Raw genomic sequence first — 102,687 nt, 5'->3', positions numbered from 1 at the left:
ACAGTGGATGTTCCCAGAGCAGCAGCTGAGGAGGCTGTCTCTAATAGGTTGCTGGTGGTGGCTGCAGCTGTAAGTGATGGAGGAGTGCTCTCACCAGTAGAGTTCCGAGGAAGAGTAAAAGGGGTTGGAGAAGTTGGGCTTGTCCCAGGAGCACTGGATGATGCTTCTGCACGCACCTCAGGGGTCACCGTTGTTGCTGTCCCTTCTCTGGTGGCCTTGTCACGAGTGGGTGTCTCAGGCAGCTCAGATTGGATTGGAGTGGTGGCTGAAGTCTTTAGGCTGGAGCTTTCGGCTGTGGTCGACAGGATTGTCGAGGTTGTCACACTTGGAGACGTCTCTGGCCAAGATGAAGAAGCTGAAGTTCTGGACTCAGGCTGAGATGTGGTCTGCACAGTCGAGGTGGTGCCCTCTGGACTTGTGGGTGTGGACACAGTGGTGGAAGCAACAGTGGATGTTCCCAGAGCAGCAGCTGAGGAGGCTGTCTCTAATAGGCTGCTGGTGGTGGCTGCAGTTGTGGTGAGAGATGGAGGAGTGCTCTCACCAGTAGAGCTCCGAGGAAGAGTAAAATTGGTGGCAGAAGTTGGGCTTGTCCCAGGAGCACTGGATGATGCTTCTGCACGCACCTCAGGGATCACCGTTGTTGCTGTCCCTTCTCTGGTGGCCTTTTCACGAGTGGGTGTCTCAGGCAGCTCAGATTGGATTGGAGAGGTGGCTGAAGTCTTTAGGCTGGAGCTTTCGGCTGTGGTCGACAGGATTGTGGAGGTTGTCACATGTGGAGACGTCTCTGGCCAAGATGATGAGGCTGAAGAAGTAGCCCCAGGCTGAGATGTGGTCTGCACAGTCGAGGTGGTGCCCTCTGGACCTGTGGTGGTGAACACACTGGTTGACACAACAGTGGATGTTCCCAGAGCAGCATCTATGGAGGTTGTATTCAAACAAATTCCTATGTGTTTTTTTTTTTTTTTTCTTCTTCATACTGTTCTACTGCATTTTTTCTGTTTTAACTAAGTGACACTTTAGGGATTTCTCTTATCCCACTTTTTTTGGACATATGTCCCTATATTTTCCTCTTATCCAATATTAATATATGAAGAGTCTGAGAAATCATATGCTGATTTACAACTGCCTTATGTTAATACAGAATCGCAGAATGGCTTTTGTTGGAAAGGATCCAGAATATCCTTTTGTTCCACCCACTGCCATGGGCAGGAACATCTTCTGGTATGGAAGGTTGATCAAAGTCACATCATGCCTGGCCTTGGAGACTTTCAGGGATCCAGGGATAGGCACAGCAGCTCTGGGCACCCTGTGCTCCCACCCTTATATGGGACAATTCCTTCCTAATACCTATCCTAAATCAACCCTCTCTAAGCTTGAAGCCGTTCCCATGTGTCTCGTCCCTCCATCCCTTGTCCCAAGTCCCTTTCCAGGTATCTTGGAGCCCTTTTAGGCACTGGCAAGATCTCTAAGGTGTCCCTGGAGCTACAGGCTGGACAATCCCACTTGCCTTGGCCTGGCTCCATATGAGAGCTGCTCTGTCATTCTGCTCATCTTGGTGGCCTCCTCTGGACTCAGACCAACAGGTTGAGTGTTCACTGGACCTTTACCCCTTCAACAATGGTGTTATCACAAAACCTCTTGCACTACATCTGTTCTTTCATGACTTCAAATCAATAGACATGTCCAGCTGGAGGTTCTCTGAAGAGATCACAGAATCACAAGTTTGGAAGAGACCTTCAAGATCATTGAGCCCAACCTGTTCCCTGACACCTCAACTAAACCATGGCACTGAGTGCCAGACCTCAGATCTTCAGAGAACAGTAAAACTAGAATGTTCTTTGTGGCTGAACATCTTCATTTGCATGTGCAAGATATCCCAAATTCCTTCACTGCAATTCAGAAGAGCCATTCATTTTATTTCCAAATCATTTTCATTCTAATCCTGTCTTCCAAAATATTTGCAAGGTTTCTAACTTTTATCATTCCATAGATAATCTTTCAAATTATTAAGGAGCAACTAAGATGGAGAACTGATGGCATTTAAAATGTAATCTCACTTACTGCTAGGCATTAATTGTTACGTATTTTTAATCCAAGTTTTCTCATCCAAACCCAGAAAAGAACAGTAAACAGCCATCTATGAGGATTTGCCTCCACCCTGGATGATTTCTTCTTTTAGGAAGATGTTATGTCACTCACTGTTAAAATTTATTCTCTGATTAAATTCTTAGTCCAGCTGAGGGTTTCCCTTTGGCTGAAACCTTTTGTCAAAAAGGAAATTTAATCAGGCTATACCAGTTTGTTCCTTTTCTTACTTCTTGAGACTTTATTATTTTATATGGTCTTGTTAGTATTTAGTAATTAGTTGTAAGATTCTTCTGCTTTTTGCAGTAAATCTAGTTAGCAGAGAACTCCCCAAACTCCTTCCTTTCCAATGAGAAACCACATTCCTACCCAACCCCATCTTTTTGATGTCCCCAGTTCTCTATGGAAAACAGGGTCAAAGACTAGTTGTTCAGAGTTTTCTGGAACAGCTTCTCAAGAAAACTGAGCTGTTTTGGGATTTAAATATATATTTCACTGAGGGACATCAGTCATGCCTGTAATTCCCAGATTTCAGAGTAGTAGGTACCTAAATAGGTGAATATGGGGGTCAAGAAAAGCATTCTGAACAAGTCCAACATTTTTCAAAATACTCTGAACACGTCCAACATTTTCCCAGCTGCTTTTTACGTAAGCATTACATATTCATGCTCTGGTTTTTTCACGCTTTCTGAATTGGCAACACCTAAAAAAATCTGCTATTCATCCATGGCACTTTCAGTGATGACAACACAATAGCCCTTGGGTTTGTCACCCCAATTAAATTCCCCCGTTCCCCTGAGGTGCACAGAAATGTTCCAAACCATCTCCATGGTGTGGTTCTAAGGAGGGGCTCATTCTATTAATAATCTGTCACTGGAATCACACCCCGGTCTCTCCCCTGTCAGGTTGGTTGTGTCACTTCAGGAGATTCTCTTCTGGTAAAGCATTCCAGGCTCATTAGTAATGCTCGGGCTTGACACCCACCAGGAAATGAGCAGGGCTGGCATCCTGCCTCAGGTAGTGCCGTTAGGAGAGGAAGGATGGAGACAGGGAGAGGGGGACCCAGACCAAGCTCTTTCAAATGTAAGAGCTATCCCATCCCAGCATCCTCACAAACAACTTCATGGAATCATAGTTTAGCTGTAGTCTGGTTTCTCCTGGCTTTAAAGCCCATCTTGTTTCGTCCCTACCTTCCACTATCCCAGGTTGCTCCAAACCCTGTCCAGCCTGGACACCCTGTCTCCTTAGACACTTCCAGGCCAGGGGATAGGGCAGCCAGAGCTGCTCTGGGCAACTGTGCCGGGGCCTCATCACCTTCTGAATTTTTTCCTAATATCTCATCTCTATCACTTCGAAGCTATTCCCCCTCATCCTGTCAATCCAGGCCCTTGCAAATTCTCTCTCTCTCTCTCCATCTTTCTTGTTGTCTCCCTTCAGGTTCTGGAAGGCCATAGGGTCACCCCAAAGCTTCTCTTCTCCAGACTGAACAACCCCAGTTCTCCCAGCAGGGCTGCTCTATCCCTTTGATCCTCCTGGAGCCTCCTCTGGATTCTTTCTCCTGTGCTGTGACCCCCCAAGCTGGAGCCAGCTCTGCAGGTGAGGTCTCACCTGAGCCAGGCAGAGTCACACCAAACCTCTTTGCAATCACAACTCACCAGCTGGACAATGGAAGGGAGGAGTTTCTGTGGGGTTTTTGCAGGTATTTGTTCTACCTGCACTCCCTGAGTTTGCTGTGCACCCACCTGGAGCCACCTGGCCGTGAGCCACCTGCGCTGTCAGGGGCTGTGTGGCCACATGAACACTGTGCAAAGCACAGCACTGAGCTGTCCCTCTCAGCAGGACTTGTCACCCATGATCCAGCCCAGAGCAAGGCCCAGCTCTGTCTGTTATTTACAAAAATAATGCCCTGTCTCTTCCCCATTCCCAAATCTCTGTTGTCTTTCTGGATTCCAGACTCAATCAAGTGATACTCCGATATTCTGCACATGAGAGGGCTTAGAAAACAGCAGACTATTACAAATAACAGGTGTGGTAATACCAATGTTAGAACAGAATGGAAGGTCAGAGGGGAGTCAGAGAAAGGAGATGCTGCCAATGTGGCAATGAGTAAATTGGTAGTAGCTCCTCAAGCTTTGTTTCTACTCACAGAACTGTCCTTGTCTTTTGTATTCACATTAATGTCACGATAGTGAACATTGCAGAGTTTTCAGAATTAAGGAAGCACACAAAAACACTGGAGGGACAGGACCCAGGGAATGGCTCCCACTGCCAGAGGGCAGGGCTGGATGGGATCTTGGGGATAAATTCTTCCTTGTGAGGGTGGGGAGGAGCTGGGATGGAATTCCCAGAGCAGCTGTGGCTGCCCCTGGATCCCTGGCAGTGCCCAAGGCCAGGCTGGACAGGGCTGGGAGCAGCCTGGGACAGTGGAAGGTGTCCCTGCCATGGCAGGGCATGGAACTGGATGAGCTTTAAGGTCTTTTCCAATCCAAACCATTCTGTGTTATAAAATATATATATAATATAAATAAATGCAAATGCAAATGCAAGTATAAATATAAATATAAATATAAATATAAATATAAAATTATAAATATAAATATATAATGTTACAACCATAAATATAATATAAATATATAAAATGAAAATATAAATAAAAATAAATTATAAATAGAAATAGAAATAGAAGCATGTATATGTATATATATATATATATATATATATATATATATATATATATATATTTCTTATTCAAAAAAGGATACAGATCTCTATAAATGTCAGTAATAAGTAGGGCTTTTCCAAAAACATGTAATACTGGAATCCCTGTACCTTGGTGCATTTATATTTTTATATATTATTTTCTGTATTAACATATAAATTATTTGCTATATAAACATCTAGAGAATGGTTAAATTCCTCCTTTTTTTTCTCTACTACCTGGAGGCTTTAAGCCATTCCTGGTCATGTCTAATAGACTTGTTCTGAGGGATTTTTCAGGATGCTAAAAGAGGGGACCAAACACTCCCCTGGCAGGGGGATCTGGTGATGCACAGAGCTAAACTCTCCATATCCCACCTCTCTGTATCCCAAACTCCTCTGGGAATCAACCTGGAACCAGAATTTCTAACACTAATTGGATATATTCATATTTCAGCACTAATCTTGCAGACATTAAAATATTCAGATTGAATTGCAAAGTCTAGAATTAGTGACCCTTGTCCTTCTAAAGGAACAGCACTCCAACAAGAATTCACCAAAATATCAAAGGTCCCTCATTGGAACAGGAGGGATTTCCTGATCCCAGCCAGAAATTCCTAACAGGAGTTTCCAAAGCTGGATTTCTAGTGCAGTGCAGTGGGGAAAGTGAAATATTTTCACGTCCACCTGCACTTAAAATCTGGTTCTGGGCAGGAATCTTCATGCAGATTTCTATTCACCAGCTCAGAAAAACAGCCTAAATCTTAGCAAAACATCCTAAATTAATTGAAATTAACATGATTTTATTAATATTAAAATCTCCAAGTGTTTTTGAGCCCATATACTTTAAAAGCAATGTATAGCTCTAGTGTTTCCCCTCTAATTCAGAATTAAAACAGCCTTAATTGCCTTTAGTTTAAAACTAATTTCAATTAAGCTGCTGGCTGTGTGAACAAAGACATTTTATATTTTGGCACCAATGCACTTAAAATGTCTCTAATAATTTGAATTAATTAATTAATTAACTCTGGGAGAGTTCTGTAAGTGACTGGGACTTCAAGTCCTAAGTGTCCTATTTATTCCACAAAATGAAATTTATAAACCTTTGAGTAACCACTACCACAAAAGTGTTTTTCCATATAGAAATCAAGTAATTCCAGCTTGATTTTTAAAAATTTGAAATTTTAGATGATTAAATGCCTTCTAGATTTTAAATTCAGAGACATTTCCAAAGCTAATTTTCATGTTATAAGAAATATGATTTCAAAGACAGGAGCACTCCAGACCCTCTGTAATTTCATTGCCATTCATAATGTCATTTTTACCTACTTCTTCAAAAAATGCACACCTGGCAAATATTGTAAAATTCCCAAAATACTTTTAGCTTGACTATTTTCTATTAACAATTATGATTTGGATTTCCCAACCCCCCCCCCCTTTTTATGATTTCAAAACTCAAGTAAGGAATGTAGATGAGCCGTTTATAAAGTAAATATTAACGTCTCATTCACTTCTTTTCAGAAAACAAAATTAACTTTGCATGCTAAAACAAATGCTGCAATTTCTATATTGGCTTTTGCTCCATGAAATTAGATCAGCTCAGCTTTGGCAATTCCTCTGTATTTATGTTCAATAAATCAGAAAAACCAATGTTGTCCTCTGTCTTATTTTCTTCTTTTAACTGATGAAAAAATTGATGAGTAGAAGTGCTAAAAACTGGCCAGACCATGAGCAAGATCAGCCCATCACTCCAAAGTGATTTGTGGGTTTTCAGTTGTATCACAAATTCTGGATAGATTTAATCATCAATGTTGTTTGAAGTGATTAGATGGGAATAAAACCTGGTTTTAGTTTTAGTGCTCATCATTTATTTTACAAAATCTGTTCAATTGTAGAAATATATACTGACAGTTTTTCTAATAAAAAAGTTAATTAGATTTTTTTTCCAGTTAAGTAATTAAATAAAGTATTCAATAAACTAAACAATTAAATAAATTTAACTTACCAAAAGAGCAGCACAATACAATGATAACACACAAAACCTTCATCTTCGATCGGGATAAATTTATCGTCCAATCCATCCCTTTTTTTTTCTTACAAGATTAGAATTTTCTGACAAGATTAGAAATTTTCCCAAATTCCCTTTGGGGATCTGCAGCTCTGGGCAGCACAGGAGTGACCCTCACACCGGAGGGGACACGAGGAGTGTGATGGGCAAGGGGGAAACGTTCTTAAACTCCAGCCCCTTGCATAACGCCAGCCCTTGGTGGAGGTTTGGGCCACACCTGTACCTGACAACCCGAGGATTTTCAAATTAGAACCTGGTACTTTCCCTCTAGAGAAGGTAAATAAGAAACTCTCTGCTTGAAAAGGTCAGCGGGAGTGAATCTGAGCATGAAACGAGCAGGAATGGGGACAGGTCTACACCCCTGAAGGCCACAATCACACATTCATCTCGCAGATATTTAAGTTCAGGGTGGACGCGGAGACAGGAGTTTGGCTGGGTTTTAAGTTTACATTTCAGTGGCACAGCTCTGGTCTGAGTGACAAAGAGCAAACATTTCCTGATGCTCTTCGTGGGTTGCTGGGAGCAGCAAGAGCTCGGGGTGATTGATAAGAAAAGCCCTTTGGGATCATCCTTCCTTCCTTCCCAGCACTCATTCCTTGGGATCAAAGGTACATCCACTGCCCAAACCAAACTTGGCAGGGTCTCAGTCATCCCCTGGGATTTCTCCCCTGGAGAATGGACAAAGGGATTCAGGAGAAATTCTCTGAGGGAATGTCCGGGGGTAAACCCACGGATAAAGTGGCAAAATCCAGCAAATCCACATGTTGCCCTTGCAGATCCGTGGGGTAGTTTAAGGATAGATAAAGTTTAAGGAGGAACTGCCACACCCCTGAATCCAGATGAGAATTAAAAAGGTTTCCAATTATTTTCAGCCACCGCCAATTTGAGTTTGATGCTTTATCTTTTTAATTCTTGATCAGGATTGATCTACAGAGGAACAGACTCTCTTTGGGTTTGGGTTCCTTCATCCCTCAAGTCTTGTCCCTGTTCTCTTTCCCAAATCCTGCTCCTCTTTGCTCTCACACCTCTTCCTCACCCAACATTTTTTGTTCAAGTTGAGCCCAGGAAAAAGAAATAAATTCTTATTTGCATTTTCCATCATTATTTAATTTAATTTTCACTAAACCCTGCACTCAGGAAAGGCCTAAAACCTTTTTAATCCCTGATGGAGAGGCTTCATCACCAGCTCAGTTCTAGGTTTAGAGGGACAGTTTTAGAAGATGTCTGAAAAAAGTAAATGTTTTCTGGATGGCCTGGAAATTCTCTGGAAATCAATTCTAATTCCCTCAGCTGAAGGTTTTTATGAGTTATTAATGAAATGTTCAGTTTGATTGGATTGAAAAGTTATTTTATACTTGTACAACTTGTAGGGGACAGTTCTGCTTTGAATATCCAAGCATTTTTTTTGTAAATGCTGGAGATAATTTATATTAAAAATACTTTTTTTCACAGGTAAAGAACCAGTAAACACTGGCATATACATTAACAAAAAAAAATGTAAATTCAGTTTTCCTAATTGAGGAACTAAATAGGTTTTAGAAGCCTGGATTCATTCACACAAATGCTATTTCTCTGTAAAATTCCTGTGATACAAAGACCCTCTTGCTTGGATAACACAGAAAGATTAAAAGTTCCTCCCAGAGCTGCTGAAATTACCTCAAGCACACCTGTCACGATGTGAGGGACTGACGTGGGCCCGTTCCTGCCTGGTTGTGCAAGAATTGGGTAAATTGAACATCCTTGACCTTTCCCCAAGTGTTACTAAGGGAGAAACAATTTGTGATTCACGACTCATTTCTGCCTGGGTCGCCTCTTTGACGTGATCTGTCTTTGGTTTCATCTTCCTGCATAAAGAAGGTTGATAAATTGGAGGGGAATGGAAAAATCACCCCAGCTTTGGAGAGGAATCATCCCAGCTTTGGGGGTAAATAAACCAGATGTAAATAAAATAATAAAATTGAAAAAAAGGAGCTTTGGGGATGATTCTGGGGGTCTCCAAGGTTAAGCAAAAAGGCACAACCCAGCCTGTTTTCACTTGGAATTTTAAGTACAAACAGCCCAGTGGACTCTGCTTATTTTAGTTTGAGTTTCAAAATCCTGGATGGAAGAGCTTCACACACACCTGCACCAAGGGGGAGACCTGATACTGTTAAAAATTAAGATTTCAATTAATTTTTGCGGGCAAAACCTCCTCGTGGCAATAGGTTCTATGCCAAACACCTTTGTGATATAAAGGTGATGCTTACTGCAGGGGGTTACATGAGAGCCCTTGAAACAAGAGCTGTTCTTTCATGATGTGCCTGCAGTCACATTTACATAACCCAGCATCGTTTCCTTTTATCACAAGTGGGTGTTTGCACCTCCCTGCCAGGGACACCTGGCTGCACACAGTCCTGATTTCACCAGTAAATGAAAGTGAAGGGAAAGCCTTAATGGCTTGGGAGGAATGCAGCACCTTAAGAAAAGCTGTGGGTTAATTTATAATTTCCATTTTAAACCTGCCATTTGAACCGGGAATTAGCTTCCTTAGGAGAACTTCAGCTCTGAAACAGGGAAAATTCCTGCACTTGTGCTGCTAGGGCAAAGGAAAGCTCAGTGGGAATGAAGCAGCTTGAGAAGGAATTCATAACAACTTTCATTCTTTGTCCCGTGTCAGTGAACGCTCACTAAACTCTGATTGATTTATCAGGTTTTACCAGTTGGTTTTGTAACCAAACACTTCCTTCTGCTGGCATTAACCAAGAACTGCATTTGAAATCCAAACCATTCCGGGGCTGGGGAAGGAAGTGATTCCCCCTGTTTTATTCTCCTTTACTTCTGGATTAGGGCATGGTCTGAGTTTATCACTGCTGTCTGAACAGAAATCCTCTCAGCAGCTCCTCTGCCAGGTGCACCCCACACCCAAACCCACCTGTGACGCAGGTGACTCCCTAAAATTAGGACATGACGCAGTGTTGAAAGCTAAAAGGAGAATCTGGACAATGTTTCCTGTGAGTGGGTGCTCAAACAAAAACCTGGGGCTGTTGAGTGACCCCCAACATCCCTTGGTCTGTGTGGGGGGAATCCAGAGCCTGCAGGGAAGAACTGAAACAATTTCACAGCCCAGGGGGAGTTTCTGAGGGAGTGACCAGACACAGGCAGTGCACTACAGAGGAAAAGTTTCCAGAAAATCATGTGAAATCTCCCCGGTTTAAGGGGTATGAACACATTTCAGGTGACACTGGGAGAGGAGAGAAAACACTTTGGAAGGAAGACGTAGTTCACAGGATCCCCGAGTGGGTTGGGTTGAAAGAAACCTTAAAGATCATCTCATTCCTTGACCTGCCACTAGAAGGATGATGATCTGCCCCGAGATAAACTGCTTCAAACACTAAATAAAATAAAAGAATCAGCTGATCACTCTTTATAAATCCACAAAAGCCCTCACCTGCCACGATGCTCTGCAGCCAGGACAGGATGTCCATCCCAGAGGTGTCCCTGGAGCTCAGTGGCCTCTTGCACTCAGTCCTCGTGTACCCAGTGGGTCTGGGCAGCTCCCTGGGGCCAAGGAATGAGGGGGTCCCTCCAGGATCCCCAGTGTCCCCAGTGTCAGGTGCCACCAGACCTTTCAGTGCCCAAAGGGTGGCAGCAGAAGGGTCCCGAGTTCTGCTCCTCCTGCGCTGGAGCCCTCGGGCTCTGGCACTGATGGAGATGTGAAGGGCTGGGAGGGAAGAAGATCCTTCAGCGTCGGGGGCTGCAACAGGGGGAGGCTGGGGAGGGTCCCCACTGTCACCCTGGTGCCGGAGGGACAGCGATGTGTGTGCCCTTTGTGTCACGGGGGGCTTTGGGCCGCGGCTCGAGGGCTCAGCCAGCGAGGGGTTGAGGGGCTGTGGGGCCAACTCATCCACAGAGCCTTGCTCAAGGAGAGGGGACCAGGGCAGAAATCTGTCACCCAGGGCTGTCCCTGTGCCCATTTCAGACCCGCAGTTCCCCTCTGACGCTGGCACAGACCCCAGCAAGGGGAGTTTGGCCTCTGGCAGCTTCTCCGCGATCGCTGCCAGCTCCTCCATGCTGGGCACCAACCTCCTGGGACCTGCTGGGAAACAGAGAGGGCTCAGTAACCAGGACTGGGAATATGAGGAGAAGACTTTTGTAATTTCGGATTTTTTCATTTTTTCAGTTAATTAATTGATTGATTTGATCAATTACAAAAGGTGCTGGCACTGCCCAGGCTCCCCAGGGAATGGTCCCGGCCCCGAGGCTGCCAGAGCTCCAGGAGCGTTTGGCCAGCGCTCTCAGGGATGCTCAGGGTGGGCTTGGTGGGGTGGCTGTGCAGGGACAGGGGCTGGGCTGATGGTCCCTGTGGGTCCCTTCCAGCTCAGGATATTCTGGGATTCTGTGTGATTTTGGAGTTTTGAGATTCCTGCTTTTCTTTTGGGATTTTTATCTGAACCGGGTCTCCTGATCCATCTGCTCCAAACACATCCCTTGGGTGTGGCAGAGCCAAGACTGCTCCAGCCAGGGACTGGAATCCCTCTTGCCCAAAGAATCCTTCACTGTCAGGACTGGGAGGCACATTGGAGGGAGCAGCCCAACAGGAGTCAGAGGCTTCTCTGCAATAATTTATGTATTTATAGAAACATAGAAAGAATTGGGTTGGAAGGGACCCTAGAGCTCATCCTGTCCCACTCCCTGCCACAGGCAGACACCTTCCACTACCCCAGGTTGCTCCAAGCCCCAACCAACCTGTCTGGATTCAAACGTTTTTGTTTGTTTTATAACCTCATGTAAAGAGTTTCTCTTTTTGTTTTGTTTTGGTTGTTTTTTTTATTTTCCATTCTGAATTTCCACCTCATGGCTGTTGCTTTAGTCACCTAACTCTTGCAATTTAAGATGTCAGATATGGGTAGAACCTTTATGTGAGAGAAATTTGGGAGGTTTAGGGCTTTAAAAATGCATTGAAACCTTTTTTTCTATGAGTTATTTCCTACATCACAACAACTTTCATATTCTTGTGTTCTTAGACTCAGCTGCAGTTTTACCCCTGAGTGCTGAAGCATCAAGTCAGGTTTATGTACGAAGAAACTTCAGGCACTTTTTTTTTTTTTTTTGTGCTCAGCTCTCAGATATCAGATATTTGCATTCAGGGGAAAAGAAATCACTGCAGATAATGGGTTTGGGTTTTGTAATGGGTTTGGCTTATCCAAATAATGGAATCTGGGCTCAGTCCCAGCAAGTGTTAAAAAGTCTCTCCCTGAACTCTTCCTGGAAAAAAATTGGGCCTCATTGCTGCCTGATCCGGGTACATTCATGGAATCATGGACTGGTTTGGGTGGGAAAGGACCTTAAATCCCATCCCATTCCAGCCCTGCCATGGCAGGGACACCTTCCACCATCCCAGGCTGCTCCCAGCCCTGTCCAGCCTGGCCTTGGGCACTGCCAGGGCTCCAGGGGCAGCCACAGCTGCTCTGGGCACCCTGGGCCAGGGCCTGCCCACCCTCACAGGGAACAATTCCTGCCCAATATCCCATCTCAATTTCCCTTTTTTTCACTTTGAAAGAGATTTGAAAGTTTCAGGTCTCCTTCCTTTGGGTACCCACAAGGAAAATCAGCAAGGACAACTTCCAATTCCAAAGGATCCAGTGCGTGTGTGACTGTGTCAGTCCCCACTCCTGTCCCGTTTTACAGCTCTGGAAGCACACAGCAAACCTCCCCTCCCACCACAGGCAATATGCTCAAGTCTTAATTATTTGGGATTTTTTTTTCCTCTCTTTTTCATCCCCAAAATAACCCACAATGTGGATTATTTAGTAATAAAGAAAGTGTTTCATTACGTTCTGCCTTGAGTTCCTGCCTCTGCACTGCGTGCACGTGCAGGTGCAGATATTTTTCAGGAATTTTTAAATGCACTCTGCTAATATTAATCCCAACTTTAAAAAAATTTAGACATATATTTGACCTATAAATGCATTTATAAATTCATTTATATAATCTTTAAAATCTTCACCCCCCCAACCTCAATTAAAATTTCAGTTTCCCTGGAGCATTCCATGTAAAAAAATCAAGGAATCCAAGGAATCCAAGGAAAACAAGGAAAACAAGGTCCATCCTACCTGTTGCTGTGCACGTGCTGAAATAAAATGCCAGGATTATGAATATATTTTGTGTCAAATATTGCCCAGAGCAACATTTCCAAGTCATGTTGTTGCCTTGAGACTCCTTGTCCAAGTGAGAGGTTGTTCCGGGCTCCTCACAACTCTGCTCCCTCTGCAAGCAAATTCCAAATGTTATGGAAGTCACTCAGGTAATGCAAGCTGAGGTGGGTTGGCTGAGCAGCTGACACACCTTAAACCCTCCTTAGTTTAGGAAGCTGTTGTTATCTGGGCAGCACTGGGGGCCCAGTGGGCTGAACTATAAGTACAAAAATGCACTTTGGGTTGGGAATCCATTTCAAAACCTCAGGAGCACCTGCATGGCCTGGATAAGGCTTTGTTCGGGGAAATTTCGGGTGTAAAAAATGGGGTTGGTGGCAACATGACTGGAAAAGCATTTGGATTTTAAATCAGGAAGTGAATAATGGGCTTCATAGGATGAATTTTGGGCAACAAGTTGATCTCCAACAGCAGCATAACCATTACTGACCATGAGAAAATGTGCTGGTGACATAAAATGAGTGTGGGAGAAGAGCCAGGTGGTCACTCAAGGGGTCCCTCCCCCCAAAAACCTCTCCCAGAGCATGTGGAGAAGAGCTGGTTTCATAGGAGCAATCCCTCACACCTCTTTTTCCTCAAATAAAGGAAATTGCTAATGAAAAAAAAATTATTCCTGTGTGATTTTGTGATGAAAATCCAACTCAGACATGGGACAGAAATGTGCTGAGCCAGGGGTTCTGGAGGAGATTGGGATGCCCATCACCTCCTCTCCTGCTCCATTCTCACCACAGAGGGATGAACTGGGATGAGTTCCACAACAGGAGCTGCTTTTCCTCCTGATTTGCAGATTTGCAATGAACCCACTGGGCTGTGACTCCCCCTGGCCCTGCTCCAGGGGATGTTCAGGTACCTGAGTATCCCAGCAGTGCTTGGAGATGTTCAAATGTGTCTTTTGGGGACCACAATGAGCTCAACTGATCTCATTTCATACTCAGGTGACGCCGTTAAACACAAACCGTGAACCTGATCACGTCGCTGCTGCCCTAATTAGGCAGAGATTCTGCAAAGGCAGCTTTTTCAGAGAGAAGGAATTAAATTATAGCTGGGACATGCTCAGTGTTTGTTTGCAGAGAGAAAAACGCATCTCGTAGGTTATCATGGAATGGTTTGGGTTGGAAGGGACATTAAAGTCACCCAGAGCCAGCCCTGCCCTGGCAGGGACATCTTCCACCATCCCAGGCTGCTCCAAGCTCATCCAGCCTGGCCTTGGGCACTGCAGGGATCCAGGGGCAGCCACAGCTGCTCTGGGCCGGTCCTTCAGCACCTCACAGCCAACAAAGTCTTCCCCATATCCCCTCTAAATCTCCCCTTCTTCACCTTAAACCCATTCCCCTCTTCCTATCAAGTTGATCTAATATTTAATATTTAGTATTTAATATTTGACAAGGGGAGGATTTGATGTCTGGAGCTTGTTCGGTGCCAGCCTGGGCTGCTCTCTGGGCACAGCCTGGCTTTGTCCCCGTGTCCCAGCTCTGTGCCTGCTCTGCTCAGCCAAACCAAAGGGGGTCTCACCTCGCACATCCTGTGGGCCACTAGAGGCCATCCTAAACCTCAGAAACAAAGCAGTAAAACGTGGAGATAAAAGACAACATAAATCATAAAATATTAACGAATGCCCAGGCATTCTTGAAGCTGAGCCAGCAGTTTATGTCAGGATTGATTGTCCTGTACTTGCACCCTCGTGAGTTTGGGGTGGTTTTTCCTGCTGGATTTGCTGCTGATGGAGCAACTCTGCTGTAAGGAAAGGCTGAGGCAATTGGGATCGTTCAGCCTGGAGAAGAGAAGCTTTGGGGTGACCTCGCTGTGGCCTTCCAGTGCCTGAAGGGAGCCTGCAAGAAAATGGAAAGAGAGAAAGACTGAAAGGGCCTGGAGGGACAGGACCCAGGGAATGGCTCCCACTGCCAGAGGGCAGGGCTGGATGGGAGATTGGGCAGGAATTGTTCCCTTTGAGGGTGGGCAGGCCCTGGCCCAGGGTGCCCAGAGCAGCTGTGGCTGCCCCTCTGTGAAAAATGCATATTTTATGATTGGCTTTTAGCAAATATTAAATTGAATACTATATGTATTATGTTATATTGATTAGAAGTGCTGTATTAATATTTTAATGGTATGGTAAATGTAGTTTTGTAGTTAAAATAGAAACTATGTATGTGGTTTTTTTTGGTTTTTTTTTTTTAAGAATGAGATACTTGTTTTGGAGAACAATCCCAGAACACCTAAATCTTCCAGAGAAGAGGAATTTATGGTTCATTTATCAGAAGAAGCTAATTTCTTCAGGCCTTACTCAGATTCAAAGATGCCGTGGGGATTAGAAGAAGTAGTTGACATATTCCAGACAGAGTTTCTTATTTTAAATAGAATGTCTACATAACGACAAAGATGTATGAATATGCAACAGTGTATAGTTTTTAAGGGTTATTCCTTTGTTCACAAAACATGCTTTTCATGACTTGGTGTCCGACAGCATCCGGACATCCGTAATTCTTTGCTTTTTATTGTCTTGTAATTGTCCTAACTCTAAATTTTATTACTCTAATTGTATTACTATTTTTATAACCATTTTTTTTTATTATTAATCTTTTAACATTTAAAAAACCAAGTGACTGGAGTTTTGCACACCCTGGATCCCTGGCAGTGCCCAAGGCCAGGCTGGATGATCTTGGAGCAGCCTGGGATGGTGGGAGGTGTCCCTGCCCTGCACTGCCCCAGCCTGAGCTCCCTTTAGTGGGACAATTCAACAGCACCTCAGCTCCACCAGGCACTGGTGGAGTTCCACAGCAGAGCACTGAAAACCTGTCCCTCTGCCCATTCCCTTCTCTCTTGCTGTTTAACTACAGAGTAAATTCCGTGCTGAATCCATTCCTTCTCGTGGAGGCTGCCAAGGGGTAGAGGTTGAAGTCCCACAGAGCCCTTTGGGGTGTGAGGGAGGAGAAGGGAAAGCCAACAAGGTACAGAGCTCCCAGGTCTTCCCTCCTTAGCAACATGGAAACACAAAAGCCTTTGTGGGAGGAGTGCAGGGACAGGTCGTCCCTTGTCACTATGCAGCAGGAAAACACAAAGTGTTGGGGCTTTGTTGGAGCAATTCACAATGAAAGGGGCAAACATTTACCAGAAGGAAAAAGCAGCAAGGAACAGAGGTTCAATCAGCTGTGCTTGGCTTTGTAATGAGATTTTCCGGTATATTTTGCATCCAGTTTTTACAGATTTAACTAAAAATGGTCACCGCAAGGTCAGAAGGACCCAAAGCTGTTGGAGAGTGTCCCAAGGAGGGACACGGAGCAGGGGAAGGGGCTGAGGAGCGGCTGAGGGCACTTGGCTCGTTCAGCTGCAGCACAGGAGACTGAGGGGAGGCTCCTCGGGGGCTGCAGCTCCTCCCGAGGGGAGGCAGAGGGGCAGGGGCTGAGCTCTGCTCTGGGCCAGGGACAGGAGGCCAGGAAGGGCTGGAGCTGTGCCAGGGCTTGGCATGGAGCTCAGGGAAAGGTTCTTCCCCCCGAGGCTGCTGGCACTGCCCAGGCTCCCCAGGGAATGGTCCTGGCCCCGAGGCTGCCAGAGCTCCAGGAGCGTTTGGCCAGCGCTCTCAGGGATGCTCAGGGTGGGCTTGGTGGGGTGCCTGTGCAGGGACAGGGCTGGGCTGATGGTCCCTGAGGGTCCCTCCCAGCTCAGGATATTCCATGGTTCTACGATTCAGTATCAAAAGTTCAAGGGACCTGGCAAACCTCGTGTTTAGCCTGTGAAACCAGAGCTTGGTTCTTGTTCTCCTTAAGCCCAGCTGGTGCAGTGGCACATCCAGGGCAGCTGGGGACACGGCAAAGCACAGCCCTGGTGACCATCCCTGGGCCAAAGCCCCGCCTTGAGCATGTCGGTATTTCAATTCTGTGAGGCTTCAATCCCTCTCTAATTAAGCATCTAAACATCTTTCAAATGCTCAACTGAAGACATATGTTTAAAATTAGGATCTAGTGGTGATTTTCTAATTAATTAGTACCATATGATCATAGAATGGGCTGGGCTGGGAGGGATCTTAAAGACCACCAAGTGCCACCCCTGCCATGGCAGGGACACCTTCCCCTGTCCCAGGCTGCTCCAAGCCCTGTCCAGCCTGGCCTTGGGCACTGCCAGGGATCCAGGGGCAGCCATAGCTGCTCTGGGCACCCTGGGCCAGGGCCTGCCCACCCTGACAGCCATGAATTTTTTTCTTATATCCAATCTATCCCTACTCTCTCTCAGTTTGAAGCCATTCCCCCTTGCCCTGTCACTCCAGGCCCTTGGAAATTGTCTCTCTCCATGTTTCTTGCAGCTCCCTTCAGGCAGTGGAAGGCTACAATGAGGTCACCCCAGAGTTTATCTTCTCCAGGCTGAACATTCCCATTTCTCCCAGCCTGTCCTCACAGCAGAGCTGCTCAATCTCTCTGAATATCCTGGTGGCCTCCTCTGGATTTGCTCCAATTTAGCAGAAGTGACAAACTCAGAGAGCAGTGACAATTCCCACAGTGGGGGAGTTCCCCTTGGTGTCTTCAACCCGGTGATTTCTTCACTCAAGGAAAACAGACAGTCAGATTTGATTGGAGAAAAAAAAAACCAAAAACTCTTCATTCCACTCAACTCATATAGTACTGGGATTGTGGGATGAATTAGAGCTTTAAATACCACCCTGAGCCTGGCTCTGCACAGCCCCTGCAGGCACGGAGCCAAGGGACAGATTGGGTGACACACGCTGCCGTTGAACAGGCTGATTTTCACACCACCCCCTGCAACCAGCTCCATGTTTTTTTCCAGCACTTTGTGGAATAAATAAAGGTCTGAGTGAATTTGTTTGGAGAAAAATATAATGGGGAGAGCAAAGGTTTGTTTACTTGAAGAATCTCAATGGAAAATACAGCATTTGTGGGGGAGGTTGGGTTATTGTGCCATCCTCAATTCTTAAATCTTTAATTCTTTTTATTCATTTCATATCAAAACATCTCTCATATCGAGGCTTCTCCCTGCCAGCAGTTTTGTTCCTGATTGAATCATTAACCTTGACATCTTTTGTGGAGAACATTAAATTAATCTTTTTGCCATCATCTGGAATAATTAAAGTAAGGACACTTTGTCTAATGAGTTATAACAGCACAGTTCAAAGGGAGTCTTTCTTTTGTGGCATCATTGAATTAGCTGCATCCTTCCAGTCTGTTCCAATGAAATACAAAGTGCCAGCTTGTAGGAGCTGAAAGATCCCAGGATTATTCCATACCTGGCACAGACTCTGTGGAAAATTCAGTTCTGCTCTGCAGTTTAAAAGAAGGCCTCAGCTGATGAGCCCAGTTTTGGGAGGGTCAACCAGACCATGGGCCAGGTCCTGGCCCCTGCAGCTCCAGACCAGGGGAAGAGGGGCTGGAAAGCTGGAAAAGGTCCTGGGAGAGCTGGTGACAGTGACTGAACTTGAGCCAGGTGGTCAAGAAGGCCAACAGTACCTGGCTTGTGCCAGCCACGGTGTGGCCACAGCCCCAGAGCAGGGAGTGACCCCATTCTGGCACTGCTGAGGCACCTCCTTCAGCCCTGGGGCCAGTGCTGGGGCTCTCACAAGACCTTGAGGGGCTGGAGCATGGGAACAGAGCTGGGGAAGGGTCTGGAGCACCAGGAGAGGCTGAGGAAGTTGGAAAGGGGCTCAGCCTGGAGAAAAGGAGGATCAGGGAGGCCCTTCTGGCTCTGCACAACTCCTGCCAGGAGGGGACAGCCAGGGGGGGTGCCAGGGAACAGGGACAGGAGGAGAGGAAACCACCTCAGGCTGGGCCAGGGGAGGTTTAGACTGGAAATTGGGAAAATTTCTTCCCCAAGAGAGTTGTCCAGCCCTGGCACAGCTGCCCAGGGCAGTGGTGGAGTGACCAGCCCCGGAAGGATTTAAAAGCTTTGTGGGTGTGGCACCTGGGGATGGGAGTCCTGGCTGAAAGATTGCTTTTTCACTTGAGGACATGGCTTTGCAGTGAGCTTGGCAATGCTGGGTGAACAGTTGGACTGGATGAGCTGAGAGGCCTTTTCCACCCTCTGTGGTTCTGGGATTCCTTGCAGCCCTCCTGAGTTGTCTCTCCCATGTTCCAAAGGTGTTAAACTTGTTTTCCCCCAAGTTCCAGCCAGGCTGATCCTCTTCCCCTCATCCCTGAATATTTGATACCATTTCTTAGCTGAGTTTGCCCCTCCTTTCCCACCCTGACTGCACTTGCTGAGATACCCATGCACTTCCCATGACCTCATTCCTTGCTGTCCTGGTTTGGTGCACTTGGCATCTTTAATGTGCCCAAGGCAAGCCTCAGCATGAGCAAAGAGACAAAGAAAGAACAGATCCATGGAATCACAGAATCCATAAGACTGGAGGAGACCTTTAATTGTAGACCCAAACCCCACCATTTCTTGGAGAATCTTAAAACTGGCACCATTTCAGACAGCAGATATTCTCCCCTAAGGCTGGTTGGGAACTCATCCTATTATTTTAGGCTTTTACCTCTTTCCTTACCTTTCATCTGAAGAAAAAAAAAGGGGGAGATTTTTTTTTTTACTCTGAATGTTTCTAGTCTAGCAGTTGATTTGAAGTTCCCAGAAGCCTTGTCTTGAGTCCTTGGAGGAGCCATAATTCCAACACCAACGCTCTTTTGGTGGTGCCCCATCCCACAGAGGGCTGTGCCACCCCTGTGCCCACAGCAGGGACGTGTGTGGGTTGGGATGTTGGGATGTTGGGGACACAAGACAGATGATGGACTTGGGACCTGGCTAGCATAAGGGATTTGATAACAGGATGCTTTGGCAAGAGCAAACAGAACTTTGAGAATTAAATGAAGGTAGCAAGAAAATTCAATCAGAGAGATTTACTGGAAAAAGAAAATCTCATTAAACTCCGCAAGCAGGAGATGTTTTAATATGTATAAGTTTGTGTAGGTGATTTTAACCTAATCGTTGTAGTAAACATGACCAGTCTCCCTAAAATAGTATAGAGGCTTTTGTATCCCACAAATAAATCAGATTCTGATCACCAAATCACTCTCCCTGTTTCTCTTCAGTGCACGACTCGGTGGCCACAGACACTTTGTGCTTTGTACTTTGGCTTCTGGAACTCCTGGAACTCCTTCATGGCCATTCCAAGGTCTGGCTCAGCTCGAGCTAGGTCTGAAAGGTGTTGGGATGGAGGGAGAGGCAGATGGGGGTTTCAGCCCTGCCACCCTTTGGCACCAGGGTTGGTGATCTGGGACAAAGACCCGCTGAGGGGCGTTCAGAGCTTGGGCTTGATGATCTTTTCCAGCCGTAATGATTCCGCTCCCAGGCTGTGATGTCACAAAGACATTTGGGGGATTGGAGTGAAAATCGTGGACAATGAAAAGATCAAAACCTGGTGGCACAGACACCCCCAGATCCCAGTGTCCTCACAGATCCAATTCCTGAATTTGTGACAGGTTTTTGTACTTCTGCTTCCTGTTCTTCTCTTGGAAATTAGAGAATTATGGAATCCCGGAATTGTTTGGGCTGGGAGAAACCTTAAAGCCCATCCAGTGCCAGGGGTGGGGACACCTTCCACTGTCCCAGGCTGCTCCCAGCCCTGTCCAGCCTGGCCTTGGGCACTGCCAGGGATCCAGGGGCAGCCACAGCTGCTCTGGGCACCCTGGGCCAGGGCCTGCCCACCCTGCCAGGGAACAATTCCTGCCCAATATCCCATCCAGCCCTGCCCTCTGGCAGTGGGAGCCGTTCCCTGTGTCCTGTCCCTCCAGGCCTTTGGAAACAGTCTCTGTCCATCTTTCCTGCCGGCTCCTTCAGGCACTGGATGGTTTCAAGTTGTACCAGGGCAGGTTCAGATATTGGATATTGGATATCAGGATAAATTTTTCATTGTTTAAAGCACTGACGAGGCTGTCCAGGGTAGTGGTGCAGTCACCTTCCTGGAATTGTTCAAAAAAGGTGTGGATGTGGCATTTGGGGACGTGGTTGAGTGGTGGCCTTGGCAGTGCTGGGTTACTGGTTGGACTGGATGATCTTGAGGGCCTTTTCCAACCTTAACTCTGTGATTTTATGACCCTGTTTTATGTTTGTCTCTTAGCACATGCTCAGGTTCTCCTTGGCCATGTGTTGTCCCTACAGACTCGTTCCAACTGGGAATAAATAAATATAGAAAGCAAAGAATCCTCCAAATGCAAGAGTTCAGATAGCACTGCAGAAAACTCACTAAGCCTTTCTTGAAATTAATACATGGACTTACATTTCTTGCCTCTTGCAGTTCTTACAACAATAATCCAGCAATCATAGGCTTTTAAAGTGTAAGAAGAACAATCAGTTCATATTCTGCTTGTCCTCTTTCACCTCCCATGTTACATTTTCAAACTGGAAGGATTTTTTTTGAACCCCATTAAATGGAATATAAATTGAGTTCAAAGGAGCAGAGTGTCCCTAATGTGGGAAAGATCCAAGAAAGAAGCAGGAAATGTCTTAAAGAACTCTCTGCAGTTTCTTAGTTTTATTTACTCAGGGGATAAAAGCACATCAAAGGATGTTTGTTCCTCTCTGGTTGAACATCAATCTGCCTTATATCACATTACACTGAGATTTTGTTCATACAAACAGAAATTAGTCCAAGCAAACCTCTGCCCTGAGAGTTGCCAACTGCATTTTTTCTGTTTCAGACAGCAAAGACAGAGGAAGATGTGGAGATAAAACCTCCCATTTCTGTATGACCCTTTAGTTTGGCTTCTTATATGTACTTAATTTGAAATTAGTCATGATGAGGCCAGAACACAATGCTGGGTGTTTGTCCTGCTGATTGAAAAAGCAGAACCCAAAACCTGCAAGGAAGGCAATTCCCCTTCAACTTAAATCCACTTTTAATATCAAGAAAGTTGTGGGTGTTTTATATCTGGAATCAAAGAACAGGATTTATTGATCTTTTTTTCTTAATTTTAAGGAAATCTGTGGATTGCACAGCTCTTAATCTCACTGCCATCTGAAACAATTGGTCAGTTCTGCAAACAAAACTAAATATTTCTACAAGGAAAAGTTTGTGTTGGCCCATGTGGCCCTTCAGGGATAGAAAGAACCCACCAGGAAATGGCGACATTCTAAACTCAAATATTTGCCTTGCTTTAAGCCTCCAGTGAATCTTGTCATGACATCTCTGTCCTGGCAGAGATTTAGGGATGGGGAGGCCCCAGGGAAGGAGCTGCTCCTGCAGATTTTGAAATAAATGAGAAGGAATCCAGCTCCACACTGCTAATAATGAATTATCTGAGGCTTTTCTTGCCTCAGCCAAGGGCCAGCACAGCAGAGACCCCCCAGCAGTCCTGGGAAATGCAGGTGGACAGAAGAAATCCACAACCCTTTCCAACCAATTAAATCCTTGAGGTCAGCAGGGAAAGAATCCAAAATCACAACGAGTTGTGCTGATGTCACCAGCTCAGCAATGCAGATAAATGATGATATTTTACCCAAGCACGTTTGGAGCCAGTAAGGACCAGTTTAGCTGGAGGCAAAGACTGTTCCTGGAACTCCTATGGGCCATGGCTGTGCACACATGGATGTGCCTCTGACTGTGCTCATTCCTTTCCTTTCCCAGTACATTCCGTGCTGGGATCAGCTCTGCAGTGAGCAGAAGTATTTAAAACCTCCCTGCAGTGTGAAGTTCCTACACAAATATAGAATTATTGCACAGGGAGCGAACGTGAATAATCATGGCAGTGATGCAGATACAAGGAATGCACCTGCTGCCCGTCTCTCCTGGGAGAAGATCCAAGTTTAGCTGTGGAGTTTGGGATGTCTCAGAGAGGAACAAAACAGCTTTGATTCTGTCCCTCTGCCCCACTCTGGTGAATCCCCCCTTAGAACACCAGGGCCAGCTCTGTGTCCCCAACACAGCAGGGACAGGAAATTGCTGGAGAGAGCCCAGAGGAGTCCATGGAGAGGACTGGAGTGATGGAGAACCTGGGAAACACCAAGGGAATGGGGATTGTCCAGCCTGGAGAGGAGAAGGCTCCAGGGAGAGCTCAGAGCCCCTGGCAGGGCCTGAAGGGGCTCCAGGAGAGCTGGAGAGGGACTGGGGACAAGGCCTGGAGGGACAGGACACAGGGAATGGCTCCCACTGCCAGAGGGCAGGGCTGGATGGGATATTGGGCAGGAATTGTTCCCTGGCAGGGTGGGCAGGCCCTGGCCCAGGGTGCCCAGAGCAGCTGTGGCTGCCCCTGGATCCCTGGCAGTGCCCAAGGCCAGGCTGGACAGGGCTTGGAGCAGCCTGGGACGGTGGAAGGTGTCCCTGCCATGGCAGGGGTGGAATGGGATGGGATTTAAGGTCCCTTTTAACCCAAACAATTCTGGGATTCTCCTCAAACAAGTGGATGAGCCCACATGTCTCAGTGTTGGGGCAAATGAGCACCGGGCTGTGCATGAAGGGAAGGGAAATAAATGCAGCAGAGCAGGGACTGTCCATGGACCAGGCTGGGACTGTCCATGGATGAGGATGGGATTGCCCATGGATGAGGATGGGATTGCCCGTGGATGAAGATGGGATTTTCTATGGATGAGGATGGGACTGTCCATGAATGAGGATGGGAGTGCCCATGGATGAGGATGGGAGTGCCCATGGATGAGGATGGGACTGTCCATGGATGAGGACGGGATTGCCCATGGATGAGGATGGGAGTGCCCATGGATGAGGATGGGACTGTCCATGGATGAGGATGGGATTTTCTATGGATGAGGATGGGATTGCCCATGGATGAGGATGGGACTGTCCATGGATGAGGATGGAATTGCCCATGGATGAGGATGGGAGTGCCCATGGACCAGGCCAGCATTCCAGTATCCAAATCCCGTGCAGATGCAGCTCCCAGAGCCTGCTGGGGCTGCAGCAGCAGCGTTGGCAGAGCAGCCCAGGACAGGGACTGGATTTGCCTCTCTCAGCACAGGAGGATTTGGCACCACCCCAAAACTGAGGAATTTTCTTCCTTAATGCTCCACTGACCATCCCGAGGTCAGGGGAGTTACATGGTTAATTCACAGCCAATTATGAAGAGATCTAATGACAAAGGAGCCTCCAGAAGGATTAGGAATCTTTTGTCACCTGGTTTCTTACTGAGCTCTGTTTCTGGGCTTAGGTGAACTCATTCCAGGTGGAACAGCTCTGGGAAAAGCAAGCCAGAGGTCAGCAGGCTTGGCTGGCTGGGAAGTGTCCTTTGCCTTTGTCAGTGGATCCCTCCCTTTGCTCGGAGGGGTAAATTAATTCTAAAAAGAACTTGAGCATCCCTTTGGTTTCCTTTCTCACCTAAAATCTCCAGCTGGAAGATCTTGGTTGCCCTAGCACCCTTGGGGAGAAAATATCCCAAATTCCCATTTATGATCCCCCTGTGCACTGTGGCTGTGGCAGCAAAACTGCACAAATCCATTGGGACTGACACCCAGAAAACATTCCTGCAGCCTGAGGGGAGAGGATGGGTCTGAGGGTGTTGGAGTTCTGGCTGCTGAGGATTCCAGACCTTCTGTGCTGCCAGGCACTGACCCCCAGGAGAGCACTTCATTGACCTGAGGCTGTGGAGAAACTTCCAAAATGGAATGATAGAACTGGGATTGTGGGTGTGGAGTTTGAATAGAAGTGTGGAATGTCACAGGGTGGGAAACTTAGAGTTGAAGGTTTTAGAATACAGTAATATATATAAAGCAAGATGGAGGTTTTAGGGCGGAGGCTGGTCCTTCTTCTTCACCTCCTTCTCCTTCTCCTTCTCCTTCTCCTTCTCCTTCTCCTTCTCCTTCTCCTTCTCCTTCTCCTTCTCCTTCTCCTTCTCCTTCTCCTTCTCCTCCTTCTTCTTCTTCTTGTCCTTCTTCTTCACCTTCTTCTTCTTCTTCTTCACCTTCTCCTTCTTCTTCACCTTCTTCTCCATGGGTTTGGGTGATATTTTGTAATTGGACAGAAAAGTCTGCATTGTGGACTTCGAGTGATTAGTTATTGGGTTAAAAGTGAAAATAATTTAGATGTCATTTCTTAACTGGATCGTTTGTAACAAAAGCTAGTTGGCCATTTTGTACTTTGTTAGTGAAATACTGCAGAACTCACTGCTGTGAGATTGTAACTTAGGTAAGAAATATTAAACATCTAGGCTTGAACACGAAATATCATCTCAAGTGCCTTCAATCCCGACCTCGACGGAGGCAGAAAGAAGAAGCCCAAAACCAGCATGAGGGAATTCCTTGGAAGTGTCACTGAAGGCAATGGACCTTCAAGGCTCCTGCAGTTCTGCTCCAGGTCCCAGAAACGCTGCCAAGGATTCCCAGCATGGATCCAGGGACCTCTGTGGATCCACATCCAGCCTGTTCCTCTGGGATTTGGGGAAAAGCCCTTCCAGTGAAGTATCTCAGATCTGTGGGTATCCAGTTTCCACATTATTTGACCAGAAAATTATGATATTCAGAGCTGTTTCAGTCCCAGAAGGGTCACTTCGACATAGAGAATAATGAAATAAATCCCTTCTTGAGATTCTCATCTCTCCCAAACATCCCTGAAAATTATCTAAAGCTTCCCCAAAGTACCTTTCCATGTCTTTAGAGGATGCACAAGAAGGACTGAAGTTTCAGGCCTGAAGGTTTTAGGCATAAAGTGCATTAATTTTCTTTTGAGAAGCTTCTTTTTATAGATAAAAAGCAGTGAAGCAGTGAGACAATGCTTTTCCAGAAGAAAGAGAGTGATGTCAAGTGTTGATGCATTATAATGGTACCTACACATAAATATATTTTCTCTGAGAGTCTTTACAGCCTTTATTTCACACTAATTACAACAATAAGGATTTTAATAATCTGCTACTCTGATGGCAACCTTGAAATTGCCATTTACAACGCTGACTTCAAAGAGTGTTTGGAAAAAAGCTGCTCCTTGATATTTCCATGCAACTTTTTAGCAAAAATATCTGACCAAAATAGAAGTATTTCTTTAGGAACTCTGCAAACATGACAATTATTACCAAACCTTCACAAGTTCACTTCTAAATACTTAAAAGGAATCACAGGTGGAAATATAGCTCAAGGCTGAAAGGTTTTAGAGGTAAATTGTTCCTTGACTCTGAATGCAGAGTCAAACATGCAAATAAGGCTGACATGTTCCATTTTCACATGACAAGAACTTTGCACTCAAAGGTTAAGATGGGAATAAGGAAGGGAAAGTTTGGGAAGAGAAATGGCAGGAGAAGGAAAGAGCAGACAGGGAGATGTTGCAGCTCAGGGCGTAGAGGGAAGAGCAACCCTTGAGGCATGAAGTTCTGCTGGATGCTCCTGCCTTGGGGTGTGGTGAGCAGCGCTGAGTGAGGGTCAAGCGTTCAGGGATGCGTGTGGATCCTGCACACCCGCATTTCTGGCATTGCATTCCTCACAAAGGCTTTTCTCTCGGGGTAATTAACGCCTCCTGATTGGGGCTTTGCTCTGGAAGGTTGCAGGGTGATTTCTTCGGAGGGATTCCCTTGGTGGGACGTCCTTTAGGGAACTCCAGGGATCGATTATCTGAACTGTGAGTGTGTTATCAGGCCCAGGCAGAGGATTTGCAGGTTTAAAACGCGCTCAGGAAGGCCCTGCCTCAGCTTAAATTAAAGGTAAAGCAGATTCCCTCACCTGCTCCAGCAGGGGATATTCCCTGCAGGAAGAGAGAAATCTGTCTTCCCTTTTCCTCTCCCTCAGCAGGAATAGTTCCAGATTTCACAGAGGGGCTCTGAGCAGGGGAGGGAACAGAACTGTGTCAGTGCCACTGCCCCCATGGTTTATGGTCTGGTTTTTAGGCTACTGCATCTCCTTGCAGACATCCCCCAGCAGCCCATTTGTCTCTCTCCAGCTCAGAAATTCTTGCTGAAATGATGCTGCAGGTGATGTGATGTTAATATAAATTATCTTCAACCCAAATTCTCTCCTTGGCTGAGCAGGAAAGAGCACGAACTGCACGAATTTTGGCCTCTGTGTGACACAAACCTGTGCTGAGCTGTTTGAGGAAGGATAAATTCAGTGATCCCAGCATAGCTTCGAGCCCCTGCCCACGCCAGATCATTCTTGGTGTGAGAGGAGTCAGAGGCCAACCTTGTAAGGAATGAGAGGTAACAGCAAAAATCCTTGGAGAAGGAGCAGCTCCAGAGTTCACGAGGCTGTGAGTCACGGGAGGATCTGTGTGTGTCTGCCAGGGGTGTGGGGAAGCAGATCATTATTAATGGCCCAAAGTTTCACAACATTCATTCTTTCTAAAATCTCTTTTGCCACCTTCAAGGGATTCATCACCACAAAGGCCTGGGAAAGTTAAGTTCATGTTTTTCCAGATGTTGAGGAATAGAAGGGATGCCCTGAACCTGGAAGTGTCCAAGGCCAGGTTGGACAGGGCTTAAAATAACCTGGTCCTGTGGAAGGTGTCCCTGCCCATGAAGGGGGTGGAATGGGATGATCTTCAAGGTCTCTTCCAATCCAGTTCTGTGACTTTATACAGGGAAAAAGATCTTTTTTTCAGGTTAGGCCTGGCAGGAGGACACTGAGGGTAGGAATGTCCTGTGGAGCTTTGGCACCCCCAGCCTCACAGAGCTGCTTGCTCACTCCTTCCCTGGCTGAAGAGATCTCAGGTGAGTTCATGACCTTCCTCTTCAACTGTCACCTGGGCCACGCCTTTCTTAACATCCCAAAACGTGTGTGGGAGTGGGAATGGGCCCACAGGGATCATCAGCCCAGCCCTGTCCCTGCACAACCACCCCACCAAGCCCACCCTGAGCATCCCTGAGAGCGCTGGCCAAACGCTCCTGGAGCTCTGGCAGCCTCGGGGCCGGGACCATTCCCTGGGGAGCCTGGGCAGTGCCAGCAGCCTCGGGGGGAAGAACCTTTCCCTGAGCTCCATGCCAAGCCCTGGCACAGCTCCAGCCCTTCCTGGCCTCCTGTCCCTGGCCCAGAGCAGAGCTCAGCCCCTGCCCCTCTGCCTCCCCTCGGGAGGAGCTGCAGCCCCCGAGGAGCCTCCCCTCAGTCTCCTGTGCTGCAGCTGAACGAGCCTCTCCCTGGCGTTCTGTCACTGTTTTCCAGAGAGTTCTTCCACGTGCAGAGCTGCCCATGAAGAGCTGTGATCCTGGTCCTGCTGATGGATCCCTCAGTGCTGGGAATCCTCACCTGGAGAGGTCTGGAGTCCTTCCCCTCTCCCTGCCCCTGCTCCTCCAGCAGCAGCCAGAGCACCCTCTGGGCGTTCCTGCAGGCAGATATTTATGGGCATGTCGTTCTCCCAAGGATTTAACAAACCCCTGCCAGGTTTGAGCCTGGAAGCTCCAGGCACCTGGTTTAGACAGGAAGGAGCTGAGTGAGGTTTTGTCCCCGCGCTGCAAGAGAGGTGAGTTCAACCAGCCCAGAGCAGGGAGGCTGTAAAGCACAAAATGAGAGCATTTAATGAACTGAAATGAGATGAAAATGTCACTGACACCAAGGATTTCTTGGCATGCACCTCTATCTTCCACCTGTTTAACTGGGGCAGCACGGGCTGGTGCTCTTCAAAAGAGAGCTGTGACTACAAAACCAGCTCTGGCACACCCGAGGTTCCCAATAACACAGCAAGGCTTGGTACTGGAAATATTTCATATTAAAGTGGCCTTTTTTAGGTTTTCTTCCAGCAGGGATCATCCAAGAGCAAGCCAGGCCTGATGTGAGCAGGTTGGAATCCTCCAGCCCCTCCCCAGGGCATCTTGGACTGGTCATGGGGAAGAGATTTTCATTCCCTGCCATTGCCAGGTCCAGCCAGCCCTGAGCTCCTCTGATGCGGCCAAACCTTCTTTGGGGATTGCTGAATATATGGAATATTTGAGGTGAACAACTCCCACCTGACCCGAGGAGGGTTTGTACCTTCACTGAAAGCAAAGCAAAGTGGTGTTTTTTGGCTTTGGGATTGGGATTTGGGACTGGGAAATTCCCAAAGGATTTGGGAATTGCCAAATGGGATCAGCCAGGAACTACTCAATCCAGAGTCCTTGTGTAGCTGACCAGGATTTTCTGCATTTTCCTCTCGAAAATAAAAATGCTGCTTTACTGAAATCCAAGCTTTCAGCAGGATTGTGTTGGGTTCTGCCCTTTATATTCTGAATGCAGAGTCAAACATGCAAATAAGGCTGAAATGTTCCATTTTCACATGACAAGAACTTCGCATTTCCACCTCTCCTTTCAAAATAATTTTTGCAATGAAAATTATTGCCTGATGTAATAAAGTACAATAAGGAGGGCTGTCAAAATGACAGCAGAGTAACTTCGAAAAACTTTTTAAACACCACATTCCGTGCTGAATTCTTAAATATGGCATTTCACTCCACACTGGAATGAAAAGAGAGTTTGAAATTGCAGAAAAGAAAAAGAGACATTTCAGCTCCCACATAGGTGTAGCCTTAATGCATCAAACATTTCAAACCCCAAACTTTGATGGGGTGGCAGCAGGTATTCAACAACAATTTCAGAAAGCTCCAAAATATCACGGAGAAAGTATCAGCTGGAGATTTTTAAGACCTTTTAAAACCTTGAAAAATATCTGCATTTAAAAACCAGGGAATATTTGGCTTTTTTAAGGACAATATTGGCCTTTTTAAGGAAAATATTGGCTTTATAAAAGACAAACGTCCTTACAGAAGTCCCCAGCATTGTCCTCAGCTGAGATTACAGGGTCCCCTTCCCCTGCTTGAAGCTCGGTCTCACTGAGAGTGAACTTTAGAGGTTTTTAAGCTCAGATAATATTTAAATTCATGACTTCATCTCTTAATCACTCCAAAGCCTTGAGGAGGCAATGGGAGTGGTTCCTGTGCAAGGCTGGTTTCCAGCAATACCCAGATGGAAACTTTTAATTTGCATTTTCCTGTTTCGTGTTCATTCCCCTTTATATGAACAACAGAAAATGGCTCCTTCCCTGAATTTATAAATACATGGAAATTGGATCAGCTTCAAATATTGCAATGTGAAATGTCTGTAAATGTTTCTAAACATTGAAACGAAGTTTGTTTTACCAGAGACTGAAAGATTTCCTTGAGGGCTCAAAGCTGGGAGAGCTGGGGGTGCTCACCTGGAGAGGAGAAGGCTCCAGGGAGAGCTCAGAGCCCCTGGCAGGGCCTGAAGGGGCTCCAGGAGAGCTGGAGAGGGACTGGGGACAAGGCCTGGAGGGACAGGACCCAGGGAATGGCTCCCACTGCCAGAGGGCAGGGCTGGATGGGATCTTGGGCAGGAATTGTTCCCTGTGAGGGTGGGCAGGCCCTGGCCCAGGGTGCCCAGAGCAGCTGTGGCTGCCCCTGGATCCCTGGCAGTGCCCAAGGCCAGGCTGGACAGGGCTTGGAGCAGCCTGGGACAGGGGAAGGTGTCCCTGCCATGGCAGGGCTGGAATGGGATGAGCTTTAATGTCCTTTCCAACCCAAACCATTCTGGGATTCTATAAAAGCTGGACAAGACTCAAGGTTTCTCCTCCACATCCACGCTGCAGATGTGCAGACAGGAAGAAACCCCTGTGCCCTCAAGACATCCCAAGGTCAGCTTTTCCAAGATGATCCTCCTTGTTTTAAACAGAAGTTGCATTGCTGAGGGAGCTTTTCAGTGGCTTGAAAGCGAGTGGGATTCCTGCAAACAAACCAACAAACAAGCAAACAAACAAGCAAAAAAACCAAAACAAACAAAAAAAACCACACAACCAACCAACCAAAAAAAAAAAAAAAAACCTAAACCAAAAAAAAACAAAAAAAAAAACAAAATGAGACAAAAATTCCCGCAGCAGAAGAGCTTGGGAATACTCTCTGGGAAGGAGCGTGGCTCTTGGAGCCTGCAGATTGGCAGGGAGGAAAATTGAGTTTGAAATGCGTTGTCAGGGCAGCTCTGTGATCCTGGGGGTGTGGATTTCTCTGCGAGAAATAAAACCTCTCATGGTAATTCCTGAGGATTGTGCAGGGGCAACAGGGGGAAACCTGCAAAGCAGAGGATTCTTTGGAGAGTTGATTTGGACAAATTGTGAGATTTTTTTTGTGTAATCCTCACTGTCCCCATCCCTTCAGAGCTCTGGAGCAATCCCAGAACATTTCTTTGCTCTTTCTGCTCCACCTAAGCTGCCTGAATTTGGGAACACCCAAATTCCAGAGCTCTCCCTGGATTCAGCTCCAGCCCTGTGGCTCGGGAAGGGAAGCTTAACTTCAGCCACCTCTTGGTGGAAATCCTGAACAATTCCAGGTGGAACTCGAGGCCATCTGACCTCACTCACATCCCTGTGGGTGCCACAGCATTGTCATGGTCATCTTGTGCCAGGTATTTTCTGGAGCATCCTTTAAATAAAGGTACATTTGGGGTATATCTCACTAATTTGCCCTAAATCCACCCTTAAACTCAATCCTAAAACTCAACATTTAGACTTGAGGGTGAATTTCACCTGCAATGCAGCAGAGGTGTCCCTAGAAAACCTACAGAACCCCTGGAATTCCCTCAAGGGGCTTTTAAAAGTTCCCACACAGGTCTGGCTCTTCCCTCAGGCCCAGAAGTATCTGCAGTTGGAATGTCATGGATTATTCTTCCAGGTTGTAAAAGGAGTAGCTGGAGGTTTGGGAATTACCTGGGACTGCTTGAAATAAGCTTGTGAATGTCAACTGAATTTTCCTCTTCTTGATTGTTCTGTGTGGAGCTGAACTGGCAGGGGGATGGCAGCAGCCCTGAGTGGGTTTTGGTTGGTTTTTTTTGTTGTTGTTGTTTGTTTTTTTTTTGGGGGGGGTGTTTGTTTGTTTGTTTTGGTTTGGTTTGGTTTGGTTTGGTTTGGTTTTGGTTTTTTTGGGGTTTTTTGTTTGTTTGTTTGGTTGTTGTTGTTGTTGTTGTTGGTTTTTGGGGTTTTTTTTTTGTGTTCCAGAGGTTTTCTGGATGTTTCCTGCAGGAAATGTCCTGGTGAGTGAATCCCAGTTGCAGTGGTGCATTAGGAGTGTGAGCTGTGGCTCAAGGAATAATCCAGGACTGCAAATTCCAGAGGAACTTGTGAGAATTGGCATTATCTGGGTGCAAGGGTCTGTGGGAGGAGGAGGAAACTCTCCCTGCAATCCAGCAAAGCTCCTGAGCACGAATTACTGAGCTGAACTAACGAGTTTGCTGATCCAAAGTGCCTCATCTGAGTTTTAATGGTGCTCGACATAAAAGGCTTATTTGAATTTATGGCAGTGTCTCCTCATTCTTGTGGCAGAGTAGCTTGGAAGATCATTTTTAAAACATCCCATCCCATTCATTAATGAAGGAAATTCAGTTTTTACCATGAGTAATGTCTTATCTGAAGTTGCAATAGTATAAGAAGGCTCTTTTCATATGGAAATCCTCCAAGTCTTTAGCATTTCTTCTTGCACTCTTCGAGCTTGATTTACATTTTCCCAACAGAAGTGACTGAAAACCCTGTTTCAGATGAGGAGGGCTCACCACTAGTGGAATATATGGCTCTATAATATTTTCATCATTACATAAACCCCACATTTAAATATCCTGCTCTTCTGGCCAGAACGCTTTGCTGAGCAGATGCTTCTTAATGAGCTCTTCCCAGTGACACTGAGGCCTTGGAGTTGATTTACAATGCATGAAACCCAGGAACACTTCAAATTCTTCCTTCCCACAAGCATCACATTGCACTGACACTCATCTGCCATCCTACTGCCCAGCTGAGCCTTTCTTCTGTCCTTTCAAAGTTCCTCCAAATCCTCTCATATCAGGGACTATTCAAAACTCTCTCACATCAGAATAATTTTCTCTAAGCCGTAATTTTCTGCCATCCCCTATTCAGTCCTCGCTAAATCTGTGCAGGAATTCTGCCTCTTGCAAGAATTGCTGGGCTCTGGAGCTGCTCATCTCTTTCCATGCTGAAAGTTTGCCTCTAAATTCTACATTTTGGGGTTTTATCTCTTGAAACCCGGCTGGGAGAGCTGGGGGTGCTCACCTGGAGAGGAGAAGCTCCAGGGAGAGCTCAGAGCCCCTGGCAGGGCCTGAAGGGGCTCCAGGAGAGCTGGAGAGGGACTGGGGAAAGGCCTGGAGGGACAGGACCCAGGGAATGGCTCCCACTGCCAGAGGGCAGGGCTGGATGGGATCTTGGGCAGGAATTGTTCCCTGTGAGGGTGGGCAGGCCCTGGCCCAGGGTGCCCAGAGCAGCTGTGGCTGCCCCTGGATCCCTGGCAGTGCCCAAGGCCAGGCTGGACAGGGCTGGGAGCATCCTGGGATAGTGGAAGGTGTCCCTGGAATGAGGGGGATGTTGGAATGAGATGATCCTTCAGGTCCCTTCCACCCCAAACCATTCCACTACTCTACAACGATTCCATGTCATTTCCAACCAGTGAGAGAAGTTTTCACTGTGGAGATCTTCAATCAAACAACTGGGGCAGCACCACACTGCTCTCATCTGAGCAGCTTCGAGCCTCCATCTCCTCACCAGTGGTCCCTGGGATAAAACAAGGATCTAAAAATGCCCATGGAGATGTGGCAGCAGCTCTCTGGCCACAGAAACACACCACTTGCCCAGGCATTGCCTCAGAAAGTCTGTGAGAAGATCAGAGAAAAGAATGAGAAACAATTCTTATCTTAACTTGCTGCACCTGGTATTGTGAACATGCAGAATGTGTTATGGAGATTTGTTTGCCAAAAGGTGATTTCTTAATTAGCCAGTGGTGATGGTGTTTAACTGAAGGGCCAATTAGGTCTAGTGTATCGTAACTGTCTATAAAAATAATAAGTTTCTTAATAAAGATTATGATTAATCAACCTTGACTCTGTGAATCATAGAGTCAATGCTAATTATTACCAGTTCGGGGACGCCTTGATGCGACAGTGAGGAGCCGTGGATGGAGCAGATTGCCATCCTGTGTGGAGCACTGGGCTCATGGTTGCCATGGCCTGTGTTCTCCAGGATTCCTTCAGCACTTGTCATTTATTTGCTTTGCCGGAGTGGGAAGCTTTGGGAAATGTCCGAGATGAAGAGAGCAAACAGGAGCACAAACAGTGCCTCCACCAGCTGGCTCTGGGATGCTCCCTCCTCCCGGGATCCTCATTCCCAGGGCTGTGCCTGAGAACAATGAGTGGTTCTCAGAGCTCTGTTTGGCCAGGGCTGAGCTCTCTGTATCTTTGGGGTGGTTTCAGCTTGAAAGGCTGGGCCCTGCACCCTTCAGCCACTGGTTTCACTGGTTTGCTTCTCAGGAGGGTGCGTTGATGTCAGAGTCCAGGACATCCCTCTGGCTGCCCTGGCTGTCTGAGACCCTGGCAGGGGTCTCAGAGACCCTGACAAGAAGTCAAAAACATCTCTGGCTTCGATTTTTAGCCTGTGGAAAAAGCTGCCAACTTTATATATAGGAATTACAAGCCACAAGGGTTTGAGTAGTGTGGTAGTTGAATTAACACAGGGTGAAAAAGTAGAATTTTGGGGTTTTTAGAATGTGGTTCAGGGGGACAAGATGGAGGGATTTGGGCGTGTCCTGACCTTCTTCTCCTTCTCCTTGCCCTCCATGTCTTGCTGTGCTGGTGACACTTTTCTGTTGGTTTAAGGTACAGACACACTGTCCAACATCAATGACAGACATTGGCACGTTATTGTAACCACAGCACACAGAGTTTTGGGTATAAAATGTGAGCACTGCCCTGAGGGCAGACAGAATGCCATGGCCGAGCTGCTGGACAGAGCTCAGCAGGTCAGAGAAGGAATGTTCTAGATAAGGAAAAATAAACAGCCTTGAGAAGCCGACCCTGCACATTCCAACTCCTTCTTTGGCCGCTCGTGCTGGGAAATGAGGACTTTTACACTCTTGGGGTCATCCCGACGCACGGAGACACCACAGACCCCGAGAGGCTGACTGCAGGGCAGCTTTGGAGGGAAAAGCTGCAACACCTTGCTCAGGGGAAGAGGTTTTTGGGGAGATCAAGAACCTGGTGGGAGCTGAGTGTCAGAAGAGCACCTCAAAGTGTGGGATTGATGGAGATCAGGCAAAGGTTGGAGTCAGGAATGACACACAGCAGGGCTGGGACAGAGGGGTTTGCTCCAGGCCACATCTCAGGTCCTCTCCCAGAACAGGAGGGGTGAGATGAAGATGTGCACGTCCTGAGACCCCAGTGATTCCAGTGCCCCCATTGGCAATGACTCAGGGGAGGTTTGGGATGGAGCTCAGGGAAAGGTTCTTCCCCCCGAGGCTGCTGGCACTGCCCAGGCTCCCCAGGGAATGGTCCCGGCCCCGAGGCTGCCAGAGCTCCAGGAGCGTTTGGCCAGCGCTCTCAGGGATGCTCAGGGTGGGCTTGGTGGGGTGCTTGTGCAGGGACAGGGCTGGGCTGATGATCCCTGAGGGTCCCTTCCAGCTCAGGAGATTCCAGGATCACATGGAATCGTCACATATAATTTCCATTACCCACATTCATCTCTTGCCTCTCCTTTTGCAGGTTTCCTGGCCCAGAGTAGCTGCCAACCTCAGAATACCTTATATTTCAATATCTTCCTATCCTTTTTTTTTTTTCCTTTCTATCCCTTTCCCCCCTTTTTTCTGTCCAAGCCAAGAACCCCAGGAAAATTCTTCAAAACATGCATGGTTTCAGCAGCTCCCTTTGGCCAGAAGATATTATAAAACTGCTGCAGGTTTTTGTCTCCTCTTCAATAAATGATCAGAATCCCTTCATCCTGTGTCCAGTCACCACCAGCTGAGGGTCTTCCACCCAAATTTTAACTTCCCAACTGGCCTTCTATTCAATATCTCACTGAAAGTCCAGGATGAGTCACATTTACTGCTTTATTTATGGTGCAATCAAAGGAGAGGGAGCAGTCACTGCTTTGCCAGTGCACAAAATATCCCCCTTTCCTTTAGCCCTGGATTAGACACATTGGGATTGCCAGACAAGCAAATGGTGGCAAACTCTGTCATCTCACATTTGGGTTTGTGGGGATCGTGGGAAAGGACAGCAGAATTGCCCTGAGGATGGAGAAGCTTGAAATGAGCAGGAACAGCAGGAAAAGGGAACACAGAGGCATCAGCACCATGAAATGAAGTGGAGAAAGGGGATTTTGCCAAAAGGCAGCTCCATGGGAGGCAGGCAAAGCTTCCATGCCCAGACCCACGTTGGGGGAATCCCGAGCTGCAGGAGCTCCAGCCCACACCACATCTGTTCCTACCTTGTGGTGTCCTGGATGCCTTTGTTCCTTCTGATTAATATTCTTTAATATCCTAAAATTATCTTCACTGAAAGAGTGGCCAGGCAGTGGGAGAGGCTGCCCAGGAAAGTGGTGGAATCCCCATCCCTGGAAGTAAGGCTTAGATTTGGTTGAACGTTGGACTTGATGATTTTGGAGGTCATTTCCAACCTTAACCATCCTGTGTCTCTCTGATATCAAACCTAGGGAATTTCCTTATCCAAAAAGGTCAATTGAAAAACAGGAATGAGGTCTGGATAAATCTCCCAAGCTGAGCTGTTGGTACGGGAGGGCTGGAACAGCACAAAGTTCCCAGTTTAGGTGACAGGAAAGATTTCAGCTTGCCCAAGCCTGAATAATTGAGCTGACATGATCAGATCATCTTTTGATGGTCTAATTGAATTATGTGGATTTCTGAAAGCTTTTCTCAGTGGAGCTAATGAGTTTTGTGTCTGTACTGAGCCAGGCAGACCCAGCCAGGGTTCCAACCTTCCTGTAATGGGTCTAAACAGGACAAGGGCTCAGCCAAGAATTCTTACACCAACTATCAAAGGTTCAATTCAATTCCTCCCTTCAGGTGACTGCTCAGAACCTTGTCCCAGCAGGACTCCCTGTGACTTCGTTGGGATGTGGGATATTATTTACCAGGGTGTTTCCTGGGCAGTCTGAATGGCTGAAGAGAGAAGATGCCTTTGCTTTTGTGGGATCCAGGCTGGTTTCCATTATCCCAAGGGATGAGTTCCTAAGCTCATGTAACTAAAAGAAGGTCAACAAGATCAAAGGAAGATTTTTTTACAAGGAGAAGCCCTGGCATGGGGTGCCCAGAACAGTTGTGGCTGCCCCTGGATCCCTGGCAGTGCCCAAGACCAGGCTGGATGGAGCTTGGAGGTGGAAGGTGTCCCTGGCCATAGCAGGGGGTGAGTCTTTAAAAATCTTTTAAAGATTTCTTCCCACCCAAACCATTCCATAACTCTATGGACATTGTGAGCTGAACATCAACCCTACAGGAACAGATTCCTTTCACTCACTTTCCTATTCTTGGAGTAGACAAAAGACAAGCTAGATATAAAAATCAGCTTATTCCATCAGGGAAAGTGTCTACAGAGAGGGAGAAGTGCCAGGTCCAGAACCTCCACCTGAACTTCAGCCCCAGGAGGAACTGAAAGTGTTGAAACCTTTGTGGTGGGGAGAAGTTTGCTCAGCCCGGAATGTCAGCTCGGAAATCCACCCTGTGTTTGCCTTCAGATGAGCTTTGTGCCATCAATCGCTCTGAAAACAGGGATTTACAGCCATGGGAACCCCAGGGCTGTGAGAGAAGGCTCAGAGGTTCCTCCTCCACCTCCCATCCTGATGGACACTGTCCCTTTGGCCACTCAAATCTCTGCTGGCAGAAGCTGGAAGCCATGTGAAGCTTCAGCTCTGAGGGAAGAGTAGGTGCAGGTTCCTCCAGGGCTACCACAGAGTTACTACAGCCACACACAGCCCTGTGTCCGCCTTGCTGTCATTGTCACTGCACCTTTGTCTGCTGCAAACCGAGCCCAGCCACAGCCTGGCCAGGATGGAAACACTGCTGGAATCAAAGCCAACGTTCAGGGAATTTCAGAGGATCATGGAATGGTTTGGGTTGGAAGGGACATTAAAGCTCATCCCATTCCACCCCTGCCATGGCAGGGACACCTTCCACTGTCCCAGGATGCTCCCAGCCCTGTCCAGCCTGGCCTTGGGCACTGCCAGGGATCCAGGGGCAGCCACAGCTGCTCTGGGCACCCTGGGCCAGGGCCTGCCCACCCTCACAGGGAACAATTCCTGCCCAAGATCCCATCCAGCCCTGCCCTCTGGCAGTGGGAGCCATTCCCTGGGTCCTGTCCCTCCAGGCCTTGTCCCCAGTCCCTCTCCAGCTCTCCTGGAGCCCCTTCAGGCCCTGCCAGGGGCTCTGAGCTCTCCCTGGAGCCTTCTCCTCTCCAGGGGAGCACCCCCAGCTCTCCCAGCCTGGCTCCAGAGCAGAGGGGCTCCAGCCCTGGCAGCATCTCCGTGCCTCCTCTGGCTTGGCTCCAGCAGCTCCACATCCTCCTGCTGTTGTTCCCCAGGGCTGGGGCAGCAATGGGCGTCCCAAGGCAGCAGAGCAGAGGAACAAAATCCCTCCCTGGACACTTCAGCCCAGCACCTGGAAGGTTTCTGTGCCACCAATGCACAGCCAAGACCCCTGGAGGTTCTTGTCCAGCTTCACCCCCAGGTCCTGCTCCCCAGGGCTGTGATTTCCCTGCTGCCAGACCCTTCCCCTCCTTGTCCTTGGTTTAGTATCCCACAGTGATCTGGAACCAGCACGAGGATCAGGCCTGCAAAGCTCATGGAAACATCTGACACATCCCTTGAAAACGTGGGGAATTATCCCCTCCTGCCTCTCCAGAGACCTCTGCTGCCTTGGAAGAGAGAGATCCAGCTGGAATTTTAAAAACCTCTTGTTTACAGTATCAATGTAATCAAGACAGGATCCATTACCTGACATGTTCCTCCACTGCAGAACCAAGAAGTTTTCCTTGCTTTTTTTTTCTTTCTAGGAACAAAGTCAGTCTTTGGAACACTTAATTTCAGCGGGAAAAGTCCTGATGGATTTTGACAAGAGCCTTGAAGGCTGTTGCAGTTTGTCATGGTTGTGATCTCGAGACAAGGATTTGACAATGGATCAGTGGGGAGTTTAACAGAATAACATATGACAAAACCCATCCCCAGAAAGTGGCACCCCGAGGTAAACAGAGGCTTTTCTTTTAGTGGAAAAAGAAAAGCCTGGACAGGAAAGGTGAACCTTATCATCGTGTGCAAAAAAAATCACAACATTTGCATGAAATTCCTGTTGAAATTCTCCTGAGGTATCACACTCCTAAAAAGACCTGTCATTCCCAGGCACTCCACAGGGATTAGCAACTTCATGGGAAGGAGCCAGTGTGGTTCCTGAGGTTTGAACATCAACAGCCTGAATGAATAAATAAAAGAAGATAAATTATGTTCTCTGAACAGGGCATGTTCCTGCATTTACAGCCACTTGTTTCCATGTGGGCAGGGGCCACTGGATCTTTACAAACCCAGCCAGGTTTTCTCAAACTGCTCCACGGGCTCAGGGAGTGAAAGGTCACCTGGGTATACCCAAAGGGATGGTCCTGGTGTGCCCTGCCAGCACAGGGAACCCCCAAATCCCTCTGTTCCCATCCCCAGCACGAAGGGCTGCAGCTGTAACACAATTTATCTTCTGGTTTGATCTGCTGGCAGTGTTTGGTCAGAGGTGGGGGGGTCCGTGTGGCCACATGGGCCCAGGCCACTGATGAGCAGGAGCTCTCCTGACTCCTTTTACCTAAAAATCAATGTTCCCATGCCTTCTGATCCTTCAGGATCCCTCCAGACTGGCTTTTACTCTTTGTTTCAGAGACAAAACCTTCCAAAGCCTTTCCCATGTCAAGCCTGTTCTTCTGAGCACCTCGACACCGAAGTTCCAGCTCTTTCTGTAGCTCCAGCTCTCCCTGCACAGCTCCCTCCTCTCTCATTCCCTCTCCTCTCTCACTCCTCGTTGCTTCCCCAGGGACACTGCAGCTCTTTCCTGCTCCTCAGCACTGCCTTTCATCTCCTCCTGTTCCCTGCAGACCCCCTCCCCTGCCCACGTCAGCAGGAACACTGCAGCAAACAGCCACGGCCCTCCAGGCCACATCCAGGAGTTGGAATCATCTCTCCAAAACTTGTGTCCTTGGAAAAAAAACAGCTGAGTGGAGGTGTTGGCACGGAGGGGACAGACCAGCCCCTTTCCATTTGCTGACTTGGCCCTTGCCTGGCCCTCCCCGGGGTGGGGACGCAGCGTGACAAAGGTGACAATGCAGGCAGGTCCTGCCTCAGTCAGCACTTTCAGAGAGGAGGTCACCTCTGCTCCAGCTCTGGAAGTCAGATGGTGTTTGTTCCATGTCCTTGGAGAGACCTGCAGCAGCTCAGGGCCTCGGAGAGCTGGACATTGGGAGGCAGGAGGCAAAAGGGGCTGCTGGTAGGGACCTCTCCATGCTGTCCTCCACAGCCTGCATGGCCTGGAGCAGATGTTCCAGCCAGTCCCATGCCAGGTCCCACAGTCTGGGACATCTCTACATGTGGGATAACCTCATCCAGGACTGCAGAGCTGTTGTGGGGTGACCCAGCTGTGCGTCCTGACACCTCCTCACATTTAGTGATCACTTGACAGTCCAGCTGGTGTGGGGCTGCCTCCCCAGCTGAGACACCCCACAGGACAGGGCCCTGTCCTTAGAAGGGCAGAGTTAGACAAGTACTGGGAAGGAATTTTATCCAGCTCCTCGTGCTGGTTCCAGATTACTCTGGGATGCTACAACAGCAAGAATGAGGAAGGAAAGGTCTGGCAGCTGGGAAATCACAGCCCTGGGGAGCAGGACTTGGGGTGGGGGTGGACAAGAAGCTTGAGGTGTCTTGGCTGGGTGAGAAGCCCAGAACCCCCCCTGTGCTAGGCTGAGTCAAAAGAAGGGTCCAGGGAGGGATTCTGTTCCTCTGCTCTGCTGCCTTGGGACCCCCCATTGCTGCCCCAGCCCTGGGGAACAGCAGCAGGAGGACGTGGAGCTGCTGGAGCCAGGCCAGAGGAGGCACGGAGATGCTGCCAGGGCTGGAGCCCCTCTGCTCTGGAGCCAGGCTGGGAGAGCTGGGGGTGCTGCCCTGGAGAGGAGAAGGCTCCAGGGAGAGCTCAGAGCCCCTGGCAGGGCCTGAAGGGGCTCCAGGAGAGCTGGAGAGGGATTGGGGACAAGGCCTGGAGGGACAGGACCCAGGGAATGGCTCCCACTGCCAGAGGGCAGGGCTGGATGGGATATTGGGCAGGAATTGTTCCCTGTGAGGGTGGGCAGGCCCTGGCCCAGGGTGCCCAGAGCAGCTGTGGCTGCCCCTGGATCCCTGGCCGTGCCCAAGGCCAGGCTGGACAGGGCTTGGAGCAGCCTGGGACAGTGGGAGGTGTCCCTGCCATGGCAGGGGTGGCACTGGATGGGCTTTAAGGTCCCTTCTCACCCAAAGCATCCCAGGATTCTCACATTCCCCTGGTGCAGGAGACAGCTCTGTGTCCTGAGGAAGCCCCGCTCTGCCCTTAAATATTAATGATGATGTTCAGTGGAGCTGCCTCACTCTGAGCTCACATCCAGGGCAACAGTCAGGCTTTTTTTATCTTCATGTGCCATCTGCTCTTTCATCAAATCATTTGTAAAGGAGAGGCCCTCACATTCAGAAAAATCATCTGATAAATAAACACCCTGTTACACGGTGATACCTTTTATTGGGCTGTTAACTGCTCGAGCTGTGCTAGATAAATAGGCTTAATTAGTGGTAAGACATTCCTTTTTTAACATTTACATGAGTCTAATCATTATTCCACTTGCATAGGCAGGCTCAGAATTTTAAGCAGACTTCTCTCCTGTGTGGCGTGTGCTGCCAGGAGGGTCCCATGAATAATTTAAGACCACGTTGTCTCCTGGCCCTCAAAGAAAATACCAATATTTTGATCCCACTTCCTGAACTCCTGTCCATGAAGGATCAATTGTTTTCCTGTGGGAGCTGATCTGCTGGGAGATGCACAGCCCAGAGTGGAATCTCTCCTTTTTCCAAGGCTCTGGGGAGATTTTACAAGTCTCTGGAGGAGCAGGGTCAGCCAAAACAGGGCACCACTGTTGACATCGAGAGCAGCCACAGTGACATCGAGAAGGGTCTGAACCTCCAACACTCCACAGCAGCTCCTGCTCAGCCCCAGCAATTCTGTTCTCTTGAGGCAGCACCTGGACATTTATTTACAAAGTTCTGGGGACCAACAAGGTACCTCAGGTCATTCAGGTGTCACAGGGCTTTGTCATAGCCTCTCTTGGGAGTTGAAGTGTCCTCAGGGGCAGCTCCAATCTCTGCTCTGGGCCAGGGACAGGAGCCCAGGAAGGGCTGGAGCTGTGCCAGGGCTTGGCATGGAGCTCAGGGAAAGGTTCTTCCCCCCGAGGCTGCTGGCACTGCCCAGGCTCCCCAGGGAATGGTCCCGGCCCCGAGGCTGCCAGAGCTCCAGGAGCGTTTGGCCAGCGCTCTCAGGGATGCTCAGGGTGGGCTTGGTGGGTGCCTGTGCAGGGACAGGGCTGGGCTGATGGTCCCTTCTAATTCAGGATATTCCAGGATTTTATGATTTGGCAGCTGCCTGTTCTGGCTCCTTGCATTCCCACAGGAACCAACCAAAAAGTGTTGAAAACTACAAATTTAGGGACACTTCAGTTCAAAGGACCTTGGGAACTGCCCATGTCCCACCCAAACCAGTGCCCTGCCTCTCATGGGAAAGCTGAGGGGCAGCAGGAAATGTTGCTCCTTGGGAAGCTTTTCCTAATGAAATCAATCTTTTTCAGAAGGTGGAACATCCCACCCCAAAGAAGGTTTCTCCTGATTGTTTGCCTGGCACAGAAATGCAGATGGAGCTGAGTGCAAACTCCTTCTGGAGCCAGAGATGGATCTGAGAGCAGCTCCAGGGCTGGGGCTGGAGCTGAGCGTGGGGCAGGATGGATCCCTTCCCTCGGGAATGGCTCAGGATCCCCTGAGCTTCTCTGAAAAGGTGAGGATGCCTGGGAGGGAGCAGCTGAAAAGGAGGTTGGGGCCTCACTGCTGCTCCAGGCAGCACCTGGAGGAGAGGTGTGAGGAGGGTTTTGCTTACAAAAAGCCCTGATCTGTGCCTTAGCTAAAGGAGAATGGAGTTAAACTAGACACGGATAGGAAAGGAGAAGGAGGAAGAGAAGGAAATGGTGAAAGAAATCACATGTAAGAAGTTGGAGGAGAGAAATAAAACCAGGAGTGAGGGTCTCAGCTGGTCACAAAGATGAAAAACCAACAGAGATGTTTCAATTGTAGGGCAAGCAGCAACCTTCCTCTCTTGGCTCTTCTGGAAAGCCCTGAGCCAGGGGCAGCAGAGGGCAGAGAAAGGCACTGGGCAGGACACGGGGACGCAGAGCCAGGGACAGCACCAAGGGAAAGGGGGGATTCTGCCTCTCTGCCCCGCTCAGGTGAGACCCCACCTGCAGAGCTGCCCCAGCCCTGGGGAACAACAGCAGGAGGACGTGGAGCTGCTGGAGCCAGGCCAGAGGAGCCACGGAGATGCTGCCAGGGCTGGAGCCCCTCTGCTCTGGAGGCAGGCTGGGAGAGCTGGGGGTGCTCCCCTGGAGAGGAGAAGCTCCAGGGAGAGCTCAGAGCCCCTGGCAGGGCCTGAAGGGGCTCCAGGAGAGCTGGAGAGGGACTGGGGACAAGGCCTGGAGGGACAGGAGCCAGGGAATGGCTCCCACTGCCAGAGGGCAGGGATGGATGGGATCTTGGGCAGGAATTGTTCCCTGGCAGGGTGGGCAGGCCCTGGCCCAGGGTGCCCAGAGCAGCTGTGGCTGCCCCTGGATCCCTGGCAGTGCCCAAGGCCAGGCTGGGCAGGGCTTGGAGCAGCCTGGGACAGGGGAAGGTGTCCCTGCCATGGCAGGGCTGGAATGGGGTGGGATTTAAGGTCCCTTCCCATCCAAAGCATTCCAGGATTCCACGAGCTCACACCTGCACACTCTGGGAAGGCAGGACCCCAGGGGAATATCAAAACAGGATTTATGGTCCCTCTCAGCAGAGCGAGGAGCTCTGTGTGTAAACAATGTTTATTCCCAGGCCCAGCAATGCATCCCTGGATGTTGCTGGCAGCGTGTCCCCAGTGCAGCTCAGGGATCAGCAGTAACACCTGGCTGCCCAGGGATGCGAGCTGCCAGCTCCCCTGGCCCTCCCGGGGACCATTACCCCTGGATTTGTTCCCTGAGATCAATCCCACTGTGCCCTCCTGGGCACGCTGCCTGAAATAACAGCAGGAAAACCCCCCCGTGAAGGGACAGGATTCCTGCACCGACTGCAGCAGGCTGGGAAATGTAAGGGCCAGATCCTGGAGCTGCTGCATCCTCTGGCCAGGATCCAGCAGATAAATAAGCTGCTGTTTCATCTCCAGCCAGTGAATCACCTCAACTAAAATCAGTAACATAAATCTCATTAATTGGGTAAATATAGGACCCAACTGATATATAAAAATTAATATATATATTAATATATATTCATTTCTATTTATATATTATATATTATACTTTTATATATTTATATAATACTCTATATGTAATAATATATAATATAATATAATAATATATAATAATATATAATTTTATTATTAAAATATATAATAATATAACGTTATATAAATAATAAATATGAATAAATAATTTATAAATTATATACATATTATATTTATATACGTATTTATATATTTATAGATATTTAAATCTATAATAATAAATAATATACTAACAAATATATATTAATAATATTTAATAATTTTACTATATCACTTTATAATTTATTATTTATTTATATTTTTTTATTTTAATATATTAAATTTAATATATACTAGTATATTTATTAATATATATGTAATATATTAATATATTTATTAATGCATATCTATGCATGTATATTTATTAATATATATTTATTTATATATATTTATTAGTGTATATTTATTAATATATATTTATTAGTATATATTTGTTAATATATATATGTGTGTGTGTATATACATATGTACGTATGTATCCATGTATATTTATTTATCTCAGCCCTTCTGAGATAAGACCTTGACTGAAGCATAATCCACACCAAAAGTCTGAGCAAGCTTGGTTAAATTCATCTTCTTCCCACGAGTCCCAGCTTTCGGCAGGAGCCCCGGAGGCAGCTGCAGATTCCCGCACGGGGGAGGGCAGAGGAGCGCTCTGCCCCGCAGGGCTGCAATGCTCCAAGGAGCTCGGGGCTTTAGCTGCCCCCAGCGCTGCTCTCCTGGCAGGCCTGGAGATTCCCCTGGGATTACAGGCAAGTGCTGCTCCCTGAGGTCACCTGCAGGGCCACCGAGCCCTGGGGGACAGCAAAGGGAGGGAGGAGAAAGAATTCCCTGAGAGCTCCATCCGTAAAAGCATTCCCTGCTACCGAAAAGACTCAAAGCATCCCCTTGTTTCTCCTTCCTTCTCCTCCTCCCACCTGCAGCCCTGGGGAACAGCAGGAGGAGGACGTGGAGCTGCTGCCAGGGCTGGAGCCCCTCTGCTCTGGAGCCAGCCTGGCAGAGCTGGGGGTGCTGCCCTGGACAAGAAAAGGCTCCGGGGAGAGCTCAGAGCCCCTGGCAGATCCCAAGCCCTGTGATTTAAAGCCAAGGTGTTTGAGCAGTGCCCTTGATTTCAGTGAGAACAGAAATGTGTTCAGGTGTGTGGTTTTTGGGGAACCAGGGCTGGAATCAGGAATTGGGGCTGAAATAATCTGCTTTGCTTCTCTGCTCTGGAGCCAGGCTGGGAGAGCTGGGGGTGCTCACCTGGAGAGGAGAAGGCTCCAGGCAGAGCTCAGAGCCCCTGGCAGGGCCTGAAGGGGCTCCAGGAGAGCTGGAGAGGGACTGGGGACAAGGCCTGGAGGGACAGGACCCAGGGAATGGCTTCCAGAGAGCCTGAGCTGGGATATTCGTGGTCATGCAGAGCCCTCTTCCTGCTGGGCAGCTCTGGGTGAGTTACACTTTGTGTGCCTCAGTTTCCCCAGAATTTTGGCTCTCTCTGCAGAGCTCAGGTGAGTCCAGGTGGAGCCCTCCCAGCCCAGCCCAGGAGCTGCATTGGTGAAGCCTTTTTGGGGCTGAAATGTTGCTATTCCCATGTAAACCCTGTCTGAGGGCAGGAGGTGTCTGCACAGAGCCCCTTCAGCTCCCTCCCTGCTCCATCCCCTCCTGTTCTCTGATATCCCAAGGATTCCCAGCCCCTGGAGCAAGCTCCAGTGGGGTACAGAGGGGAGCTGGGCACAGCAAAGCTGTCACCGAGGAGTGGTTTGGGTTATTTCATCCCCCAGCAGCTCCAGACTCTCCAGAGCTTCACCAAACATTGTTTTGATCAGGGACACATCAGCCCACACCACCTTTACCCACTAATGAAAAACATCTCTGAGCTAAATTAAATTCTCCCTCACAGCACAGCCAGCCCTGAGAGCAATTAAAGAATCGTAATGAATCTGCTCTGGTTTTTTTCTTTCCCTTTTATTTTTTTTTTTCAGGCAATTAACGTGAAGCAGCTACAAAGGTGAACCGTGTATCTTTTAAAATGACTCACGATTCCAAAAATTACTCCAAAATGGCTTTGGAAGGGGAGGCACTGCTGGGTTGGAAGTTCTTGTAGCAGTTTCACATGCGAGAAAGGTGGGGAAGGTGGGGAGGAAGCAGCAGGTGGTCTCTAGGGGACCATAATTCAGCCTTGCTGATGAAGATGTGCAGTTGTCACCTCTGCTGAACTTCTCAATTCCCTCCCTGGCTGCCCTCACACGAATTTTGGCAAGGAGTGCAGAGAGAAAGCTGAAGGGCAGAGGTTTGGCACAGACAGGGAGGGGGCAACAGCTTTGGAGAGATCCCAGGGATCCAGGAGTGTTCAGAGGTTGGAGATAACTCGGAGAAAGGCCAGTAAGATCTAAGGATGAGCTGATAGAATAAATTGAAATTACATTTCTAACTTAGATCTGCTCATATTTGTTTCTCTTTGGTGGCATAAAGGAATGGGTTAAAATTATAAGGGAAGGGAAATAATTTTAGAATGTCCAGCTCTTAAAACTGTCTAGAACCAAGGCAGCTGTTCACACACAGCAAAAACCACCTCGAAAGGGACATGAATCCCATTTCTGTAGGAGCAGAGCTGTGCCTGGGTCTGGCCCTCCCAGGCTGTGAGCTCAGGGAATCCCGGAATGCTTTGGGTTGGGAGGGACCTTAAATCCCATCTCATCCCACCCCTGCCATGGATGAGATGGGATAATAATCTATAATCCACTTCTTGGATTATGTTTTTATATTATTTTTTTAGTTTTTAAAACGCCTCTCAGGTGCCCCGTCTCCGGGTCAGAAAAGGTCAGAATCCAACAAGCTTCCACTATCCCAGGCTGCTCCGAGCCCCATCCAGCCTGGCTTTGGGCACTCCCAGGGATCCAGGGGCATTGGGCAGGTGTCCCTGGCACAGCGAGGCTCTGCAGGAGGAGGGCTCAGCTGGGACACCCAGAGCAGCATTTGTCCAGGCTCTGCTTTTGGCAGCTTTGTCACTCGGCTTCTGGGGCACACAGGAGCTGAATTCCCACCCAGCCCTGGAGCCACAGCGGGGTCCTGCTGGCAGGGGACTCCTCCTCCTCCTCTGAGCTGTGCCAAAGCTGCTCCCACTGCTGGGGGCTGCAATCGGCCCAGGGGAGGCTCCAGCTCAGCCGGGGAAGCATCGGCAGGGGTTGCTCCTGTTTCCAGCACAGGGCAGAGCCAGGGAGCTGGATTTCCCTTTGCATTTGCTCATTACCCATGTAGATAAAACAAGCTGGAAAGCAAAATTCTTTTGTTCCACACTCTGGCTTGGCACCTCCCGTGGTTTGACCCTCAGAGGAGCAGGAGCTGCTTTGTTCATTTGGGGCTGTTTTCCTTCCTCCTGAGCTTGTCTGGACATGGGGGAGTCACAGCCCACAGCTGTGCCCACCCTTGGGAAAAGCAGCATTTGCAAGAAATCATTTTCCCAGCCTTGGAGGTTTTTTTTGCACAGACTGGAGACCCTTCCAGGCTCAGGCCATGCTGGAAGAGCCTCTCCTGGTGTTAAACCAGGAGTTTTTCCAGGAGCACAGAGCCCTGGGAAGCTCTGTGGTGCTGCTGGTGTCAGTTCAGCATCCAAGGGTGGGAGATGATTCCCAGGAGCAGCTTCACAACACCACAGGTGGCTGCCCAAGGACAGTGGGAAGGAGGAGGAGGTGCATTAATCTGTGTCAACTGCTCTTTTTCCTGTGTCCAAGAAATCAATAAATTCTAGCTGGAAATAAAATCATTACTTGCCTCCTCTCGTGTTCTAGCTCAGCACAGAGCTGGAGATGCCAAAGAAAAGGGATGTGGATGGTTCCAGCTGGATTTATGGAACAGCTGGAGCTGTGCCAGGGTTTGGCATGGAGCTCAGGGAAAGGTTCTTCCCCCCGAGGCTGCTGGCACTGCCCAGGCTCCCCAGGGAATGGTCCCGGCCCCGAGGCTGCCAGAGCTCCAGGAGCGTTTGGCCAGCGCTCTCAGGGATGCTCAGGGTGGGCTTGGTGGGGTGGCTGTGCAGGGCCAGGGCTGGGCTGGATGGAGATGGTGAGACCCCACCTGCAGAGCTGCCCCAGCCCTGGGGCCCAGCACAGGGAGGAGCTGGAGCTGCTGGAACCAGGCCAGAGGAGGCACCAGGATGAGCAGAGGGATGGAGCAGCTCTGCTGGGAGGAAAGGCTGGGAGAGATGGGATTGTTCACCTGGAGAAGAGAAGCTCTGGGATGACCTCACTGTGGCCTTACAGGACCTGCAAGAAAGGAGAGAAATAATTTCCAGGGGCCTCGAGGGACAGGAAAAGGGGGAATGGTTCCCCACTGACAGACAGTAGGTTTAAATTGGATATTAGGAGAAATTTCTTCCTTGTGAGGGTGGGGAGCAGAGCAGCTGTGGCTGCCCCTGGATCCCTGGAAGTGTCCAAGGCCAGGTTGGATGGGGCTTGGAGCAGCCTGGGACAGTGGAAGGTGTCCCTGCCATGGGAGGGGGTAGAATGAAATTATATTGAAGTCCCTTCCATCCCAAACCAGTCTGGGATTCTGTGAAGAGCAACAGGTGCTCACAGTGAGGTTTGAAGTAACCCCGCGGAGGGAGCACAGGCAGGATTTTTCCTGCTCAAAAGAGCCACAGTTGGATCCCTTGGACCATCTGAAGGGAAAAGCACAGAGGTGGCTGCACTCCCAGCTGGGGACAGAGGTCCTGCAGCTGAGCCAGCCTGGAGAAGTGGTTTGTGCCTGTGAGCACAGCTGAGCAGAGAGCAGCTGCTGCCCTGAGGCTCCCAGGGCTCTGCCCAGCAGGAATGCTGAGCTTTTCCAGGAGCCACGCACGGGCAGCGAGCACAGCCCGGCTGTCAGGTGTTTGCAGTGATGGAAAGAAGCAAACAAAGCCATTCAGGGAACAAATGAGGATAAATCCAGGCACTTTTACCTGCTCACAAACAGCCTGCCAGCTGAGGAGCTGAAATGCAACCCCCTGGAGAAGCTGGAGCATCCAGGCACCGCTGAAGCTGCAGTGCAGGAGTGGTGCTGGAGGTGCTGGAGGGCAGAGAAGGGGTGTCAGGGAGCTCAGAGGGGTGGAAGGTTGGATAAACTGGGCCAGGGAGGTGCACACTAGGGAACCAGGTGGGAAACTGCATGCCCAGGTCCATGGGAATGAAGAATATCCTGGTGTCCATCCCTGTGTGCTCCCTGCTGCCCAGACTGGGACTCAGCCTGCAGCAGACTGGGTCATAGGCAGAGCCTGACCTGTGCAGCCCCAATTAGCTGGGAGAGGAGCTGTGCAGCTAATGAGCCCGTGAAGGGATTTATCTCAGCCCCAGGCACCGACACTGACTGTAAATTCCTGGCACAGGCAGCAGCTCCCTATCGATCCCAGCAAGGCCGAGTGCTCCCCAGCATAAAAATCACAGGGAAATGGGATTTCTCCATGAGATTTCTTTGCTGTTGCTTGCGTGCCTGTGAGACCTCCTCGTGCCCAACGTGGCCAAAAGCCACCTGCAACAGGTGACATTGGTGGCATTGGAGGTTGTTGACAGCCAGAAATTGTCACCCCTTGGAGGGGGATGTGACTTGTAATGGCAGCAAACTGGTTAGGGGGAAAAAAGAGAAGGAATAGATCCTGAATTCCATAGGTTTCAGTGGGAATTGTGGAGAACAGAGAGGAGAGAACCTGAGGGATACACTGGACCCCCTGAGACCAAAGGGAAGAGCTGTCAATTTTTCCTGATACAATTTGCAGGAATGAGGCACTGGCAAACACTCTGGGTATCTGCCCAGTTTAACTGGTTTTCTTGAAATAAACTGGTAGAACATTCCAGAAGGGCCAAAGGGAAGGAAAAGGGGTCTCAGTCTCACAGCTGGGGACAGGGTGCAGAGGGGCTGTGGAGCTGCAGAGGATTTAGAGCCCTGTCCCCAGCCCAGCCCCCCAAAGTCAGGAGCTTGGAATTGATTCCTCCTCTGATTCCCCCTCCTTGCAGCCAGGCGTGGTTGGTGCTGCTCAGAGCGTGGGATGAGGAGGGGATAATTAGCCCTGAGCCTTCCTCTACCTGCAGGAGGCTGGAAGGAAATTCTGAGTCAGACCAAAACAACATTTAGAAAATGTAGCAGGCCCAGGCAGGATGATCAGTGGCTGGTAATGACAATTTATCTTGTCACATCTTGATACCTCCTGTTGTAATGTCCTCCCTGCCTGGTTTGCAGGGAAAGGGCATCCTGTAAATCTCAGAGGCACTGGGAGATATTGTCCTTCTCACTTCACAGCCTGGAGAGGTGCCTTGAGCTGGAACCTGGCAGGCAGAGGCACAATTCCACCACAGAGCACCTTTGCTGCGCTGCAGGGAATTTGTTTCCATCCTCATTCAGTCCCAACTCCTGCCAGGGAACAACTCCCACTGCCAGCAATTGCCACTGCAACCATTTTAAACAATCCTACAACCCGTGATTCTCTCCGGGCTGATCATCCCCACGCTGGCACACCCAGAGGAAATTCATCTTGCACCATGGCAGGTTGCAGGAACACATAATATTTCTTCCCTTGGGAAATCCTGCAAGGGTACCAGGGAACTGGGTACAAGGAACTGGTACTGGGAACTGGTACTGGGAACTGGTACTGGTACTGGGAACAAGGATGAATAAAGCCCTGCAACCCACCTGGGAAGCAGAGTGGATTTCTATTTTATAGACAAGATAAGGGACATTTTTAAAAGTTCCTGGGAGCTCAGGAAGGTCCCCAAGAAAGGAATAAAGCCCAGGAGTCGCAGCTCCCCATGTCCAGGTTTAACTGGTAAATACAGCAGGTTCAGTCAGCTCCAGGGGAGTTGTTTCCATCTTTTCCCCAGGAGATGCTGAGCCAGTCAGACAGAGGCACTGCTCTGCAGTAGCTTGAGCATCAAAGGAGAGAGGAGAGAGGTTTACAGGAGCGTGGCTTAATTCCCAATCACCTGTCAGCTCGGAGCACACACACGTTCAGCTCTCACAGCCCGAGTAACTGATAAGAGCTCGTTTATTAATCCCTGGTAACTCAATCTGCCCTCCCAGCCCCAAGTGCTGAGCAGAGACGATGCCCTCAGGAGCTGGAGATCAATTTAAATTTCCAGAGCCTGGGTCCTTGACTCACTCCATAATGCCAGTGCTCCTCAGAATAAGCAGGGAGTGGATTTTCTGTCACATCCCCGATCCCAGCTCCCCTTCCAGCAGTGCTGGCTGCCACATCCTGCTGTGCTGGAGTCATGGACAGGAGCCGTGCAGGGGGACACGTCTGACCAGTGCCCTGCTCCCACCCCCTCCACAGCCCTGGGATGGATCCTCTGGCTGCTGGTGCTTCCTGCAGCCCCATCTGGGGGGGAGCAGGGACTCCAGGGCTCTTTGTGCTCATCCCTGTTGCACACTGCAGGAAAAGCTCCCTTGGAAGTGGCAATTCCAACAGAGAGCTGAGGGTCGAACCAGACTGGAGGGATGAGGAAAACAGAGTCACTGACGTGGCCCAGGTGACACAGCCACAGAGGGGTGGGAGGCAAACCAGGTTAATGACTGCCTGGTTAATGGCTCACATGCAAATCCTGATTGCTGCTCCTGCAGGGGCCTCAGCGACTCCCAGCACCCCTGGACTGGGTCCAGCCCTCCTAGCTGCACCTCTCAGGGGTCTCCTGGAGAATCAGAGCCCTGGAAGGGGAGCTGGCAGCAGCCCAGCACTGCTGACACTCTGCTTCAGCAGCCCCCAAACACTGCTGACCATGAACTCTTTCATTCTGGCACTGCAGGTTCTGCTGCTCAATAAAAGCAAAAAAAAAAAAAAAAAAAAAGCCATTTATGAGGGAACAGTCAATAAAGTGAGACTTGCTTATCACAGCTGGTTAGGAGTGGTTGGAAACTGCACCCTCTGGAATGGTGAGGGGTCACTGTTTCAGGACAGCTGCAGTGTCCTGGAGCAGAGGTCCCTCCTGCAAGGCTGGGACAGGGACCCTGACACATTCAAACACCCCAGGTCATGGCCACGAAGCTGGAAAATGGATGTGGTCACTCTTCCCTCCTGGCCTGCTGCAGCTCCTGGGGCTCAGTGTCCCCTGCTCTGCATTCCAGCAGTGTCAGCCCATCAAGAACCTGCTCTCAGCTCAGGAGCCTGGGGGTACAACAGGAGGGGGGTGCTGGGGTCACCAAAACACCCTGGTGACACCTGAGTGCACAAGAAAGAAAAAAGGAGAGGACGACAGCTCAGATGAAATGTTTGCACTTTTATTCAGGCCCTGAGCAGTGACAAACCCACAGCCCCTCTGCTCCCCTGCACTGCCGTGTCCCTCCCAGCTGTGCCCTGCAGCAATGTCACCTCAAGGCGGTCCCCTCAGGGAAGGTGACACCCTGATGCTCTCAGCGTTCTGAGGCATTGACAGAAGTGTCTCTTCCCCAGGTCTTTAGGGAACCTCAGCTCCTGGGAGCTGCTTTAGCAGGATCAGTGGAGAGTGAGATGCCCAGGCTTGAGCTGCCGTGGGTGGACAAGGTGCCTCCTGAGGATCCTCTGGAACAAATTCTTCCTGGCTGTCGCCACGGGGAGCTCCAGGGAGCTGCTCCTCGGACAGTCCATGCCCAGGAGCCTCCTGTCCCTCTTCCCTCCCTCTTGGCTTTCCAAAGCCTCTGTTATTCGGATGTCTCTGGCACATCTGGGCAGGGGAAGCCCTGCTGGGGTCGGGCTGCTTCCATCGTCCTTGTGACCGCTGGCACGGGGACTTGGCTGCTTGTGGTCTCTCTGGCTTCCTCCCATCCCGGAGTCTTCCTCAGCAGCAGGAATCCCGAGATGTCTGCAGCTGGGACGTGTCCTGGCAGCAGGACCCCGAGCGTGGCCTGAGCCCGAGTGAAAAAACGCCTCCTCAGCGGTGACCTGCGGGCTCCGCCCCAGGGCGACAAAGCCGTACGGCGTGGTGACCTTGGGGAGGTGCGGCAGGGACAGAGCTGCCCAAGCAGTGGGGTCTGGGTTGGCGCAGGATGAGTTAAAAGAGGATGAGTTAGAGCCGTGCTCATCCTGCACCGCTGGGTCCCAGCTGCTCCTCCAAGCCGTCCCCTCCAGCTGCCCTGTCCCCTCCTCCGTCCCCTTGCCTGAGCATCGCTGCTTCTTGTGCGTGTCCAGGGACGGGATAACAAACTGCGGGATGCGGTCGGGGGTCACCACGTGGAAGAAGATGTCGCTGGAGCCTCTGCCCTGGAGTGCGGGGGGACAGAGCGCGCCCCGCCAGAGGGACATGGTGGCCCCGAGGGCTGGCTGGGCCGCGCAGGGGATTTATGCTCCGCGGCCACCCCCGGCTGGTGACGCGCGGTGACGGCACCGCCGGGTCCTCGCCAAGGTCCAACGGCCGCCGGGGCGCGGGGCAGGCGGATGGAGGGGGCAGGTGAGGGGACAGGTGAGGGGACAGGTGAGGAGACAGGTGAGGGGACAGCTGAGGACACGGCGCTGCCGCTGTCACGCAGGGCCACCGGCTCTGTCACCCGCGAGGCGGCGGAGAGGGGAAGAGCCGGAGGAGCGGGATGAGTCACCAGCCGTGGGCATCAGGTGGAAGGAAGGGGCAGCCGAGAGCGGCAGACAAACACTTCAGCTCTGTCTAGCAAAGCTCCCGTCGGGAAACGCTCCGGCCCACGCGACTCCCCGGAGCCAGCGGCAGCTTCAGCCACCGCACCCCCGGCTCCTCCTCCAGCCCTGCCGGGGCCGGGGCTCTGCGCTGGCTCCTTCCCGCAGCATCCCTGTGCTCCCATCCCGCTGCGCTGGGAGTGAGGGGGAACAGCCCCAGGCAGTCCCCAGGCCATGGGGAAGAGGCTTTGTGCCTCCCGCAGGAGGGAGGATGAGGAGGATGGAGCTGCTCTCTCGGCTTTGCCTTTCCTCCTGTGCACGGGGCAGGGCTGGGAGGGGTTTCCTGTCACTCTCCCCCCAGCTAAGGAAGCTCCTGCTCTCTCAGGGGGATAACGGCGGCTTTAGGGCGGATCCTGCTGGGAAAATGACGCAGACAAGAAAAGCTCTGTGCGGGCACAGAGCAGGGGGATGCAGAGGGGCCTCCATCATCTGGGATCCAGTTTCTCCCATCCCTGAGGGGCTCAGCAGGGCAGGTTCTGGCATCTCATCACCTTCAGCTCTTTGCACCCGCACAAAGCAAGGGGGGACATCTCAAATCAGAGCCTTGGCAAGCTCCAGGAGGAGATGTCAAACTGAGAGAAAACAATCCCCTAACTGAGAGCCCTAAATTGAGGCCCCAGTGCTGATAGCAGGGGAGCCCCCACCTGAGGGCCCTGGGCTGCCCCACCAATTAGCAGAGCCAGCAGGTCGTCAGGATAACGAGGAGCAGATGAGGCAGGACCTATAAGTACCCTGAAGGGCACAGAGGGGTTAAGCCAGGTTTGTGTCCAGTCTAGGCTCTATGGAGCAGCCCCCAAAGCAGGTCTGGCCACTGCCCAGGGGGTAGCCTCTGCTGGGGTCACTCTCAGAGCTGGGCTGGAGGCTCTGACCCTTCTCTTTCTCCCTCTCCAGATGAGGCCACCCACCAGCAGCGATTCCTTCTCCAGCAGGTTCCTGGACCAGATCCTTCAGCTCAGCTTGGTCAAGTACCCAGTGAGTGATGCTGAGGCTGGGGAGGGGGTGGCTAAAACCTCAACACTGGCAGTTTCTGGGGGTTTTCTGCTGGCTAACTTCTTTTCTTTCAGTCTCTTCACATTATTAGACATTTCTCCCTGTGAGGGTGGGGAGGCCCTCGATCCCTGGAAGTGCCTAAGGCCAGGCTGAATGGGGCTTGGAGCACCCTGGGATTGTGGAAGGTGTCCCAAGACAAGGTGTGGGTCCTTAAGGTCCCTTCCCACCCAAACAATTCCATGATTTTTCCTCTGCTTTCCTCCCTATCCCAGCCTTTTCTCCTTGGCCTTGCCTTGCTCCCCTTCAGCTGGTGGTGGCTGCAGCATTTCCATTTCTCTCCCTCTCTGAGCCAGGAAAAATGGGAGGGTTTTGGGAATAAAGGACAACCCAACAGGTCCTGGCTAAAGTTGGTCCCAATCTCAGCTCCATGCTGGCACAGAGCAGAGTTTAAGGCTTTCCCTGAGGGTTTTAAACACCTTGAAGTTCTTCCATGTGCTGATGGACCTCTCTTTGCAGCTGAAGCTCCTTCAGAAAGCATCTGTCTGGATTGGATTGGTGCTCCCTGTCGGGACCATCAGGAGCAAACTCTGCCCCCCATCCCAGTCCCCCAGCAGGCCTGGGCTCCTGGCCAGGAAGCGCCGGGGGAAGCTCCTGCGCCTTCTGCTCTCTGTGACTCCCACCAGGATCCAGAACCTCCTGGGCTACCTCCCAACCGACTGGGGCCAGATCAACATGTCCAAGGGTAAGAGCTGGAGCCTCCTGGAACATCTGGAGGCTTTGCAGCTGGGAGGAACACAGCATGGCATTCCTGCAGGGAGCTGGGGAAACCGCTGTGTTTGTTCTGGCTGTGGTGATTGTGCCTCCTGTGAATCCCTGCAGAGATCCGGGAGGCTCCCGTCAACCCAGCCAGCAAAGCCAGCAAGAGGAAGAGGGATGATGTGGCTCTGGAGCAACAGGAGTCCTGGTTTGTGGTGCTGGAGAGGGATTTGCCAGAGGATGACTCTGAAGACGTCTCATATGAGGTGAGATGTTGTGGCTACTGAGCAATTCCAAGATGGTTTGGCCTCTGTGTGGGCCTAGGGGTGTTCCTGTGGAGAAGCTTGCAGAGGTTTCCTTCCCTATCCCCTCTTTGAGGGCACAGGGTGTCCAAGGAGCACTTGACCATCACCCCAGCACTGTCTGAGAGCTTGGAGGTGCCCCACTCATCCCTGAAGTTTCCCTTTGGCCGATCTCCCTGCAAGACAGCGCCTCTGTCACCCTTGGCTGTGGCTCGCAGTGCTCTTGGGACAGGACTGGTGTGTCCTTCCCCACGCTGTTCCTTCCTCAGAACCTCCCTTTGCCTCTTTCCCCCCAGCCCTCGGAGCTGGAGTCGGACAGTGACGAGTACCGCTCCCAAAATGACACCGACCTGGAGCTGGAGGAGCAGGGTGGGATCACCATGCTGGAGCTCTCAGATGTCCCGGTGAGTGCTCCTGCTCCGTTCCTGGGGACAGCATCAATCCTGGGCTGCAAGGATTCACCTCAGTGCCTGGCTGCAGGAGGAGGGAGCCTGGGGTTGCTCTGATCTGGACTCCATGAATCCCTTATGGATTTTGTGCTGGTCTGACCCGTGTCCCTGTGCCACACAACCCCCAGGGCCCCTTGTTGCCCCCAGAGCTGGGAGCAGAGGATCCAGCTGTGACCAGCAGTGGGGGAGATGATCCAGATGTGGCCAGTGGTGATGCCCAGAAGCCACGAGGGGATGAGAGCAGTGAGCAGGAGTCTGACACAGCCTGTGACACCAGCTCATCCCAGGATGCGGTAAGGACCCTTGGGACAATCCCAGCCTCTGAGTGTGGGGCAGGGGAGGTGTCACAAGTCCCCTGGATGTGTCCCCAGGCTCTGAGCCTTTGTCACAGAGCTCTGCTGCCAAGGGAAGGGGTTGGAGGGGCTCCAGTCCCTGCACAGGGACACGGCCTCAGTCCCCAGGGGTTGGTGGGGTGGTGCTGGGTGGGCCCAGTCACCAGTGTGTGACAGCAGTGCCAGGTGCCAACTTTTTGGCACCTCTGACCCAGGGCCACTGCCAGCAGGTTGCCACAAGCCTTTCATGACTCCCTGCCCCGGGTATTTTGCAGCAGAAAACAGGGGGAGGATTTGTGGGAATTCTTCACCACAAGCAGCTTCCCCCTCTCACTGCTCTGGTCCCAAAGCATTGCTGGATGCCCTCCTCATTCCCAGGAAGCTGCTGCCCTGGGAAGTGGGGGGTGGGGGGGGGTTGCTTTGTCCCCAGTGGCAGTGAGGGCAGGCAGTGCTATGGGGAAAATCTCCTGTTTTCCAGGAAAACTAGGAAGCCTGACTTGTGCACCTGGACCTTCTGGGGCTGCAGTGTGCCTGATTCCCTGGGACAGCTGTGTCCCTGAGGAAGATGTCCAGTTAATTGCTGTGTTCATGTTGTTTGTTTCCTTTTTCTGAAGTTTATAATAAAATCACCCTATTTTTTCACATGGACTGGGCTCTATTGGCTGTCCGTACCTGGAGCTGGCATTACAGGGTATGGGGCTGCCAGGGAGACTTCTCCCTCTGATTCCTCCTGGGGAGGGGTTCCTCAGGGTTCCTGGGAAGGGGGATGGCTCTGGGAATGCTGGAATGTGATGGGAGGGGGAGAACTGAAGGTGCAGAGAGGTTGGGCAGCACTGGGGCTTTCCATGGGGCAGTCCCTGAGCTTGGACACTCAGCTACCTGGGCTGGCTGGTGCCTCCAGGGAATCTCCTTCTCTTCTGGCATCCCCAAGAACACTGGAATAACCCCTTGGAATAAAACAAGGAATTTAACACAAAGGCTGTGTTTTGTAGTGAGCACTTTAAGATTTTCAGTTTGTATTTTGTCTATTTTACCTGGGAGTTGTGCACAGAACTTTTCCCTCTACATCGATCCTAGGAGCCATCCTAGCCATAGGGATTTTGGGGCCTGGTAAAAGCAGGCTGGGATCAGGAAGTGCCTGAATGTGACCCAGAGCTCTTGAGAGACCTGAGGTTGCCCAGTGCTGGAGCTGTTGCCTGGATCAAGTCCCAAAATCTGAGGCTGCAAAGAGAGCAGCTCCTCCAAATGTGGGCGAGGGAATGGGAACAGCTCAGGGGGGTTGGATCCTTTGCTCAGGGCATGCCTGGAGGCTGTGTCTGGCACCAGTGCCTGGAGCTGGCTTTGTGTGGGAATCCACTGGGATGACAGTGCTCCAAGTGCTAAAAGGAGCCATGGCACCCTCCAGCAGGGATATGGGGCTGAACGAGGTGAGACCTCAGTTTGGTTTAACCAGAGTGGGCCAGGCCAGCTTAGAAATGCTTGTGATTGTGGAGCAGAAACCCTCTGAGGGGACAAAGGAGTTGAGCTGTCCCAAGACCTGTGGGCTGCAGGAAGGAGTGGGAGTTCAAAATCCCAGTGAGTTTGAAGGCAGGTAAGGGGGGATGGAGGGGCCCTGGCTCCCAGACCCTGCTGGGATTTGGGATCTTAATGTCAGGTTTATTAAAGGCTGTCCTGCCTGTCAAAGCAGCCCCGTGGTAGCTTTTCCTGCTGGATTTCACTGATGTTTCCAAAGCCTTCTCTGACCAGTGAACTATGGAAATAAATCACATGAATTTCATTTTCTTCATGGTGGAAAAAAGAGGCTCTTTATTCCCATAACTCCTTTTTATACAGTTTTACAGGCTTCATGTGTGGCTCTAACTGGTTGGTAGATTTCTTGCTAATTACTTTTATTGGTTAGTGACAAGTTATTCTGTGTTCATTGGTCACTCAAACTCTTGGTGTGTATATGCAGGGAAAGTTGATTGTGAAAGACAGTTTTTATTTTTCTATCTAATGGTGTAAAAACAGTTTCTACAGGTGCAAGTTGTTTTTTACCCAGGAACAGATTGTTATGTTAATGAACTGCTCACACCAGGATTGCTTTCACTTGGGAACTTGCAAAGTGCTGGCTTGACTTAGAAGAAATGACAGGCCAGCCAGAGCAGGCCTGATTTTAAAAGGCTTTTCTTTATAATTTTTTTACCTTACTGTAACAGTGAACCACTTAAAGGTGGAAATTCTGGAGCTTTAAACCTGTGGCTGGGTCAGGACACCTCTCCTGGAGCTGCAGCCCTTGGACTCCTCCCTGGCCCTCTAAAATTGGCTTTATAGCTCTGGCCAGAGATCCAGCACTGGCTCCTTGTGCCTCTGCTTCAGCAGGGCATGGTTTGGACCAGGCAGGGCTGGTTTTCTCTCGGGTTGGTTTTTGTGCACCATTAACAGTCCTGAGTGATGAAACTCAAGCATTCACAAAGCTGCAGTGCCTCGTACCTGGTGTTATCTGCAGCCACAACAGCTCTGCTTTCATTACTGCTGAGTAACAGCAAGAGTTTTTTTTTTGTTAAAGGTTGATAAAGGAGCTGATCCTGTAGCTCTTGGATATTATTCTGGGCTCAGCATTAATTCAGGTGCTCCTTGTCTGTGTACAAGAGCTCTCCCCTTCTCTGCAGCAGAAATTAATAAAATATCCTTGACAAAGCTCTCTCTGGAATCTGGCCTGGCTTTTCCCCTTGCTCCTGAGCTTTAGGAGCCCTGGCTGTGGGGATGAAGGGCAAGCTTGGCTCCTTGCCTGGGGGTCAGGCTGCAGAGTGATGATGTTATGTGGTGAGGAAGGAAACAGCCTCTGAGCTCACCTGCAAATTAATTCTGAGCTCCCCAGACCTTAAGTCCTGCTTTAGGAAGAAGAAACCTCCTCAGCTGAGCATGGAGGAAGTAAATGGCTTGGAGAAGCAGCTGCAGAGTTGTTTGATCCCAAGGTCACCCCTGAGACCAGCCCCAGCAGGTGGGTGCTGCCCGTTTGTGAGGAGGAGGAGGAGTGGGATGATGGCCCTCAGTGGGTGCAGGCTCAGCCTGGGGGGGTGCCTGAGGGTGGCACTGGCTGTTGGTGACCTCAGGGGCGTCACCACTGAGCTGCTCAAAATGCTGTTGGCACATGAACCATGTCCCTTTGCAGAAGGATGGGAGTGGTTCATCCCAGAAATGCAGGTTTGGGGCTAAAAGGCTGTTTGGGGCCATTTAGTGGGGCTGCAGCTATTGGATGGGATCTGTGTGATACTTTGGGAACTTTTGGTTCCTCTCCAAATCTGGGTGAAGCAGGGCAGGGATGGAGAGTGTGTGCTGCCCAATCCATGAAGTCCCTCTGAGCATCTCTTCTCTCCCTCTCCTGGTTCCTGTTCTTCCTGGCCTGTGGGGTTTTTTGCCTGTTTTTCCCTGCAGAGTGAGGAGATGGAACACAGGGACACCGAGTGGTGTAGCCCCCTTGGTTCGGTGTTGGAGGGTGCCAGGAGCAGCCTGATGGAATAGCTTATTGAATTTTGGTTGGATGGGGATGCACTAAGCCCTCCTTGGCATTTTAATTTCCAGGTGTGAAAAACACGCTCATTCTCCTGTGAAAACTTAAAGTTTAATAAAGGACAATAGGAGACAAAGACAAGCAAAGCAAAAATTATGGGGTGCATCTTGGCACTCAGCCAAGAGCACACCATTACCTTTGGGACACACCGTAAATACCTTTTCCCTTACATCAGCCATTGCATATTCATAGACCCTTATGCAGAGTAAGCTTTTTCCCCAAACTAGTTTACATATTCCAAGAACTGCTTAGCATGGCTCCTCATTGAGTCTGCCTTTTTAGAGCATGCACATTCCTTGGCTGTGGTTTTAGTCCTTTTTTTATCACCTCCAGGTTTCGGGCCTTGGTCTTCACTGTCTTCAGTCAGTGAGTGCTGATAATTGGCAGATGTGTACAGGTGTCCTGATCCTGTGTTCATGGGATGTTATCCCATCCCAGCAGGCATTTTAACACAAGCACACTTATATCAGCTATGTCACTAAGCTTAGTTAACAACAGAAATAAAAACTATATATTTATAACAAACTTACTTTAACACCACACATATAAAATCCATTTTAATATTTGTGAAAAGCCAATATTACAATCTGTATCCATAACACAGGGGAAAGGCTGTGGGCTGTGCCCAGCTGATCCTCTGCTGCCCCTGGGCACAGCCCTGATAGCATCCAGGCCACATTTTGTGATTGCACTCACCCTTCCCCTCAGTCCCTGCTCAGGAGCAGATTCCCTCCCTCCATCTCTGCACCCCCTGGAAATCTTGAGTTGCTGCTTTCCCAAGGCCCCAGTTTTCCTTTTCCCAGGGCCCAGTGCTTTTCCTTGCCCTGCTTTTCCTTTTCCCGGGGCCCAGTGCTTTTCCTTGCCCTGCTTTTCCTTTTCCCAGAGCCCAGTGCTTTTCCTTGCCCTGCTTTTCCTTTTCCCAGGGTCTGGTGCTTTTCCCTTTCCCATGGCCCTGCTTTTCCTTTTCCCAAGGCCCGTCGCTTTTCCTTTTCCCGGGGCCCGGTGCTTTTCCCTTTCCCGAGGCCCTGTTTTTCCCTTTCCCAAGGCCCTGCTTTTCCTTTTCCCAAGGCCTCGCTTTCCTGGCCACATTTCCCTGCCCCTCCTGCAGCCCAGAGGGGCTGCCATGGTGGGAGCCCTGCAGGATGTGGGTCCCAGAGCCGAGCTCTGCACCCTCCTGACCTCCAGGGCCCGTTTGGCCTCGGTGGCTCTGAGGGTGCCACCAAGGCTGGCCCTGTGTCCTCAGCAAGGGCCACCAGAGAGCGAGGCAGGTGCTGTGGGAGGATGGGAAGGAGGGGGAATGGGGAGAGAGGGAGAAATTGAGGGGTTAATGCCGTGTTTGGGGGATGGGGAGATGAGTGGGGACCTTGAGGGAGCCTGAGGGATGAGCAAAGGTGACCCTGACAGTCGGGGAGCAGCGAGGACACATGGCCCAAGCAGCCTGCAAAAGGCTCAGACCTGTGCCGAGGGAGCTGTGTGGGAAACAAATGGCTTAATTGAGGTGAAAACGATCATAATTAGCATGAACAAATCCAATTAGAAGCCGGGGGCGGGTTGCCTTGGGCCTGGCATGGGCAGCAGGGAGGGCTGGGGGTCCCAGGGCTGGGACAGGGGGTGGCAGGGGGTCCCCGGGGCTGGGGCTCGTTAGCATCTTCTCCTCCTCGGGCTGCTGGCCCTGTGCCCTGGCCAGAGCCTAATTAGGCTGGAGCGATGGATTAGGCAGGCTGTGCTCAGCCAGGGGGGAGCAGCAATCGCTGCCGCTGTCAAGGCCGGTAATGGAGAGGGGCAGGAGCCCCATTCCAACCCTGCCCCAGGGCTGGAAGGAGCATTTTGCAGAGGACAAACTGCTCCAGTCTGTCCTTTCAGGTGACTGCTGTGGTCCGAGGGGCTGTGGGAGGGGGGACATGCTCAGCTGCAGCCCTGGCATGCTGGAAATAGTGAGGTTAAATATTAACTGTGAGATCTGATGTTACAGCGGGAATTTCTTTCCTAGCAAAAAGAGATTCAAAGGGTTCATTTCCGGCAAAATCATCTTTATGGGTCATGATTTTAGTTACCAAATTTTCCCCGTTTTGGGAAAATGTGAAGCCACAACTCTTGTCACTGGGTTTCTCTTTCTTGCTCAGTCTCCTGCCCCTCTAGGAGTTACTCCTGGAGGAATTAATCTTCAAATCCCCCATTTCAGGAGTGGGGGCAGGCACTGAGCACTGCCTGAACCCAATCCCTGCCTTTTCCAGCCCCACCTTCTGTGCCCGACTGCTCCCACAGTGTGGAAAGCAAAGCAGGAGAGTGGGAACCTCTGTGCCTGGTGTGGTCCCAGTAAAACCAGTAGAGCCACCAGCAGGAGGAGCAGGCAGGTGCTTCTGTCATTCCTCAAAACCTTTGGGGGCTCTCAGAGCCAGGGAACTCTGTCCTCACGGGATTGGGGTAATTTGGGGGTCTCTCTGTGTGTCCTGCTCAGCCTCCAGCGGTGATCCAACCCCTCCCGGTGCTGTCACCTGTGTGAGGTTCCTGCCTGCAGCTGGTGACAGCTCCCAGTGATAATCCTGGCTTTATCTTCCCCCGTGACAGCAGCAGGAATGAGGGAGGCTGTGATGTGTCCCCGGGGAGCCCAGTACCAGCCCCAGCCCGTGGGGAGCTCCAGCTGCCCCAAACCCAGCAAGTTTTACAGCTGCAGGGGACAAACATCTGTCCCCATATCTGCTCATCTCCCAAAGCATCACAGATTCAGGTTAGGTGCCCACTCCTGGGTGCCTGGGGAATGATGTTGTGCCTTTCTGGGGACACAGCACAGGGCTGGGCAGGGCCAGGGCAGGTGCTGGCTCTGCTTCACTCAGGGATGTGCAGGGAGGGACCAGCCCTGTGTCTCAAGCTGGCCTTTGGGCTTTTGCACATGCCAGGGAGGGATTTGCATTAGGGCTGACCCTGCTCCCTGTGGGTTATGTGGATCTGGGAGCCCAAAGATGCCTTGGACCAGCTTAAGCAGCGTTTTACCCCTGAGGAGGGCTCCAGCCATGTGTGTAACTGGGAGCAGATGGTGCCAGCAGTGACAGAGCACTCTGGCCATCCCCAGCATCTCTGGACACAGAACCATCCCCTCAGAGGTGCACAATTCCCAGCCCAGATATTTTTGGCCAGTGAGAGCTGTGAATGTTGATGTTTTCCAAAGGCTCTGAGCCCATATTTGTGCTGCTGCCCTTGTTGGCGTCTCCAAGCTGTTGGTCACAGTTGGGTGGCAGGGAGGAACTGGTGCTACAGCAGATGCCACGGCTGGGCTGGCATCCAGCTGAGGCCTGGAGATTTGTTGTGTCACACTGTGGGAAAACTGAGGATGGAAAAATGAAGGAAAAGTGGTATCCAGCAGGCCAGACCCCCCACACACACACACTCCTGCAAATAGTCCTGCTGAGCAGAGCTGGGAGCTGAGCTGTGCCTCTCTCCCAGTGTCTTTCCAGCTCAAGCCCAGTGAAAGCTCTTGGAAGCACAGCTGGGAAGGGCAGCATTAACATGCACATACATTAGGTGTGACTCAGCCCACAAAGCAGAGTCATTTTCAGGTCTGATTATCCTCAGCCCTGCGCTCCCCAAAACTCGCTGGTTTTGTTCATATTTCATTTAAAGATGCTGCAAGATATTAGCTTAGAAAAATGGGAGGTGACAGGAGAGCCTGGGAGCTATGGATGGTTCCCATCCCCACCCCACAGAGGGAAGGAGAGATGAGCTCAGTGCCATCAAGTTGAGCTGCTGGTGCCAATGTGTGACCTCCTGGTACCTGTGCCCTCGAGGGGCCTTCAGGTGGGGGGGTGCAGAGGAGCCCCCAGGGGTCAAGGATGAGCCAGTCTGGAGAAAGGTTATTTATAAGATTATGTAGTGATGGGGAATGATTTTAAACTGAAAGAGAGGAAGTTTAGATGGGATATTGGGCAGGAATTGTTCCCTGGCAGGGTGGGCAGGCCCTGGCCCAGGGTGCCCAGAGCAGCTGTGGCTGCCCCTGGATCCCTGGCAGTGCCCAAGGCCAGGCTGGACAGGGCTTGGAGCAGCCTGGGATGGTGGAAGGTGTCCCTGCCATGGCAGGGGTGGAATGAGATGGTTTTAGAAGTCCCTCCCACCCAAAGCATTCCATGATTGCACTGAGTTTCTTGGCCCTGGATCTGCCTGCAGGGGAAGAGCCACCTGTGGCTGGTTCAGGACACCAAAAAGGATGGGAGTGTAGATAGTCACCTGTCCCCTTCTTGCTGTGACACCCCCTTCTCCCCAGGGACCTCCCTGAGAGCTGTGGATGCTTCTCTGCCCAGAGCAGGTGACTCGTGCTCCTGCTGTGTCCCCACATCCCAGCCCTGGGAAGGTGAGACCGAGGCAGTGTGGAGAGGCAGGAGAGGCTGCAGGTCACTGCTCTGTCCCAAGGGACCCTGGCTGGCTCAGCATCCTCCCCTCGATGCCATTGCTGCTTCCAGGAGCTCCCAGCACCTGCCCCATCCCTGCAGAGCTCAGTGGGCACTGCTGGGACCTCGGGGACTGCTGGCAAATGACCAGAGATGTGGCATTTGGTGACACAGGTGGGCATGGCAGTGGTTGGACTCCATGATCTCAGAGGGGCTTGCCAACCTTTCAGATTCTGTGACTTGCAGCTCCCAGCTTTATCACCAAAAATGCCTTATCAGGAGCAGCCCCCAGCTAAGGAGGCTTCATACCCACACCAGCCATGGAACTGTCCTGGTTTGAATCTTCTGCTGCACTTTCCAGCCAGGCCCCTCACAGGCTCCAGGGTTTCCAAGAGAGGGAAGGAATACAAGGGCCACCTCCTTCAGCAGCAGCAAAGAGCAGCTCCTCCCACCTGGTTTCAGGTTTTTAATGCAGTTCCCAGCAGAGGCAGAACGTGATCTGCTGACACCAACCCCAGCCCACCCACGCCCCCAGGGAAGGAGGGGGCTCCTCTTGCTGCCTTCACTCAGGAGCGAGTTCTGTCCTTGGCTGTATCTCACTGGGGGATCAGAGGCCAGGAGCTTTGCACAAAGGATTGAAACAATCCCATTCCTGATGTTGATCAGTCATGGAAGCCCCAACGTGGGGAGGGACCTTCAAGGATCATCAGCCCAGCCCTGTCCCTGCACAGCCACCCCACCAAGCCCACCCTGAGCATCCCTGAGAGCGCTGGCCAAACGCTCCTGGAGCTCTGGCAGCCTCGGGGCCGGGACCATTCCCTGGGGAGCCTGGGCAGTGCCAGCAGCCTCGGGGGGAAGAACCTTTCCCTGAGCTCCATGCCAAGCCCTGGCACAGCTCCAGCCCTTCCTGGGCTCCTGTCCCTGGCCCAGAGCAGAGATTGGAGCTGCCCCTGAGGACACTTCAACTCCCAAGAGAGGCTACAACAAAGCTCTGTGACACCTGAATGACCTGAGGGACCTTGTTGGTCCCCAGAACTTTGTAAATAAATGTCCAGGTGCTGCCTCAAGAGAACAGAATTGCTGGGGCTGAGCAGGAGCTGCTGTGGGAGTGTTGGAGGTTCAGACCCTTCTCGATGTCACTGTGGCTGCTCTGCCCTGTTTTGGCTGACCCTGCTCCTCCAGAGCTCTCCCCAGAGCCTTGGCAAAAGGAGAGATTCCACTCTGGGCTGTGCATCTCCCAACATGGGTCCCATGGGGATGGGACCATTCCCTGTTCAGTGGCCAGCATCCTCTGGGGGAAGATCCTTCCCTGGTATCCAGGAAGCCAAGGAGTGTCCCAGGGATTGGGATTTCATCCTGGGCTTGTAGAGGCTGAGGTGCACAGAGGGCTGGGGGAGGGAGCAGCCCCCATGCATTTCCCCTCCATGCAGGCAGCCCAGAGCAGATGTCCTCCCACCAGCCGTGCATCATTCATGCAAGAGTGCTCCCTAGCTGATAAATCATGTTGGAGAGACAAGACACAATGGGGCTTTTAATTATAGAAACAATTAGCAAGGATTAATGACAGCAGTGGTGTGACGGTGTGGTTACTCCCAAAGTTTAACGAAGTTAAACAGTTTTTGTCAGACGTGGGGAGCACTGAGGTGCTGCCTTGGGTGTTGGATGCACCTCAGCACTCACCTCTCTTCCTCTCAGTGAGAGACAACTGGGGCTTCCCAGGGCTTCAGTGGATGAAGCCTTGGAGGGGTTTATGGGAAGGGACCAGGCTGAGTGAGGGGCTGTTGTTCATGAGGGGACACCGAGGTGGAGCAGAGCCTGGAGGTGGCCCAGGCCCTGTGAGGGGGAGCAGGGACAGCTCAGCTCAATGTCACCAGCCCATGGCCAAGGTGGATGTGTCCCCAGGCTCCTGTGATCTGAGCAGGGATGCTGCTCCCCACAAACACCTTCAACACCCAGGGTGGCCCCTGATACAGCTCCAGCACCAGCATCTTTGCACCTTTCAGAGCCAAGGATCAGATCCCCCCTAATCATGGAATGGTTTGGGTTGGAAAGGACATTAGAGATCATTCCATTCCACCCCTGCCATGGCCAGGGACACCTTCTGCCATCCCAGAGTGCTCCAAGCCCAGTGTCCAGCCTGGCCTTGGACACTTTTAGAGTCCAGGGGTAGACACAGCTTCTCTGGGCAACCTGTGCCTCCTCATCCCCAGCATACAAAATTCCCACCTGCTTCCCAGACTCAAAAAAGCTCCCCAAAACCCCTTTTCTGCCTCCCAGCATCTCCATCAGCTGATCTTGGGGCTGGGATCCAAGTTTAATCTGTTTAGGAGACACCACCAGAGCCGATGGCTTGGGAAAACACAAAAGTCAGCAGTAGCTTCCCTTTGCCTGCAGCCCTGGCTGTTCCCCACAGAAGAGGCTGGGAACAGCCTGCAGGGAGCAGGGACACAAACACAGAGTGACAGGAGGACAGCAGACACGTTGGGGTCACCGGGGTGGCCGCAGCTGTCAGTGGAGGTGAGGTGGCACAAGCCACACCAGCCTGGAGCCTCGAGCTGCCCTTCCTCCTCCCTCCTCTGCGGGATGCTGGGGTGGGATGCTGGAGTGGAACACGCAGGGGGATGCTTGGATAGTGCAGGTGAGGATGGGGGCTGGCAGGGGCTGCTCCAAGGGTTTGGCCTCTGGGAGGAGAGAGCATTGGCCTGAGGGTGATGCCCCTGTGAAGGCTGATCTAGAACAGACTAGATGGAGTTAAAGAATAAAGCAGGGATTGATTAAAAGGCCTCAGTGGATCCACCTTGGGCAGCACAAGAGCCCAGCCAGGGCTGCACCCAACGTGAACCAAAATGGTCACAAAATGCACAACTGCTCATGGAGGCTCTCACTTTGATCAGTTCTGCTCCATTTGCACATTGGAGTTCATTGTCCAATTCCAGCTCCAGACCATGCAGTCCCATCCTGCTTGTTTTTCTCTCTGCAGCCCACGTTGTTTGTGCTCTTGGGCCTGAGATTTGGATCATTTGTCCTTGGTCCCCAGCTGGAGAAGGAATTGTTTTGTCTCCCTGCTCTGTGAACAGAGCTCACCATCCCTTCATATGAAGCCCAGAGCCACACACTAAAGCAGCACAGAATGTGAAAAAAGCTAAAACCTGAGGCATCAAGGGAGCTGAGTCTATCTCTCCACTGCTGAATCCCCCTGGTACCTGCCCCATGCCAGGACCCCGTGCTGGGAGCTGGGCTCGGGGCCCCTGGGAGCACCCTCTGCTCTGCAGCACCCCCACCCTGAGCTCAGGCCTTTCCCAGGAAGACCCCAAGGTTTGGTGCAGGATTTACCCCATGGCAGAGCAGAGAAACTGGAGCAGAGCAAGGGCAACGCTGAATTCCACGTGGCTCGGGGGTGGAGCAGCCAGCAGACAGGCTGGACCACGCTTGGCCCAGGTGCCTCAGTCCTGGCCAGTTCACCCAGTATGGCCTGCAAAACCCATTCCCAGTGTTCCTGCCTGCTGGGGGATGGCTGGTGGGGAAGGTTTCCCAGTCCAAGCTGTCTCCTGCTGGATTAATAATTCACAGAGCGAGGCAGGGCGCAGCAACCTCCACCCCTCTCGCATATCCACGGATCCGGGAGCTGCTGCCGGAATGACGAGCAGGGACAGGATGATGGGGACCCTTGGGCACTGCTGCCCATCCTGCCAAGGCCATGAGGTGCAGGGAGATGCACCAGGAGAGCGTCTCTGGATCCCTGTGCAAGGTACAGTTCTTGTTTCCAAACATTTTTTCCTTCCATGGAGGACGTGGGTGGATTTGTTGCCTGTGGAAGTGAGACACTAATAATGCTGGCTGGGTGCCAGGCCTGTTCTCACCTCCAGCACTGACAGCTCCCCCGAATCCTCCTTCCATCCCCATTCCATTACAGTCCCCCCACCCCAGAGGCCCCCTGGGGATGTGGGAACAGCCAGGAGTGCCCAGAGCCCAGCCCTGAGCATCTCCTACAGCCCCGAAGGCTGCCAGAGGGGCTGGAATTGCCTGCCTGGCAGCTGCCAGCCTGAGCCAATTCCCACAGCATCAAGCTGGAGAAATTCCTTCATGCTCCAGAGCCACATCCAGCCACATCCAACCCCGTTCAGCATCAGGGCAGCCAGAGCATTCTGGAACCTGCTCCTGGTCCCTGTGGAGAGCACAAGGAATGAGGGCTCTTCTGGGAGGCAAAACACATCCAGCACTGTGGAGCTTCAGAAGAGACTCTCAATATCTGGCAACAGCTGGATTCCCTAGGAGAGAAACCATCATCTTCATCCTGGTGTTGGCCAAAGCCCCCGGAGGCTTTGGAACCACAGAACCACTGAGGTTGGAAAAGATCTGTGAGATCACCAAGCCCAACAATTAATGATGATCCAGCAAATTTGAAGCTGTTCCCTGTGAACACATTTCCTGTTTAAAACCTTTTCCCTAACCATGGCAGCCTCCCCATCCCAGCTCTTGGATGGGCAGGGAAATTAATAATGTGTTCAGCCAGGAAAAGTTTCCCAAGTCTTCCTGGTTACTGAAGGATTCGTCAGCGATCCTCCCTCCCAAATTAGACCTTGTAGACCCCCCCGGCTGATGAATCAGCTCTGCCATCACTGCATCCCAGCATAATTTGTCTTTCAACCTAACAGCTCCCATCCCACTCCAAGGACGAGGAGCAAGAGTAGGCAGCAAAAAAAAAAAACCCAGGACCCGTGTGCTGGACTGGGGAGAGCAGGAAAAGATGGGGACAGGGGGAACTTCTTCCTTTGCTGTTTGAGTTCATATTCTGGATATGATCCATGTGAGGACAGGGAAGAAGCAGAATTTTAGGGACTGGCACCTCCTTGCCTCAGCATGGCCCTGAAGCAGGAAAGGGACTGGGAAGGGCACATCCCTCAAAGCAGAGGGCACAGCAGAGGAAGGAAAAACCTTGAGAGCCTCCAGCAGGCAAAGGGACAGTGTGTTGTCACCACTGTCACCTGCCAGCTACACCTGGGCACAGGTAAGAGGCTGGGCAGCTGCTGCTGGGAGGTCACTGAGCCCACGCTGGGGTGCAGGTGCTCTTCTCCAGTTTGGTGCTGTGGGTCCCTTCCTTCCCAGCAAGGGGACAATCCTGGTGGTGACTGGGGACATGGCCCTGAGCCACTTATGCCAAGTGGCAGCTTTTGTTTCCCAAGACAGCACTCTGGAGAGTGACTGGTGGGTCAGACGTTGCCAGCTGGGAGGGAGCCACCAGGAGAGGCTGAGGGGGATGTTCCTGGCTGGTGGCCCCAGTGAGATCCCTCCTGCCCTGAGTCCAGCGAGCCATTCCTGAGCCATCCCTGGGTGAGAACCTGGCCAGAGACAGGCACGGATTTGGGAGTTTTCAGGTGCAGTCCTGTTCAGATTCCCTGGGGACAGGGGCCCCGACCCTTGCACAATGGCCCCATCCCTGAGCAGGAACCAGCAGCTCCCAGAGCTGGGAGCTGATGAGGCCAAGCTGATGAATGAAGGGGATTAGAACGTGCTGTCTGCGGGTCACGGTGACACAGGGACACGGGGACACGGGGACATTTCCATCTGGAAAGTGCAAATGCCATGTTTGCCGTCCGTGGCACTGCAGTGCCTGGAATTCTAATCGCTCTAATGGTATTTGAAAAGGAGCTGGGAGCTGCTGGAGGGATTCGATGCCACTCGCAGATAAAGGCAGGAGGGAGGGCGAGAGAGATGGGGGTGGAAGCGCGTTCCTTCCGCACGTTGCGGCTCAGGGAACGTGGGCTGGATTCCATCAGGAGCAATTTCCTCGCGGGGAGGCAGCGGAGTGGCCGCCCCCAGCTCCTCGAGGGTGGGGGAGCGCTGGGATCCCACCGGGAGCGGCAGCACATGGATCCATCCCTGAGCTCGTTCAGGGATGGGGAGGCGACCTGGGATCTGGTGAGACAGAAATCGCTGGCAAAAAAAGAACACCGTTCACTGGTTCTCATCTGTGCAGCTGGAGGAGAAACTGAGAGGAGGCTCCTCGGGGACTGCAGCTCCTCCCGAGGGGAGGCAGAGGGGCAGGGGCTGAGCTCTGCTCTGGGCCAGGGACAGGAGGCCAGGAAGGGCTGGAGCTGTGCCAGGGCTTGGCATGGAGCTCAGGGAAAGGTTCTTCCCCCCGAGGCTGCTGGCACTGCCCAGGCTCCCCAGGGAATGGTCCCGGCCCCGAGGCTGCCAGAGCTCCAGGAGCGTTTGGCCAGCGCTCTCAGGGATGCTCAGGGTGGGCTTGGTGGGGTGCCTGTGCAGGGCCAGGGGCTGCACTGATGATCCCTGAGGGTCCCTCCCAGCTCAGGATATCCTGGGATTTATTCCCCTCGACCAGTGGGGCCAGCATTGCCCAGCTCATTTTCCCATCCTGGCAGCTGCGTGGTTTTTGTTTGCTCTGCTAATCCAGGAAGGTGCTGCAGGTACCAAGATCCACTGACAGAGGAGCCACTGCCAGCCCCAGTTCCTCCTCCCCACCGTGATCCTTGGCTCCACACCAGGGTTTGCTGCTGCTGCCCAGCCCTGCCCAGCCAGGCAGAGTGGCAGAGCCACCTGTGTCCCCAAGGGCCCCCTGCCGGACTGGGGAGCAGCCCGGGGACAGTGCAGTGACAGGGTTGGGGTTGGGGGAGTCCCTGGCATGGGAAAGCCTGACGTTGGGACCCCTGCTCCACCCAAAAACAGTGGGGAGCAGAACATTTCAGGCTCCAAATGCAGCTGCCCCAGGCTGCCTGAGCTCAGGGGTTTTGGGGAGCAGGTGGCTGGGCTGTGGGGTGCACTCTACAGATGATCACCTCAGATTTTACCCCCAACATTTTCCCTTCTTGTCCACTTACTATTATCTTATTTTTATCAGGGTTGGGATGTGCTTGGCACAGTAATGGGGACATCCTGGTGTGGATGGGCAGAACTATCACAGAATATTCTGAGTTGGAAAGGACCCTCAGGGATCATCAGCCCAGCCCTGTCCCTGCACAGCCACCCCACCAAGCCCACCCTGAGCATCCCTGAGAGCGCTGGCCAAACGCTCCTGGAGCTCTGGCAGCCTCGGGGCCGGGACCATTCCCTGGGGAGCCTGAGCAGTGCCAGCAGCCTCGGGGGGAAGAACCTTTCCCTGAGCTCCATGCCAAGCCCTGGCACAGCTCCATGACCACAGACAGGGGAGGGATCTGGGTGTTGTGCAAGCCCCCCTGATCTCCAGCAAAGAAGGGATGGCCTTGCAAATGGGACCTGGGGTGGCCTAATTTGTGCAGCAGGAGAAATGCAGGCTGTGCTGAGAAACCAGAGATAATTTGCTTGATCCTTCTCTGAGCAGGGAAATGTTAGGCCGGGTTTGAGGGCTGCTGAGCCTTGCAAAGCTCCTGCTGAAGCCGGCTGGGGTTGGATGGTTCTGCAAAACTGGCCCTTAAAAAAGGGAGGAAATCCTTCTTGGGTGGAGTCTGTCACCTTGGGGTCACTTCAGTGCCAGAAGGGACACCTGGACCCAGATATGAGGGCTTACTTAGGGGTTGCAGTGGGAGGAAGGGCAGGTGAGGATCCCAGCACTGCTGTCGCTTGAAGCCCGGCAGTGAGAGGGGAAAGGTCCCTTTCCCTCCTGCTTGGATGAAAACCCTTCACCTTATGGTGCTTCTGCCTGGCACAGCTCAGAACAGCAGGTTCCTGGCCAAAGAAACTTCCATTGTTATTACCAAATATTTATTAAAAGTAACTGGGCTTAGTCACGGGCTCAGGCTGTGTGTGCAGAGCGGGGCCACCCGCCCGGGGCTCTGGCAGGGAACACGAGGTGGGACTGTCCCCCCTCAGGGGTTCCTGCTCAAAATAAACAGATCTAAAGTGCAGACATGGAGACTTTGGGGTCAGGGCAGACAGGGCTGGAGGAAATGGGTTTTGGAGGGGGAACCTGGGGCTTTGGAGGGGGAACAAGAGGGTTTGGAGGGGGAACAAGAGGGTTTGGAGGGGAACACTCCCAGCTCTGTGCACAGCAGGTCACAGATGTCACTTGTGGTGTGGCAGCCACTCTTCCCTGTGTCCCCCAAACCCCACAGTGGGGCTGTGCCCCCCACTTTCCATGCTTGAGTCCTGCCAGAGTGCACACCTGAGGAGAAGCTGCGTTTTTGGGTGTGGTGGGTGACCAGGCCAGAGTGAGCTCATGGGACCTCCTGGGCCCACCTCAGCAGGGCCCTGCAAGAGGGTGGCTCCAGGCTGGATGGAGGGGACAACACAGGGTGATGTCCCTGGGGCACAGTGCCCTCCAGCTGTGCAGTGTCACCCTCCAGTGATGTTTGGGGCACTGCAAAGCCTCCGGTCAGCACAGAATAAACCCCCAGCTCAGCCCTGGGGGCCAAATCGTGGGGACCAAATCCTGGGGACAGTGCTGTCCCCAGTCCCTGTGGTGTGGCTGGCTTTGCTCAGGGGCATTTGGGGCTGGGGGGTCTGGGCTGCCAAGCCAGGACTGGCTCCCTGGCACCCCCAAGCCCTCGTGGCATCAGCCTAGCACCAAAGTGGGCTCCCCAAATCCCAAAATCTGTAGGACCACGTGGAGTGGGAGCAGCCAGCTGGCTCCTTCGAGGAGCCCATCGAGGTTCCCATTAGGCAAAATTAATGGGCACCAGGAGCCTGCTCTCACCACGTGGCTCCCACTGCTGCATCCTGAACGGGGACAAAAACCTCTCGGGCTGTCACTGGAGCTGGCAGTGCTGGAATGCTGCATTCAGGCTGGCAGGGGACCAGCGTGGCCAGCAGCAGGAGGGGCTGGCAGGGACCTGCAGGCAGGGAGAGGCTCTGGATCCTGGGATCAGCAGGGAAAGATCCCTCACTTCACTACAGAGGGCAAACTGGGGGCAAAAGGGACTTTACTTCTCACTTTGTTGGAATTATTTTTCTCCCCTTGGCACGTTTCAGTCAAAAACTCTTTGGGATTTTGAATGTGTGCCAGAGCAGCTGTGATTTTTTTATTTCTCTCACACTTCTTTTTTTTTTTTCCCCTAAATCATTTTGCTGAGTCTGTGTGAAAATGCCCCAGAAAGCAGCAAAACTTGTCAAGACACTCCCAGAGCTGGCTCACTTGGAACAGAATCTCCAAGGGCAGGGACCCTCCCTGGAGCACGGGCAGCCCCAGGGTCCTGCCACTTCTGTGTGTCCCCCCAAACTGGGGCACAGTTGTGCTGGGTGGTCTTGAAGGTCTCTTCCCATCGTGATGATTATATGATTCCATGATATTTGTGTTCCCAGCTGGCACCCAGGTGGCCTCATTCATCCCAGTCCCGGTGCTCGGCAAGATTTTGGAGGTTTTTGGTGGTTTATGGGTCCCGATTCTCATTTGTAGGGCTGCTATCTTTTTTTAGGGCCAGGCTCTTGGGACAGAGGTGACAGGTGGGGGTAAAGCTCCCTAAGGAGGGGTCAGGGTCCCATCTCAGCCCCCCAAATGCCACAGCCCCTGGCAGGGACCTCCTCCCCACCCTGTCCCTGGCTCCTGGCCTAAGATCCCTTTGGATTTATGCTCATATTGAAGCCAATTTGAATTAATTGGAGCACAAGACCAAGGGCCCCATGGGATTCTCCAATGTCCAGTACCGGACTCTGGCTTGGGGAAGCAGAACTGGTCACCTCAGCCTGGTGCTTTTCCTCCACAGCTTTGTCCTGTTCCTTCCTCAAAGCCCAAAATGATGCCAGAAGGGCACTGGAGTTAATGGGTGGGGGAGAGAGCCCAGCAGGGGAGCAGGGCTGAGCCAAAACCCACAGCCCAGGCTTGAACCACAACCTGCCTGTTCCCTCATCCAAGTCTGTGCCTTGCTTTACCCCAGAATAAAATAATGCCATGCAGGGGGCACAGTAAGACAGAAATAACTTGATTTTCTGGTGAGGTGCTTGGGGAGGGGACAAAGCAGCCCGCTCCAACCTGGGGCTCCCCCAGCTCCCCCAGTGCATTTGTCAGCAGTCTGTTCCCCCAAAATCACCTCTAACCCTGGCCAGCAGGCAGGAGAGCATCTTCCACCAGGCAAAATCAGCTCCCAGCACCGGGATCGGGAGCTGTGTGGAAGCAGCAGCAATTCCCCCATCCTTGATTAAAACAGCGCAGCCTGCAGGGCCAGGGTTGGGGGGATGCTGCTTAATTGACTCTGTGCTTTTGATACAGCAGCTTAATGATTGTGTTCAAATTAGCCAGAATCACCTTCCATCCTGGGGAATGGAAATGAGACGTGGATTGCTCTGGCACACCCTCCCCCCCACACCGGCCTCTTAAAAATCCATCCCCAGCTAAACCGGCCACAATTTTCATGCCTGGATTTTTCATCTTTTCCTAAGGAGGTAAGTTGATATTGTTTAAAACAGCAATGAAATTCCTTCCCAGCCACATAAATCTCCTGGTTTTAACCACAGATCCAGGGCTGAGGCTGGGGATGAAGCTCAAATGGGAAAGCCCGAGCTGCGTGTGCCTGCAATGAAATTATAAATCCACATCCCGGAGCAAGCAAGCAGCAGGAGGCACCAGGAACCTCCATCAGCAGAAGCGCTGGGCTGCAGCAAGGGATGGGAGTTGGGAGTGGAACTGACAAGGCTGTGAGAGCTGTTGGCATTTCTCCTGACAAAATCCTGCACAAACGGAGCCAGTCCAGGTGAAACCACGGCGTTGGACCCACCTGGTTTTCAGTGCTGAGCCCCATTCCTTCCCCCTGAGCTCTGCCCTCTGTTTCCTCAGCTGTAAAGTGAAGAAGATGCTGCCAAACCCTGCTTGAAAAGCGCTGTCAGACACAGCAAATGTCACCAAATGGCTCAGGTGGTGCTTGGTCAGCTGGCACACAGCACATCAAGGGCACAGGACGCTCTGCATCAGCTGCCCACAGCCCCTGAGGCCAGGGACCAGCAAGGCTAAGGCCAGCCTGGACTGACCAGTGATGAGTGGAGAGGAGCAACAATTCCACCCTGCAAGTCAGAGCCAAGGAGGGAATTGGCCTCTGCCATCCTCAAAGCCCAATTAACCAAATCACCACAGCTCAGGAGGCTTCGGCAGGAGCGAAGAGGAGCAAGAGAACTCCAAGGAGGAATAGCAATGGTGAGTGCTGTCCCCATGGGGCATGGGGATGCTGTGGGGGGCTCCAGGTCATTGTCCCGTGAGCCTGGCATCTCCCTGGCACTGCTGCAAGGGACAGTGGAGCCCAGCGTGGGGGCACAAACACAGGAGCCCTGCTTGGGCTGGGGGCTGCGATCATTCCTGGCATCACGGCTCTGTTTGTGCCCTGATTGCCCCAATTTCCCATGGGGTGGGGGGAAATGGCTGTGTTCAACCTCAGACACCTCCACCTCCAGTGCAGAGGGCAGATCAGGGTGAGGTGGCCCCCAGACCCTGCCCTGGGGCAGTCAAGGGACACTGGGCAGAGGGATGCAAACAGGCTGTCATGGGGATGGGGTGGGAGGATATCTGAGGGTGCTGCTATGGGGCTGAGGGACCCCAGGCAGGGTGGCAGGTGGGTACCTGTGGGTGGAGGAAGCCCAGGCAGGGCGGTGTGGGGGTACCCAGGTGTGCGGAGTGGGGTGGGGGAGCCCAGGCACGGAGGTCGGGGGTACCCCACGGTGCTGGCATGAGGTCGGGGACCTCAGGAAGGGCACTCCGAGGCTTGAACACCCCAGGCTGCCCGGGAGAACCCCTCCCCTTTGCTCACGGCTGCGCGGGGAGGAGACCCCCGTGCCCTTCCCTGCGTTCCTCCGGGGCTGTGCCCGTTCTCCGCCCGGGGCCGCGCATCTCCCCCGGCCCCGTCCCTCCCCCGGCCGGGCGGGGGGCGCGGGGGGCGGCTCCGCGCACGGCCCGACGCGGCTGGAGAGGCGCTGCCGCCGCCGCGCCGCCCCCGGGGACGGGCCGGGGCCGGGCCGGGGTCCGTCCGGAGCCGCCGCCGCGCCGCCCCCGGGGCTGCGGCTCTGCCCGCGCCGCCGCCGCACCATGGGCAGCCCCGCAGCGGCAGCCGAGCGGTGAGTGCGGGGTCCCGGGGCCGGGGAGGGTCGTGCCGAGCCGCACACGTGGCGCCGGGGGGCGGCCGCCGAGCCCCCGCCGCCCCTGGGGACACGCAGCCTCCCTCCATCCCTCCCTCCATCCCTCCCTCCTTCGCCTCCCCGCCGGCGGCTCGGCGGGGGCTGCCCGGCTGTGCCCACCGCCCGCGGCCGCCAGGCCCGTCCGCAGCCCCCGGCTGTGCCCGGGGAGGGGGCTCGGCACGGCGGGCGGCGCTGGTGCCCCCGGCAGGGTCGCACCGGGGGTGGCGGCGGTGTCGCCTCGGCGCCGGGTCCATCCCGCCCTTGCTCCGTTCCATCCCCCGGCGCTCCCGGGGGTCCGGTACCCGCAGTCCCCCCGCCGTTAGGGTTGGGGCCGCCGCTCGCAGCCCCTTTCCCCTGCACAGCCGAGCGGGTCCGAGCATCGCCGGGCGTCGGGAAAGCTTTTCCATCTCCTCTCGCTCGTGTTTCCCCCCGGGCGCTGCAGGTCTTCACTCCTCGCCAGCCCAGGGCCCTTCCTGCCTCTTCCCCGAGCATCCCGGATTTTAGGCGGATTCTCCTGTCGAAAATTCCGAGGGTTGGTTTAGCCGCGGATGTTACCGGGTTGTGTTTCTCGGGGAAATGGAGCAGGCAGCAAGCGCAGCATTCCTGGCTCCTATTGCCGTGCTGGAATAGCAGCTTTTTCCTCTTCCCACTCTCCATCCAGAGTACTTTTGTGCCAGTTCCTTAATCCACTTGCAAAGTGGATTTGAGCTAAAACCTGACAAAAGGTGCTCCAATTCCCACGGCGTTCGCACAGGCAGCGGTTGCAGAGGAGCAGCTGCTTTTTCTGTTCCTACCCTGAAATGAGGTTTTTGGGAAGGAGAAAAGAGCAACCAGGAAGGGAGAGGATGGCAGGAGAAGGCAGAGTGCCTGTGAAATAATAGATGGAGAGTGGAGCCGTGCCAGGCTCCGCAGCCTGGCAGCACCCAGAGCACAACCCCAGCCCTTGGGAGTGAGGAGCACTGGAGCCAGAGCGGCTGGAGAGGGAAGTGACCGGGATTGGGAATATCTGGTGGCCTGGGGAACACCAGCCCGGGCCTAGCAGAGCTCCTGGCTGCTGCTTGGTTTTGTGGATGGTCTCTCATACACTCTCACCCTGCCTGGGGATGTGCAGCCTGCAGGATGGAGACCCCAAAACCCAGCACCAGTCCCAATGCAGGGGTGTCATGATGAGAAAAGCCGCATCCAGGGAGAGATCCTACAATCCTCTCCATCAAAACACAAGGCATTAAAACCAAAAAGCCTTCCAAGAGCAGAGTTGCCCAGCAGTGATGTGGTCGTGTGTGGGTTAAAATCCCAAATGCAGGTGTTGAACCCTGCAGTAACCCTTTGGGAGGTACGAGGCCCTTGGGGTTCTCTGCACCCCAAAGCTCCATCAGCCCTTACAGGATGGAGATGGGATAAAATCCCGGCACCCTGGGGCATGGCAGAGAACGTGCTGCATGTCCCTTAAATGGGAGAATAACTGAAGTGGGGGAGCTGCCAGCTGGGCAGCCTGGGGTGATCTGGTTTAATTTTGTGCTGATTTTATCACCAATGGTTCTGTGGCACTCGTGGAGGAGAGGCAGTGGAGCTGCTGCCTCTGGCTGCTGGAGGACAGGTGGAGCTGGCTGGGTTATGGCCAGAGCAGCTTGGAGAGGGGATTTTTGGTCCACCCAAGATTTCTGACAGTTTTCACATTGCAAAAACCCCACTCGGGTGTCTGCAGCCTTTCCCAAAGCACTTGGGTTGTGGGTTGATCTTGGGGGAAGATGCTCTCCAATGCCCATCCTCCAAAACAGCTGTAGAAGCATCCTGAGGGCAGGGAGCAGGAGGCAAAGCAGCTTCAGGAAAGAGTTGGCTTAAAAATCAGTAGATTTTGCTTTTATCCTGCCCAGTTGGAGGAGGGAGCAGGAGGACAGGAGGAACAGGGGCTGGGTTGTGTTTCACCCGTTCAGGGCATCGATGCTGAGGGTGGGATGTGGCTGTGCTGGGCAGAGCTGGGACATGTCCCAGGCTCAGCCTTTCCTGCCAGGCTCAGCCTTTCTGGGGGATGTGCTTTTGCTGATCCCTGGCTGAAGATAGCAGGGCCAGGGGCTTTTTTCCTGTTTTGTAGTGTTTAGAGCTCAGGAATGTCTGCTTTTATTAGCTGAGCTAATCCTGCCTCACCAGAGAACTCATCCCTGGCTCCAAGGCCCAAACCTAATCCCTGCTCTTCCCTCCTGGGCCCAAATTAAACACTGGACTCACAGCCCAGTGGTGCAGACAGACTCGGCGCTGGCTGCACTCAGCGTTTAAAGGTGTTCAGTCCATGTGTTTGGGATGGATTTTTCCCAACTCCTGGCTGTTGGATCACTCTCGTTGGGATGGATTTTTGGCTGTTGGATCACTCCTGTTTCCCCCCACCCCCAGCATCCCACCAGGGAGCAGGTGGCTCCTCTTCTCTCCGTGAGGAGCCGGAGCTGCCATAAGGCAGGAGGAGTTGGGCTGCTCCGGCAGCTCGGAGCCGTGTTGCTGCTGCGTTCACATCCCCGGGATGGGAGAGGGGTGTTGGAAGCCCCGGGAACAACGCTGGGAATGTGCAGCACGTGGCCGGGCGCGCTGTGCGTGGGCAGCGGCGATTCCCGTGCCGCCGGTGCGTGTGGGCAGCCCGGTGGGACTCCCATCACCAGCAACATCTCCCCACGTCCCCAAAGGCACAGCTCCGAGGGAAGGGAAGTGGAAGCCAAGTGAGGCCATCCCTGGGCTTGTCCCCAGTGGCACTGATTCGCCACGAGGCTCCAAAAGCCTTCCGTGTGCGTGCCGTGCCTCAGTTTCCCTGGCTGTACGGAGTTGTGGTGTGGAGCCTGGCTTTGGAGGGTGGCATAGACCCTCAGGCAGCCAAACTCCTGCTGCCTGCGTGTGGCTGTGGAGCAGTGGTGGGATTGTCTGAGCAGGCAGAGGGAGCATCAGGGAGCATCCTGCAGGATGTGTCCGGTCCGTGGGGCTGCAGGGAGGGTGGGAGGTGCTGCCTGAGCCCAAAGGGCCGCTCTGGGAGTCCTGGAAAAGCCCCAGAACAAACAGGCAAGGGCAGAAATGATCAGAACAGAGATGAGAGAGGAGATGAAAAGCGATAAATCCCACGAGAACGCTTGGAAACGCTGCTGAGAGCCACAGTGGCTGTGGAAGGGAAATTGATTGGGCTTTGGGCACCCTCAGCTGACAAACCTTCTGTTTGAAGTTTTTGTAGGGTTTACCTTGAAGGACAAAGCAGCTGCTTCCACGAGGTTTGGCTCAGGGGTTATGGGACCAAGGATACAGGAGTGGGACAGGCTGGGCCAGAGCCTTGCTCAGCCATTGGCAATGGAATGTGCTGGATTCTCCTTCGGATCCCATTTGAGCCGTGGTGTTTGGGGCTGGGGCTGGAACCCCGTAGGTGCCCCAGGTCTGTGGGGTGTCAGAGGTAGGGGCTGAGGCTGGGCAGGACAGGGGGGGCAAAGTGGGGAAATGGCCCTGGTGGTGGGAGAGCAGAGCTCTCCCCAGGCCTGGGCAGGGGCTGCCATTCCCTCTTTTCCATGTAAAATGGGCAAGCTGAGGACAGCACCAAATTCACCCCAGAACAACCAAACAGCAGAGATTGGGATGGAGAATTTGGGCAAACGGAGAATTTGGGCAAACAGAAACAGCTTTACCAGGGATGGGTTAAAAACAAAGCACAGAGGGTCTGGGCTGTGATCCCCAGGCTGTTGTGGTGCCTTGGCATCCACATGGGCACCCCAAGGCCGGGGCATGCCGGGAGCAGAGGTAGGATCTGTCTTTTGGAGCATGCCCTCCTCCTTCCTCTGCCTCAGCCCAGCTCTTCCCTTACTTCCCTGCCTTCCTCCCCCTGAATTTTTCATGCCACCACGAGCTCGGCTGCAGCTTGCAGCCCCATCTATCAGGAGGGTTTGGTTTTCAAAGCTGTCCCAGCTCAGATCTGGAGCGCCGGGGCTCCTCGTTCAGCTCCCGATGTGCCAACCAAAATAGCAGCGGCCACATACTGGAGTGGAGAGGAACAAGTGTTACTGGGAATTAAAATGACAGATCTCAGCATCAAGGTCTCCGAGGGTTTGTGCTTTATTAAGCAACAGTGAGTTCATGGGAAAGGACTTTGACTCAGAGCACCGGTTGTGTCTACAAGAAAAGAGAACCAGGGACTATATTTAGGCTCAGGCTGTGGTGGGGAGCCAGGGCCAGGCACCGAGGGAGGGGAGCTGGGCATCCTCAGCTCCATGGGGATGAGCCCTGGCCCTGCAGAGCAGAGTGGGGAGCAGGAGGTGGGCACACCTCACCTTTGGGATCGTGGAATCCCCAGTGATTTGGGTTGGAAGGGACCTTAAAGCCCATCCAGACATGGCAGGGACACCTTCCACTACCCCAGGGTGCTCCAAGCCCCATCCAGCCTGGCCTGGGACACTGCCAGGGATCCAGGGGCAGCCACAGCTGCTCTGGGCACCCTGTGCCAGGGCCTGCCCACCCTGCCAGGGAAGGCACTGCAGAGGAAAAACCCTGGTTCTCCTCCCTGTGCAAGGGGCTGCTTGGGGGTCCTGCACCCCCAGCTCCACATCAGCCATGGCCAGGGGGGTGTGGAGTGGCTGGGAGAGCTCCTCTGAGCAGGATTCACCCTGGCTGGGACTTGTACAACATCCACTGGGTTCAGAGAAAAGAGGGACCACGACCCTGCTGTGTGGTCCTCACGTGGCTCCCTCTCCCTTAAATGTGGTTTCCTGCTGATGGCGGTGATTTAACAGATCAATGTTTTCTCTTCTTGCCTCAGGGTCTGCCTCTTCCCAACGCCCCCTCCTATTAAAAATTCATTGTTTCTCCCAGATACTGTTGCTAGAGGGCGACAGGGAGAAATAAAGGAAGTTCTTGGAAAGGAGAAGAGAAAATATTCAGTGGGAAAGGAATTGAGGAAAAATTTAAACCAAATATTGTCCCTCCCTGGGTGTGTTTGAGCCCAAGCGCTGTCCCTGTCACAGCACAGGACCCAGAAAGCTGAGTGGGAACCGGGGGGGAGTTTGGGTGCTGGGGACAGTCCTGCTCCTGCCAGGGAGGTGGTGAAGTGTCACAGCACATGTTGCAGTTGAGACAGCCACGATACAAAAAGGATCATCAGACAATTTCAGAAAGGTTCAACCCATACAGAAAAAAATCACATCACTCCAGGGGGCTGCAAGCATCTGCCCTTCTCGTTCTTTAGCCCAGCCTTTTATCCCCCTCATGCTCATGCTTTGCAGCTGTGTGCCCTCTGTTCCCTTTGTGATCAGCACACCTGGGCATGCCATGGCTCATTGCTGTCAGTGCTGCTCACCTGCTTTTCACAGCTGCACCATTGGGGAGGAGGCTCAGCCACAGCCCATCCCAATTACCCCAAGCCGTGTCCCTACAGTGAAGCCCCTGCTGGTTTCAGGGCTGGGAGTGTGGGACATCGTGGCTGTTTCACCCAGCAAATCCCAGCAGGCACGGGAGGGAAGGAGGAGCAGGAACAGCGACCTGCAGTGGGGGGGTGTGCCTGATCTCCAACTCAGTTCCCATCCTTGGCATCTCCAGAAAGTTCCATCAAGGCCTTGACTGCTTTTCCTCTCAATTTGGCTGCTGTCTCAGTCCAGGAGGATGAGGGGGTTTGTCTGTAGACTGAAGCAGCCAGCAGGGTGTTGATGGCTGCTCTGTGGGATCAGCTCCCCTGAGCACCCGCAGCTGTGGCTATGGCACGGAGCTGCTGGGCCAGGTGCCACCAGTGGGGATGGAGCATGGACTGGGAGGGATTCAGGCAGCCTTGAAAGGCTCTTTTCCATCTTCTGAAGCCTCCTGAGCATGGTCCTCACAGTGCTCCTCGCAGGGCAGGGGGTTACAGGGCATGGGGGCTAAAGGGGCTCTCCCTGAGCATCTGAACTCCCTCAGCCACACTCCATGGTGGAACACCTCACCTTAGGTGAGAGGATTTGTTTTCCCTCAGGAAATGATACCTATTTCTATTTTTCACATTCTGTGCTGCTTTAGTGTGTGGCTCTGGGCTTCATATGGAGGGATGGTGAGCTCTGTTCACAGAGCAGGGAGACAAAACAATTCCTTCTCCAGCTGGGGACCAAGGACAAATGATCCAAATCTCAGGCCCAAGAGCACAATGTGGAATGAAGAGAGAAAAACAAGGATGGGACTGCATGGGCTGGAGCTGGAATTGGACAATGAACTCCAATGTGCAAATGGAGCAGAACTGATCACAGTGAGAGCCCCCAGGAGCAGTTGTGCATTTTGGGACCATTTTGGTTCACCTGGGGTGCAGCCCTGGCTGGGCTCTTGTGCTGCCCAAGGTGGATCCAGTGAGGCCTTTTAATAAATCCCTGCTTTATTCTTTAGCTCTATCTAATCTCGTTCTAGAGCAGCCTGAACAAAGCATCAGAAGAGTTCAAAGAATCATTTCCAACCCCTTCTCAGTGGTGCAGCCAGAGGAGCAAACCATGAGGGTGTTTGATGCTTTTGGCCTCTTTTTCCAGAGGGTCACCCGGGCTGACCTTCCCCGTGCTCAGGACAGCTGGACACCAACCCTTCAATATTGGCACAAAGAGCTATTTTGTGTTTTTCCATTTAAATCTCATTTGAAGGAAAGTCCATCTGGTTCCCTCTGTGCTGCCAGAGGATAAAAGGGCTGTTCTTGGGTCAGTTTTCCACAGGGAGACCCAGCAGAGGCAGCGTGGCCCAAGACTTGTGCCTGATGGGGGGCTGGGGCAGGGCCCCTGTAATGGAACACTAATTAGGGTTGGAAAAGGAGCAGAATCCTGCAATTGCAAATGGAAGGTGGAGTGACATAAATGAGAGAGAAACTGTGACCTTTTTCCATAAGCAGGAATATTAACCAAGTGTGACTAATGGAGTGGGGAAAAATAATCCTGCCTTCATTACTCCGTATTCCTGGGCCTGACGAGGAGTAGGAGCCTTGGGCTGCTCCCAGGGAAGTGCAGTGGGTGATGCCAACATCCCTCCCAGCCATGCCCAGTGCTCTGGAAGTCATTCCAGGAGTTATTGTGGGGTTGGACCCTCCAGCCCAGCCAGGGCTGCACCCAAGATGAGCCAAAATGGTCCCAAAATGCACGAGCGCTCACGGGGGCTCTCATTTTGATCAGTTTGCTCCATTTGCACATTGGAGTTCATTGTCCAATTCCAGCTCCAGCCCATGCAGTCCCATCCTTGTTTTTCTCTCTTCATTCCACGTTGTTTGTGCTCTTGGGCCTGAGATTTGGATCATTTGTCCTTGGTCCCCAGCTGGAGAAGGAATTGTTTTGTCTCCCTGCTCTGTGCAGAGAGCTCCCCATCCCCTGATGTGAAGCCCAGAGCCACACACTAAAGCAGCACAGAATGTGAAAAATAGAAAAGCTCAAACCTGAGGCATCATTTCCTGAGGGAAAACAAATTTCAGGGTCTTACCTCTTACCTTCAGGGTCAGTTTTACATCAAGCACCAGCCTTGTGGCAAAGCAATTTGGCACTGCTGCCTTCCCCTGCCTTGCTCAGCCTGCACCAACATCTGGAAACCTCTGCAAATCCAGGTCCAGGTTGTTGCTGTTGCAGTGACAAATGAGGCTGTGATGTGTTGGGTCAGGCTCATCCAGCATCAGACAATGCTGCCGGGTTTTTGGGATTTCTTTCCATGCCCTGAGGTTCTCTCTGGCTCAGGCTGCTGCTGCCCCCGAGTTCAGTTCGTGCTGGGCAGAGCTGTCCTCGTACAGGGATCACTCCATGGCCTGGGGACCTGTCCCTGCTGCCTCAGTCTCCACCTCAGTGACTTTCCCAAGACTCCTAAGAAACAGATCTTTTTTTTCCCTCTGTTTCATTTTTAACAGCTCTGCCTCATTTCTCCCTCCATTTCTCTCCCTGGGGTCATTTCTGCTGTGCCCCAAAAGCTGGGAGATGCTGTGTCCCTGTTGTGCTGCTGTGGAGCTCAATTCTTCCTCCTTCCTTGAGCATTTTTCAAATTTTCCTATTTACTTTTGCAGAAAGAAACTCTTTGGGGGCCTGTCACTGAGAGAGGATTTCAAATGAGCAGCCTGTGACACCTCCCCGTGGTAATGTGTCATTTTTGTTGTTGATATTTCAATAACTAAAGGTCAGCTGGAAGCTCAGCTGGCTGGGAAATCTGACATTAATTACACTAATGAGCAAAAGTCTGTGGCTTAATGCTCCTGGATACCAGGGCTGTGTGACACTGACCGGATCTGGGGCACTATCAGGTGTCCTGGGGTCCACGGAGTGATCAAATCCCAGAATTTCCTGAGCTGGATCCCACAGGGATCATCAGTGCAGCCCTGTCCCTGCACAGGCACCCCACCAAGCCCACCCTGAGCAGCCCTGAGAGCGCTGGCCAAACGCTCCTGGAGCTCTGGCAGCCTCGGGGCCGGGACCATTCCCTGGGGAGCCTGGGCAGTGCCAGCAGCCTCGGGGGGAAGAACCTTTCCCTGAGCTCCATGCCAAGCCCTGGCACAGCTCCAGCCCTTCCTGGCCTCCTGTCCCTGGCCCAGAGCAGAGCTCAGCCCCTGCCCCTCTGCCTCCCCTCGGGAGGAGCTGCAGCCCCCGAGGAGCCTCCCCTCAGTCTCCTGTGCTGCAGCTGAACGAGCCAAGTGCCCTCAGCCGCTCCTCAGCCCCTTCCCCAGCTCCGTGTCCCTCCTTGGGACACTCTCCAACAGCTTTGGGTCCTTCTGATCCTTGTGGTGCCCAAAGTGCCCCCAGCACTGGAGGTGAGGCTGCCCCAGTGCAGAGCAGAGTGGGACAATCCCTCCCTGGGCCTGGTGCCCCCAGGACAGGGTGGCCCTTTGGGCTGCCAGGACACAGCAGTGACTCAGATCCAACTTTCCACTGACCAGGACCCCCAGGTCCCTTTCTGCATCGGTCTGAGATGAGGCAGATTTGCTGTGATGCATGGAACAGTTACTGTGCACATCCCAAGGGATGCTCCTGCCTTAAAAGAACTCAGCTTGGGCACCCTGGTCTGGTTCTCTGGATGTCTGCTGATTTCCAGGACATCTGGGTCCTGTTTGGCTTTGGGATTTGCTGCTGAATTTCTTTTTTCAAGGGGATCCCCTGTGCAGAACTGGAAGCTCCTTGATGGAGAAGCAGGTCCCGTGTGGTGTCCAGGGAGAGAGGAATCCTCTCCTGGCTCCTCCACTGAGTAGCCCAGAAAAGAGTTTAAATCCAAGTTTTGAGAAAAAAACACAAAGCACAGGAGCAGAAGGTGACAACAACCCTGGTGGCACAAACATACAGAGGGCCAGGGAGCTGTGCTGGTGTCACCACGTGGGACCAAAGGAGGCTTTAGGCACTTCACCCACGTGCTGGTGGGTCCCATTTCACAAGGATTAAAATGTATTTGCAGACAAAACCCCCGGAGGTAACCTGAGACAGAGGTTGCTAAGTGACCCGGGAGCTGCCAAAAACAAATGCCAAGACCATCAGCTCATTCCCAGGGCTGGGAATGATGGACTTACCTGACAGGCCAAGCTCAGGTGGTCTCTAAGTGAGCTTAAATTCCATGTTCCCCATGCTCAGGCAGGGCTGGGAGTGAAACCTCTCAGGGAGGGCAGGAGAGGCTGCTCAGGGCCAGGAGCTGAGCACATTTGGGCTGACTGCGGTTTGCAGGTCTGCAGTAAATACGTGGCTGTGTCCAGCCTGCTGGAAGTGGATTGAAATTTTACCTTCTCCATCCCCAGAGCTGGAGCCTGGCCATGGGGAGCAGCAGCTGAGCTGTTGTGGTTGGGATTTACCCTCAGGTGGTGCTGGTTCCGAGGGGAGCCTCCACCATCCCTGCTGGAATATTTGAGTGTGTGAGTCCCACACATGGTGCTGCAAGAGAACCAAACCCACTTCCCTCCCAGTTATCCCATGTTGCAGGACTGGAGCAGCCCCAGGGATCCACAGCAGATCTGTGGGTATCAGCCCCTGGAGCCCCAGTCCCTCAAAGCACACACACTGCATCCCCTGGAGGCAAATTCCTTGTGGAATTGCACCAGCTGTAGTTGCTGGAGGTGCCACAAGCTCCCCCCTGCAGGTGCTGAGGGCAGGTTCAGGTGTTTCTGAGTCATTTCTGCATCTCAGGGCTTGGTTTGGGTCATTCTTGCTGTTATTTCAGGTGCTGGGTCAGCTGTGTGCTCCAGCTCCCTGTGCTGCAGGGCACATTCCTGAGGAGATGGGATCCTGCTGGGGTCCCGGGCTTGTCCATCCTGCTCCCAGCCCTGAGCTGTCCCTGTTGTCCAAGTCCTACCTCCTGGAGGGGCTGGTGCATCCCCTGGCTCCAGCAGGAAGCTCTGGCATGCCCAGGGCAGGGGGTTTCTGTTGCTGGGGGGGGTTTGGGGCTGTTCCTTTATTGGGGAGCGTCCCTGACCGAGTTCTGTGTATCCCACATGGGATTTGCATCCCTGCGACCCAGGGACTGGATGGGGTGAAGGGCTCAGTGTGTCCCACTGACACTGGGACCTTCTGGGAGCTGGGACTGCGGGTTCCTGCCATTCCAGGGAGAAGTCTGGGTCCCTGAGGCAGAGCAGGAAGGGAAGGTGTTGCGGAGCAGGGAATGAGCTGGGATTGCCAGGCGCTGGTGGAAGTCCTGCAGCCTCACAGCCCCCAGGGGCCTGGGGGTGACCAGGAGTGTGGAGCTCTCAGCACTGTCCCTGCACGGCTGAGCCCAAACCTGCAGGTTTGAAGGGAATCTCTCTGACTTTGGGGCAGTGCTGCTGCTTTCTTGGAGGAATTTTAGCTTTTCCAGAAGCTGGGCACTGACAGTTCTCCGGGAATCCCAAGAGGGAGGATTTAGCCATCCACAGCAGCATGTGGACACCACTGGATTTCTCAGGAGCACACAGGGATGGAGAGCTCCATCTCCCCGGCATTCTTGGCTCCGGGATGTGCCAGGGGTGTGATCCCTGCGCCCCCAGGGGCGGCTGCTGCTGCAGAGCCGGCTCCTCGTTCCTCTGCCGTTCCCCAGCAAATCCCTGCCGTGGAAAGCTCCTTTGCCTAAGGCTCCCCAAGCCTCTCCCAGCAGGAGTTAACCCCTCTGGTTGCTGCTGCTGCCCACCCAAACCGCACCTTCCAGACCTGAGTGAGGTCTGGAGCAGGCACAGAGCAACTGCTGAGCCGCAGCAGCAGCAGCGTCTCTGCGTGGGTGTGCTCGAGACCGAGCCGGGGCCATTTGAGGGCTGTTAAGCAGGATTTCCACACAAAAGGAGCTATTTAAATTCCCTCTTTCTTTGCAACAGGCAAATTAAACTTGATCCAGAGAGCTCAAAGCAATTCGGTAAAACCACAGCAAATCATTTGTTCAGCATCTGCTGCAGCAGCGCTGCGAGCATCTCCCGACCCCCCAAGTCCCCCAAAATGCCCAGGGGGAGGACACGGGGCTGGGGGTCCGGCCAGTGGCACTTCTGCTTCCACGTTTGGATGAAATCTCCCCAGATTCGAGGCCTCCTGGGCAGTGGGCACTCACTGGGTGGGTTCAGTGCCCCTCTGCAGTCCCTGCACGTGATTCCCCAAGGGCAGTGCCGTGTCTTCCCTGCTCCACCCAGAGCTACCCACGGCAGGGCTGGGCTCGGCCACTCTCCTGGTGGGGAGAGGATCCTTCAGGGCATAAAGTGTGATATAGTTTTATATTTATATTACATATAAATCTATAATATCTATATATTTAAATATATATTATAAAAATACTATATTCTGTATTATAATATAGTATTATATTATATTATATTATATTATATTATATTATATTATATTATATTATACACTCTATATTATATAACATTTAGTATATCTATTATATATTGTATTATATATAATATATATTAAATATGTATTATAAAATATTATAAATATCTAATGTTTATATATAAATGTTGAATATTTATATGAACACATTATATTATGTATAATATATAAATATATTTTAAATATTTATTTCTATATACAAAAATATATATTTTTATATATTTCTTTAAAATATAGTATATAATATTTCTATATTTATAGATAAAACCAGTCAAGCTGTAATGGTCAGGTCACACATCTGGCCGGAGCAGCACTGAGGATGCTCCCTCTCTCTGGGAAGTGCACCCCTGGACTTTGGAGGAGTTTATTTGGGATTTCTGAGGCAGACACTGGGGGAAGGTGACTGACAGTGCTCTCCTTGTGCTTTCTGTGCAGAGGAGCCGAGGCTGGCTGTGCTGGACACTTCACCATTTGAACATTCCCAGGCTCCAATGCCTCAGCGGATCCCAATGCCGGAGCAGCCCCGGACCTGCAGAACGGTGAGAACTCCCTGGGCTCCAGTGGGGTTGGGGGTTGTGCACTGGGGTGCTCAAATCCAGCTCATTTTTACCTCGTGGCCAGCCCTGCTTGGTGCCATTAGCCCCCTCCTTGTCCCCACCTCCTCGTGCAGCAGAAGCACTCGGCCGGCCGTTGGTCCCGTGGAGCAGCTGGGAGATCTCCAGCCTGTTCTGTTGTCACCACCCCAGAAGGAGCCAGAAGGAACTCAGGCAGAGCTGTGCTGGGAAGCTCTGGGCTGCTGAGCTCAGGTACTTGCTTAGGGTTGGTGGCAGGCTATAGTAAAAAAATGCGGCAAAGCCCAGATTCAGGGAAGAAATGCTGATGTCTGGCTCCAGATCAGAAGGCTGAAGGATCTGCTTTATTAAAACTATATTATATTACATTAATATACTATTTACAGAGATCCTATACTATTCTACACACTTACTTCTTACTTACCTGTCTAACTAACTCAAACTCGCAACTCTCTGCTGAGAGCCCGAGCCACAGCTGGATCCCATTGGTCACTGACCCCAAACAACCTTCACCAGAATCCAACCCTGCAATCACTGCAGGTAAACAATCTCCACACCACATTCCACATGGGGAAAACAAAGGAGCAGAGATAAAGATTGTTTTCTCTTCTCCTCTCTGTGCTTCTCCTGAGAGACAGAATTATGTCTCTCTGTCCAGAGAATGTGAATGTCACAGCAGGCAGCAGTGGGACCCCAGCCTTGGACACTGCTGGGCCCTCAGCCTTGGCTGTGCCAGGGTCCATGTGCAGCTGTGGTTTGGGGTTTGGATGGATTTCCTGGGATTTGGGAGATCATCAGCTCAGGGAGGAGCTCTGGAGGCTTTGCCCCTGCTTTGCTGTCCAGATGCCAGACAGGGAGTGAAGCCACACGGCCCTGCTGTCCCCTTTCCCTTCCCCCATGGAGATTTCTGGCTTTTGGGATCCTCTTGGGGCTGCGCTTGGGAAAGGAGCTGCTCTCCTGGTGCTCCAGCCCCAGCTGATGCCCCTCAGCCATAGATCTGGGGACTGACGCCAGCGTGTCTCGCTCCAAATGTCACCACTGCCGCTTCCTCCAGCCCAGGGGGGTTTTGGGGGTGGCACAGATGGACCCCCCCAGGCTCTGCTGGGCCCCTCTGGAATCTGGGCAGCGAGGCCAGGAGGGATCTGGGGTGAATCCCCGTGTCCCCCTCCCCTCTCCGGGATTATTTCAGGGAGTTGGTCCCGCTCCCGCCTGGTGCGACAGGGATGGATTGGGATGTCAGGAGCCCTTTCCCCCCTGGAATGGCATTTTGCTCTCGCTGCTCCCATGATCATAATTGGGATGGCAATAAAATCTCCAATGAAGCAGCAGCTGTAGACAGGTCTTAAAAAATGCTCTCAGCCCGGGACTGATGCTGAGCAGAGCTGGGAGGGGGGAGAAAGCTGTCACTCCGTGCTGCTCGTGGCTGGAATTCCCACTCCCAGCAGGGTTTCCAGCAGACTGGGGGCTCCACCTCTGCCCCCTTCCCCCTGCCCCCGCAGAGCTGCGAGCTGGGTTCTGCAGAGCTGAGCAGTCCTGCTGGGACCGGGCTGCTTTCCAGCCACAGCTGCCTGTCCCTGCTGGCCTCGGAGCAGGCAGCTGTCCATCAGTCTGGCCTGTCAGTCTGCTCCTCCGCCCACATGTCCCGCAGTCCGGTCGGATTAAAGCCTCTGGAATGATGGATCACCCTGCCGAGGTGCAGAGATTGGCTGGGAGCAGCCAGGACTCCGGGCTTCCTCTCCAGAGGGCAGCTGGCCTTGCTGGGCACCCCTGCCATGGATGAAGGCTCCCGTGGGGCTGAGCCCTCAGGAGCAAGGTCTTCCCTGTGGGTCAAAGCTGCAAAGAGCCATTGTTTTATCCAGGAGCTCCGAGGGGTGGCTGGGACTGCCCTGACCAGTGTCACCACAGCTCAGGTGGGGGATTAGGAGGAGATTTTGCCATCAAAGGTCCAGCACTGGCAGCCAGTGACAGCGATCAGGGTGTGATTTATGTACCAGCCCCCCCCTCCCCGAGGGGCTCAGGCCAGCGTTACTGAAGTGCTGAGCCTAATGAACGAGCTGATCTAACGAGGGCTGGCATGGCTGGGCCCACTGGACAAATGAGGTCGTGTGCTGGGGCAAAGCCCGTGGGAGGCAGCTGGCACTGAAATCACCAGGAAATCACTGCCCAGCAGCAGGGCAGGGCTCTGCTGGGCACTGCTGGCCAGACTGGGACCAGTGTTGGCACTGGGGGGTGGCTGCACGCCCCCGAGCAGCGTCATCCATCAGCGCTCTGAAAGGTGCCTAATTACAGCCTCTGCTTTCCTGTTGCCTTATTCATCCTCCTGCCCCAGCACCTCCTTTGTTACCGAGCTGCTGGTTGGAGCAGCGGAGGCACAGGGTCCCTTCCTGTGACAAGGTCTCACATCCCCCCTGCTGCTCAGAGCCCCTGTGGGTGATGTGTCCCCCCCAGCAGGAGGGGACACCCCCAGAGGTGTCCCCACCACGGCCCTGCTGCTGTGCCTGGAGATGTCCTGCCTGGCCAGGCTCTGGCACATTCCCTCTGTCCCCTCCCACGTGGCTTCAGCCACGCTGCCCTCGCTGCTCTCGGTTTGCTCCCAGGCTGTGTTTCAGTGCAGAAGGTGAGGGATGAGCTCAGGAGGGAGGCAGGAGGGGGAGGCAGCTGCAGAGGAAGGAGCAAATTCCCCTCTCTCATTTAATGCTCTGTATTTGTGTCTCTCTGGGGGCAGGAGCCCTTGCCAGGAGCGTGGCCCTGCTTTTCTGTGCCTGTGGCTGTGCCTGGCTGTCACATCTGTGCTGCTGGGGCTCTTGTGGGCTCATGGTTTGTACCTCCAGCAGCAAGAAATGTCACATGGACCCTACAGCTGAGGTGCCAGGACAGTTGCCAGGGGTTTGGTTTCCTTGTCCCCACTCCCAGGCTGGGGATAAACCTGAGACTGGCCAAGCCTTGGCCACAGGCTGGTTTGGATGGGCACCTTTGGGCTTGGATGGGGACCTTGGCAAAGCCCAGCTTTGGTGGCAGAGGACAAAGCTGGGTTTGCAGTGGGAGTCTCCTAGACCTGGGCTGTCACCCTGCTGCTGGCTGGGTCGGTGCTCAGGGACAAGGACACCATGGAGGCTGTGACCAGCACCCAGTTCTGGTGACAGACTGGGATGGGACAACACCAGGAAGTCCTGGCACCATGGGACATGGGCTGTCACCCTGCAGCTGCCTCCCAGCCCCTCCTCATCCTGCCCCTGATGTTAATGGGCTTCTGCAAATTAAAAGCGCTCACTTGAACCCTCAAAAAATGAGCCCCTGCTGTCCAAGCAGGGACCACAGCCACTGCGTGGAGTTCAGCTCCAGGGTTCCTGGTGGCATTAGTGGAACAGCTCAGTGGCATCTGGGTGGTCTGGGATGCAGCTGAAGATGGGGGAGTCAAGCTCAGCCTCTGCTCTGGTCCAGCAGGTTCTGAGGCTGTTGAGATCTGGCTCAGGTTCGCTCTCAGCCACCATTTCCCAGCAGCAGTCGAGATTCAGCTCTGACTGGTGGTTCAGTCAACCAACCTTGGGTGGAAACGAGCCCAGCACCCACCTGCCCTGCCCCCCTCCCCTACTTTTAGAAGAGTTATCCACTTTGTTAGAGAAATAGAGATGCTCATGGAATATTAAACACCTCCCTAAAGCCCCTGTTGCTGATGAGTGGCTTCTGCTCCTCATAGCCTGGTGCAGGCAGTGACCTTTCAGAAATGTTGTACGTTGTGGTCGTCTCTAAATGTCTCCTCTCCTGGGAGCATCTTGTGGAGATAGAGATTCAGACATGATGTCTGTCAAGAAGAAAAGCAGATTGCGGCCAATCTGGGGCTGCCTGTGCAGTGTTGCCTGGGCCACGTGCTCGGGAATCATAAGGTTGTCTCTAAAAATAAGCGGTGGCTTCTTTCGGGTCGTCTCCTTGGTGCCGTGGCTCATCAGGGAATCCTCGGTTCTGGGGTTTGCGAGGGCTGGGAGTTCCCACGTGGGAGAGGAGTGGAGAGTCCTGTGGCCACAGCTGCTGGGGACTCGGGATGGGATCCTGGGGTGGGAAGACACCGTGGAGATACCAGGTTTGCTGGGAAGGAAGGGCAGATCCTGCCTCCCTGGGAGCTGCTCCAGTGCTGGCTTGGCCGCCCTGAGACCTGGGGCTGCTGAGCAGGAGGAGCCTCGTGAGAGGCAGCAGCTGCCACTCACCAAAATAACTCCCTTCTGTGGAAGCTTTTCATGTTCTCGAGCTGTCCCTGAAGTCACACCCGGGGACGTTCTGTGGTGACCCAGCCACCGCCTGGCTCCTGCACAGACAGCTCCTCCCACGCTCCCCTCCCCATTCCCGTGCCTTGCCAGCAACATCTGCTTCTGCCTGAGCAGCCTCGAGAGGGACACGAGGGTGACATCAGGAGCACAGCCACCACAGGGCTGTTGGGGATGGCCACTTGGCCACCTGGTGGCCTGAGGACCCTCAAGGTGTTCGCCAGGTCCTGTGGGGTGGGAAGATGCTCTGTAGGGCCCCTGTTGGGTGCCCTCAGTGCCCACCCAGCCACTGGCTCTCCCTTTGCTCCTCCAGCCCTGCCCTCCTGCCTGCCCAGCCCAGCCCTGACCCAGAAAAGCGTGCTGAGAGCTGCAGAGCCAGGAGAATTTGTTTCCCAGCCAGCCCCTGATGGGATTAGGAATAACTCTCTCTCCTGGATAATTCTCCATTAGGTCTGGTGATTGATTTCCTTCCTTCTTACCCCCAGCTCTGTCCTGCTCTCTCTCCCTGTTTCAGCTGGATTATTTATTCTCATGCTTGGCTTGCTAATTGCCTGATCACCAGAGCTGAGGCTTGGGCACATCCCTGGCCTCCTTTGACCCTCCAGTTTCTGCCTCTTTGTTTCTATCTCAGCTCTGATTTATTCCCCTCCCTGCCCCAGCATAAGCCAGGATGTTTCTACTGCCCTGTGCAGAGGGAGAAGCCTGCTGGTGTCATGCCAGGAGCCAGGGAAGGTCCAAGGGATGCTCCTGAAGCTCCTCCCCATCACCTCTATCCTCCCCATGCCCCCCTGTCTTTTCTGGGCTTTTGCCAAGCTCAGTGTGGCTCCAAACCCACTGACTCTGCAGACTCGAGACAAGGGCTAAAATAAAGCTGCAGGAGCTTTTGGTTTGTTTTTGGAGGGTGGCACAGGTCACCTTTGGTCCTCATTTCAGTGCCCCTGGGAGCTGTGCTCTGCTGTGAGCTGCAGCGACAGCTGGAAAAACACAGTTGGATTCCCTGAGTTCACATGTGGGCATCAAACTGGGCTCTGCCAGCTCTGGACGATGCCAAGGCACCCCCTGGGGATCCCCAGCAGCCCCTGGTGCCACCATCAGTGTGGGTGGTGTCACCAGTGAAGCTGAGCATGGAGCAGACCCCTGGGACCCTCATTTTTTGCCATTTCAGCCTAAAATCATACAGAGGGAAAGGTGCTTTTGGAAGGTGTAACTGAGGGCTCAGGGTTTTCCAGCAGGGAAGAAGAAGCAGACGTCTGGACGGGCTTTGGCACAGGACTGGGGCCTGGGCTCCTCTTCAGGTCTGGAGGAGCTCTGTCCTGGGGCAGCTCTGGCTGCAGTTTTCCCTTCCCCACGGGCAGAGCCTGGAGCCAGGGAATTGTTGGCATCAGCATCCCGAGTGCCCCATCCTCTGCTCCGAGCCCCTGCCAGCAGCTCGGGGAGGTTCGAGCCCATGGAGCCTGCTTGATCCAGCCAAGTCCTGTTCCTGGCAGTCGAGATCTCAACCAGGTCACACTCCAGGACAGGGAAGCGCACGGAGCGTGTCCTGAAGGAGAGTCCAGCAGCAATCCTGGCAAGCTGTCAGTGAGCTGGGGAACACTGCAGGGGTGCCTGGACACTCCATCCAACCCCAACCCTAACCCCAACCCCACGCCGGGGCTGAGCAGGGTGACAGTGTCTGTGAGGACGCTGGCACAGCCCAGCATGGTTGGCATTGCCTTCCCTGGCACGGAGCCAGGCTGGGGACAGCAGCCAGGGAGCGAGGATGGCGTGGGGACACTGAGCTGCCAGGCAGGGCTGGCTGGCTGGGCAGTGGCGAGCAGGCAGCACTCGAGGTGCTCCCAACAGCACTTGGCTGCTGCTGGTGTTTGTAGGAGCCCTCTCCTCTCTCATGCCAAGTTTGGGACGCACTGGCACAAGGCACTGGCAGCTCCCTGATACCTGTGTGACAGAGCACTGGGATTATCCCCCCGTGAATGTTTTCAGGGTGGGCATCCCACCGTCACTTTCTGCTCCATTTGCTCCCTCCCTACTTTTGGGGTCTCCATCCTCTCCTGGGGTTCCCTGCATCCCTGGAAAGATGCAGCATCATCCCCTGGTTGCCTCTGGCCCCCACCATGGGCCTGGAGCAGCAGCAGTGGGGTGCTGGAACGAGAGGGGCTCAGCAGGAGCATTTTACATCCTGCACGTCAAGGGAAGGATGAAACAAGACCTTGCTCGGACTGAGGTGTTTGTGCTCATGTGATGTCTGAGCAGAGGAACCTGGAAATGGTAACCTGGGCTGATTTTTGGTTTTTGTTCACAAAAAGGGAGAGATAATGGCAGCTGAGGAGCAGTTGCTCTTTGAGGAGCTGGCAGGGCCAAGCTTGTGCCCAAGGAGCAGGAGCTGTTTGAAGGGCGGAGAGGGAGCAAAATCCCACCTGCAGGAGTCATGGAATCCCAGAATGGTTTGGGATGGAAGGGACCTTAGAAACCATCTCATTCCACCCCCTGCCATGGGCAGGGACCCCTTCCACTGTCCCAGGCTGCTCCAAGCCCTGTCCAGCCTGGCCTTGGACACTTCAGGGATCCAGGGGCATCCACAGCTTCCCTGGGGAGCCCCAAGCCAGGGTGGCTGGAGAGCAGCAGTTCCTCTGTGCTGCTGGTGGCTGGGACAAAACAAGCTCAGTGGTGGCAAATCTTGGTGGGGAAGTAGGGAATGAGGCAGGGAAGGCTCCAGGGGCTCACAAAATTGTCAAATTGTCCAAAATAGCTTTGCTCTGCTTCCCCCATCACAGCCCCTCAGCCCCGGGCTTTGCTGGCTCTATCCACAGGCCTCCATGCAGCGAGCTTGTTATTTTTAAAAACAAATTAAATGAGGAGAAGAGCCTCTATCTAGGCCTTGCTCTGGATCTTAATTGCCCTGGCTCCCCAGGGGCCGGGCAAGCCCGGAAAGCGCTGCACAATCGCCGTAATGAGCTATTAATAAAGAGCCCGGCTCCGCCTGGCTCTGCCCGGCACAGAGAGGGACCGCGTGTCCCTGCAGGGAACACAGGGGCTCTGCAGCTCCTCTGCAGGATGTCCTGGGGCCAGCAGAGCCCGGGGGGCAGAGCCAGCCTTGCTCCAGAGCTCGGGTCTGCCTGGATTTGCAGGGAATGGCTCATCCAGCTGTGGGGTTTGTTGTGGGGTCAGTGGAGCACCCATGGCTGGGGCTGGGGGGCAGCAGGGCTGGCTGATGGACAAGGAAACTGAGCCCGGGGCTGGGGGGCAGCAGGGCTGGCTGATGGACAGGGAAACTGAGCCCGGGGCTGGGGGCAGCAGGGCTGGCTGATGGACAGGGAAACTGAGCCCGGGGCTGGGGGCAGCAGGGCTGGCTGATGGACAGGGAAACTGAGCCCGGGGCTGGGGGCAGCAGGACTGGCTGATGGACAGGGAAACTGAGCCCGGGGCTGGGGGCAGCAGGGCTGGCTGATGGACAGGGAAACTGAGCCCGGGGCTGGGGGCAGCAGGACTGGCTGATGCTCTGGCTCTGGAGGGGGAAGGTGAGCCCAGGGCTGTGGCTCCCGCTCTCCATCTGCCAGGGAAAAACAACTCCAGTGGGGCTGGAGCTTTGCTTAGAGGATCAGGTGGCCAGAGTAGAAACCAGAAGTGGAGTTGGGTTACCCCGGGCTCATCCATAATGAACACGGGGCAGAGCCTCAGGCAGGGAGGGGAAGGGCTGGATCCCCCCGGGGCTGGCAGGGAGGGATGGTGGGCACGGGGACACCAGGGCTCCAGGGCACCTTTATTTAGTGTAGAGACACTGAATAGGATGGAGAAGTGTCTCAATAAATGAGGAGGGATTTGCCCTGTGGGTTTGCAGGTTGTGCTTGGGAGCATCCTTCCCATGCAGCCTCAGGGCAGAGCAAGAGTGGGGCCTCCAGAACCAGGGGACCAAGAGGAGCTGCTCCACTTCACCCCAGAGCCAGCTCAGGTTCTTGGGGCCACCAGCCTGGCAGAGCCTTCACAAAGTGGCTCTCCTGGATGGCAGAGGCTGCCAAGCAGCTCCAGTGTCCAGATGGCATTTGGGGACCTCCAGTCCCCAAAGGAGGTTTGGTGCAAGGAGTGAAGCTGAGCAGTGCTGGAGAGAGGTGAAAAAGGGGCAGGGGCAGCAGTGGGGTCGGTGGTCCCACCCCCCTCTCCCCCAGCTGCATCCACCAGCTGTTAATCCTGTGCTTGTGTGAAATGGTGACACTTCCCTCTTGGTTTGATTCGTTGGAAGAAGAAGGGAAATGTGGCAAAATTAAGACACGCACACAGAATGAAAGAAAAAGGTGTCATAGAATCAGAATAGAATTGGTGAGGTTGGAAATCCCTGTAAAATCATCGAGTCCAAGCCCAGCACTGCCAAGGACACCATTTGTCTCTCAGTGCCACATCCCCACATCTGTAAAAGGTCACAGAGCCCTGGCATATCCTGAGGGGAAGGGACCCTCAAGGATCATCGAGTCCAACCCCTGTCCCTGCACAGACACCCCAGCAATCCCACCCTGAGCATCCAAACGCTCCTTGAAGATCATCTCCCGTCCTGCCAAAATTGCACTTGAGCAATGGGTTTAATCCCAGAGATTGCTCCTCTGGGATAATAGGATCAGGACAGGAAATTATCATGGAGATTGCATCCTTCCCTGAGACCTGAGCACACAGAGTCAGTAACAGCCCCCTGAGGCTGTGCCCATGTGCCACCAGCCCACGGGGACAGGAGGGAGGGTGACACCAGCCTTTGGTGTCCTTTATCAGCACAGTGGGTGTGAGGGGCAGGAGATGCTGGGCTGCTGTCCCTGCTCCATCAGTGTCACCTCTCTGTGGGATCTGGGGTCCCCATCGCTCTCCTTCTGTCACCCCCTAAGCCAAGCAGCAGCCACTTCAAGATGGGCCTTTTGGGGATCTTTTGGGCACTGAGGACCTGCAGTGGCACTGAGGTGGAGCACTGCTCAACCTTGATGGCCTTGAGCAGCCACAGATGTCACATCATCCTCTTCCTTCACCACACATCCTGCTGGGCTCCCACAGACAGGCTTGGGGTTCCTGAGGTGCCCCGAGGGACAGAAGGGAGTGTGAGAGGGGCTCCCTGGAGCCACAGCTTGAGCTCCCTGGAGGTCAGAAAGGCTGGAACCACCCCTCGGGGACTGCACCCCAGTTTGTCCCAGTGCTGTGGGAGTGATGGGACAAAGCCCCCCATGCTGGGGGTGTCAGTGCCCCACTCCCTGCACCTCCCCAGGGGTGGCTGGAGGGGCTGCCTCTGCCCTTGGTACCTCCAATATTCTCTTGCCAGGCTCAAAAACACCCCGCAGCTCCCCAACCGAGCAACTCTGCCACTTAATTAGGTTAATGACCGTGCTTCATTAAGGAAAGGTGGCTGAGGAGTTTGCAGTGGCGTTTCCAGGCAGCCTGGCAGATTTGGGGCACGGATGGGGACAGGGAGTGGGAAAGGGGAAGCAAAGAAAAGGGAAAGCGGCAGCGAAGTGCTAATCCCTGGAAAGGAGGGCAGGCGGGGCACGGTGCCGCGGGGTTAATCCCTCCTCGGCAAAGATTGTGCCCGGGGCTGCCCTAATCTGTGCTCGAGAGGGAGGGACTGGGACTGGGACCAGGCCCTCTGTGTGGCACCAAGCGTCCCCTGTCCTACAGGACCCCTTCCAAGCCGGAGTCCTGGGGATAATTTGTGCCACTGGATGAGACCTCACACCAGGAGCAGAGGGAACGGGCATCACTCCTGTGTCACCAGAGGGCATGGGGCATCCCACCTGTCACCAGAGGAAATGGGACATCCCACCTGTGTCACCAGAGGGAATGAGACATCCCACCTGTGTCACGAGTTGGCAGCGTCTCTGCCAGCATCTCTTTGCTCCTGCCCTGCCCTTGGGGTGTCTGTGCATTATCCCAGGGTGCTCACCACCCCCTCTGCCCGTGCCTGCACCGTCAGGGGCACAGGGAGGGCTGAGCCAGCGGGAGCAGAGGCTCAGGTGTGGGTCTGCAGCCCTGGCTCCACTCCCCCTGCCTCAGTTTCCCTGTTCTGATGGAGAGTGAGGCTTGTTTATCCCAGCTTTGCACAGGGCAGGATCCCCAGGTTGCACAGTAGGTGAAAGGGGTCCAGAGGGTTTCCTGGAGGGACTGGGGCCTTATCAACCCCACGGGCTTGGGGAGCAGTGTCCAGTCTCAGCTCGCAGACAGGTGATCTGTGGGGCCGGGTAGGTCCTTGTCCCCGCTGACTCCGCTCTCTCTCTGTCGCAGGCGCATGGCAGAACGGCAGTGAGCCCCTAGACCATGCCCCACACAATGACATGGTGGCTCCTGGTGCTGGCCCTGCACGTGGTCCTGCTGTCCCCGCGGGCGGGCGCCTGCCCCGCGCGCTGCGAGTGCGCCCCGCAGCTGCGCTCGGTGCTGTGCCACCGCAAGCGCCTCACCGCCATCCCCGAGGGCATCCCCACCGAGACCAGGGTCCTGGAGCTCAACAAGAACCGCATCCGCTGCCTGAACCCCGGGGACCTGGCCCCGTACCCGCTGCTGGAGGAGCTGGATTTCAGCGAGAACATCATCTCCAATGTGGAGCCCGGCGCCTTCAGCAACCTGTTCCACCTGCAGACCCTGCGGCTGCGGGGGAACCAGCTCAAGCTCATCCCCCCGGGAGTCTTCACCAAGCTGACCAACCTGACCCTGCTGGACATCAGCGAGAACAAGCTGGTCATCCTGCTGGACTACATGTTCCAGGACCTGCGCAACCTGAAGAGCCTGGAGGTGGGTGACAACGACCTGGTGTACATCTCCCAGCGCGCCTTCTCGGGGCTGCTGGGCCTGGAGCAGCTGACCATTGAGAAGTGCAACCTGACCTCCATCTCAGCCGAGTCGCTGTCCTACCTCCAGAACCTGGAGGTGCTGCGGCTCCGGCACCTCAGCATCTCTGCCCTGGAGGACCAGAACTTCAAGAAGCTCTACAATCTCCTGCAGCTGGAGATCGACAACTGGCCACTGCTGGAGGAGGTGTCCCCCACCAGCTTCCAGGGCCTGAACCTCACCTCGCTCTCCATCACCTACACCAACATCACAGCCGTGCCCGCCGCTGCCTTGAGGAACTTGGTGTACCTGCGGTACCTCAACCTGTCCTACAACCCCATTAGCACTGTGCTGAAAGGCTCCTTTAAAGACCTCATCCGGCTCCAGGAGCTCCACATCGTGGGCGCTCTCCTGGTGTCCGTGGAGCCGCAGGCTTTCTCCGGCCTGAGACAGATCCGGCTGCTCAACCTCTCCAGCAACTTCCTGTCCACGCTGGAGGAGAGCACCTTCCACTCGGTCAACACGCTGGAGACGCTGCGGGTGGACAGGAACCCCCTGGCCTGCGACTGCCGGCTCCTCTGGATCCTGCAGCGGCGGAAGACGCTCAACTTCGACGGGCAGCAGCCCATGTGCTCCTCACCGCCCGAAATCCAGGGCAACGCCCTGCGCGACTTCCCGGACTCGGTGCTCTTCGAGTACTTCACCTGCCAGAAGCCCAAGATCCGGGATCGGAAGCTGCAGCACGTGACGGCGCGGGAGGGGCAGTCCGTGTCCTTCCTGTGCCGGGCCGACGGGGAGCCCGACCCCTCCATCGCCTGGGTGTCCCCCCAGCACCGCATGATCACCACCCGCAGCACGGGGCGGGCCACGGTGCTGCCTGGGGGCACCCTGGAGATCCGCTTCGCCCAGGTGCAGGACAGTGGCACCTACATCTGCATCGCCAGCAACGCCGGTGGCAACGACACCTACTTCGCCACGCTGACGGTCAAGGGGCGCCCGGCCGACGGCGCCCACCACGCCAACCGGACTTTGTACCTCAGCGACTTCAACGACACCTTCCACAACAACACCCAGGTCTTCTTGAAGTTCACCTTGGACCTCAAGACCATTCTGGTCTCCACAGCCATGGGCTGCATCACCTTCCTGGGCGTGGTGCTCTTCTGCTTCCTCCTGCTCTTCGTCTGGAGCCGTGGCCGGGGGCAGCACAAGAACAACTTCTCCGTGGAATATTCCTTCCGCAAGGTGGACGGGCCCACCACCACCACCGGCCAAGGAGGGGCCAGGAAGTTCAACATGAAGATGATCTGAGCCTCTCCCAGAGGAGAACCATTTTCTGCAGCCCAGCCCCGGGCACGGCCACAGTGGGACGGGGCTGGGAGGGCTGGGAGCCGTGTCCCAGAGCTGGCAGAGTGACTTTGCTGTGCTGGGACATGGCTGGAGACAGAGGTGCCACAGGCCAGCAGGGTCAGAAGCGTGGGGACCTCAGGGTCAGGGAGGGATGACCCCGATGTCTCGGCCCTGTGGAGAGCCCTCAGGGCTCAGGGGCTGTCCCAGGGGCTCCTGATGTAGCGAGGTTTTTGCTACCAACTATGCATTTCTTGAGCCAAAAGATCAGCAGTGTTTGGGCCTGGGAGAAAAATGCTTCCTGTTTTCCCACCATCCTTCCCTTTTTTTGTAAGGGACTCTTCAGAAAACTTTCCTGGTAGTTGTTTGTGGTTCTTTTCTTGTTGTTGGTGGGGGTTTTGGTCTTGATTTTTTTTTTTTTTTAAATGAATTCCCAAGAGAAATGTCTTCCAGGGCAATGCAGGCCTGGGGAGGTTGTGCCAAGCTGGGGGGTCCCCCAGCCCCTTGGCAAAGACAGACCCCCCGCTCCTGGGCACGGATGTGCCTTGAGAGCTTTTCATCCGTGGATTTAAGATCCAGCATCTGCCAATGTGGGTGCTTGGGGACGCTTCTGCACAAGCAATAATAACCCTCCAGGGCCAGGCTCTGAGGAGGTGTCAGCACGAAAAAAAAGGGGGGAAAAAAGGCAAAATGAGGCCAAGATTGTTAAAATGAGGAAGAGCAACCCCAGGGCGATGCAAGGTCCCCCCGTCTCTGCATCCACCCGGTGGGGGGTTAGGATTCCTACGGGTTCAAAAGGCACTTTGGGGTTAATTTTCTTGGATTTGCAAAGTCAAAATCTGCAGGAGAGCAGGACCTGGCTCATCCTGTGCAGGGAGGCCCTATGGCCCAGGAAAGAAGAGGAGAGAAAAGTTGGGAAGAAGCAATCCAGGAGAATGTCCTGGCTGACGCCTCCATCCCAGATCCTGCACCCTCTGGCGCTGAGGACCACGGGTCAGTGTCCCTGGGGCTGCTCCTGTTGCCATAGGGGTGGTTCCTGCCTTCCCATCCCACCCCTTCCCAGGCTTTGCCCTGGCTCTGCCTCAGGGCGTGGATTTTTGTTCGTGGGAGAAGGAATGAAGCTGGAATGGAAGAGCCTGGATGTGACCTGGAGGATCCAGGGAGTTCATTGCTTCCTCCTCCTCTTCCTCCTCCCATGTGCACCCTGGGGGTTGCTGCAGGTCCCACCTCTGTCCCCATTCCTGCAGGGATATTCCCCACCTGGATGTCCCTTCTCCAGCCAGTGATGGTCAGGCTGGGAGC

The 102,687-nt window shown here is 52.8% G+C and overlaps 3 protein-coding genes across 10 annotated transcripts; 2 read left to right on the top strand and 1 right to left on the bottom strand.

The window, feature by feature from the left end:
* Positions 1-52,499: 52,499 nt before the first annotated feature.
* LOC128800571 (C2 calcium-dependent domain-containing protein 4A-like) lies at positions 52,500-53,570 on the bottom strand. The gene has a single exon (XM_053965857.1). The coding sequence runs from the start codon at positions 53,518-53,520 to the stop codon at positions 52,735-52,737; it is 786 nt and encodes a 261-aa protein (XP_053821832.1). The 5' UTR covers positions 53,521-53,570; the 3' UTR covers positions 52,500-52,734.
* Positions 53,571-53,771: 201 nt separating this feature from the next.
* LOC128800572 (uncharacterized) lies at positions 53,772-57,350 on the top strand. 2 transcript variants are annotated; one of them, XM_053965859.1, is made up of 7 exons: positions 53,772-53,826; positions 54,793-54,873; positions 55,408-55,633; positions 55,771-55,913; positions 56,246-56,353; positions 56,527-56,691; positions 57,209-57,350. In XM_053965859.1, the coding sequence occupies exons 2-7, from the start codon at positions 54,793-54,795 to the stop codon at positions 57,215-57,217; spliced, it is 732 nt and encodes a 243-aa protein (XP_053821834.1). In that variant the 5' UTR covers positions 53,772-53,826; the 3' UTR covers positions 57,218-57,350. The 2 variants fall into 2 exon arrangements, with proteins under 2 accessions (XP_053821834.1, XP_053821835.1); XM_053965860.1 differs by lacking the exon at positions 53,772-53,826 and having other exon boundaries at positions 54,757-54,873.
* Positions 57,351-68,240: 10,890 nt separating this feature from the next.
* LINGO3 (leucine rich repeat and Ig domain containing 3) lies at positions 68,241-101,746 on the top strand. Of its 7 annotated transcripts, none has more exons than XM_053965852.1 (5): positions 68,241-68,410; positions 75,046-75,718; positions 84,677-84,745; positions 88,863-88,966; positions 99,502-101,746. In XM_053965852.1, the coding sequence occupies exon 5, from the start codon at positions 99,535-99,537 to the stop codon at positions 101,347-101,349; it is 1,815 nt and encodes a 604-aa protein (XP_053821827.1). In that variant the 5' UTR covers positions 68,241-68,410; positions 75,046-75,718; positions 84,677-84,745; positions 88,863-88,966; positions 99,502-99,534; the 3' UTR covers positions 101,350-101,746. The 7 variants fall into 7 exon arrangements, 6 of the variants coding, with proteins under 6 accessions (XP_053821827.1, XP_053821825.1, XP_053821826.1 ...); XM_053965850.1 differs by lacking the exon at positions 68,241-68,410 and adding an exon at positions 74,893-74,973; XM_053965851.1 differs by lacking the exons at positions 68,241-68,410; positions 84,677-84,745 and adding an exon at positions 74,893-74,973.
* The last annotated feature ends 941 nt before the right edge of the window (positions 101,747-102,687 follow it).

This window comes from Vidua chalybeata, chromosome 27 (genome assembly GCF_026979565.1).
Source record: "Vidua chalybeata isolate OUT-0048 chromosome 27, bVidCha1 merged haplotype, whole genome shotgun sequence".
NCBI classification, from domain to species: Eukaryota; Metazoa; Chordata; class Aves; order Passeriformes; family Viduidae; genus Vidua; species Vidua chalybeata.
Note: the sequence above shows the minus strand (reverse complement) of the source record. Positions and strands in the feature narration are given on the sequence as shown.

What these genes read in the sequence shown, in the direction of transcription:
- LOC128800572 (XM_053965859.1), top strand. Translation starts at nt 54,793, where the DNA reads ATGAGGCCACCCACCAGCAGCGATTCCTTCTCCAGCAGGTTCCTGGAC. An exon ending in TCAGCTTGGTCAAGTACCCA is followed by an intron (nt 54,874 to 55,407) that starts GTGAGTGATGCT and finishes CTCTCTTTGCAG; the next exon opens with CTGAAGCTCCTTCAGAAAGC. An exon ending in TGGAGCTCTCAGATGTCCCG is followed by an intron (nt 56,354 to 56,526) that starts GTGAGTGCTCCT and finishes CACAACCCCCAG; the next exon opens with GGCCCCTTGTTGCCCCCAGA.
- LINGO3 (XM_053965852.1), top strand. Translation starts at nt 99,535, where the DNA reads ATGCCCCACACAATGACATGGTGGCTCCTGGTGCTGGCCCTGCACGTG.
- LOC128800571 (XM_053965857.1), bottom strand. Translation starts at nt 53,520, where the DNA reads ATGTCCCTCTGGCGGGGCGCGCTCTGTCCCCCCGCACTCCAGGGCAGA.